Here is a 144,179-nt window from a genome sequence, read left to right on the forward strand (position 1 = left end):
ATTTATTATTTCAATTTTTTTTTAGTTCAAAATATCTTTGTTTTACTTTACCTCTTTGGCATTTTCTATTGTTTACGTGACCAAGTGTATTTCCCATAAATGTGATAATTATCATCAAGACAGTCAACATCCAGGAATTCATTTGCAGTCTAAAAAGCACTTTCCTACAAATGCAAATCACAATCATGGGCCGTAACCAAGACTTCCTAAGACAGACAGTGTTGAGATAATTTTTTTCTTTGGGAGTAACCAACTTTTGGTGTATTTATTAATTTTTGTGCCTGGATTTTTCCTCTTCTATTTCTCATACTTTTTTTTAACTAGGTGATTTTGAATAAATCATTCTCCTACTGATCCCATTAGACAGGGAAATAGGAACCAACCAGGGTATCTACACACAAATAAATATCTTTGCACACTAATATTAGCAAACTGATGACTTTCGAGGTCTAGTTAGAGTGGTTTCTCAGATAAAAACCATTTGGATAACATTAAAGAAAATAACTCCCAAACTGTTTTTCACTTCATAGAGGGCTCTCCAGAAGATATTTTTGGCACCTCAGGTTGTCTTGTCGTTAATCAGCTCTTACTACAGGGGTTCACATCAGAATAATGTTCCAAAAGCTCTTTATCTCGTGACATAAGCAGAATGACATTTCAAAATCTCATTTTAAAAAGGCATTTAAAAAAAAGGCATTAGTCACCAGTATAACAAAACACATGCTCTGTACCAATAAAATTTAATGTTCAAATAAAAAATGCTTATTTACATGCATTTTTATAGGGCTCCCGATATAAAAGAAACCATGTTTTCATGAGATATTTCCCTGAGGTGAGTGGACCCCCCCCTCCTATTTCTCTGTCTAATGGGAAGCCAGCCCATCGCGCCGTCATCACCCCTGGAGATGAGGCAGAGGTCCCAGAGGGGCGGAGCACACTCGGTAGTTGTGACTTTGTGGATCTGAAGATAAACAGTAGCTCTGCCTCCCCACTCCCCGACTCAGTCTGGTATAAGAACTATTTCTACAGGTGGGTCGTTGCTGCAATGAGCTTCATCACTTCTCTGCCACCAAACCCACCTGTGGTGGACCCTGCAAGAGGTCCCTTCTTTCTGCACCAACAATACTCAGTTGCATGTATTATAACAAGAACAGTGACAAAAGGTAGAGTTTCTTTTTTTTTTTTTAACAGTCCTTTTTTATGCCCAATTCCATCAACAAAACAACTTGTTAAATTTATTAACTTTTACTTCATCCAAGATAACGAAATCTTATGAGATACGGCAATAGTTCGTTTTACACCACTGTAACTCTATTTGATATCTGTAGGTTAAAATTTCCCCTTCAATCTAATTTAAATTTCCTCACTGAAGTTTATGCGCTAGCAATATCTGATTTTTACCTGTGTTACTGGGTTTGATGTATTTCTTACATGCATTTAGAATTCACGTGGCTTAACATTGTACACATAATACTAGGTCATTCATAGACTTGTCTTATATGCTTAGCATCCTGGGAAAGGATATCAGAGTTAAGGATGGAGTTTCTTGTAGGTAATATCTTCCTTTTTGGTTCTACAAACAAAAGTAAGTGTTGTATTAAGGAATATTTTATTTTACTAAGAGGTTAGAATTTCATTCAGTAGCAGGTTAATGATTTATTAGTCTTATTAATGAGATGCCAAAGCCCTAACATTTTAAATTAAGCTTAATAGTAACAGAGAGGGACCCGGAGGACAGAGAAACATGTCCTGGAAACTATTTATTTGTGTGTGTGGAATAAGTACAACCACCATTAATTTTTCCTCCTGTTTACCTGAAAGCCTTGCAAATTCTAGACAATCTACCTCTCTGTCAGAGTTCAGAAAGAGAAAGAAAAAACAAAATGAAGCTGACACAATTTTTTGCCCATGATGTCATTTGCTGTCTTCCAAAGCCTGTGGGTCTGATTTTGATGTCAGGGTGCGTAACTCCACAGTGACAGGCCCAAATGTATTTGAAGAGGGAAATAACTTTTCAGCTCTGCGGCAGTCATTTTCCCCAGGAAGAAAAATATAGCCCAGGCTGAAATCACTTAGTGTCAATCAAGGTAACCAGATCACTTCAGCATTAATAATGAATTTGATCACATGCCCCCCACAGAGAGAAAAGTGTGAGATAGCTGAACTCTCCTTCCATGGGACACCCACTGGCTTCTATGTCAGGCCACAGTTCTCCTAGCCCAGCTGGGAAGCAACAGGGTAATTTTATCTGCCATCCACTCTAATTGCTAAACTGAGAGAATTATCAGGGTTGCCAGAAAGCGATTTCAGGGCCCTGAGTCCAGGCTGGGTGGCTGGTATGCAGAGCAATGCCTGGGATTGTCATTAGGGATGGACCCAGGTATTCTGTGGGGTCTAAGGCTTATACAAGTTGGGATCTCTCCTTAAGGAAAAAAATACAAAATTACAAAAGCAAAATTAGGAGCAGGGCCTTGGAAGGGCCTCTTAAGTTAGAGGTCCTGAAGCTTAAATTTCATTAACATCATGGTAAATCTGCCTCTGGTCGTCATGGAAACCAAAAGAACATTAGCCTCCTGTCTGGGTCCTGGATTTTGGATTGACTGTCTCCAAGGAGGTATATTCTCTCTACTCTTATGTATTCATTTGTACGTTTCTGTGTTTTATTACATGAAGATGAAGTATATACAATGCTATCATGGGTCCTGGGTCATCCCTTTACCAACCCCTCAGCCCACCTCAGATGTAACGTTGTGTTTCTGACTGACACCAGTCATCAGTTGGTATGCCCTGGTTGTCCTCTATGATGCCAATGTTTAAAGGTTAAGAATATGTCCCAAATATCCCTAGCTTCCCCTAAATAATCTGCAGTAAAACTTTTTTAAAAGAGGATAACTACAAACTCAGTCACTAGAGACAAAAATAATGGAACAATGTAATCGAGGAGAACTTTGAAGCAGTCAGTTTTCAGGCAAACCAAAGACTGCCTGTCCTATTTAACTTCTTACAAGCAAACTAAAGGCATTATTACCACAAATGGGAAAAATCAAATAGTGTTTAATCCCTCAAGTGCAATGTTGGTCCAACATTTCAAAATATTGTTCAATTAATAGATGAGAAGAGAAAAATTATATGATTATCTCAACAGAAGCAGAAAAATTATTTCATGAGATTTAGCACTCATTCCCAAGAAACTCTTAGCAACTTGGAAATAGAAGAAAATTTTCTTTTCTTGAAAAAGAATGTCAAACCAGAAGCCTAGAGCAAATATCATTCTAATGATAAAACAGAATTATTTCTATTAATATTAGAGATAAGGATGCTCACAACTATTTCACATTGTCTTAGAAGTCCCAGCCAATTAACTGACAAAGAAAAGAAATAAGACATAAGGATTTGAAAGGAAGAAACCGTCAGTATTTGCAGACAGCATGAAAGTCTAAGAGAGTATGAAGCAAGCTATCACAATTCACAGAGTTCAGTTATGAGGCCAAGTACCATATTAACATATGCAAGCAATAGATTGCCTCTGTTCCACAATAACTATGACAAAATGTCATGAAAAAAGATCTTATTCACAAAAGCCACAAAACCACAAAACTGCAAAATACCTAAGAATAAATTAAAAATATTCAAGATCTAAATGATAAAATTTTACTAAACGACATAAAAGAAAACCCAGATAAATGGAGAAAATGTTCATGTATCTGGTTGGAAAGACTTGGCATCGTAAAGATGGTCGTTCCCCTCAAATTAATCTATACATTCAGCGAAATCACAATCAAATTCCCAGTGGGATTTTTCAAATAACTCACAAACTGATTCTAAAATTCTTCTAGAAGAGAAAATGTGAAAGAATATCCAAGGCAAATTTGAAAAAGAAGTTCTAAAAGAGAGAGCATGCTGTTCTAAATTTCTGAAGTAGCCCAACAGAGGCTGGGCTTGAAGATGAGTAAGAAGGAACACTTAGGCACATAGAGAGTACACGACTTGCATGTCATTGCAACTGACCTTAAAGGATAAGAGATCATATCAAGCAACAGAGCTTAGGGAGCACAGTTTCTTGGATTTACCTTAATTCCACCATAAGATACAGGCTTGAGTGCTGCCCATGGTCAGCCTGCCAGGGGGAAACTGCCAGGTACTAAGAAGTCCCAATCTGTGTTTTCTGGAGCCCATAGATTCCCAGCCACAAATCTCAAAACTCTAGAATGGTTTTACAAAACCATTGGATAATGTTGGTAAGGCACATTATCCAGACCTATTATCAGGTTCAATTTCTTGCTATATTGCTATAATGCCATATTGCTGCACCAAGCACAGATTAAATGATAATAACTAGGCATCACACACGTCTGGTTGACCTAAGACAATACGACAGGCCATGTGTGATGTCTGGTTATTATCACTACTCATCCTAAGGCCCATTTTTTGGTGAACTGCTTCAAAAATGTAGAAGAGCATAGGCTCCCTTTTAGAACTCCTTTCTCAGAATTTCAGGCAGGAATGTTATTTATCTACTAGGAGGAGCTGGGCAGGTCAAGCCTGGCCATTGCCTGTCACAATATCAAAACATAATGTAAAGCTATGGGAAATAAAACATTGTGACATTGGTTTAAAATAGTTCAATAGGACATAAAGGGAAAACTGAGCCATGAATATATGGTTTTATATATATATATAGATATTATATGATACATGTATTATATGATAAATGTGACATTTTAAATCAAAGGGAAAGGATAGATTGGCTATTCAAAGAATGATATTGGAGCAACTTCCTGACCATTGGGAGAAATTCATTTACATCACCACTTTTCACTATTCAAAAATATAAATTCCAGGGCTTCCCTGATGGTGCAGTGGTTAAGAGTCCGCCTGCCAATGCGGGGGACACGGGTTCGTGCCCCGGTCTGGGAGGATCCCACATGCCGTGGAGCGGCTGGGCCCGTGAGCCATGGCCGCTGAGCCTGCGCGTCCAGAGCCTGTGCTCCGCAGCGGGAGAGGCCACGGCAGTGAGAGGCCCACGTACCTCAAAAAGAAAAACTATATATATATATATATAAATTCCAGAAGAATTAAAGACCTAAACACTATACAAAACTATAAAACCTTAGAAGAAAATCTTAGAGAATGTGACATAGGGAAAGCTTACGCAGAAATATAGAGGAAAAAGTGATTAAATTTAATTTTGTCAAATTTTAAAGTTCTGTCAACAGAAGTCACCATAAACATACTAAAAGGAAAGTAACAGATTACAAAAAGATATTAGCTACACATATAACACAGGTTGGTATTCAAACTATAAGGAATTCACGCAAAGAAAAGACAAATAGCCCAAGAGAAAATGGATGAAAGATATTAATCAGCAATTCATATAAGACAAACTACAAGTCAATATTAACGTAACAAAAAAAGTAAACTGATCAGCTTCTCTGCTCACTAGGAATAGATTAAATAGTAGTGCGATACCACTTCCATTTTTTACTTGTGGTTGACAATGCTTTTTGTTTGTATACAGAGAACGTCTTTATTTTTCCTTCATTTTTGCAAGATATTTTCACTGGGTATAAAATTCTGATTGACAGAGGCTTTTTCCCACCCATAGCACTTTTTCTTGGCTGCACTGGGTCTTTGTTGCTGTGCGCAGGGTTTCTCTAGTTGCCATGACCTGGGGATACTCTTCGGTGCAGCGCGCGGGCTTCTCATTGTGGTAGCTTCTCTTGTTGCGGAGCTCGGGCTCTAGGTGCGCAGGCTTCAGTAGTTGTGGCATGCGGGCTTCAGTAGTTGTGGCACGCAGGTTCAGTAGTTGTGGCTTGTGGGCTCTAGAGCGCAGGCTCAGTACTTGTGGAGCGTGGGCTTAGTTGCTCCATGGCATATGGGATCTTCCCAGACCAGGGATCGAACCCGTGTCCCCTGCACTGGCAGGTGGATTCTTAACCATTGCGCCACCAGGGAAGCACCCCAACCCATAGCACTTCAAGGATGTCACTCCATCATCTTCTCATAGTTTCTGACAAGAAATTTGCTGTAATATTTTATCTTTGTTCCTCAGCATATAATCTCTTTTTTTTTCATTGCTTTCAAGCTTTTCTCTTTATCCTTGGCATTCAACAATTTGAATATGATATGCCTAGGTTATTTTGTTTTCTTTTGTATTTATTCTGTTTAGTGTTCTCTGAGCTTTTTAGATCCATGAATAGTGTTTATAATTAACTTTGGAAAATTCTCAGCCATTATTTCTTTAAGTATTTCTTCTGCCTTTTACCTCTCTTCTCTTTCTGGAATTGTAATTTACATGTATGTTAGACTATTTGATATTTTCCCACAGATTTTGCATTCTCTGCTCTGCTGTTCTTTCTTTTTTCACTCATGTGCATGTGCTTCAGTTTGGGTAATTTCATGAAGATAGATCTTCATGTTCAATGATTCTTTCTTTGGCTGTAACAAGTTTACTAATGAGCCTATTGAAAGCATTCTTCATCTGTTACTGTGTCTTTCATGTGTAGCATTTCCATTTGATTCTTTCTTATCATCTCCATCTCTCTACTGAAATTACCCAAACCATCTGCTATTATGCATTGTCCATCTTTTCCATTAGAACCGTCAACATATAAACCATAGCTATTTTATTTATTTATTTATTAAATCATAGCTATTTTAAATTCTGCTGATGGCTTTGTCTCTCGACAGTGTGTTTTTTCCTTGCTGTTTTGTATGTTTTATAATTTTTTTGTTGAAAGCCAGACATCTTGTATGTGACAGTAAAAATTGATGGAAATTGTTTTTATGCCTGGAAATGATTATACCTTTCCCTCTGCTAGGCCTTTGGTATAGGGGTTTGAGTCAGTATATTCAGAAGATGCTCTATGGCAGACACTGTTGGTTGTCTCCCCAACAGTAATCACTTCTTCTTCCTTGCTAAAAAACTCCAACATCGATCAAGTATTATGTGACAATGCCTTAAGGGAAGATAGGATCTTCCTCCAGTTTCAGAAGATGAATCATGTTTGGTTTAAACTAATCATGGAAATCTGATTGCTCTTTGCCAGTGACTCGTTTAAAAGTATGCTTGTGATCCAGTCCACACTAATATTAGTGTGAAGACTTCAGGGAGGAGTCTGGGAAAGATTTTCCCACATGATATAAAAAAGGGATGTGGAAGAGACCTTAACAATTTCCCACCCTCTCTATCTTTCTGCCATGCTGTTTGAAGCTGTGGATGTCATCTTGTGACCATGAAGGGAGAACCAAAGGAATCTTAGAGACATGACTCAAAGCCCTAACATGATTGAACTGTTGTATGAATCAACCCTGGAATCACCTATCTCTGGATTTCATATTGTATGAGAAAATGAAAAGTCTCTATTGCTAGTCTTGTTTCTTACAGGGAAAGCTATCCCAGAGAATCTAATACTTAAAAAGTATTCATTGACAAAATGAACACAAGGCTCAGGGCTAGGCCACTGCTTACCTCCAATAAAGTTCTTGATACTCCTCCACACCTCCTCTCTGCCCCAGCCATCCTGATCTTTGACTGCTTCCATGACTGTGTTAGATGGTTTACACATGCTGTTCTTTCTGCTGAAACCACCTTCCCCAACATCTTTGCCTAGCTAATTCCTATTCATCCTTTAAGTCTCACTTAGGGCATTGCTTTTTATGAAAGACTCTCTGCCCCCTGAGTATGTTTAAGTGGCCCTCCTATGTTCTTCCATGGTGCTCAGTACTATCCCCTAAATAGTACTTGTCACACTAAATGGTTATTGTTCCTCACTAGACTATAAGCTCTGTAGGGCAGCGACCATGTCTGTCTTATTCACTGCAGCACTCCTGCATGGAGCTCAGGGCCTCACAGGTGGTTAGTCCACAATAGTTTTTTTTTTTTTTTTTTTTGCAGTACGTGGGCCTCTCACTGTTGTGGCCTCTCCCGTTGCGGAGCACAGGCTCCGGACGCGCAGGCTCAGAGGCCATGGCTCACGGGCCCAGCCGCTCCGCGGCATGTGGGATCCTCCCGGACCGGGGCACAAACCCGTGTCCCCTGCATTGGCAGGCGGACTCTCAATCACTGAGCCACCAGGGAAGCCCCTCACAATAAATATTTTTTGAATAAATGAATGAAATCTTACCACCTAGAAAGGAAAATAAGGCACACATACGTAAAAGAAATAAAAATATAAGTCAGGGTATGCTAAATATCAAATAATCCCCACTGAATTTCAAGAGAGTTGGAGAGAGTATCTGGGAAAAGCTTTCCAGTGGAGGTCGAAGTGAGCTGGACCTTGCAGGAATTGTACCAGAGGGAGGAAGACATTTCTGGCAGAAGTCGAGGTGCCTGAAGTGGGGAGAGAAGCAAGTGAAGCAGCAAGGCTGGATCCAAGGCGTCAAGTGAGGTGAGTGCCAGAGATAACACGGGACCAGATTATAGAGGGTCTTAAAGGGGTTTGAGCTTTATTCTGTAAGCAAAAGGAATGTCTTAAATATTCTGAGTGGAGCAGTGGCATATGCAGAGCCAATCTTTTGACTATTAAATCTTGAGAGAGCAAGAGGTGGCTTGGAGCAGGTGGGGTGGAGCCAGGATGACCAATGAGTCAGTCATTGTGATACTCCGAGTGTGAGCAGATGGGGGTATGTGCTTTAGTAATGATACCCATTACTAAATGGGAATGGGCTCCCATTTGTAACCCACGATTGGGTTAAAAAAGGAGCGTGATTAGCATATACAGCAGATACAAAAAGCGATTTTAAAAAGACCTGTAGAAAGAACAAGTCAGGCAAAGATTATTCCTCACCATGACCCTACAGACAGGAGATCAAGAAGCAGACCCAGGAAAAGAAGGAAAGAGGTTTCCAGGCTACTTCTTTTTTTTTTTTTTTTTTTTTTTTTGCGGTATGCGGGCCTCTCACTGTTGTGGCCTCCCCCGCTGCGGAGCACAGGCTCCGGACGCGCAGGCTCAGAGGCCATGGCTCACGGGCCCAGCCGCTCCGCGGCATATGGGATCCTCCCAGACCGGGGCACGAACCCGTATCCCCTGCATCGGCAGGCGGACTCTCAACCACTTGCGCCACCAGGGAGGCCCCAGGCTACTTCTTTACCAACAAAAATGAGCTCTTTTTAAGTCATCTGTTTTGGCTGAGGCTACGAGAAGAAACTTGGTTCATTTTTGCAAATTCCAATGTCATTCATGGTTTGTAGCGTTTTCAACTGCAAGACAATTTTCCTGCTGTCACTAAGAGCTATAACTTTTCTTCAAACTACAAAGTTATGGTCAAAACAATACCGAAGTGGGTGAGTGTGCTTTTCTCTAGAAATGCCTTTTAAGAAGGGGCATGAGAAGAGAGATTCAAGTAAGATTTTTGTTTCCCATAGCACTTTAATTATATAACAGCTTGAAAATTCTTAACACCTTTCATGTGAGGTGATCAAAAGCAATTTTATCGCACTCGTGGTTTTATTTATATGCAGAAAATCTCTTCAGATTTCAGAAGAGAGTTGATATATATTTGCATCAAAGCTACCAACTCATATACCTGACAGCAAGTCATATTTTACCAAAAAATGAAGCCTTAAAATTTTACTGTCATAAGGTTTCCAGTCCCCGCGTTGTATCTTAGCCTTCCTGCCAAACTTGCCAAGAGAGAAGGCGCCTTGAATTTTTCTGATCCTATTGTGTCAAACACATCTCTCATGCTTCATACTTTGTCTCAGTTCTTTTCGACAATCAGGTCTGAGATTTAAGAAATTCTCCACAGGAAAAACCTCAAAACAAGGACTGTACCTTCTACTCACATCTGGAGCTATATATCAAAACCTGTCCTCACAGGTTAGTTGCCAGCTTCTCCTGACAGAAAGGAAGGGATGTCTACCTTTTGACTAGGAACTGGCTCTCCTAGGTGCCGGCCCTTCCCTCCTTTTCCCTCACGTGAACCCTTGTTTCCCCTGTAGGAAACTGCTCTCCTTCTAGTGCTCGGAGTTCTTGGACTGGCTGCCTCTGATATCCCAAGAACCCTCATGATAATTCCTCAACAGGGCTCAGCCATCTGTGATCCATCCCTTCAGGCCTCAATGTGTGAAGTCAAATTTCTTCACTTCCAAGGAATATGCATATTTTAAAATACTAAGGCCCCACTGAATCTGAATCTGGGGTGAGGCCCAGACATCAGTTTAATTTTTAAAGCAGCCCAGGTAACCTGCAAGCCCACCTTCAGAACCACTAGGTTAGATGGTTTCCGAAGTTCTATCATCTTTAACATTCCATGATTCTAGGAGGTGCTAATGGCTTACTAGGATACACCACTTCCCTTTTCCTTTCATCAACAGAGACCCTGGAAACATAATGACAAATCCTAGAAAGGGAAATTGTTTCAGTTCAAAGGCCTACCTCAATGGCTTTTCAATTGTTGTCTAGAGCTCTAGGGTGAGGTTTAAGGCAATATGTGGGTGAATGGGAAAAAAGTTGTATCAACCAGCAGTGTCTGTCAAGAGCAAGAGGAATAGAGCGGCACTCAAGATTTTTCCCAGGCTGTCCTAATCCAAAGAGGAGATTACACAGGAAGAGATCTCAGACATGGATCTAGATCAGTGCTATCCCTTGTTTCAGGTATGTACTGCTGTGTAACAAAATGTTTCAAATTGAAGTGGCTCAAAACAACAAGCACGTGCTCATGACGGGATAACTTGGACTGGGTTTTAGGGAGACATGTTATTGCTTTTCCAAGTGGTGTGAAGGGGCAGGACTTGACTGGGGCTGGAGGAGCCAAGATGACTTCCCATTACGTGTCTAGCACCTTGGCTGGGGAGGCCGGAATGGTGGGAGGTTGGCTGGGCCCCCCCTCTCCAGCAGGGTAGTCAGATGTCCTTACATGGTGGCTCAAGGCTCTAAGAGAGTGAAAGTCGAAGCTACTGGGCCTCTTAGGAGCCTTTTGCAAGGCTCAGAATGGGCATAGCATTGTTTCTGCAGAATTCTGTTAACCAAAGCAAGTCACAAGGCCAGGCTAGGTTCAAGGGGAGGAGAACTACGCTCAGTCCCTTGATAGGAGGCACAACAGGTGTGTCCAGGGAGGGGAGGAATTGTTGGCGGCACCTTTGCAAACAATTTACCATAACCCTTACTCAGCTCATCGAATGGGTCCTATTGTGTGTCTACTGGCCTGAAAACTATATTATAAAGTAGGTGATGAGAGTATGTTGATATTCCTAAGTATCCACCTGTAATTTTAATTGTTTAAATAGTAATATAACCACAGACACATGCATATTATATTCACAAACACATATATTTTCATCACTGCCTTAGCTAATATCTAAATATTGTCAAATATGGTCATCTATTAGATTATTATCTTCACCAGTGACCATCAGGAAGAGATAACATGGTTGAATTTTAACCTGACAGTCCCTTGGAAGGACTGTATTTTGTTGCATTTAAGAATACAAGGGGAAATGGGAAATTAAGCCTACAATAGGAAGATAGCTGTTTCCCCCACAGTACTCTGACCTAAACCCAAACTGGCGGATACACAGTCTCTTGGGTGTCCGTTTCAGGATATGGCACGTAGCAACAAGATTAAGAACAGGAAGTGAAACCAGGGGCTTAAAATCTGCTTCTTCTGGGAAATTACAACCCCAGCCCCACTCTGGCCTTCCCCTCTGGCTGCATATCCTTATCTCATCTGTCTCTTTTGGGAGACTGTGTTCACTTACTGAAATCCTTTGTATCCCTTCATACCACATGATCCCAAAGACTTTGGTGGGGGGGAATCTCCTTTTATTTTAACTACTCTTCAAATAGACCCTAGCCCTGGGACCACAACTCCAAGCAGAAAGATTTGTTATCAGTTGAGTTTCACTTGTTTCCACATTGTAGTTCTATTGGTTAAAATTCCAAGACAACTTTTTGTTATTTAAACAAAAATGAGACTTGGGATATTTTGTAGACCACAAGACAATTCATAAGAAGGCCAGAGAGGCATGGTTGACAGACTGCTTGTCCCATGAAGTTTGTTGGAAAAAATACATAAATGATGTCAGACAGAACCACAGAGGCTATGCCCAATCATTTACTCAACAAGTATTCACTGAGCACTTAATATGTTCTTGACATGGTGTTAAACACTGAGAAAACAGAGAAGAATAGGACTCTGTTCTGGCTCTAATAGTTGGAGTAGAAGAGAGAGACACAGAATCCATTACATCGCACACAATATATTAAGTACCCTAATAATAACAACAACAAAAAATATGTAGCATTTACCATGAATCAGGCATTGTCCTAAATGCTGTAACTTACACTAATCCATTTACTCCTCAGAATAACCCTATAATCTACATTCTCTTATTATCTCCATTTTACAAATGAGGAAGCTGAGACACAGACAGCCAAAAGCATGTGTTCAAGGCAAGCCCCTAGGAGGTGGTAGAGCTGGAACTTAACCCTATATGGTCTGGCTCTAGAGTGTGTTCCTTTCACCAGCACACAGAGAAGATAGCAACTAATTTGTCTGGGGGAGTTGGGAATGGTCCTATGGAGGTAGTGATGCTACCATTTTAAAGGATAGAGGCAGTTCCCCAGGGGAAGAAGAGACATTTACAAACTTGAAGACAACCTTGAGGACCGAGGAGAAAGCTGGTGAGGCTGTGGAGCTGGGGTGTGATAGGGAGGTGACGGCGGGGCAGGCGGGGGGCGGGGGGGGTGGGCGTTGATGGTGATGAGCCCGGTGTACTGTGACCATGAAGGCGAAGCGTCCATTTGGGGACGGCCGACTTCCCCCCCATCCCCTGTTCAGAGCCTCACCCTTAATTCAGAACCATGTCCTCACAAACAACATGTTGCAATCTGAAAAAGAGAGATGGAAAATAATAGTCGAAGAAATCTCCGTGCATAGTTTCATTTTCAGAGTCAACACACTCTTAGCTACACTTCATGTTTTGCAGTTGAGAAAACAGTCGAAGAAACAAGTGTCACCCAGTAAATGCATCCAAAGCCAGGCCTCAGACCAGGTCTTTGGATTCCTTATTCAGTGCCCTTTCTGTTGTGACCAACACAGTCTGTCCCCATCACTGGACCCCCAAACCTCCAAGGGTCCATTCAGCTAGACCTGGGTCCAGAGGACCACCGTCACACAAAAAGGAGAGCTAATGACATTTAGAGTGCTGAGACTCTAGAGGAGGCAGATGCACCCACAGCGAAAATGACATTAGAGTCTCGTCATTATCACAGTCACAGTGTGACCTGCAGGTCTTGGTGTCCTCACCTGTAAAGTAAAGGAAGAGTGTTCACGATGATTTCCAAAGGGCCCGTCCAGACTTATCTTTCCCTGCCTCCATCACTGTCTACACGTAGCTTCATTATTTTAGTCAACTGCTGTTTTTGGCCATCACTGAGTGTCCAGTTCCACTCAAAACAGAGCTGAGTTGACAGACTGTGCCATTAGAGCTGGAAGCGCAGCATCTGGGACACAGCCTCAGGCGTGTCTGTATTCCAGCCAAGTTCCTCTCTTCAGTTAAAGCTAACCTTGAAGCGCCCAGCATTTCCATGTCCCACTGTGGGATCTGCTTTGTAGGCTGAAATGAGATATGTGTCTCCCTATTAATATCCTCACACTGTCTGAATGCATTTTAAAAAGCTCACCGTGTTCGGCAACTTGTGGGCCTGTTTTTGTTATTGTTGGTTGGAGCCGTGCATACTTGACTTAGAAGTTAGCACCAAACGCAGCTTTATCTGATCAGGGAAGCATGAAATAGAGAAGGAATGGATAAATTTCCTTTGCAAAGCAGATACCCCTGGACGCATTTTTCATGCTAGAGATTTGCATCAACTTGAATGAATGGCAGTGGTGGTTCTCACCAGGTGAGGGGAGTGCCAGCGAGGTCAGAGAGAGAACAGTATAGAGTATTGCAAAGGTTACAACACAGACTGAGTCTACTGGGCCAAGGGAAAGGGACGTGGGGCAATGACCATGTTAACTCTATTCCCTAATCTCCTCCTCTGTTTATGCAGGGCTCTTCGGTTTTCAAAGAGTCTTTATATTCCTTTATGCTTTTGATTGCCATAGTACCTAGGAGGTGACCAGGGCATAGGTCATTATCTCCAGTGACAGGAAGGTGAGGTTTGGCAAATGGCCAAGGTTAAATGGAAAGGTTAATTGAAAGCCTAGAACCCAGGTCTCCCAACTCCCTAGTCCAGGGCTCTTTCCTCTGCCCCATGATGCCACAACCACTGGGATTCAAACTTGAACTTTTTGGAGGTAGAAACTGCCTTACTCACCCATGTATGCCTCAGGACTTGGCATATACAATCAAGAAATTTTTGTTGAATTTCTTGAACTCTAGTTTGACTACTGAGAGAGGCTGGCCTTTATGAACTTACTTAGGTACAGACAGAAAAAGTCAAAGTCATTACAGTACCTGCAGGCTCCTGTGTGATCTGATGCCTGTTATCTTTCTGACCTCATCTCCTTTCACTTCTCCCATTGGTCACTTCACTCTGGCCACTCTGGCCTTCTTGCTGGTCTTTACACATGCCAGACATTAGTCCTGCTTCGGGGCCTTTACAGTGGCTGTTCCCTCGGCCTAGAACACACTTCCCCAGATACCCTCATGGCTAACTTCCTTGCCTCCCTCAAGTCTATGTTCAGACATCACCTCCTCTATAGGCTTGCCCCAAACATCCTATTTGAACATGTAACTCACCCCCACTCTGGTACTTTCCAATCTCTCTTACACCTTGTTCTGTTCTATTCATTGGCATTTTTTGCCTTCTATCACCTTGTACACATTTCTTATTGTTTATGATTATTATGTATCATCTGCTTACACCTACTAGAATATGAACTCCAGGAGGGCAAGGATTCACTGATGTGTATCCCAAGGGCGCAGAACAGTGTCTGACACACAGTGGACTCAATAAATGTTGCTGAATGAATGGGTTTGCAAAGTTACAAACACACTTTTATTTCATAGAGAGGTTTTCTTTCTGGTCTATCCAAGTGTATAAGCATAACTGTGGTGTAACTGACCCTTTTTGGTACTGCAGGTTGCTCGGGGAGAAGGGAATCTGTCCCGTTACTTTTGCTGGCGGGGAAGAGCAGCTGTGGCCTGAATCACCGATCTAGAATCTTCTCCCACTGGGCATGGGCCTTTTGACTCTAGGTGGGGCTCTTGCAAAGAGGAATAGAGGGGCAGATGGGAAAAAACAGGAAAACATATTCCTCGTGGTAGATTTTCAGAGGGGCTCTCACATCTCAGGATCAGTAAGGGATAGCACTGAGAGGGCTGCAGTGAGCACTTCTAGATGTTGAGGAAAAGACAGAAAGTGGCACCAGATCCACTGACATCGCAGCACAGGAGCCAGGACAGGGATTCAAAGCAGACGGGCAGGCATTGAGTTCAATGGGCACACGGCTTCTTCCAGCCCTGGGCCCAGGCCCGCACTGACTAGTGGGGCAGGGGCTGAGGGGGGAGGGCATTTCCAAGCATGCCAAGCCCGGGTACAGGCGAGCTGGAGAGCTGGCTTCAAGCGCCCAGACATCGGTATGGAGCAAGCTGGAGCCTTTGCTGTCACGGGGCTGCTTGGTCCTAGGCTGGCCACCTGGGCAGGACCCAAGAGAGACTGCAGCTCGGGAAGGAGGCTCATGCTGTGCTCAGGCAGGACGAGCAGCCGCTAGTCTGGAGACCTCAAGACTTCCTACATCACCCCAGGCCTGGTCCGGGAACGGGGGTCAAGTGGAGCCAAAGGGGGAGAACTGGGGAGGGGTGTGGAGCAGCCCCAGCTGTGAGAGAGCGAGGGGAGCAGGGCAGGGCCAGGCAGGGCTGACCCAGGGGGTGAAAGGCTTCTTCTCAGAGACGACCAGCTCTTTATTCACCAAGGCCTTGTAGAGAGAGACTGCATGGGCTTTTAGAGTCAGGTTCAACGCCAATGTCACAGTTCCTTAAAGCTGGGCAATTGTTACCACGTCAGAGCTTCAATTTCCTCACTCTCTTTCCTCACAGGAGTGCTGAAATAACCAGCAGAGAGCGAGCGCTCAGACAGCCTGTGTACTTCACGCGCACACTGAGGGGCCCCTCTTGGGAAGAAGCAGCGGCCTCCGATCTTTCTACCATGGCCCCAGCCCAGGCAGGCTGGAGGAGCGTGGAGCCTGCTGCATGGCCTCCAGCCCACTTCCCATCCCCCACCCCACGCCCAGCCGAGAGATGGTTTATTTGAACTAAGAATTTAAATGTAAATATGCAACATCCCTTCTCCTCTCCCTCCACGCAGTGGGAGAGAGCGTGTGTCCACCTCTGTCAGCTGCAGCAAGAGTGCCCTGTGTGCAGAGATCCTATCTACACTGAAAAGAGCAGAAATATTAGACGCGGCTAAATAAGAAAACACAGATTATTGCTGGAGACCCCTAAGGCCTACTTTGTCTGTGCAATAGTTTGTTTTACTTTTCACAGAATTTATTTTGGCTGCAGCCAGATTGATGGTGATTATATCTGAAATCCCTCCCACATATCTGTCACATAAACACTTCGTTTAATTCAGGTCTGTAAAAGCTACAGGCCAACAGGGAGCCGGGTTTTCCAATTAATTAGCAGACGCTAATGCTGGGCATCTTGTCACATGGTCCAACGGCTCACAGGCTGAGGACCCAAGAGGGGATGGCACGCGGCCCTGGCCCCTTTCTCAGGAGTTTGATCCCTTGGCCAATAAAGGAAAACCAAGGAAAAGATGGAGGAGGAAGGTCGCTCGCTGACTAGGCTGCCTGAGGAGCGGGATTCCAGGCTGCAGAGTGGGCCAAAGTCGTCCATCTGGGCACAGCCAGAGGAGGAGGGGGGATTCGTAGGCGTTTTGAAGTGGATACAAAATAAACCCCAGGCTTCCTCGGACTCTCTGTCGATAGAATCACTGGATCCGACACCTTCTGAGAAGGAAAAGGGCCTTAGGGGCCTGTGGCTGGGGAGGAAGGCCCCTGCTTAGGCAGCCGAGGAGGGACATGGAGCCTGGAGCCTTGGCAGCAATGGCTCTGGCTCCCCGAGAGCCCCCAAACCGCCTGCTCCCCAGTGGCTGCTAAGGCCCCGCTGTAGCCGGCAGGATTTCCTTCTGTCTGATGGGAGCGTGCCCCTAACAGGCCGCATATGCCCGCCAGCTGTTGCGCGCCTTCTGCCCACAGCTGAGACAAGAAAAGCATTATTTCCTCCTGGCCTTCTCATCTCCGGGCCTCTCTAACTTCACAGGCCTGCTTCGGGCATCGTTAACTCGGTGCTGCTTCTCAGGGTGAGTCCCTCTTTGCTCAGAAAAGCCCCTTTTTATTCTCTCCATCCCATTTGCCTTTCCGGTTGACGCGGGGTTCCTCCACTAAGGGGCTGGGAGTATGCAGAACTCCAACAAGGGTATTTGGTTTTCAGAGGCTTTATCTGCATCCTTACTGATTGGGAAGAGGCTGTCCCAAGCCTGGGAGAATTCCTGGTGGCCCAAGAACAAACATTTTTTGAGCCTCTGGTCTTTATACAGACCATCTCATTTAATACCGAAAACCCAGCCAAAGAGCTATTTTGAACCCCATTTCGCAGATGAGTGATCTGAATGGAGAGGGGAAAAGATGAACCGGAGGTAACCCAGCCAAGAAGAGGCTGAACTAGCCTTCAATCCGCGTCTGCCTGAATCCATGTGCTAAAATAATCCAGGGCTTTCCAGAAAGGACACTGGGACTGGAAGCAAGACTTTCCCACTCTTGTCTTTGCTGTGCCCCTGTAAGGATGGCCTGAGTCAAGTCCCCAGCCTTCCCTGGGTTTTGTTTCCCTCTGTGTAAAGGAGGGGTGGGTAGCACCCCCCAGGCCCTGCCCTCCAGAGCTGCCTGCCTCGATTCTACCTCCAACTAACTGCAAGAACTGGGCCAACCTCAACTCTCAACCTGCGGAGGGACGGGAGGCCAAAAACCCAGCTCAAGCCATATCCAGTTACTAACTAAACACTCCTCTTTCTTCCCGACTGAAACTGGACAGGCCTGGCGCTTAGGGCTCTTGAATTTTTAACCCTTTCACAGCACCTGTTTTTTTCCCCCCCCAAAGCGCATAAAATACAAGTCTCAGATTGGTCAGACATTACTCAGCTCAGACCTCACCTGGGGAGAAAGGTCTGCGGGAGCCTAAGCAGGACACACCATTTTTGACTTAACCAGTCCTAACCGTTCACTTCTGTCCCTTTTTGTAAATGTTACTTTGCAAGTGTGATTCCTATTTCACCCTCCTTCTTAAAACAAAGGGTGCCATTGTTTAGAGGGCCGGAGGAGAGAGGGAGGGGACAGGAGTTGGGGTCAGGGGTCATGTCTTGGTACAGACATGCTGTTCCCTAAGGTGGAGCTGGGGTGTGCAGGCTCCTGGGAAATGCCTATCCAATCAGGGCACCCCAAGTCTGCAAGGAACTCCCCATCTAAGTACTTCAAAGGGTCATTTAACTCCTTATTCCTCTGAGGTCTCCTCTCAGGACAAGCCTGGGGTTAGAGTTTTGTTCTCCTGCACCGAAATTGACTGGATTCCAAGATTTTTAAAGCCCCACTCCCAGGGCCAAAAACAGACAAACAAACAAAACTGAAACAGAACAAAAAGCAACCTCAGGGGACAGTACTGTAGAAACCATGAGGATCCAAATTCCAAAACTCTTGCATTCACCCCAGCATTAAGGATGTGATAGTCACAGCCAGGAAACAAATGCAGAGCCTGAGTTCTGGCCTCCGGGCTCAGAGGCCTAATTGTCAGACTGTGTTTCCAGATGCAAGGTTCCTGCCTTTGGCACGAACGTTTTCTATAACAAACCCACTTTGGGGTCATTTATCAGTGCATAAATACACACCTGGGAGGTGGGGGACAAGCCCCCATTTTTCTGGCTTTATAAATACGGAACTCACATTTCTCCCATTGACATTTGCAGAGGAATGATCGATTAGAGGGCCTTGCACCATGGAGCAATTTCAAATAAACGAGAGTCGGCTGTGCATGCTCCAGCTCTCCACGCCTTACAGAGGAAACAAGCTTTCCCTTCCAGCCTCTTCCTTGTTAGGTGAGCAAAAGTAAAGACCCCAGCTGAGAGGCAGTCCAGCTTCAGGATTCTGGCTCAACAAGGTATGGGGAGAAGGGTGCGAACACTCAGCTCCACGTGCTGCTCAGCAAACGGGGAGGGAACGGGAAGTCCAGAACTCAGAGCACTCGGGCCTCCAGGACTACCTGGGACCAAAGAGATGGAAGTGGGTGAGACTCACGGCTGGGTGACTTCCCAGCGTCACTAGTTATAGGGACCTAGGACCACGTCTGATTGTGGGCCAAGTCGGTAGTTATTCAAATGGAAAGATTTGAGAAAACCCCTAGCATTGCTGGCTAACCCCAAATATTGTCTGCACTGGATGCCTGCAGTGACACCATTGGAAACCCACTTCTTTGGGTTGACCATGTTACCGGCTTGTAACATGGGGAAGGTGCAGTGGGAGGAGGTGGGGATATACCGGGAGGAGATGGGGGTGGACTGGAAATTGGTAGCAGGAAAAAATGCACCAGAGCCAGTGAGGACTCAGAAAGGGCCCTAGGGTTAGACCTGGACATTAATGGTCACCTTAAAGAAGGCAGCTCCAGTGAGTGTGCGAGGAGGGTTGTAAGGCATGAAGTAGAGCCAGTGTGTATGAAGCTTCTTTCTTCCACAAGTCTGGGACTGAAGGAAAGATGAGAGAGCTTCAACTACTGCTAGAGAAGACAACTGAATGAGGGATTTGGGGGCACCTTCTAGACTTTTGGGGCAGTTCACATAATACACTATATGTGAAAATACCTTCAAAACAGCAGGGGGCCACATGGGTGAGAATTTGGGGTCCTGATGGTTAACCAGTAGGAGTGTTGACTCAGCGGACAGGGGAGACCTGAGCCTCGGCCGGCCAGCCGTGCTGTGCCCTCCACCTCTCTGACCCTCCACAGACTCTCGGGGTTTCTGTCCAGAATTTCAGTGACTGTGGCTTCTCCACTTCCGCCATTATACCCGCCCCAGGAGATGAAGCCTGAACCTTGAGTGCCTGGGAAGGAAGGGTGTGAGGGAGGATTACTCCAGCCACGCCCTCCTCCTATTAGACCCTCTTTCAACACCAAGCAGGAGTCTGGCACTTGCTGAACTTTTAGAGGGAAAGGCCAGCTTGGTGAGGGGAGGGCTAAGTGGAGCCAGTGAATGTCTTGGAAGGAGAATTAAATTACCCCAAAGAGGGCTCTCTTCTTGGAATCCCTGAAAGCTTGTGTGACAATATAATTAAGTAGGAGGCCACAACAGCCTGTCAAATTGGAAGTGTGCCTCTGGCTTGCCTAAGGGGATGGGTGGGTGAGCAGGGCTGGGGGCGTCAGGTCTGCCATCAGCGCAGTAATTCCAGGTATGCACTTCTCTCTGTCAGTTCCTGAGAATCATAGATGAAGTAAACAGAGGCTCTGAGCCTTCCACAGGTGAGGATGCCAGCTACTCACCGGCTCACTTCAGCAGGACAGAGCCACCCACGGGAATTTCTGACAGCCCAGCCCTACTTGACCTCTTCTTTCTCCAAGCTCAGCCTCATGGTCACCAACGCTAGCACTTTAGGTTGTTTTAATTTTTTTTGGCGCCTATGCAGGAGCATTGCCCATGAATCACCACCACATTTGCTCCTTTGATATGGAGACTGGTGCAGCCAGGAGAGGCTTTGCATCCAGAGCAGAGATGCAGAGAGAAAGAGAAAGAGAAGGAAGGGAGGGAGGGCCCTCAACGGAATAACAAGAGACCTTACTGCTAACTCAATGGCTCGGTTTCCCCACTTGTAATTCGTCCCACTCCACCTCGACTTCTTCCCAGTCCACTGTGCCTCATCATCCTGGTCCACCGCCACCATCACCACACAGCTGTTTCAGCCGAACTCAGGGCTCCAAACTGAACACATCTTTGATTGGAAATCATTGCTGAATAACCAACGGTGGCCTCCTAAGCAACTGTCATTATCCACTGACCACAGACACTAACACATATGTAGAGATAAACATATATGTGTTCCGTCTCCCAAGCATTTTAAATAAATGTTACCACAACACCTCAGCTATGTAGACTTTTTTTAAAAAATCAATATTGCCTCAAGCTAGCAAATAAGGAAGGAAATCACTGGGAAATGCATTATTCATGAGCTTGCCAGAGTGCTGATGACTGGCAGTGATAAAAGTCCCAGTTGTGAGCGAGCTGCAGTCTGATAGCTTCATATCAAGTCAATCTATCCAGCCTGCTTCCTGTTTTTGGGAGCAGGGATATCGGCTCTCATCACTTTTCTCGTCTCTCTCATTTAGGAGAGTGGGATCTGTGCACCTGTGGGAAATGAACCTGGCTTCTGCTCCGGTCATGACACGCAGGGAGCAGCATGGAACCAGGCGGAGGACAGGACCGAGCTCCGGCAGCGGGAAACCCTGCTGAGAACTACTTAGAATTCTGTCCTCTGTAGCTCTTCAGCTCACACCTTCCCGTGAGTGAGAAAAAATCACTCTCAGCTTTTGAGAATTCTAATCGGCATGAGGCAACAATGAGTGGACATTAGTCAATATAGAGCCCTTGCCTAATGAAATTATGGGAAAGGCTCTCAGAAGCCTGAGCACAGGGCTGGTTAGGAATGGCTTGGCTGCCTCATCAGTTAGCTTTCCTAGCAGAGACAGGCCACCAAGCCTGGAGAATGGAGGATGAGGAGAGAGAAAGGGCTCATGGGGCAGGGAATCCTTGGGACTTATTCACAGATCCTCTGCTGGCCCATCGAGTTGCCTTGGGCAAGACACTCCATTCCACCTGGGCTTCTGAGCACCTCCCCACCATTAAAGTAAAAAGTCAGGAACCCCACAGTGTCAGGAAAAGCAAATCAATTGCTTCTGAAGTGTTGCATGAGCTTGAGTCGAGAGAGAGGGAAAACGGAGGAGGTAAGAAAAAATTGTTGTGTTCAAATGAAACTTCAAACGATTAACACAGACTCACGCATAACTTATGTGCACCTGAGAAATGTGTTATGTAAATGAACACAGTTCCAAAGAGCACTAGTTCACACATGATCACACATGCAGTGGGCATGAATCCCAGAACAATAAGCACTGTGCCCGTATAAGACACAGAGATCATTGGAAGATGGAGATGATGGGTCATTTCCAGCCCTGCTGAATCAGCTACAATCATTTTCGTTAAGCCTCTGGAGGAAAGTAAGAGTCAGCTGTCTGAAGCAGTTTGTTACAGGCCCCCATTCCACTCCTTGCCAGAACTCCTGGCAGGCAGGGCGACTGGTACTTCTAGACAGCAGGGTCCAAGTCAGAGATCAACGGATGAAGTTCCAAAGGACGGGGTGGAGGGCAGGAGCAGGGTCCAAGGACCCAGTCCTCCAGCTGCCCAGGTGCCAAGCAGAGGGGAACAGAAGCAGTGCCATCCCCTTTCAGTCCTGGCCGAACCGGTCTCCTGGGCAGGCAGGCAGGGTGAGCCAGAACCAGTGCCAGGCGGAGCCCAGGCAGCAATGCTCAGCTGAAGGCAATGAGGACATTACTCAACACAAGCAATGAAACCCCCGTTAGAAAAATCACACCATTTTTCACGTGAAAAAGTGTGAGTTACAGATTTTTTTCTTCTTTATGTTACACTGGTATTTTCATGTGCATACAGGGCTTTGAAGGAGGTTAACAAAGATAGACGAGTAGCAATTTTGTTGGTCCCACTTTACCAGATAGAGAAGAATCATCATTTATACTCACATGGTCGACTGTATTCAAGCACATGTTCCTAAATTGTGTGACAGCTGTGCTTTTAATTGAGCTACCTTTCCTCCTGCAACTTTATTTGTGCCCCAGCAGTGACCTGAAGGAAATGCTTGCAGGGATCTCTAGACAGAACTATCATGATACCCACACCAGGAAGTGGAAAGAATAGCTGAGGAGCACAGAGCTTCCGCCAAGCTCGTGCGCTGTACTCTCAGAAGACACATGTCCTTCAGCCTCTTGCCCAGATGTGGCACCTAAGCGCCAGAGCCCAGGAGCAAAAAGCGCTAACAGCAGAACCACATTACCACTGACAGCCAAGGAAGGACTAGTGGAAACGGTTCTGTGTGTTTGCTTTCTGGGTCATGAATCTGGGTTCATTTAGTGTAGGGACTGGGAGAAAAATACACAACAACAACACAAAACCCCTCTCCTTTTCTTAATAGTCCCAGAGTGTATCCCCGTGTTACAAGATAACATAGAGTAATAGGACTTGGTATTAAAAGTCACCCTAAGAATCATTAGTCTGGTGTTTTCAAAACCAGGGTTTCCCAGAACATTTTTTCTAAGAGATATTAACAGGTAGGCTGTATAAAAAGCATCCCCCAGTCAATTAGTTTGGGAAATATTTCATACTCTCCCCATATATTCACAATGCACATTGAAATATTGAAGGCACTGAGAAGTACTGTAGTAGATAAATCTTCGTTTTAATTTATTGAGCATCTGCAAATTTATCTAAGGATGGGGCAATTTTCCGTTCAGTATAGCTAATAATATACTATGGGATACTATTATTTTGGTTAAACATATATCTGTCTTCCCTCTCTCCACTCCCCAGATGAAGCCCTCAGAATACCTGCTTGAATAAGGCAGCTTGTTGTATATGACTGATTCCTTTAATGGCCCCAATTTTTCACCCTTCCCTGTATCCATATCTTTCACCACATAATTTTGCAGTTCCTTCCATAAAAGAGGAGGAGCATATTCCCCACTCTTGACGCTGAGTTGGATCATATGACTCGGTTTGGCCCATAGAAATGACTGTGTGCCGGTTCCCAGCCTGTATGAGTCAAGGGGTTGTATGATTCCTCTTGCTCTCTCCCACCTGTGCCACTGCCACTAGAACATGCCTGGGCTAGCCTGCTGAGGTTGAAAGACATGTGCAGCAGAGCTGAGCCACCCCATTCGCCCCAGACAAGGCCAGCCTAGATCAGCCAATAGCCAGTCAACCACAAGACAGGTGGCTGAGCCCAGCCAAGAACAGCAGAAGTGCCTGGCCGACTCCCAGCTGACCCCAGAGGGATGAGCACTATGCACTTACTGTTGCATGCCACTGAGGCTTTGTGGTTGCCCATCGTGCATCATGCAGCATTACTGAAACGATAGATAATTGGTGCCGTATAGAAGAAAGTACATGGGCTTTGGAGTCAGTTATATTTATATCCAAATCCTAGCCCCACTCTCTTTCAACTGTGTGAACCTGAGCAAGCCACATAACATCTCTTAGCTTTAGCTTCCTTGTCTATGAAACAAAGATAACGTCAGAGCATCACTATCAGGATCAACAGAGATAACAAATGAAAGCAACTAAAATAGTGTCTGGCACGTGATGGGTGATCAGTAAAGGTTGCTTCCTTTGCCTGGAATTCTTTAATTGAACCCACAGAACTTTCAGCTAAGGCTGAGTACTTTGGTGTCTTCATGCATAGATTTGAAGAGTCTGGAATCAGAATGCATCAGGACTCCCAGGCATAGAGGCCACCCTGATGTACATACTGTGTAGCAGCCACTGCATCACTTAGTGATACAGCAAAAACTTCTTTCCAATATTTCCATTTCTATATCAATAGTCTTCTACATCCTTTTCAAAGGTCACAGAATAACCCATAGAGTGAGTACATCATCATTTATTTTGCCATTTGGGATGTTTCCACCATTTTTCAAATAAGGAGTAAATGTGTGTTAAATACCAAGATAGACGAAGTGATGTAATTATAAAAGAGCACACAATGAACAAAAGAATAGCAAAAAGAAGACAAAGTCTTTAAAACTGACATTCAGAATAATGGCCCTGTGTCATCAATGAACACTTAACATCTCTGCAACATTTCTGTTGAAGAAAAGGCACGGGTAATATATTCTTGAAAACTGTCTGTCCTGAATGGTTAAAATAAAAGCTTTGTTGTCTGCAGGAAAAAGCCACAGTTGTCTGAGAAATGTCACTTCTGAGGTGCACCCAAACCAGATAACTCAAATTTGCCTGCAGATTCTTAGACAGAAAAAAGATGAAGCCCAACCTTTTCAAATTTCAAGGGTTCCAACTGGTGAGATTTGGCTGTTAAAACCACCATGCTCTCCACCCTTGTGAGCCTATATTTATTCCTGGTCCTCTCGGTACGTTAAGACAAACAAGAGCAGCGGCCTCTGCCTTTCTCCAAAGCCCTCTTGAGCTCACAGTCCCCTGAAAATGCCATTTTCCCCCTCCCTAAGCCTTCCAGGGGCAAGAGTAGGTACCTCTGAAAACAGCCATGGCCAACTGGTCACCATTAGCTGGTCGCTCGCTCCTGGAGGAAGTCATCCTGGCCTACAGCGGAAGTCCATTCCCAGTTATTACCACTAGACAAACGGCTTTTAAATTATATCCTAAAAGGCTAACAGGCCATTTGTCTTTTTCCATAATGGCACAGAGATACTGTATTACTGCCACCCCAGCCGTGCAAAGGGGCTCTGACTTGCAAGGGGGAGTGTGGGTGGGTGGATAGGAAAGGGGTCCAGGAGACAGAAACACCTGACATGGGAGGCGTGGGGTGGGATTTGATTCAGAAAACCTGGCGGCTTTTCTAGAGCCAAATGGGGGCGCGCGCACTGGCTAGACCTCAGAGAAGGCGACACTGAGGTGGTTTTCCCTGGCAGGTGTCAAAGATTAACAGAGAGAACTGGAGCTGAGCTTCTGGAATGGGAAAGGTGAGTGAGGAGGAGGGGCACTGGAGTAGGGAGAGAGAGACCAGACAACGCCTATGACCGGGGCTCGGCCAGCAGGCTAGAGTTGGGACTTTATCCTCAAACATGCGACCCCAGCAGCATGGACTTCCCAAGGAAGCGGCCAGATGATCTGACTCTGAGCTCAGCCTCTGGGCTTCCGGCCTTGCCCCTTACTACCCTTGGGACATCTTAAAAGCCGGGAACTGCTACCTCCACCAGGCCAGGCGTTAACTCTGTGACATGTTATGAATAGGGAAACATTAAAGAAAGAATTCCGGCATTCCTCCTCCACGCTCTAAAGCCTTTGTTTACCTTATTAGTCCAGGCCTGTCAGTTCCCCCGTGAGGTGACAGGTCTGGAGGGTGAAGGAAGCTGTCACCGCATGGTTTCCACGCTGACAGTCTGTCTCGCCTTCGTTTCAGCACATAGCCTGCCTCGAGGCACCAAGTCACGCTACATCTTTCAGATCGTGGCCTCCCGGGGGCATGGCGAGACCAGAGCCCCCCGTCTGGAGCCCAGAGAATCACACAGAGGGGCCTCTGGGCCTGCCAAGAACAAAAAGCTGCCAGCTTTCAGGGATGGAGTTATCATCATCTCACATGGCTGGCTCCCCCCGCTTCCCAGGGAGGAGGTGCCACTTCTGTGGGACTTTCTCCCTCCTGCTTTCTGCAAGACACCTGAAGCTCCCCCTTCATGGAAGCAATCACTGGCTGTTTAAGATACTCCACATACTAACCTCATGTCCCTCAAACTGGAGTTTCACACTCTTAGATATGCTCACTGTACAAAGAGTAAGCATCACTTATGTTTAGGAGAGTTGATTTTATAACGATGAAGAGTTTGTGGGGGAGCCACTATTTCTAGATTGGAACAAACACAAACATTAAGAAATAAAATGCATGTTTTATGTGCACTTTTAAAGATAACACAAAAGTCCAAGATATTTCATTCTTATGGAATGGAGTTAAGCCCCTAGATTACTTGGATTTACATTTCCACTCTTCTCTGATATTAAGGATGCTTTGGTGAAAAGTTTAAGAACCACTTAACTAGCATGACAAATTACAAAATAGTTCCCGGTATCCAGTTTCCAGCAAGTCTACAGAATATGTCTGTCTCAAGTTCTTCATTTATAGCAATAATAAAAAAAATAGTATTCATATGCCAAGTGCTATTCTAAGCACTTTACATGAATTATCTTCTTTAAATATGGCCACCAACCAATGAAACAAGGACTATTATAACTGTTCAAAGAGGTTAAGTGATAGGTCCAAGGTTATGAAGCTTCAAAGTGGTGGGACCAGGATTTAAACCCAGTCAATATGACACCAGACCTTCCTTTCTTAGCCATTCACCCACACAGACCTATAAAATGAAGGGCCTGGATTGAGTGACCTCAAATGTCTCTTTCAGCTTTGCATTACCAGGGCTAAAGTACAAGAAATACGATCAAATAAAGAGAAACCCTTTCTTATAAAGACAAATCCAAGACAGTCAGGGCATCCTTAGTTTGGTCTCCTCCAATTTTGGTAGGAGGGAATTTCGAGCTGGCCTCACTACTAGAATCAATTCAGGCAAAATGGAATCTGAGAAAGCTTCTTGGAGGAAGCCCCCAGAGTGGACTCGGAGAGCAAGGACCCTAGGGGCTTTCCAAAGCATACACAGTGCCAACATGTGTAGAATGGGAGTGGTTGCTTAGTAGCTGCACTTGCCTAGAAAGCAAATGGAGAAGACGACAGTCCAGTGACAAACGTGTGATGTGAAAGGAGGCAGCATGGCTGAAGAGTGGGCTCAAGAGGAAAGCCTATCTGTCTGTGGGCTCCTAAGGGCTCTGAGCAAAATGGCTCTGAAGGACAGGGACACCCAACCCTACCTTCCTTCCCCTTCCAAATGGCCTTCTGGCCCTGTTCTTATAAAAACACAGTAAAGGCAGGTTTAATCCACCGAGTCAAGGGAAGAAGCAGACAGCCATGCAAGAGGTCCAGGGGAAGAGAACACAAAGGGAGGGGAGCCTCAGTGAGAAGATGTATGTGAGGGAGGGGAGGCCCCACCAGTCTCATGGCCCATCAAATGCTGGGGAACGGCAGTGAGGCCACGGGCTCAATACTGGAGAACATGGAGCTGTTATTAGCATTGGCCTGAAGGCTCTCTTTACCCATGTGTCTCTAAACGTCCCCGACCTCCTCCCCCAAACAGTCCAGAGCTTCAGTGCCTCCCCGCCTTCTCCCTCAAAATACTTGGCTCAAGATAATGCTCCCAAAGAACCTGGCACCATGGGGCCAAGGATGTGATGCAGGGGAGATTTCAAAATATTGAACTCTTGGTACAGCTTGGGTATCAACCGACCAGAACAGGGTTCTCACCAGATCACTTCGTGTTAAGTCCCTTCTGCCATTTAGCTTTTTAACCTTCAGTGACGTCTCCCCACGTGGGGCAGGCAGTCATCCTTATAATTAGCTGCTGTGGATCTCCCCCAGTGGCAGCACCTGCCTCTCTGCCCCAAATCCCTCTTCAGACCCACATAGTTCCCTCAAGTCCTGGGCTCTCCAGCAAAGACCATTAAGGCACATGACCCGCACATCATTCACTCTAACCTTCAAGTCGTCACCCAACCTCTCCCCCTGGAAAGTGCCCTCTCCTTCCCTTCACTGGCCACGTGTCCCTGCCCTGAGCTCTGCCTATGGCCTCCTGACTCCAAGAATGCTTCCCTCCAATCCAAACAGTGTTGTTAGCATCTCTTCCAGGACACTTTGGCTGGACTTGGCATCTGATGTTAGGAAGCTCCGCTCTTGAGTGAACACTGCCCTACCATGTTCATTTGACTGCTTCATCCATGAGTTCTGCCGCCCCACCATGGTTGTTTGCTCCTTGAGGGCAGGGAGCAGGCTTCAGTTTCCTCTTGTAACCCCATGGTGCCCAGGGCAGGACTGAGCACTCTGCAGGTGTTTAACAACCACCAAGCAATCCAACTTGACCTAGGCCTGGATCTGAGTCTTGGCCCTGACACTGGCAGTCACCTCTGTTTGGGGGCCTCTATAAACTGAAAGGTTGGACTGTGGTCCCCAATGCTGGCATCACGTTAGAGTCACCTGGGGACTTAGAAAAAGTCTCACTAGCCAGGGCCTACCCCAGGTCTTCTGTTTGAATAGTGTTGGGTGGGAACAGACATTCGTTTTTGTACATTTTTAAAGCGTTCCAGGTGATTCCAAGGTGCAGCCAAAACTGAGAACCACTGGATGAGATCATCAGAGTCCTGTGCGCTTTGTGCTTCCACGAACTGAACTGAATTGGACGGTATTCCAGGTGAGGTCATCCCTGAGAGAGGGTTAGCTTTAAAGCTCTTCCTGACTGACAGGCAGGGAGAGGCCACGGGTGAGGCTGTAGTCATAGCTGCTGTCGGGGCTCACGGGAGGGTCATCACCTACGCCCGTGGCGGGTCCTCCCCTGGGGCTGTTCTTAGGTGATGCTTACTCCAAAGGACTCTTAGATGCTAAATGAAAGGGTTAAGGCCTCCCCCACATCTGCCCCCCCTCTCCCTCCCTACGTGTTCTTTAGAGTGTCAGGAAAAGTTCAAGATTGCTGCTGGCAGGTGTGCCAGAACTCTTGCCTGAACATATTGGATTATAAAATATGTGGATGTGACAAGCATATCTGACAGGTCCGTTTGCTTCATACTAAGATGATGTTTAGAAGAAAGACATGTTTTTGCACCGTTGTGGTTTAGAGTTTTCTGGTTGTTTTGTGTGTTTCCCAAGTGTTTTCATTCTTTCCTCCTTCTTGAAATACGGTCCTGACTTTGAGTTGTGACATGTATTAAAAACTAAGCTAATGAGAAAGCGAAACCCATGGGAGTACATTAAATGCCACTTAGGAAAGTTGATTCCGGATCCCTTTCAAAGCCAAATCTTGGACACCAAATCACCGCTCAATCACAGACCTTCATTTTTCCTCGGATAGAAAAGTCTTTTTGTAACTCTCCCTCATTGTGGGGCTGCATAAATGGGGCATATTCATATTCTCTCTGACCCTCCCTCCCTCCTTCCTTCACTCTCTCACTTGTTGAAACAAGCACGGTAATTGCATTACCAGATTTCCAGGATTAACTTTTCGTTCAAGGAAAAGAGCTCAGTTTGAGCGTGTATCTGTAATTAGAGGTGGTAGGGTAATTAGCTGCACACAGCTAGATTGTGTCTACAAGGAACCTAGAAGACAGGTCTGTTTGTTCTGTTTCATCAAACAATTTAATCAAACAGTGAGTGCCTTGCTCACAGGCCTCACAGAACAAATATTTGCTGATTGATTAATTCATCAAACAACTGGTCAATTCAGTTAAACCAGCTCTTTGCTGTCCAGTAAGCCAAGGAAAGAAAAATAATTGAGCTAAGTCTTTCACTTTTTAAATGGCTGCTTTGCTGCCTTATAGAAACAAGGGCAGAACAGCACATGGTAAAGGTGTTGAAATCCACTTCTTTCTTTCCTTTTAATGTCTTTCCAAAATAAATAGCATTTAAAAATTAATAGGCTACAAAATGAAAATCTACAAAAGACACTCATCACTTTGTCTACCCGAAGGCCCCTTCCCTGAGCAGCCTGTCTCCTTGGGGTCAAGGTGTGTCCCATCATTGAGAGGCTCTTAAGTCAGTGCATCCCTCCAGCAGAGCAGGACTGACCCGTGGAGACAGCCTCTCAAGTGCCAGGAGAAGGCACAGCACATCGCTGGGGATTTTGCTGTGGACATGATGCCAACGTCTAGATGCACAAGGAACACCCAGACCTCACAGAGAAACCTCTGCTTTCTTTGTTGCTATTAGCAGATGGTAATGACTGGCTAGAAGCCCTGCTTGGCCCTGCTCTGCTGGTAGAAATTCCTGGTGGGGAGTGAAGTGTTTCAACACACTTAATTTTCCATTCTGGACCAACTGACCAGAGGAGATTTGTCTCTGTTGGGCCCAGAAGAAAGAAGTTTGCCCCACAGCAAGGCAAGGCTCCAGCTGTGCACAGAGTTGCCTGGCCAGAGAGGCTCTCTGCTGAGGCTGAGGAATGGCAGGGAGGCTGTTTTCCATGAAAAGCAACTTAAAGTGACATGATGTTAAAGGCCAAGAGTCCAAAAAAGGCAAACAGCCCATCACTTGTGAGTGATCCCCTGAGTCCGGTCACATTTTTTAAAAATCCATCTCACAAATCGTTCAGTGTTTAACTTGAAGTCCATTTGTTAATTTGGTAAACACTGGCATGATATTGACAGTATGACTCTAATCCAGGCAGGAAGGAAGTATCAGGTGTCAGATGACTTCAGCCCCCTTTCCAGTCCCTCCTCACCTGAGGGTCAGGGAGGGGATAGTGACAGTTCAGACAGCAGGTGGAAGAGCAGCGGAGACAGGGGCTCCTTAACCCTCCGTGTGCCAGAACGCTCGCTCTCACTTGGGGTGGAGGGTGGAACCTGCAGAGCTTCCCTCTCTTTTAGCAGCACAGAGCAGTTTACCATTCAGAAAACACTTCTCACAGTTCCTGACTAATTAAATCTTCTGGCCTATGAGACCAGCTGTGATAAGGGTTAATTTTTAAATTAACTTGGCTGGGCCACAGGGCCCAGCTATTTGGTCAAATAATTTTCTGGATGTTTCTGTGAAGGTGTTTTTTTGGATGAGATTAACATTTTAATCAGTGGACTCTGAGTGAGCAGATTACTCTCCATGATGAGGTGAGCCTCATCCAATCAGCTGAAGGCCTGAATATAGAACAAAGTCTGACCATGCCTGAGCGAGAAGGAATTCTGCCAGTTGACTGCCTTTGGACTTGATCAGCAACTCTTCTCTGGGTCTCCAGCCTGCTGGCCTACCCTGCAGATTTTGGACTTCCCAAGCCTCTATAATCACATGAACCGATTCTGTAAAATCAGTCTCTCTCTCCTCTCTCAGAAATATATTTCTGTTGGTTCTGTTTCTCTGGAGGACCCTGTCTAATACACCAGAAGTGTTATCAACCCCATTGTATGGATGAGGAAACAGCTTCAGTGAGAATAGAAACCAAAATCAGGCCACTGCAATGTAAATTGGTCACAGAGACAGGTGCTGGGTCTGCGTTCTAACATGATGACTTCGCCATTTAGTAACATAAAAACCCAGGGCTGGAAAAGAACCCAAGAGTCGGGCTTTAGCCACTGCCATCAGACAGGCATATGTCTTGATCATATCACTTCTATTCTTGAAGATTTCCAGGCATGTAATCCCACTCCTCACCTCCATGCCCCATTGCTTCTTCCTCCACTGCCAACTGGAATGACCTTCTCTCCTAATTTAAACTCATTTTCTTTGGTGATATCACCCACACAGGAGAAAAGTACTGCTTATAAAGTTTCTAGCAGGAGCCCTCCATGAACTAAAAGACAATTTTAAATAGCACAAAGCTAAGAACACAGCAGATGCACAGAATAAACAAACAATTGTGTTTGTGGTATCCTACAAAGATGATCTAGGCTTTGTAAACTATAAGGCAAATATACAAATGGAAAGTATTGTCATCATTAATGTTCCAGGTTGCAGGACCGGATGAAGTTGAGAGAACACTCAGTTTCTCAGGTATAAGAAGCAGATCATAAAAGCTTCTGGTTCAAGGCTGAGACTACTCCATGCTAAAAATTAGTTTAAGTGAGATGATGTGAGATTTAACACTCTAAACTTAACTAAATAAATTCTGGACCCCTGGCTTAGACCCTCTCCAAATCCTCCAAATCCTCTCCTTTCTTCATAGTAAAATAAATAGGTGCCCCTCCTTTTATTAAAGAGAACTGTTTTGGTCACAAGAAATGGAAACCATCTTACATTAACTTAAATACACAAGTGTGGGTCTCACGGACCCTGAAGGCAAGAGCCACTAAACCTAAGGAGGGGACTGGAATCAGAAAATGGAAAGCCATGGGGAACCCAGGGGCTACTCCTTCTTCCTCTCACAATGACTCCATTCTTGTCTCTCTGCTAACTCAGTGCACATAGTGGGGAAAAGCCTCCTTCCTGGTCCAAAATTTATAATGTCTTCTTTGTTCAAAAGTCTAGCCAAGAATGAAATCTCTTGGTCCTTATTCCAGATTGTTGGGTAAGGAATTTTGACTGTCCACGTTTAAGCCAGATGTTCACCCCTTATCCAGTTGACTGTGGCAGGGGTCTGGGGTCAGTTAGTACCTCCCATGTGGCTGGTAGAGGACCTATGACTATACACCCTTGTGATCCAGGACCATAGGATAGAGACAGGAAAGTCATCCCCTAAATTGTCAACCATACCAGTGCTTCTCAAAGTTGCTCTGCATCCAAACCACCTGGAAAGCTTAGAAAAAACACAGATTCTGCAAGCCTACTCTAGCTCAGAGACCTTGGACCAATAGCTTCCAGCTGCCAGCAGCATTGTCTACTTTCCCCAGAATGTTCTAGGAAGGGGAAAGGATAACCAGTACATTTAGAAATAGCCTCTTCCCCTTTTCCCACCCCACCCAAATGATTCTGTGCAACTGTCTGAAACCCCTTCTTGGGGAAATCACTGTAAAATATCATCAGGCAATGCAGAGTAAGAGATGGGGAATAATAATCTAATAACCCTGTATCAGCCTTTCACCTTGTGTCAAGTGCTTCCCCACTTACTAAGCGCTTCCTGCCAGCTGGTCATTGAGCGAGGCTGTTGAATAAATATGGCCTCTTTCCATCCTCACAACAATCCCACAAGGCACATGCTTTTTATTCTCATTGGACAGACAAAAAAAGTGAAACTCAGAGAGGTTAAGGGACTTGCCCAAGGCCACTTAGCTAGTCAGTGACAGAACCACTTGTATGCTTGTCTCCCTCAGTTCCATGAGGCCAGGGATGATATGTCATTGCTTTTGCCCCTCCCAGTATCCATCTGCAGCACCTGGTGCCTGACACAGGACAGTTGTTCAGTAGTGTTTACGGGGCAAATGTAAAATAAATGAGTGGCAGCCTGACAGTCTGCAGCGAGCCCATTCCATGTATTCCTACCAGAGCTCCCCACCCGTCTGGCTGTTGCACCTTGGCAGGTCTTGGTGGGCTATAAGTCGACTGAGATACATAACCTCTCAGCTGCTGGGGCAGCCAGAGCCCTTGGACCAGTAGCTTCCTCTGGCTGGAAGCAGCTTTGTCTACGTTCCTTAGAATGTCCAACAATATCCTGTTCTACAGGTGGTATGATTTGGAAAGTGTGGGAAGTACAGCACAGTCTCATTTAAAGAATAAATATATGTCCTGCTAATTAAAAACTTGGAAGGTGGGCTGTGAACCCACCCCAACCCTTTCGAGTTATCCTGAGACATTTAGAGAATTGTTCTGGGACTTCCCTGGCAGTCCAGCGGTTGAGACTCCGTGCTGCCAATGCAGGAGGCCCGTGTTTGATCCCTGGTCAGGGAACTGGATCCCACATGCCGCAACTAAAGATCCTGCAGGTCACGACGAAGATCCCGCGCGCCGCAACTAAGCCCCAGAGCAGCCAAATAAATAAATAAATATTTAAAAAAGAAAACAAAAAAGAAAATCGTTCTGTATCCTCTCTCTTGGGAAAGTCCTGGATGACAGCCCTCATGAGCCAGCAGCCTGCTCCCTTCCAGCAAGAGCACCCAAAGGCTCCAGAGTTAAACTCAGACCTTAATGAAAGGCCGGCAGCATCTGGCATTCTTCACGTGAAACCCAGAGGCCCCCAGCTTGATGCCAGGACTCCGAAACGCCTTTCCTGCCAGGGGATTATGTTCATTTGCACAGGATCTGAGACAGAAATTCCAAAGAGATGATACTGGAAACCAAAGGCCTATATCGTATTAATAATACAGACAGGAAGACTCCCCTGGCAGCTGGTAGCAAACATATTACATAAAGAAGGGGCCCTGGTCCCAACCCCAGCCCCAGCAAGCCAGCCAGGTCATTTCAGATTACGAATAGACACAATTCAAACTTACTATGTCTATTAGAGACTTCGTCTCTGTTTAGCTGTTAGGTTTACGCACTTACATGCTAACTTCTGAGTCAAAGAATCAGAGATCTCTCCAGATGAGGTATCCACCACAGCTCAGCAGGCTGCAAAAATCAAGCTGTACTTACCTTTCATTGGATCCTCCGTGCCCATGTCTGGGTGCAGCTGCAGCAATGAGCAGAGGCCAGAGTCGGTGGAAGGCTGGGTTACAAGGCACAGCCAGGAGAGCATCAGCTCTGCATTCAGAGGCCTTGGGTCGGAGGCCTGTCTTGGCCACTCACCAGATGGGTGACTGTGAAAGAGAGAGAACCCACATTTTTAGTTGACAATTTTAAACTTCATCCAGCCCAGGCACCCTCAGCTCTCACCTATCCCAAACCCCGATTCCAGTTCCCAAACTCCTATACTCACCACTTCTTCAGTCAGCAAGCAAGCTAGCTAAGTGGAGGTCAAAAGCAGACAATCACACCTTTAAATGGTATGGGTTCAATCATACACAGAGAGCCCTTCAGCTTTCTCATCTATACAATGAGAACGCTAATAATCCCTGCCTGGGTTCTGAACCCTTATGGGTTCATATTCTTGCTTGGGATCATTAGTTGTATAACTTTATTTAATCTCTTCTGGCCTCAGTTTCCTCATCCATAAAAGGGAGACTGGCCTGTGGATAGGGGTCATGAGATTGGTATATTTCTTCTTTTGTAAACCACCACTTGTTCTTTTGGAACACTTAAGATTATATTGGTTTGTAAGAGCTCTTTATATATTATAAACTTTAGCCTTTCCTCATTAATACCACATTTTTTGCTTAGTTTATCTTTTATTTATGACATATAAACTGCTTAGCATGGTGATTATGACATTGGCAGCAATTTTATTATTGAGAAATGGTTTCTAAGTGGAAAGTTCTAGAATAAGATGAGCTATCATTACTTTGTTATTACCAACAAGGGCAAGGCTGGACCCAAAGAAAAGGAGCTCCACCTTCTTGGAGAACTGAAGCCAATTTGAGCCAGTTGGAAGCAAGGGGTGCTATGGAGACAAACGGGCTATGCTAGAGACCTGAGGTCCTCAGGTGAGAAAGACAAATGTTGAGAGGAACCAAGATCCCAAAAATGAAGGGCTTTCCTGGAATCAGATTACATCCCATCACCATCCACAACATATACACACACACACATCATATATCAGACATCACACATATACCCACACATCACCCACATCACACACACATACACATAACCCCCCTCACACACACATCACACACATTCATACTCATCACGCAAACATACATTTCACACCCATATCTCACACACACACACACCACACACGAGAGTAGTAGAAAGGCTCACAAGAAAGACCGCCTTACATCATACCTTTGGAGAAAACTGAGAGAGCAGCTCGCCTCAAGAGCCGGCACTGGCTGGAACAGAAACCAGGCTGAGAAAGTGCCTTTGTGTGAACAAAGGTCACGGTTGCTTAGCAAGAGGAGCTTCTGGGAGCAAAAAGAAGACAGTAATCTGGGTGCCTGTGTGAAGACCTTGCAGGACCTACACTTTCTATGATCCTCAAAGCAGCCTTCAGAGGTGTCCGGGACAGGTATTTACAGGCCCTTTCACAGAAGGGGAAACTGAGGCTTAGAAGGTCCATGTTTTATTTTAAAACAGTTCACAAATATCAGAACCAGGGCCAGGATCTGGGTCTTTTGATTCCTATTCAAAGTCATTCATTCAACAAATATTTACTGAGACCCTACCTTGGGCCTGGCCTTAAGTTGTCAGTTTGTTTTAACACCTGGTTATAGAAGCTTTCTGAGTTCCTCAAGCCTTTCCATGTTGGCCTAATGCACCCTAGGATTCCCAGAATCAGAGTCTCAGGCTGCAAGGATCCTTGGAAAGGACTCTGGCCAGACTGGCATGTCTCAGGGTTTTGCAAATATTCCTATATCATATGCCTAAGAAAACAGAACATTGTTCTGTTTGCCAAACAGCTGGACCGAGCTGTTTGGGGCCAAGCAGAATCCTCCAGTTTATTTAATAGCATAAGAGGTTTGCAAGTCTAGGAAATACCTCTGGTTTCACCACCCTGGTTGAAAACCCTTTTACATTCTAGTTCCTGCTGACTCAGCAAGATGAACTTGGCTTGGGTTTGGGCTGGAGGGGAGGAAGATACCTTTGTCCCTAACCCCAGTTCATTGGCTTGCCAAAGCAGCCCCGTGGGCTCCGTCTCACTTCATTCCCCCAGCAAGCTCCTCCACCACCACCTGGACTGTTCATGGGCCTAAGCAGTGATGAGACCACAGAGACCCAAAGCATGCCCAGGAGGAGCTGCCACATGGAACTCACAGCTATCTTGGTCCCTCCCTCCTCCCGGGTACCCTCTCCCTCAAGAACTGCTCCCCTTTCAGGAAAGTCTAATCAGCCGGCGGCCAGATCCGTGGTAACTGAGCTCAGACACTGGATCGAATGTCCGGCGGGCCCCCACCATAAACTGCAGGTCACATAATTCAACTTGATCCCTCACTCCATCCTACACTTTATATGCTTCGGGGGACACGGCGGCTGATGGTGAGAGAGATAAGTCCCTGCGATGGGGCTGCAAGATGAGGGATTGCCCTCAACTGGAAAAGTTACTTCAGATCCAAAGAGGAGCAACTGGCTCAAGACCTTGCAGCGGGGAGAGGAGCAGAGGGGAGGGGAGGGGAGGGCCACCCTGGGGAAGCCCAACCCCAGTCCCCGTTTTCCATTCTGACCCCCATTGGGGAGACTCGACCCTCCTCCTTACTCATGCCCCAGGCAACCTCAGAACCCTGTTGGGAGGTTTTGGAAGCCCCATTTTCTCATCTGTAACATGGGAAGGAGAAAATCTGCTGAGAAAATGAGATAAAATAGCAATGCACATCAGTCCTAGGAGGAAGAAACTCTGAACTGGGCAAGAAGGTTATTTACCATCCACATGACCTGGTAACCACCACGCAAATGCTTTATTTTGTTCACCAGCAGTGACAGGGTTGAGTGGGAATGACGGTGGCACTTGGTTTTTCACCAAAGGCCTGTGCAGTCGATATGTAAGAAGACAAAGTCCTCCACAGGGCCTAGAAAGAGGCTCGGACTCCCCCTTCTGTTTTCACAGATCCAGTGCCCCCAGACCCCAGGAAACCAGAAACAAAGGAGCAAGTGGGCCAGGCCCTCCTCGTCTCCACCTGCTCGCACCCTCCCAGCTTGGGAATCAGGCCGGAGGCCCATCCTCCCAGCGGAGGCCTCGTACCTTTTGCTGCTGTGTGCCCCGGGGTGCAATCGCCCCTTTCGCTGCTGTGTACCCTGGGGTGCCAACCCCCCTTCACACGTGAGTCTGCGCTTTTCCTGTGCGCAAATCTCTCTCGTAACGGTCGTGGCCGGACAGGCCCAATGGTAGGGCTGCTGTGCAACAACGTTTAGACACATTGCTAAATATTTCCAGCTGCCCAGAGGGCCCCTGTACTATATGAGGTGAGACTGTGACGTTTCACCGCACAGGCGAGGACAGCCAAAGGGCATCCCCTCGACTTTTCTCTACTGTCCTCCATTTGATGAAAGACTTGTGGTTAAACCTTTATCTTCCATAAACATTTAAAATGCGGTTACCTTGATTTCCATGTCTCATTTTTGTTTTATTAAAAAAATGGGTTCCTTGCAGTAAAACATCTGATACTGTGGATGTTCTGCAGAAAACAGATGTTTCTCCATGTAATAGACGTTGGCGGGCCTCCGCATGCCCACCAGGCCTCACACTACCACTCAGATGCACGCACCCACACATGTGTCTCATGAAAGGCCAGGCATGGCTGGGTCCCACCAGGGACGCTGAGGCCACAAGGCTTGCGTCTCCACAACCATGGCACCCTTGAGCCAAGAGGCCAGAGAGGTAACATGACCTGGGACTCTCACTGGGAGGGCTCACTGCCTCTGAGTTCCGCTCCCTCTCTCTGCCTCTAAGGGGACGGGGCAGAAGCTTCAAACCAAGCAGGCACAATCGTTCTCAAGGGCACACAAAGCAGCCCTGCCAGCTCTATCCCTCAGGCGCTGGGCGGACTGGCTCACTCATTTCCCCAGGAATGTTCTCCCCATCCCCTCTGGAGATTCGCCTGCAACTGGCTGAGACAGCTGAGGCTTGCTTCCTTCCCAGGGATAGTAGCGCCTTCATGGACCCTGAAAAATTAAGGGGCTCCCTGCTATGGAATGTCTCAGGTACTCAGAAAGCTGTTTCTGGGCAACAGGGGACTGTCACGCTGGAGGGGGTCTCCACCACCCACATGGCCCTACCCACAGGACAGTGTCCTAGAACTTGCCCAGCACTGGGATGACTGGGTTCCCTTTCAACTTGCCTCTCCTTCTCCCATGACCCCAGAAGCATCACTTCCCCTCTCTGTACCTCAGGATCACTTAAGGAAGCTGGACTTTCCTCTCTCTGAGCTCCTGTAGTTCCTACAAGCTGAAACCCTGAGCCAATGATTCTGTGAAATTATTTCCCTAGAATTATATTTATAATTCCAAGTAAGATTTGTGGAATGCTTACAGGAGTGTACACAAATTTAAAAAAGAGAGAGAGAGAGAGGAGGAGGAGGAGGAGGATATTATAGCAAATGACTAAGAAACAAGGGTAGAAAAAATAAGATGAATCCTGGTTGCTACACAAAATCTTTGCTAAGGAGAACTGTAAATTTGGGTCTGGGCTTCCCAGATGCAGAGCAACGAGGATAATACTGTCAGTTACAAGAAGTACGGTGTCACTGAGGTGAAAAAACAAACCACTACTCAGAAGAATCACAGATATTCTCGGGAGTGAGACTTCAAAGCAATTTCTCACAGGGAATTTTGAGGTATGTAGTAAACCAGTGCTTTTCATCTTGAAAAACAAAAACAAATGGATAACTCTTTTTTTCAAACTAAAATTTATTTTCAAAATGCAAAGAAATAAAATAGACAAAAAAACTGCTCTGGCTGAAGGGGAGTTTGGGGACAAGGGCTCCATGCTCTGTGCAGGACGCCAAAGTAACCCACAACCTCACTCCCCAAACAGCTCAGCTGGATTGACCAGGCACTGCATGAGTCACTGTTTCCAAACCCTGCCAGAAGGTAGGAGCCCCCTGGAGGGCTCTGCTAAGCACATAAAGCCCACAGCCCCACAGCAAACGGACTGCACCAGAATCTTGGAGGGAAGGGAGACAGGGTATGATCTGTGTCTCCTGGTGATCTATGTTCAGTAAGCTTTAGAAACACTGCCATAAACCAATACCCCAACAGTCTGGCTCAACTAGACAGTAAAAGCTCCTTAGAATGGCGAGCCCCATCCCTGGGAATGTGGCATTCTTTGTAAGGTAAGGCCCCAGAGGGGTAAGAGTACATGGAGTAAGCTGCCAGGGCCACAGACTGTGCTGACCCGGGAGGAGGTAGAGAATTTCTCTGCTCCCTCTCTGGTAGCACCGCCCACACCTCCACACCAGCTGCCCCTTCCATCCTGCTCTTCCCTGCCTCGAGGTGAAGCAGTCTTGCTGTCCTCTCCTCAGAGACATGCAAATATCATGCCAACAATAACAGGCAGAGCAGGCGACAAGGCTTCCCTTCTGTGCAGCACAAGTTGCAGAAGCACAAACCTCAGGTGACCTGATGGGCTGTGGACATGTGCTCCATCTTCCTACTCCAGCTCACCCTCCATAAGCCAGGTCAGGCTCCCACAGACTTTGCTGTCATCAGGGCATCCAGCTTGAAAAGTCCTTCCATGATTTTCCATTGGCCATGACTTCTGCGTATGTAATTACATCATGGCGGTTTAGAGCTTGGGCTCTGGAGCCGTATCAGGTTCAAACTCTGATGTTCTCACTTTGGACTGGTGTGTCCTGGGCGAGTTCCTGCCTACTCAGAGCCCGTTTCCTCACCTGTAAGATGAGGGTGTCCACTAGGCAGAATACACTAGCTTGTTTTGCAGTAGCAAACAACCCCAACATTTCAATGGACTAAAACAACAAAGGCTTACTTTTTAGGCAAGCAAAGTTGGCGATGGCTCCAGAGACCTCCCAAGGCACTTGCCCCACTATGTGGAAGCTCAACAATCCAGGCTATTTCAACCATGTGCCACTGCTGTCTACCACATGCTTCCACGATTCGAATGGGACTCTGGAGGGCCTCGCAGAGACTTTTAAATGCTTCAACCCAGAAGTGATGCACGTCACTTCCCCTCACCAATCACTGGTCAAAACTAGTCACATGGCCCTGTCTCCAGCAAGGGTATGGGGAAGCATAATCAAGCTGGTGCCTAGGAGAAGAGAAGCAGACATGGGGGAGCAGTAACCATGGTGGCAATGCGTAACGGGGGGCTGGTAATCATGCGATCCATGTCCATCTTCAGCACAGTTTCTGGCACACAGAAAAGTTTTAATAAATGTTCAACATCATTATTATTACCATGGCCTTCCAAAGCCTTGCCTTCTCTTCCATTCTGGTTCTGGCCAGTGTTCTAAGGAGCAGTGGCCCATTTCCTAGCTTGCAAATCCTTTTACCCTCCAGGCTTGGATTTTTGTAGCTTTTCCTTTCCATTAAGCCCAGTATTAATCATGAGATTTACATCAGCCATCGTAAGAACTCTGGATGTTACTACAGCAAGAGGCCAAGGATGATTTATCATCCAATGTATACACACAGCACACACATACTTGTTAACACCTGCATATTAGAGAGGTCGGTAATTAATGTTCCATCAGCACTATTGTCATCAGTGAATACAGCTGGTTCAAGATCAAGACGCAGGAGGGGTCACCAGATGCAGAGGGAAGAGCATTCCTGGGAAATGAATGAGAAGCCTGGGTTCTGAAACCTAAGTGTCCACATCTGTGAAATGGGGCTAATGTTCCTGCCAAGCTCACTAGGTTGTTGACAGGACCCAGCAAGAGCAAGAAGCCTAGGACCCTGTGAAGTGTCATCCAAACACAGGCCATAGCATTCCCTGACAGGTGCCAAGTACCGTGGTGCCTCAGAAAAAAACTCGTCAGCAGAGTCCTTTGAAGATCTCAAATGCTTCTTTTCTGTCTCCAGGGTTTCTCTCCCCAGAGATCTCTGTCCCCCACTAATTCTTTTTTTTTTTTTTTTTGCATTATACGGGCCTCTCACTGTTGTGGCCTCTCCCGTCGCGGAGCACAGGCTCCGGATGCGCAGGCTCAGCGGCCATGGCTCACGGGCCCAGCCGCTCTGCGGCATGTGGGATCTTCCCAGACCGGGGCATGAACCCGTGTCCCCTGCATTGGCAGGTGGATTCTCAACCACTGCGCCACCAGGGAAGCCCAACCCCACTAATTCTTATTCCCTTGATAACCAACTCACCATCAGATTGCATAGCCCAGTATCTTCCTCTCTCCAGACTTACAGGCGGGGTGGGGGGAGGTCAGATTGTATTGGGGAGTGTGTGCAGGTTCCCAGGGCTTTTCCTACCAGAGCGCCAAGCTCTGGGGAACAGCTTACTGCTGCCCTAATCGTAACGTGGCTCACGCCACCATTACACAACTTTAGTACCAGCTTTTATGCGGGTATCTGGGGATGTGTGTGCTTATGAGCAATCTGTAATGAAAAAAAGACCGACCGTGGGCCTCCCTGGTGGCGCAGTGGTTGAGAGTCCGCCTGCCGATGCAGGGGATACGGGTTCGTGCCCCGGTCTGGGAGGATCCCATATGCCGCGGAGCGGCTGGGCCCGTGAGCCATGGCCGCTGGGCCTGCGCATCCGGAGCCTGCGCATCCGGAGCCTGTGCTCCGCAACGGGGGAGGCCACAACAGTGAGAGGCCCGCATACCACAAAAAAAAAAAAAAAAAAAAAGACCGACCTGCAGCAGGCTGGGAGAAGAGGGGCCCAGAGCACCAGGCAGGGCAGGCCCCATCACAGGGGCCGCCCCAGGCTCTGGGGACAGGGCTGCTGCCCTGGGACATTTAAGGCACTATTTGATCTCTTGTTAAGTTCCACATGGCTTCAATTTCCACGTGCTCTGAAAGAGAATGGAATTAGAGTCAACAGATCCATCGTGTCTTTCATAAAGATGTGTTCTTAATCAAGGAGATGGAGGAGGAAAGGAAACTCACATTCCTGGAAGGCCTACTATGTGCCAGGACCATGCCAAGAGCTTTGTTTCTATGCATTATCTCATACGAGCCTCACAGTAACCCACTGAGGTAGGATTTGTTGTTAACCTTTGTGGTAGTTTGCAAAAAAAAAACCCCAAAAAGCCACAGTATTTTGAGGTGGAGTCTGTTTCTCCATCCTTTGAACCTGGCATTGGCTGTCTTCTTGCTTGGGCCAGTGTGTTTGCATTAGCAAACACAATGCAAGCAGGGGCTTGAAAAGTGCCTGTGTATCAGACTTGCCTTCTCTTGCTGCTTTGAACCATTTCACTGCTATGTGAACAAGCACAAGCTAGCCTCCTGGAGGATGAGACACCACATGGGGCATGACCCCAGCTGGGACCACAAACATAGGAGTGAGGCCATCCTAGCCCATCCAGCCACAGCTGAGGCAGCCCAGACCTGAAGAACACCCAGCCAGCCTAGAGAATCACAGGAAGTACTAAATGCTTCTTATCATAAGCCACCCTGTTTTCGGGTAGTTTGTTGTTCAGTAAGAACTGCCTGATACATCCTTTGTTACAGATGAGGAGTCTGAGGCTCAGAAAGCTCAAGTCAATTCTCCAAGATTCCTTAACTGGTTAAATGGCAGAGAGGGATGTGAACCCCAGGCTTATATTCAGTGCGCTGAATTACCATGGTTCCCTACAGCGTGCTGGCACGTGGAGTGGGACTCCTGAGAGGTGCTAACTCCCCCACAGCCATTGCCACCATTCCCCTCGGAGGAAAGCTGGAAAACCTCCAGTGCTCTGGAGACTTCCCGCCTAGGTGGGCTTCACATCTTACGAAAGGCACAGCACAGACCTGAAAACTTTTCTCTAGATGGCATTTTCATAAATAGAGTCTAATTTTTCCATTGCTTCTTATTTAAGAATTGCTCCATCCTTCTGCCTAAAGAATCATCAAAAGACTGGGGTAGCCCCTGCAAGTTCTCTACTCCTCTGGCTCAGAAACCCTCGCCTCTGGTCATGTGTGAGTGGTTTGAAGACAAACCTTTTTGTGTGTGTTTTTTGTTATGATAAAATATACACAACATAAAATTTACTATTGTAACCATTTTTAAGTGTACAAGTCAGTGGTGGTAAATACCTTCATAATCTTGTGCACCATCACCACCATCCATCTCCACAGCTCTTTTCATCTTATAAAACTGAAACTCTGCCCCCATTAAACAGAATTTCCTCCATTCCCTCCTCTCCCAGCCCCTGACAACCACCATTCTACCTTCTCTATGAATTTGATGACTCTAGGTACTTCATGTAAGTGGAATCATACAGTATTTGTCTTTGTGTGACTGGCTTATTTCACTTAATATAACATCCTCAAGGTTCATCCATGTTGTAGCATATGTTAGAATTTCCTTCCTTTTTAAGGCTGAATAATATTCGATTGTATGCTTATCCATCCATCCATCAGTGGACACTTGGGTTGCTCTCATATCTTAGCTACTGTGAATAATGCTGTTATGAATATGGGTGTACAAACATCTGGAAGATAAACCATCGAGTGTATCTGGGAATCCCCTTGTTCAATAGTTATACTAAGGGGAGTCATTTTGGATGTTTGAATTTATGCCCTGAGGAAACTACCTTCCTATCCCAACATCATGTTCCAAGGAGGGCTTGCTTAAATGTGGACATACCAGGATCAGGGAGCCCCAGTTATAAATCCTCTGTGCCCCCCAAGTCAGTTAACTGAGAATAAATCTCCCCAGCAAAATCCTACTATGCTTGTTAGTCTGTTCTTGGGCTGACCTGTGTACCTCATGGCACAGCTGAAGGATCACATACTAGTTCTGGGTCCTAGGGGCAGGGCAGCCCTCCTTCCTGATGCAGAATTGGTTTTAAGCAGAATTTTGAAATAGCCACCGTTCTATTTGAGCACTTCTGGGGCTCCTTGTCAGCTCCCTGCCTTCCCTACTGTGGAATGAGCCCTCTACCACCTCCTACCTTCCCAGCATCCATGTGCTCCACACCCTAGAATAGTATCTCCTCTCCTCCTCTTCTTTCTCCCCTCCATTCCCCTCTCCTCGTCATGTAGATGGGCCAGAGCTGGTGGGCCTTCTTTGGCTGTTCCTATTTTGTTCATTTTAACTATGTCTCACCCTCCATTTAGAATCCCACAGATTATCTAGAAGCACCAGTGCTGTTTCACCGGTCTCTCACTTGGAAACGGTAGTGGAGAATCTGCTGGTAGCTGCACCAACTAGTTCAATAACAACATAAACTGGATTCTAATCAATCTGGAATTTCATATGTAAACTCTCACATCTATGGTGAGGAAGGGGGTTGAGTTTGGGATCCTTCACAACTTAAAAGCTAAAGTCTGAACCTGTTTAAAAATAAAATGCGTAGAAGACGTCTTTTGATATGATTTATGGGATACTGTATGGAATCTGGAATTTATTCTTGAAAGCAATTGTGTGCAGAGAAATTAGCAGACACTAATTGCTTTCAAGAGAAAATTGCATCTCATTACAAACTATTGAATTTTTTTTTTTAAATGACCTCCTTCCCTGCAGTGAAAACATCTGGATTCCCAGGGGCATGGGCAAAGCCAGAGCCTCTTCCAGCCCAAGACAGGTTTTGCAAGTTGCTGGAGCTCTGAGTGAGAAAAGTCACAGGACAGGGAAGCGTGGGATTTTGTTGTTGGTGGTAGTTTTTTTTTTTTTTGCATGGCAAGTTAAATCTAGTATGGGGCCATCAGTAACATGGAATTGTTTAAAATCTCAGCTTCAAGCCCAAACTCCACATGGCATTCCAGGCTCTCTAAAATCAATCCAGCTCCTCAGCAACCTGAAAAACCTGTCTTCTGTCTTGGGCTGGAAGAGGCTCTCCACAGAGCTGCTTCCTGAGTGCAGCGCTGACGACAGAAGAAAAAATGCCTTTCCAAGGTTGTGGCAATCGATGTGTTCCACGGCCAAGGATGAAAATTTTAAGAATGGTCACTCATTAAGTCATCACCAAGAATGACTCAGGCACCCATGATTTGCTCACAGTACACTAGCAGCTAGTTATCAAGACACTGCCTATGTAAACATATCAGTTGGAGCACAGCAGCCAAATGTTTCCCAACAACTAGTAAGGAGCCAAAGCTTGATCATGTCACGTCTGAGTGAGCGGATACACGTTTTTATTTTTCAGATGGTCTTTTTCCCAAAGGTAGAAGACGACTCCCTGGGAATTTTGTGTGGAACAATGTTTTTTCAAACCGTTTTAGTCACAGAATCCATTCTTCAAATTGAAATTTCACGAGGAAGTCCTGGATTTAAAACCCAAGGCCTACAGGACGGACCCCTTCCTTTTTGGTTCCTTAGGGGCCCATTTTTGGCTCCTTCTTGGGAAGGGGGCTGGGGGGTTGGAAGGCTGTGCCCCGCTGTTTCTACACGCAGATACTCCACATGACCTGGTAGTCCAAAGAGAGGGCCCTCCGTGCCCGTCAAGACCGTAGGAAAGTAGTTGCCCTCAACCTACTCTGGACCCCTCCTTACCTGCCTTCTCCTGGCTGAATCCCCACTGACTTTTCTGAAGGTCCAAAGCTGTTCTTTTCTGGTGAAATCGGTCGACTGATCCAAAGCTATAAAATGCCAAACAGTGCAGTGAAGGATGGGGTGGGCAATACAATTCTGAGCCTCGTGTTTCACACTTTCTTCTCTGCATCACACAAGGGACCACACCTCACTGCCTGCGCCTTCAGAAAGGGTGAGGAGGATGCTTCCTCCTTCCCTGGCTCTCCTCTTCTCCCCTCACTTCCTTTAACCCTTTCCTCCCCATAGGGTGGCAACCCTAACCATCTCCATCCTTACCCCACCAGCCCCACCCTTCCCCATTCATGTATCAGTTTCTAACCCCTAAAGTCCCTCCCCATATCTTGCAAACGTCACAGACTTCACCAGCATCCTCTGACTGTCCCGGAGCCTCTTCCCAGCCCAGTATCTGCTGCTCTATGGAGTGAGGGAGGGTGCACTCTGGTCTTAAGGTTTGCCCACAACGTGGGGGCAGGATGGACAGTGGAGACGTCCTTTCCTGGATTCAACTGTCTTCTCAACAATAACTCACCATCATGAGGATCAATTCCCTAAAACAATAGCAACAACAACAAAACACTTTGGCTGGTCTTCAAGAGAGATTCATACTTCTCCTTTAATGCAACTTTGACTTATCTGGGGAGTTAATAACCCTGGCCATGAATAGCACTATGCCCAGATCTCTTCCTGTAACACCTAGGATTCTTCCTTTGTCACAGACCACAGAGAGGGGAGTTGTTTTGTCTGTCTGTTTTAACTAGATAAAAGCAGAGTTGGTCTTATTAAAATGGTGAATGGGTGGTAGAAATCCCTGCCCCTTGAACCCTCCATTTCTCTGCTGGCAGACCCCCTGAATAAGGTTGCCAAATTTAGCAAATAAAAATATGGGATACTCAAATTTGAATTTTAGATAAACAATGAATAATTTTTAGTATAATTATGTTCCAAATACTGCATGGGACAACCCTACCCCTGAGACAGCCCCAAGGAGCACTGACTGAACCCACTGTGTGGGAAATGTTGGCTTCAGTTAGGGGATCACAACAGGTGACTTCCAAGAGTCCTTCATCCCAAGGACTCTGTGATTTCTTATATACCAACACACTAAGGGGGGGGGGGGTACAAAGAACATGGGTCCTTGTTCTTGGCAGCAGAAGGGCCCCTCCTTCCTGAGTCTCAGCTCCCACCTAGGGCCCTGACTGTGGTAATGTCTCCTTCAGCTCAGGGGCCTCAAACTCTGCCCCTCGCTCTTTCCTCAGCCCCCAGACCGTCTCCATTTAGCACTTCCAAGTGACCACCAACATTAGGTAACGGGCTCTGGCTCTGCCTTCTGTGTCTCCTTGACCTGCCTTCAAGGCTGGGACCGCCTCACTCATTCTCTACAACTATCACCTGACACTTGTGATGAATAGCATTTGGCCAAGAGCTTGGCTGGGATATCAAGTCACCCTCCAGAGCAGCACAGGCCAATCTTTCCTTGCAGCAGGAGGGCCTGAGGCACCCAGAATGAGAATCCTTGTCAGGAAAGTAAATGAGGGTGTCCCTTCTTAAAAACAAGGAGCCAAGATCACCATATGAGAGACAGAACTGTGTTTAGTTTGGCTAAAGTCAGGTCTAATGGAGAGTGTGTGTGATAACTATCTCCAGGCTTGGCTAGGGGATACACATCTAAGAGGAAAGAGGAGCTAGGCAGGGGACTCACAGAATCAGAAGATAACGGAGGAGGGGAAACACAGTCCGAAATGCAGGAATGTACCCAGCCCTAGTTCACTGGATATGTTGAAGCAGGCTTACAGATAAAAAGATAAAGATGCTGCCAATAATGCTAGAGTCATCCTCCAACAACCTCCACTTTCTTTCAAACTGAAAAGAAAAAAAGAAAAAGAAAAAAAGAGAGAGAGAGAGAGAAACCACCTCCATTTCTGTCTCCTTTTAAAATGGAGGAGGATCAGAGGAATCAAACTCCCTGACTTCAGATTATACTACAAAGCTACAGTCATCATGACAATATGGTACTGGCACAAAAACAGAAACATAGATCAATGGAACAAGATAGAAAGCCCAGAGATAAACCCACGCACCTATGGTCAACTAATCTATGACGAAGGAGGCAAGGATATACAATGGAGAAGAGACAGTCTCTTCAATAAGTGGTGCTGGGAAAACTGGACAGCTACATGTAAAAGAATGGAATTACAACATCCCCTCACTATACACGAAAATAAACTCCAAATGGATTCGAGACCTAAATGTAAGACCGGACACTATAAAACTCTTAGAGGAAAACATAGGAAGAACACTCTTTGACATAAATCACAGCAAGATCTTTTTTGATCCACCTCCTAGCGTAATGGAAATAAAAACAAAAATAAACAAATGGGACCTAATAAAACTTCAAAGCTTTTGCACAGCAAAGGAAACCATAAACAAGACGAAAAGACAACCCTCAGAATGGGAGAAAATATTTGCAAACGACTCAACGGACAAAGGATTAATCTCCAAAATATACAAACAGCTCATGCAGCTCAATATTAAAGAAACCAACAACCCAATCCAAAAATGGGCAGAAGACCTAAATAGACATTTCTCCAAAGAAGACATACAGATGGCCAAGAAGCACATGAAAAGCTGCTCAACATCACTAATTATTAGAGAAACGCAAATCAAAACTACAGTGAGGTATCACCTCACACCAGTTAGAATGGGCATCATCAGAAAATCTACACACAACAAATGCTGGAGAGGGTGTAGAGAAGAGGGAACCCTCTTGCACTGTTGGCGGGAATGTAAATTGATACAGCCACTATGGAGAACAGTATGGAGGTTCCTTAAAAAACTAAAAATAGAATTACCATATGACCCAGCAATCCCACTACTGGGCATATACCCTGAGAAAAACATAATTCAAAAAGAAACATGTACCCCAATGTTCACTGCAGCACTGTTTACAATAGCCAGGTCATGGAAGCAACCTAAATGCCCATCGACAGATGAATGGATAAAGAAGATGTGGTACATATATACAATGGAATATTACTCAGACATAAAAAGGAACGAAATTGGGTCATTTGTTGAGATGTGGATGGATCTAGAGACTGTCATACAGAGTGAAGTTAAGTCAGAAAGAGAACAACAAATATCGTATATTAACGCATGTATGTGGAACCTAGAAAAATGGTACAGATGAACCGGTTTGCAGGACAGAAGTTGAGACACAGATGTAGAGAACAAACGTATGGACACCAAGGGGGGAAAGCCACAGGGGGGTGGGGATGGTGGTGTGATGAATTGGGCGATTGGGATTGACATGTACACACTGATGTGTATAAAATTGATGACTAATAAGAACCTGCTGTATAAAAAAATAAATAAAATTAAATTAAAAAAAATTTTTTAAATGGAAGAGGATAATGCCTAGTTAATGTCAGCAGCAGGCACACAGCCTCCACCCAGAATAACCAACACACAAGTGAATGGACAAATACATGAAGGTAGCTGCTCAGTTAGAACTCCCTCTACATTCGGAACCAGAATATCTTGGTTCAGATCCCAGCTCTGCTACTACTTATTCCATGGCCTTGACCAACTGCTTGATCTCTCCAAAGCCTCAGTTTTCTCATCTAAAAACTGGCACTAATAACTGTATCAACTTCACCAGACAATAGTAAGGATCAAAGGAGGTGACATATCAGGAAGGGCTTATAAACTCTAAAGCAATTTCCAAGTACTAAATATTGATACCACAAAATGCAATCCCTACCTTTAAGCAGCTTACAATCTGGGCCTGTACTGTCCAATATGGTAGCCACTAGGCACGTGTGGCTACTGAGCACTTGAAATGTGACCAATGAAAATTTACACAGGCTGCAAGTATATAATACACACTAGGGAGTGTGTGTGTTTTAATACAAAAAAAGAATGCCAAAATATCTCGTTACTATGTTTTATACTAAACGCATGATGAAATGGTACTATTTTTATACATTGAACTAAACAAAATGGCAGTAGCTTATTAGTACACAAATGCTGGCCAACCAGTGTGTCTTGAAATGTAAATTAATGTGTCTCCTGAGCCTCTGCTGATCAGAAGAGCAAACATAAATACTTCGAACTCTAAGTGACCTTCAGGACTATCCAATACAACACCTTATTTTTTTCAAGTGAAGAATCTGAGGTCCAGAGAGGGCTGAGACTTAACCAAGACCACACAGCCCATGAACGACCCAGTGTATTTTCCATTAGACCACAGTGCAGTTTTTAGAGCTTTTCAAACCTTGTTTTAATAAAGATTGCCTAAAATCAAGTCACATGATAATTCTGGGAAATAACAACATATCCACAGCTGGCAGATGAAAAAACTGAGGCCCTGAATGACTAAACACACACAATTAGTGGTATCTTTGAGGCCAGCACCCTTTCACCCCATGCTCTCCCTCCCACCCCAGGCTCCCTCTCCAGGTCCAGAAGATGGTGCAATAACATGTAGCATCCCCTTCCCTGGTGCCTCCACCACCTCATGTTCAGGACACGCCCATGAGCATTCTTCAGCCTAATTAAATAATGGAACCACACTGATCCTTTCTTCCAAGGTCCAGGGGCACTGTTTCCTCTCCACCCCAGTTCTGCTTGGGAATGTTGACTTTGGAAAACGGCACCAAATACACTCTGAATGCAATTTCCAAATCAGAAACAGCCTCCAAATCTTTATTCAGCAGAGAGTAAAAGATCTCAGAAGGGCTGAGCCTGTTTAGGCCACGAGAGCCTAGAAGCTCTTCTGCCCAAAGAGCCCCTGGGAACAAACAGGTCATTACAAGTCAGCTCAAATCCACAAATGGGTACCTGCTGCATGTCCTGGAATTCAGAGGTTACTAAAACAAAGCTATCACCTCTTAGTCATTCCTGGTCCAACAGAGGAGATTCATACAAATGGTTAGTTGGACTATGAGGCAGAAAGACATGGGTACCGTACTTTGGGGGCCCAGAAATTAAGGAGCCTCGGGTTCAGGCAGGCTTCCTGGAGCAGGGGAGTCTGACCAAAGTCTTAGAGGATGAGAAGGACATCATAGGCCGAGAAGGGACGGATAAACCTTCCAGGCAGAGAGAGCAGAGATTCAAGAAAACTTTAGTCTTTGAGGACATGTGACACTGGCCGGGCTGTTCCTTTCTGGCACTCTCCAAGGTGACCATGAGCCAAGCTTCTGCAGCAGCAATATTAATAGCACCTCCTCACCTCTCGGGGATGCTTCATGGCCAATCTCACTGCATACTCACAAATACCCCGGAAAGCAGGCAGGGCAAATGTCACATAGCCATTCTCCAGATCAGGGAAGACTCGGGGAGATTAGTGCCCTGACTGGCTTCACATAGCATTTAAGGGACAGAGCCCAGGCATCACCAAGCGTTTCTGGGTCCTCCACCTCTGATCTTGCTTCCATACAGTTCAGCAGCTGAGAATTGCATAGCTCCAAGGTTTCCCCCAACCTCCCTTGTCTTAAAGGCAACTTAGTTATTGCCAAGTACCACTTATGGGGCACTTTGCACGAATGGCCTTGCCCCTGCGGCTGTTTTCTCAAGGTTTGTGTCTTATCTCCCAAGGTGCTTCTTTTATCTCTTAAACATCTAGAAGGCGCTCAGTAGACTCATAGATTCATTGATTGGTAGGCCTAGTGCAGAGATGATGTCAAAAGGGAAAGGGCATGTTAAAAGGATTTTAAATATTATTGCTACCTAAATTCATAGACACTTTCTTTGGAGGTCTTTAAAACACAGGGCTAGCCTCTCTAATTATGCCCTATTTCCATGCCCATCATGTACCTACAAACGTCTCCTTAACCACATTCAACCTACCTACTTGCCTCCCTGATATTATGACTTTCCAGACTGCTAGATAAACACCAATCCATTTAACATCTATATCTTGGGCACCAATGCACAGGTGTGTGTGTGTGTGTGTGTGTGTGTGTGTGTGTGTGTGTGTGTGGTGTGTGTGTGTGTGTGTGTGTGACATAAGGGGAGGAAGGTGTTGTAAGGAGATGCATAGCCGTGCCCAGTCTGTGGCCAGTCTAAATGAAGACATGCTGTGAGTGTAAAATCCACACTGGATTTCAATGATTTAGTGCAGAAAAACAAAGAATGTAAGATAGCTCATTAATATTGAATACACAACAAAAAGATAATATTTTAGATATAATGGATTAAATAAAATATACTATTAAAATTAACTTCACTCGTTTCTTTTTACTCGTTAATGTGGCTACTAGAAAGTGTTAAGATACACGTGTGGCTCATGTTATATTTCTATCGGACATTACCAACCTTTAGAGGGGGTCTAACCTGGGAAGGGAACAGACTTGTGAACAAGCCACGCAAGTAGGACCCAGAGTGTGGGGAGTGGCGTCTCCCTCAAAACCTTAGTCTTATGGGTCTTAATTTCTTTATCCATTTTCTCCATATTTGGTCCTTTAATTTGTCCAACCCAGTAACTATTTATATCTCCCATTCCTCCAACCGATTAAAACACATGCAGTTCAGAATGCAAGTCAAAGGCATCCTCGACCCATACCTGCCCACCACACATGCCTCTTGTCTGATCCCCTTTTCTTTTTTTATTGCTGATTTTGCCCAACTGCTGCCTTATCAGCCACAGGACAAAGCACCTGGCACAGGGAAGTCCCTCAACAAGGACGTGAATGTGGGGCTGAAAAATCGGTAAATAAATGTACAAAGTGCATAATGCAGATACGTGTGTGTGCACGTGCATGCGCACACAGAGTCTTGTTTGTGTTTCTTGTTTCATACACACATCTGTGTCTTTAGCTAGCTATAAGACTTCTGCCTTAAGACTTTACTTAAGCTTTAGCCATGTTTTTATGCTAGATACTCAATACATTCTTGTTGGCTAATTAATTCTTTTCTTTTTCTAAAGCCAAGGAAAAATCACTTCCTTCACAAAGTCTCTATCGTCTCCTTCCACATTGCTCTTCCTCCTGATTCCCACTGACAGCCTATTCTATACTGTGTGACAATTATGTCTTGTGCTTTCTTTTTGTTTCATGAATGAATCCTGCACTCCCTTTGGTCTTCCCTCTACCCACACTCCCAGTGAACTGTAAACTTCTTTGAAGCCTGAAACTATCTTCTCTTAAAGCTCTAGCACAGAGCTTAGCCCATGGTAATTGTTCAATAAAGACTTGCTGGTTGATTGATTGGGGGGATATACCTATAAGAGTCCTGTGATATTGTGATTTATAATAGGACACATACAGGCATACCTCAGAGATATTGTGGGATCAGTTCCAGACCACCACAATAAGTTGAATATCACAATAAAGTGAGTCAAATGTTTTGATTTCCTAGTGCATATAAAAGTTATATTTACACTATACTGTAGTCTAAGTGTGCAATAGCATTATGTCTAAAAAAATGTACATACTTTAGTTAAAAAAATACTTGATTGCCAAAAAATGCTAACCATCATCTGAGCCTTCAGTGAGTTGTAACCTTTTTGTTGGTGGAGGTTCTGCCTCAATGTTGACTGATCTGGGTGTGGTTGCTGAAAGCTGGGTGGCTGTAGCAACTTCTTAAAATAAGACAGCAATGAGGTTTGTCGCATCAATTAACTCTTCCTTTCCTGAATGATGTCTCTGTAGCAGGCAATACTGTTTGACAGCATTTTATCCATAGTAGAACTTCTTTTAACTAAGTTTATCAACTAAGTTTACGACATAACCTAAATCTTTGTTGTCATTTCAACAATCTTCCTAGCGTCTTCACCAGGAGTAGATGCCGTCTCCAGAAACCATTTTCTTTGCTCATCCATAAGAAGCAATTCATCATTAAAGTCTTACCATGAGACTGCAGCAATTCATTTACATCTTCAGGCCCCACTTCTAATTTTGCTATTTCCACCACATCTGCAGTTACTTCCATCACTAAAGTCTTAAACCCCTCAAAGTCATCCATGAGGGTTGGAATTAACTTCTTCCAAACTCCTGTTAATGTTGATATTTTGACCTCTTCCCAGGAATCACAAATGTTCTTTATGGCATCAAAAATGGTGAATGCTTTCAGAAGGTTTTCAATTTACTTTGCCCAGATTCCTAAGAATTATTACTATCCATAGCCTTATGAAATATATTTCTTAATAAGACTTGAAAGTCAAAATTACCCCTTAATCCATGGGCTGCAGAATGGACGCTGTATTAGCAGGCATGAAAACGACGTGAATCTCATTGTACATCTCCATCAGAGCTCTTGGGTGGCCAGGTGTATTGTCAATGAGCAGTCGTATTTTGAAAGGAATCTTTTTTTCTGAGAGTAGGTCCCAACGGTGGGCTTAAAATATTCAGTAAACCATGTTGTAAATAGACGTGCTGTCATCCAGGCTTTGCTCTTCCGTCCATAAAGCACAGGCAGAGTAGATTTAGCATACTTTTTTTTTTTTTTTTTGCGGTACATGGGCCTTTCACTGTTGTGGCCTCTCCTGTTGCGGAGCACAGGCTCTGGACGCGCAGGCTCAGCGGCCATGGCTCACAGGTCTAGCCGCTCCGCGGCATGTGGGATCTTCCCGGACCGGGGCACGAACCCGTGTCCCCTGCATCGGCAGGCGGACTCTCAACCACTGTGACACCAGGGAAGCCCTAGCATACTTCTTAAGGGCTCCAGGAGTTTTTGAGTGGTAAATGAGCATTGGTTTTAACTTAAAGTGACCAGTGGCACTGGCTCTTTACGACAGAGTTAGATTGTCTTTCGAAGATTTGAAGCCAGGCCTTGACTTCTCCTCTCTATATATGAAAGTCCTAGATGACATCTTCTTCCAGTATAAGGCTGATTCGTCTACATTGAATATCTCTTGTTTAGTGTAGCCACCTTCATGATTATCTGAGCTAGATCTTCTGGATAACTTGCTGCAGCTTCTCCATCAGCACTTGCTGCCTCACCTTGCACTTTCAGGTTATGGAGATGGCCTCTTTCCTGAAGCCTCATAAAGCAAACTCTGCTCGCTTCAAACTTTTCTTCTGCAGCTTCCTTGTCTCTCTCAGCCTTCGAAGAATTGAAGAGAGTTATGCCTCACACTGGATTAAGCTTTGGCTTAAAGGGATGTTGTGGCTGGTTTAATCTTCTATCCAAACGACTAAAACTTTCTCTGTATCAGCAGTAAGGCTGTTTTGCTTTCTTATCATTTATGTGTTTCCTGGAGTAGCACTTTTCATTTCTTTCAAGAACTTCCCTTTTCATTCAGAACTTTGCCGTTTGGTGCAAGAGGCCTGGCTTTTGGCCTATCTTGGCTTTTGACATGCCTTTCGCACTAACCTGAATCACTTCTAGCTTTTGATTTAAAGTGAGAGATGTACAAACTCTTCCTTTCACTTGAACACTTACATGCCATTGTAAGGTTATCAATTGGCCTAATTGTGTCTCAGGGAATAGGGAGGCCCAAGGAGAGGGAGAAACATGGGGGAGCAGTCAAAATGCAACATTTATTAAGTTCAACATCTTATATGTGTGCAGTTCATGGCTCCCCAAAATAATTACAATACAATCATTGTAATTGTAATTACAATTACAATCATAACATCAAAGATCGTTGATCATAGACCACCATGACAAATTAATAATAACGAAAAAGTCTGAAATATTGTGAGAATTACCAAAATGTGATACAGTGACACAAAGTGAGCAAAATCCTTTTGGAAAAATGGCACCAATAGACTTGCTCAATGCAGGTTTGACACAAACCTTCGATTTGTAGAAAGGGCAATATCTGTGAAGCACAATAAAGTGAAGTGCAATAAAACAAGGTATACCTGTATATTTGGTCTTGTCCCCTTTCCTGGTACAGAGGCTGGAAAACCCTTGGAATTTCCTAAGAGGTGAGAGCTAGGGAGGTGTCTTTTGTTCCATGAATGATGTGGCTTTTGGAAAGCCCTTAGGTAAACTAAGGATGGGGGTGCTGGTTGCCAGAAAAACCAACCATGTGATTAGAGGGTGGAACTTTCCATTTCACCCTGACCTCCTGGGATGGGGGAGGGGAAAAGCTGGAGATTGAGTTCCATCAGCAATAGTCAATGATTTAATCATTCACGCCTCTGTAACAGCAGCCTCCACAGAAACCTAAAAGGATGGGTTCTGATAGCTCCAGGTTGGTGAACATACAGAGGAAATTCGGGGAGAGTGGTCCACCCAGAGAGAGCATGGAAGCTCTGTGCCCCCTCCCACATACCTTGCCCTATTCATCTCTTCCATCTGGCTGTTCCTGAGTTATATCCTTTTATAATCAACCGGCAATCCAATAAGTAAAACATTCCTCTGAATTCTGTAAGCCTCCCTAGCAAATTAATCAACACTGAGGAGGAGGTCATAGGCTCCAAGCTATAGCCAGTTGATCAGAAGCACAGGTGACAACCTAGACTCGCAATCACCTCTGAAGTGTTTATGTGCTGAGGGGGGTTTGAGACAGTCCTGTAGGACTGAGCCCTTAACCTGTGGGATCTAACTCTATTTCTAGGTAGTGTCAGAATTGAATTAATTGTCAATTTGAGTTAACAGACACACGTTGGAGGACTTCAAAGGAGATGTATTTTGTAAGCTTGGTGCCTGGATTTCTTATCCCTTCTCTCTACCCCTAGCATTCACCTACGTCCATTAAAAATGAAAATAAGCCAAATAAAAATTACTTCAAAGGGTGAGGCCCCCTCCCCCCAACACACACACCCAGGGCTCCATGCACTGCCTGTCAATGGGTTTCTCCTTGCTAAGAATTCTCTTCACGAATGAATCAATTGGTCTGCTCAGAAACCAATCACAGTAAGGTCATTTAACCTGGGGCTCCAGAAAGAAGCCTCCAACCAGGAACGAAGGGAGCCAGGAGCAAGGGGAGGAAAGGGAGAAAAAGGCCAAGCATCTCCCAAGCCCAGGCACCAAGCTTGGTAATTTGCACCGACTATGCCCTTAGCAGCACTCAGGACAGCACCTCTCTCCTCTCTGGAGACCCCACTGGCTCTGTGGGAATATTCCTGGTTGTGCTGTGTACACAGTGGGTAGGATGTAGTGGCAAAGGCAGGTTTGAGCTCACAGCCTTGATTCAAAAGGGCCATCCATATTCCAAACTCGGCAAGACCCTGAACAAATTTCTGAACAGCTTTGGGGCAGCCGAGCTTGGGAAATTATTAGTGTACCCACCCTGAAAACCTGCATGACCTATGGAAACATTCTGATCACCAGAACTTACACAGGCCTTGGCTTGTTCTGCAGGTGCCATGATGCTTCAGAATTTCTTACCAAGGCTCTGTGCTTAGTTCTTCTTGGGGCTAAAGCAAGGCTCTTAGGCCCAGGGAATTGCACATAACCAGTGGGTATGTGTATCCCCTGTGGACATCACTGCCGTGTAGAAAAGCTGAGAATCACTGGACTGGACTGCACGCAATGCTCTGAGAGCTGGAGGTCGTATCTTGTATCCAGTGCCCTCCACAGGGCCAGCCACACGATAAGTGCTCAACAAAGACCTGCTGATTATAATGCATCAGTCTCTAAATGGATTTGTTAGTGACCTCAGTATAGGGGATCCACAAACAGGCCTCTCCTGGCCATGAGAGGGACCACACTGCACCCTCATGCTCTCCTTCCCAGGGAACAGGCCGAGTCAACAGAGCAGGGCAGGCAATAATATGGGTGATGGGAGATCTAGAATGAGGGCAGTCGGAGGTCTGGAGGTCGGCATCCAGCATGACCTGGAAAGCTGCTGAGCCCGTGAAGAGATCCAGGCAACGACGGAGCCAGCATCACAGAGGACTGGCAGGCAGAGGAGGCGCGGGGACCTTCCTGGGAGCACCACTAGGATCCCAGGGAAGGCTCGGGAGGGAGTCCAGAGCAAGCTTCAACTCCAGATGAACTGGGCCCTGAGTGAGGGGGGGCGGGGCAGAGACGGAAGCTCCAGGGGCTGAGAGGAGCCTCAGAAGAGCTGGCCTGCGGCCCAGCTGCTTGTCCAGAGCCCCTGAGTTGCAGCAGCGTGCGCCCCGGCATCCAGGTAAGCCTGAGCTGGAGGCTCTGCTCTTGGCCCCTGCAGGAAGGTGACAGGGACGTGGCATCAGGGCCTCTGCAAATCATTTCCACAGTCGAAGCCAAAGAGCCACACTAACTGACCCCAAGAGAGGCCAGAAAGTAAACACACCACCTATGACCCGCGCCTTCAAGGAGAACCCTGAGAGCCCCGGCCGGGCCAGCCTCGCACGCACCATGTCACCGTCCCACAGGCTGACATCCCCCTCAAGCTCTGCATTTCTCTTAGGCAACCACTCCAGCCCACGCTCTTTGAGTGCGTGTGCTCCTGCATGTGTGCATACACCTACCTCAGGCATTAGAAGAGCAAGGGTTTAAGTTCTTTACTGTCCTCACAGGCATTTCTATTGAAGTTACATTTTCCTCAACCTTTACTGCAGGTGAAAGAAATGCATAAATGGGCAGGATGGAATTACTGACATTTCAGGATATATGAGGGACATTAAAGGCACTGTCAGGATCTGACGACGGCTGCCAAGAATCTTTTCTATAGTCATAAATGAGATAAGCGCGAAGCCATGAAGGCGACAGAAAAATCCCAGCGCGGGCCAGGGCAGGTGTTTCCCTGCTGCAGTTAATGACCCTGGGGGAGTTGGCTGCAGACCCAGAACATGTGCAGGCGCCCCTGGCCCCGGGCTTGGAGGGCCGGGGAGCCTCAGGGTGGGTCACTCATTCCTGATGTCCGTTCTTACCTGTGTTTTCCCGGCTGGGGCCCGTTCCTGGGAAGTATGGCCTCCTGGCATTCATCTGTGGGAACCCCTGCCAGCCTCCGAGCCTCCCAGGCTCAGGCGGACCCTCTTCCTCCTGGGCGGGAATCAGCTGTAGCCCCTCCGCTCCACGTCTCCAGGCCCTCCCCCACAGTGCTTTTGCATAGCAGGGCATCTCCTGGTTTCGCTGCAGGGCTCTTATTAGCTACACCCTGGAGATACCTCAACGAACAAGGGGGTACCTCCTGCCTCTACTGTTCTTTACTTTCAAACGCTTCCTCCCTTCTTTTCAAAAGTACTCTGTTCTGACACTGGCAAGCAACTTCGTATGATGGATGCACCCCACTCTGTCATCCCTACAGAGACCCTCAAGGAGCAGAGTCAGCCTGAGAGAAGCTGTGAAGTCCACAGAGCTTAACGCAGGGTGCTCGGCATGTCTGTCCTTCTCTCCCTCCACTCCTCTCGCCCCGCCCACACCCAGGGCTCTCCAGCCTCTGGGGTCTCACACAATTGGAGAACTCAGAGGCAAGGGGAAGGGACGAGGAGCAAGGGGGGAGGGCTGCAGTTTCAGCGCTCAGCCTGAAGGCAGATTCCAAGCAGTGGAGGCTTCAGGGATGGGCCTTCTCTCCTGGCGCTCCACAGCTGAGGCCGGACAGGGAATTCAGCCCACCCCCTGCCCCCCGCTTTATAGGCTAGTCAGACTGAGGGGGTGCGGCTCCCTCAGCCTGCCAGGAGGCGATGGGGAATGCGGAGGCTCTGGGACCTAGGGCAGACCCACCTAAATGTCCTTGCCTTTTCCCCACCCCCTCCTCAGAGAGAACTCCAGTTCCTAGGCTCTCGTGGCCACGTGGACCAAGCTAAGAGTCAGGGGAAATGACATCCCCATGTTCTAAGGCCCCTCACTGAACCAGGGTGTCATGGTTTGGTTTGGAGTTCTCCCCTAAGCTCCCAGATAAACATAGGTGGAGAGTCCACAGGCACCAATTCACAGCAGGAAGGGGCTTTAATGGTGGGAAGCTCTGGGCCAGGGGTCTTCTGGGAAATCCAGGGGGAGGCAGGAAAGGCTCCCAAGGCTTTTGGCTTTTCTATTTCAAATGCTACCTGCACTCACCCCAGGATGGCCCTCCTGCTGCCATGATGCTAAGCCCACTTCACCCTAATTCAGTACAACCCTGTCTACCCCACTCATTTGCTGCATGGCCTCCAAGATCTGTACGCTTTCTAAGCCTGTTTCCTCACCAGTAAAATGGTGAAGATAGTAGCAGTGCTTCCTTCAGGGTTATGAGGATTAAATTTCATGTGATGCACCTGGAGCAGTGGCTGACACACAGCAATTACTCACTTAACGTCAGCTGTTGTGGTTGGTGTTCTCATTGACCCTTGAACAACATGGGTTTGAACAGTACCGGCCCACTGACACGTAGATTTTTTTCAATTGTAAATGGTACAGCACTGCACCACCTAGGCTTGGCTGACTCTGAGGACGCAGAGCTGATGATATGAATACGGAGGGCCTACGATAAGTTATATGTGGACTTTCCTCTGTGTGGAGGGCCCGTGCGCCGAACCCTCAAGTTCAAAGGTCAGCTGTACTAGTATTATCATCGTTATTCTCCCTGAGTGAGCTCTGGGTTCTCCACTGACAGTTACCCATTATGTGCAATCTTGGGCCTTATGGGCCTGGAGCCGGTGGGGAAAGGGAGCTGGGACCACGGAGCACTACTTACTGCTATTGTTCACACCGTTGCCAACTCCTTTCCACTGAGCACCCACTCCATGCCGGCGATGGCATCTAGACAGGACTTCCCAAATGTTAGTGTGGAGATCTTGCTAAAGCACAAAACACTGGGCCACACCCTCAGAGTTTTTGTTTAAACTTGCATTTCTCCCTGGTTCCCAGGTGATGCCGATGCTGCTGGTCCGGGGACCACAGTTTGAGAACCACTGCTCTAGGATGCTGGAGGCATCCGCTTTGTCATTGCTGTGCCCTCGGCACAGTTCTCAGCACAGAGTAGGTGTTCAGTTACCACCCAATGCTTTGTTTGTGCCTTGCCTACTCTGTGATCAGCTAGCACACTGCCTCCCGGCTTGGGGCAGCCGGACCCTCATTTGAGAAGCACGCGATCTGACTACTCAAGCGACAGGGAGACCACTCAGCACTGAACCTCCTCAGAGAGCCTCCAACAGAACTGGAGGCCAGCCCACACCCGCTGGCGAAGCTTCCCACCCTGCCACACCCAGCCCAGGCTCCCCACAGCTGTCTGTCACAAGTAATCCGTGACACGTCCCACATTATTAACTGTCCCCGAGACAGAATGGAGCTGAGGTGAAAGGCAGATGGTGAGAATGGGGAAGGCAGGCAAGCTGATGCCAGCGACGGCAGTTCTCAGCCTTTCAATAACCCACCAAACTCTTCTAGCCTTTTTTTTTCTTCTCCTGACTTTTTTCTTTCCCTCCTTCTTCCTCCTTTTCCTCCTCTTCTTCCTGCTCCTCCGCCTCTTCTTCTTCTTTTTATATACAGTTGACCCTTAAATGACAGGGGTTAGGAGTGCCAACCCCAGCACAGTCAAAACTCCATGTATAACTTATAAGTTAACCCTCTGGACCCACAGTTCTGCATCCACAGATTCCACCAACCACAGATCGTGTGGTACTGCAGCATTTACTGAAAAGAATTTGCATGTAGGTGGAACCGCACAGTTCAAACTTGTGTAGTTCAAGGTTAACTGTACTTTTTATTGGTTCCCAGTTTTTCACTTTTATCCTCTAAAACGCCTTCGACCATGACAAGGCTCCCCCCTGACCAATGATGAGATTTAGGAGTTCCTCACTGAGATACACGTTTAGCAGACCTCGGGGGATGCAACGCCTTCCAATCTGCTGCCTCCATCACATCTGCCTCAACCTTCCTCTGTAACATGACTCCATCCTGCATCCCAAACATCAGGCTCCCATGAGCCTCCACCCACCACATTCCCCATGAACTCATCTCATTTTGATGATCACGGTAGACTCTAGCTCTGTCTCCAGGGAGGTCTACATCATTCTCCTTGTTGGAGCAAGTCCTCCGGAGAAAATGCCAGTGCAGCAGAATAGAACCGCGTCACCTATTCTCTTCTCGGGAAACAAAGTGAGGAAAAGGAGGGCCAGATGAAGACAGGTGGATTAGGTGATGGAGAAGCAGTTTCTGCTGAGGGTCAGAAGGTTGACGGGGAAAGCCTGCGGTGGGGCCGAAGTGGAGTGGCTGCCAAGGGCACCTCAGATGAGCTTCTGCAGGGCCCCTGGGGATGAGTGTGAGCGCCTAGCAAACAGGAGCTACATAAAGGCTGCGTGGCCCCAAATCCCCCACCGGAATTAACCAAGAGAGCAGGCCTGCACTGTGCTGTGAGCCCATGGCAGGTGGTGTACATGGAGCAGGGGAGTCCCTCTTCCCCTGACTCCAGGGCTGGGCTCCTGGGACCCCGCAGGGAAAGTGCCCTCTCAGAGCAGTCAGTGATGGCCTTCTGGGCATAAGCATAAGGCGGTCCAAGGGTCCACTCTGAAGGACAATACACGAGATTATGTGAGTTCTAATGGGGTTTTGTTCTTTTCTTGGACACGGTGCATATGGTCCAATAACCTGGGCATTTTTCTGCTTTTTTTTTACCCTAAATTAAAGGGTTTGGGGCTTTGTGGGCCACACTGCATTCCTATGGCTAATGAGAACCACAGATGTGTCTTCTTCAGTTTGGGTTGAATCCCCCGTGGACTAGTTCATTCTTTGAGCCTCCCCACAGCACCTGTAGGGATTTCTGCCCACAGTGGGTTTGAGTGGTGCTCACCAGTCTACTCTTGTGGGTTCAGATAATAGCAGTGGGGAACGGATTAGCTACAGGGAAGGAGAGGCTGAAACTCAGAGCTGCTGAACAGCCCCACAGGGCCGTGGGCACCTATTATACAGGTAAGATTTGGCAGGCCGTGCAGGGCTGAAATGGGACATTATAAACAGAGTGGCTCAACTCTCTTTTCAATCAAGAAAATGCATTTTTGTTTGTTCTTGTTGTTGTTTTGCTTTTTTTTTTTCTTCTGATCCTTCTTTCAGGAAAATGGAAAAGAGAAGGGAAAACAAATGAAAACATAAAACAATGTTCTCTTAAGCTTGACAGTGGCCAGAGCTTTTGATCATTCAACTGCAAGTTTACAAACTGTTCCCATTTGGGTGGTTTCACTGAGCAGCAGATAAGCAGTGGCTTCTCTGCATCTACTTATGGTACCAGCAACAAGCAATAGCATTTCTGGGATTGTTCACCATCGTAGGACCCTTGACGTTAATCCACTCCATGCTCTGGCTCCCAGCAGGAAGAGCTCAACTCAAAATCACTCCAGGTTACAGACAGCACACTCCAGGGAGTTGCCACCTGCACAGCCTCAAACTTCACATCAACCATCTGAGAGACAGGTGAGAGACCCGTCGTACAAGCCAGTGTTAGAGGCAGAGACTGAAAGACTGAAACCAGAGTCCCGGTAGTCCTTGGCCAGGGCTGGGCATCAGATTCACTGGGGGCTGTTTCCAAAAGGTGCAAGCCCAGGCCCCGCCCCCAGAGGTTCCTTTTATAGGTCTGACCCAAGGCATCTGTATTCTGCAAAAGCAGCTCAGTGATTCTGGTGTGTACCCAAGGTCACCATACACAGCTGAATAGTACATGACAGCCCCGTGGGCCCTCTAGTTCTAACCACTGGATTTGACCCAGCAAGGCGGCCAGCTTCCATGCAGAAACATGCTGGGATAGGATGAAGAAGGTTGGCAGGGTGACCCTTTGCTAGCAGCAGAAAGCCCTTGTCATTCCGATCCTGAAGAGGCTGGGTGGAAGAGTGTCAGGCCACACCACCCAGAAACAGCTTAAACTACTGACTCATGGCCTATCAATCAGTCAGCAGGGTCCTGCCCAGGAATGACTGGCCCAGAGGGTATGGGCTTTTGAACTCTTTAGAGGAAAACTAGAAAATAATTTCTTGGTTTAAAAAAAAAAAAGCGAGGCTCAAAATGTAATGTGCCAAAACTTAGGGGGAAAGGTCAAAAAACCCTGCTGCCTGTTCCCAATAACCAACTAAAACTCTCCAGTGAAGTTGACTACTTTGGTGGTTAAAAGCACGATGCTTGAGCCAGACTGCCGGGTTCAAATCCCAACACAATCACTTACTGTGTGACCTTGCACAAGTATCTCTCTCTCTCTCTTTGAGCTTCAGTTTCCCCATAGGGCTGTTATGAAGATTAAGTGAGATAATACTCATAAAGTGCTTAGGACCGGCAGGCCCAGAGTGCTGCGGAAGTGTTAATTACTGTTGTCACTGGGTGCAATGTTCTCACGATCGCTTCCAGTCTTTCTTAGGCACCAAGCCCCCCAAAATGAAGATCTGAGGAGACATCCCAGTGCTCCTGAGGGCAGCAGCAAGATGAAGACTCTCCCCTCTTCCAGCCTTTTGGAGAGATGGGTCTTGGAGAGAGATTGGGTTAGGAAGTATTTAGATGGACTGGTTGAGTAAACTGTGATACACTCAGATGATGGGATGTGATGTGACTGTTACAAATAGCAGCGAGTGCATAGGAACACACATGGAAGACCTGTGTGTCCAGTGCTGAGTGGAATACCCAGGTAACAGAACAGAATGGCCCCATTTCTGTTAAAAGCATATACGTGGGCTTCCCTGGTGGCACAGTGGTTGAGAGTCCGCCTGCCGATGCAGGGGACACGGGTTCGTGCCCCGGTCTGGGAAGATCCCACATGCTGCGGAGCGGCTGGGCCCGTGAGCCATGGCCGCTGAGCCTGCGTGTCCGGAGCCTGTGCTCCGCAGTGGGAGAGGCCACAACAGTGAGAGGCCGTGTACCGCAGGATAAAAAAAAAAAAAGCATATGCGTGCAACATGTATGAATCATACTCCACAAGCTCAGATATGCAAGAAGTATCACATGTCATTATTTAAATCAACTCAAATCTGACTTCAGGTTTTACCCTGCTGGGCTGGCAGGCAATTCACTCTTGGCATCGCTGAGTTTTCTTCCCCTACCCAGCATCACACGAGAATCCAACATGCTATTGCGGTGCCCAGAAAACAGAGGCTGGCCTCTAGCTCCCCATCCCTTGGCCACGGTCAAGCCCACGGGTCCCTTGCAGGTAGATGGCTGTTCATGAGATGGGGATGTGTGGAGGTGCTCCTTTGGCAAGGCTGGGAGCTCAGGTGCCTTTAACCCATCCCCTGGGGCAGTCATTTCCCTCAGGTGTCCTATCCCCTCTTCAGGTGCTGCCAGGACAGCTCGGGTTCCCTGCAAGTTGGGGCCCACCAGTCTGCATCCCTGACCAGGGCCAGGTGCTGTCTTGTCCCTTCTCCCAACCCCCCACGCACACCTGCCATAATACGGGGCCGGAGGGAGCTTGGGCTTTCCTGAGAGACGGAAAGAGGGGCAACTTCTGCTTCTTCCTCTACCAGAGGCTCCCCAGGCTAGGAATGCATGGGCTTAGAATAGGGAGGGAAGGGGCCAGGGAGAACCCATGCTGATTAGGAGCACGGGACATTACGTAACTACATGCTTGTGTGTGCACACGTGGGTACGGACAAGTCTGTGTGTGGGAGCCCAAATGTAGTATCTCTAGGGGAGGGGAGATTATGGGTGACTGGAATTTTCTCCTTTTAATTTCTCTGTACTTTCTACAATTAATATGAATCATTTGTATCAAAAATTATGAAGTTTGACAGAAGCGTTTCGTAAGGAAGCTAGGACTTGTTTAGAAGCCCGAATGACAAGTTTCTGAAATAGGGGGAACTTAAAAGCTGGGGCAATGGAAGCAGCCTTGTGTGCAAAGTGAATATCGTCTGAGTGATTTTACCTCTAGTGCATGGTCTGAGCATTAAGTTCTTGTCCCGTGTAAATAACTACATGATGGGCTTCCCTGGTGGCACAGTGGTTGAGAGTCCGCCTGCCGATGCAGGGGACATGGGTTCATGCCCCGGTCCGGGAGGATCCCACATGCCACGGAGCAGCTAGGCCCGTGAGCCATGGCCGCTGAGCCTGCGCGTCCGGAGTCTGTGCTCCGCAACGGGAGAGGCCACAACATTGAGAGGCCCGCGTACCACAAAACAAAACAAAACCTACATGGGGCTAAGAGGCACACTCAGAACTCTGGGTGGACAGCTCAAGAGCTACTCCCTGCCCCACCATCCTCTCCACCAGGAGCCAGCTTTCCCGAGTGCGTGCACGGGGCTGTGCCTGCTGATGCCGAGCAGTGTGTGTGTGTGTGGGGGGGGGGGGTTGTGTGGGGTGTGTGTGTGTGGGTGTGTGTGTGGGGTGTGTGTGTGAGTGTGAGTGTGTGGTGTGTGTGAGTGTGTGTGGGGGGGTGTGTGGGTGTGGGTGTGAATTTTCCATGCTGCCTCCTTCCCTGAGTCCTCGTTCGGTGCATCCTTCTCTGAGCTGCAGCAACACCTCCAGATGTGTTTATGTGTTTCACCACCTCCCCTCCCACAAGCCTTCCCGGGGCCACAGAACAAAGGAGAGGAGCAAGAGGGGCTGGGCGTCACTCATTCCGGTTCTGCTGACCCGGGGAACCTGGCTTATTTGTTTTGGTGAGCTGGCCAGCTGCAAACTGTTTGGTTTGGGGCTATAGGATTAGGACTGTTTTCCTTTGGTGCAGTCGGGGGTGAGGAGAAGGATCCCAGGTTGAGGACAGCCAGGGTCTGGCCTCTCAGCTCTGGTTTCTCAGTGCTGCTGCTGGGGATTCCAGCTCCTGCAACAAGTGTGAGGACACTGCCTTTCAGGGAGGGGCAGCTCCCTGGACAGGGCAGCTGGTTGTCACCCATGGCACAGGGGCTAGCTCCCCTAGCTCCTGGAAGAAGGCCCCTGGGGGGGGTGGGGCGTCTAGGTAAAATACAGAGGAAACAGGCAGGGCCACAGCCCCTCTCTCAGCCTCGGGGCTCCCCCTCTCAGGCCTGTCAAAGGCTGTTTCCCCCTCCCCCTCCCAGCAGATTCTCAGCATCCCCAGGATAAGCAGTGTTTGGGGTCCTCGAAGACCCTTTGATCTTTAGACCCTCAAATCCATTGGATTGCCAGGCCATAAATATTGTGCTACGACCCCTGTCACCAGCCCTCTAGAGTGACAATGCCTATGTTTTTAATTCTGGCTTAGATAACAATGGCTAGGTTGTATTTAATGATTCCCATTGTCTGAGCTTTTTCCCCTAACTTCATTAGAAGTTCTTTAAGGTAGACACCGTTTTCCTACAGGCCAAAGTATAGGGCAAAAAAGGACCAGGCACCTAAAACACACTCATTGAATGACTAACCTGGATGGGCAGCTGGATAGGTGTACAGACAGACAGATGTACAGATATAGATGGATGGCAAACATCCTTCATGGAAATCTTCCCATTACAGAAACAGTTTTTATGTGCATTTATCCAACAAATATTTATTGTGCACTAACTACATGCCAGCCATTGTTTTAGGCCATTGAGATTCATCAGTGAACAAAAATACAAAAAAACCTCTGCCTTCCTGGAACTTATATTCTATCAAGAGGAGATCTATAAACAATAAACACTTAAAATCAAGTAATTTCATAGTATGTCAAAAAGTGATAACTACTATGGAAACTAAGTAGAACAGGATGAAGAGGGTTGGGATTTGAGTAGAGGCAGTTGTACTATAAACAGGAGTCAGAGTAGGTTTCACTGAGATAGTGACATCTGAGCAAAAATTTGAGAGACGTGAAGGAGTGTGTCATGTGGCTATTTGGGGAAGGAGCATTCCAGAAGAGTGAACAGATAGTTTGTAAAACGCAGCATCCTAGGTGTGTCTGAGGAACCGCCATGAGGTCAGTAGGCTGGAGTGGAGTAAATAAGAAGGGTAGTAGGAGAGAGTTGAGAGAGGTAGAGTTGAGATGGTTGGCAGATTCTGTTGGACCACAGAGAATGGGGAACCACTGAAAGGTTTTGAGAAGAGGAATGACATGATCTGATGACATGATTTGATTTAAATTTTGGAAGACTCCCTCTAGTTGCTGTTTTGAGAACAGATTGCAAGGAAAGGTGGGAGCAATTAGGAGGCTATTATAGTAATCCAGGTGAGAAATGACAGTCTCCAACCAGGGTGGTAGCCATAAATGTGGCAAGACTAAGCAACTGAAGGATGGAGTTGGCATCAAGTGAGATGGAGATGGCTGTGGGTAGAGCAGGTTTATGAGGCAGGGGTGGGCATAGGGCAGACCAGGAGAGCATGCTGAACTTAAGATAGCATCCAAGTAGACATCCAAATAGATATCTGAAGGCTGGAGGTATAAACTGAAATTTGGACATCAACAGTGATATATGATGTGCAAAGCCGTGAGATCATCAAAAATACTAATTGTAGATAAAGGAGACAAGAGTACCACGGACTAAGCTCTGAGGTATATCAACATTAAAAGATCAAGGAGATGAGGAGGAACCAGCAAAGGAGACCAAGAGGGAGCAACTTGCAAGACAGGAGGAAAACAAAGGGAATGTACTGTTCTGGAAGTCAAGGGAAGAATGTAACAAGGAGGAAAAGTGATCAACTTGTGTTAAATGCAGTTGATCAACTAAGTGGTAAAGACACACCTGACCACTGAACTCGGCAATAAGAAGGCTGTCAAGAGTAGCCTGTTGAGTACTGGGGGGCAAAGGCTGATTGGAGTGTGTTGAAGAGAAAATGGGAGGAATCCACACATTTATGGTCAACTGACCTTCAACAAGCATGCCATGAACACACAATGGGGAAAAGACAGTCTCTTCAATAACTGGATATCCACAGGCAGAAGAATGAAATTGGATCCTTATCTCATACCATATACAAAAATTAACTCAAAATGGATTAAAGACTTACATGTAAGACCTGAAACTGTAAAACTACTATAAGAAAACCTAGGGGGAAGGCTTCTTGACATTGCTCTTGGCAATGATTTTTTTGGTTATGACACCAAAATCACAGGCAACAAAGGCAAAAACAGACAAGTGGAACTATATCAAACTAAGCTTCTGTACAGAATGAAAAGGAAACCTATGGAATGGGAGAAAAAAACTGCAAACCACATATCTGATAAGGTGTTAATATCTAAAATATATAAGGAACTCCTACAACTCAATTTTTTTAAAAGGTGATTTTAAAATGGGCAAAGGACCTGAATAGACATTTTTCAAAAGCAGATATACAAATGACCAACAGATACATGGAAAGATACTAAACATCATTAATCATCAGGGAAGTGTAATTCAAAACCACAATGACATATCACCTCATAACGCTTAGAACAGCTATTATCAAAAAGACAAATATAACACGTGTTGGCGAGGATGTAGAAAAAAGGGAAACTTTGTGCGCTGTTGGTGGGAATGTAAGTTGGTACAGCCACTATGGAAAATAGTATTAAAGTTCCTCAAAAAATTAAAAATAGAACTACCAGGTGATCCAGCAACCCCACTTCTGGGTATATAGCCAAAGGAAATGAAATCAGTATCTCAAAGAGATATCTCACATGTTTATTACAGCATCATTCACAATAGTCAAGATATGGAAACACCCTAAATGTGCACCAAAGGACAAGTGGATACAGAAGATGTGATATATATATCACAGTGGTATATTATTCAGCCTTACAAAATGAAGGAAATCCTCCCATTTGTGACAACATGGAAAGTGAAACAAAACAGCAAGACAAATACTACATGATCTCATTTATATGTGGAATGTAAAAGGGTCAAACTCATATAAGCAGAAAGTAGAATGGTGGTTGCCAGGAGCAAGGAGGATGGGAGGGGGAAATGAGATGTTGGTCAAAGGGTACAAAATTTCAGTTATGCAACATGAATGAGTTGTGTACAGCATGGTGATGACAGCTAACGGTACCATATTGTATACTTGAAAGATACTAAGAGGATAGATCTTAAAGTTAGATCTTAGGGACTTCCCTGGTGGCGCAGTGGTTGAGAGTCTGCCTGCCAATGCAGGGGACACGGGTTCGAGCCCTCGTCCGGGAAAATCCTACATGCCGCGGAGCAACTAAGCCCGTGCACCACAACTACTGAGCCTGTGCTCTAGAGCCCGCAAGCCACAACTCCTGAGCCCATGCGCTACAACTACTGAAGCCTGTGCACCTAGAGCCCGTGCTCCGCAATGGGAGAGGCCACCGCAGTGAGAAGCCTGTGCATTGCAACGAAGAGTAGCCCCCACTCGCCGCAACTAGAGAAAGCCCACGCGCAGCAACGAAAACCCAACACTGCCAAAAATAAAATAAACAAATAATAAAATAAATAAATTTTTTAAAAAGTTAAATCTTAAATTAAATCTTAAAGTTAAATCTTCTCAGCACACACACACATACACACAATGGTAACTATGTAGAGGTGATGGATAAATTATTGAGCTTGATTGTGGTGATGTTTTCATAATATATCAAAACATCAAATATATCCAAACAGCATATCAAATATATCAAAACATCAAGATGTACTCCTTAAATATATACGATTTTTATATGTCCATGATATCTCAAAAAAGTTGTTTTCAAGAAACAACTAATTGGAGACAGTGAGTACAGACAACTTTCTGGAGAAGTTTGGCTGTGAATGGGGAGCAAATCAAAAGTTGCAGAAGTGGGTTCAAAAGGAGGATTTTATAAAATGGGAGAAACAATCACATGCCTGCGTGCTGATGAAAATGATTCAGGAGAACATGAACAATTGAAGATGGAGGAGAGAAGCAGGCAATATGGCCAGAGCAATATCCTTGAGTAGGTGAGCAGGGACGGGATCTGATGCCCAGGTGGAAAGGCTGGCTCTAGAGAGGTGCATGGAGAGTTCATCAAATTACAGCCAAGGAAACGGAGGATATGAGGGAAGACGGAGGCAGGCAGGGAGTCCTGCCTGGTGGAGTCCGTGGAAGTTCTCTTCTGATGACTTCACCTTTGTCATAAAGAGGGAAACAAGGTCATATGGGAAGAGGGCGTTAGGGATCTGGAGAAAGAAGTGACAGTGTAAGGTCATCATCCAGGAGAATGGCAGAGTGAGTGGGCTAGGAGAGTAGAGGAAGATGACCTGGCAGCAGCTGAAGGCCACCTCGAAAATTGTGGGCATAAATTTAAAGTGACACAAGTCAGCATGGTTGTATTTTTTTTTTCCCTAAACCAGCATGGAGTAAATGGGGAGTTGGATTTAACCTTGATTGCGGTTTACAGTACAATAAAATGAGAGGGGCAAGGGAGTGATTATAATGACTGACCAGGAATTTAAGTTGTATTCTAGAAAGAAGGGTTTCCATTTTAGTAAGTGGGAACATGTGAGGTGTTTCACTTTGCCAAGAGTGAGCTGTGCATGGAAAAAGGCTGAGACTCACTGCCCTGGAGCCTTCATTAACTCAGTGACTCCCTGAGGATTTAATGGAGGTGACCTGCCTTCCAAACTCGCCCTCGTGATTGTCTTGCCAAGAGGTGTGATATAGCACAGGGGTTGGCAGTAGAACAAGGAGGTGAGGGGTTGTCACATTTGTACTAAACTTGCTCTTAGGCTGCCTGTGGGGCACCCCATTCACCCCAAGACACAGTCCTCTCTGGGACATCAGCAAGCCTGGCCTTACCAGGAATGAGTTCAGCAGTCACCTCTGACCTCAGCTAAGTCTCTCAGCTCCTCCAACCGGGCCAAAGTACCTCTACCATGCAGCTGCCTTTCCCTATCCCTGCCATATTTGTTAGTCCCAAGATAGCAGCTCTTTCTCAATTCATGTCCTCTGAATTTTCAGGGATTTCTGAATCTCTGCTCCTGACTTATATGACCAAGTCCTTGGCTGTTCCGCCCTCCATTCCTTCCCACCCAACCAGCCCCATCAGACATGCAGACTAGACCTCTGCATGCCCACCTCACCAGACAGGCTCATTCTTACGTACTCAGACTGAAAGTTTGCTGGCTCAGCCTCACCCACCCACTGGCAGACAATCAATGTCTAGGCCTACTTCCAGAATCATGACGACAATAATAATAACAACAGTAGTAACTACCACAGTATAACTACTGAGAAAACAAGAACCTGATCTACTTTGCTCACTGCTATGTTCATGTTCTCAGAATCCAGACAGAGCCCTACAATAGTAGGTACTCAGTAAATATTTGAGGAATAAAAGTAGCATCTACCCAGTGCACATAAAGCCCCAAGGATGGCACTACATCTTTTTCACACGTGATCTAATTTTAATCCTCCCAGCAACCTCCTTCAATGCAGGAGATGACACTGTACTAATTTTATGAAGGTGGAAAACTAAGATGCTAAGGAGTCATCTAGCTAATAAATGCCAGAAACAGAATTAGGACCCAGTTCTATCTTCTAACCCACTACCTTATATGGATCCAACCCAATGAGTCCCCAAAGTCACCTTAGTCCTCCCCAGCCCTCCCCTCAAAGGACAGAACAAAAAGTTGCAATTGAGAGCACCCAGGCCAGAACCCTCACCAGTCAAGCCACATCTCGTGATTCATGGTATAAGAATGGCAAACCCCTGGCTCTCAGAAATGTCCTTGTTTCCCCAACCCCAGCTCTGGGATGCCAGGCTCCAAAGATGGCCCAGCACCTTCGGGAAGCTCTGCCCAGGGGTACCAGATGACCATCCAGAGCTCTGGCCAAGGACCCCAGAAAGTCCTCCCACTGGTGACCACCCTTAGTCCCTTACCTCCACAGCCAGCCCCATTGTGCATTTCGGGCCAGTATCTCAGATATGAGGTGGGACTTCAGTAATGTGGCAGCCCAGATGCCTGAAACAGACGCAAAGACTACAAGTTATCCCCATTCTCTCTTCATTTATAGAGAACTTCCAAGTTTTAGATGGGTATATGGCTACCCAGCTTGTCATGACCATACAACTGACTTCTATGCAATAGGATAACACCAGAAGTAATAGGTGCTTTCACTAGATCAGTGATTCCCAACCAGGAGTGATTTTCTCCCCCGTCTCCAGACATTTCTGGTTGTCACTACTGGTGGATGCTGCTGGTATCTAGTGGGTAGAGGCCAGGGATGCTGCTAAACATCCTACAATGCACAAAACGGTCCCCACAAAAAATGATTATCTGGCCCAAAATGTCAACAAAGTCAAGGTTGAGAAATTCTATTCTAGATCATGCCCTTAAAAGGAATGTACATGACCTCCAGTCCCTTCTTCCTGTCCTCCAGGCTATGAGTTGAGGAAAATTGAAGCAATGTCCTTGGACCTAGAAATAGAAACCAGAAGCTTGGAGACGGCAGAGCTACCATGGCAGCCTACCTCCATTACTACCATGAAAAAGAAAGAGCCTCTTTTGTTTAAGCCATTGTATTTTGGGGGTATTTTTGTTATAGTAGCTTAGCCCATACCCTAACTGATACGATGGATTTTAAGAGGCCAGTGACCCAGACCGTCTGAAATGACTTACACAGTCATTTAGGGCCAGACTGTGTCCTTTGGTCCATACTCCCAGACCACTATCTGGTGCTTGTCTGGGATCGTTTCTAATCCCAGGATAAGTAGGGTTTCAATTTAGTATAATTTCATGTAATTCCGTTTCTCCCATTCCCCACACCCCCCCTCGCCTTTCTTGCTGTAATACCCTGTAGTAAGCAGAATTAATGCCTCCCTAAACATGTCTATGTCCTAATCTCCAAAACCTGTGAATGTCATGTTACAAGGCGCAGGGGAATTAAGGTTGCTAATCAGCTAAGAAGGGTATCCTGGATTTTTCAGGTGAGTGCAATGTTATCACAAAGGTCCTTAAAGTAAAAGGGGGAGGCAGAGAGGCAAAGATGGAGTGATGCAGTGTGGGAAGGACTCCACTGCCCACTGCTGGCTTTGAAGATGAAGCGGGGGCCACAAGCCATGGAATGTGGCAGCCTCTAGAAGCTGGACTAGGCAAGGAAATGGATTCTCCCCTAGAGCCTCCAGAAGGAACACAGCCCTACTGATATCTGATTTTAGCCCAAAGAGACCCACGTAGGACATCTTACCTCCAGAACTGTAAGATAATAAATTTATGTTGTTTTAAGCACCAAGTGTGTGATAGTTTATTAAGCAGCCACTGGAAACAAATATTCACCTTTCTTCCTTTCTCCTTCTTCCCTCTCTTTCTTTACAGTCTAGCTTCTACTTAATCTCTACAAGAGTCTGAGCCAGTGTGGCAAACAGACCAAGGCCCAAGCTGGTCAACTTCTGGGGCCTCCTGGAAAGCTCTTAAGAGCAGGATAGAATGAACACCTGGGAGAAGAGTCTGGTCATGCTAACCCAGAGCATGGTCTGGGTTCAGCAATTCATGGATTCAGGACTAATTCCCTTTATGACTTGCTTTCAGAAACATACATTTCATTTGCACCCAAGATCCTGCAGTAAGTAGCCCAGTCCTACTCTTTATGAAATCCAGGTTATCACTGGATTATCTGCAGTTCCAAAGGTGTCTCTGCCCAAAGCCAGGGACCACTAGGTGATAGTCATACTAACTGGAGGTGGAATTACCCAACCCTCTAATTCCAAAGTGTTCAGCTTTGGAGCACAAGAAGTTAAACACCTTCTTGCAACACATAGTAAACATGTCAGTGTGTTGAACATGTTAACCGTCCTCTGTTCTCTTGCCCAAGTATTTAGAAAAGAAACAGGTTATGAAGTTTAACTAGTGAATGGATATATGTGTTCATAGCAGCTAACACTTTTTAAATACTTGTGGATGCTTAAAATTATGATGTGTTTAAGATTTGAACACATTTGCTTTTCTACACTCTTAATCCAATGAGTGTTGGCTACACGTTTTTTTTTTCCGAACAGCAAGGGTTTGTCCACCTTGCAAAGGCCAGTCTGCAATAAGTTCCTAGAGCTGTAAATTGCTTTGTTGTTGGTGTTTTTGTTTGGGGGAGTTTTGTGTTTTTGTTTGTTTTTCAACATTTTCTTTCATACATGGACCCCCTCACCAGGAGAGTGTAAATGATAGTTGTTCTTTGGAGGACGTCTGGAGTCCTATTCTATTAGAGAATCTAAAGGATTTTAGTGGAATCAACACGGAAGCTTTACCAATTTCACTATAATTTCAGAAAATAAAAACCAAAGAGGCTCCAGGTCCTGCCCAGGCCACACAGAAGTGTGGAGGGCCTGGGGGTTAAGCCAGACCTCCAGGTACCACCTGGGGCTCTACTTGTCTTCTCCACCGAGCCTGCCCAAACCAGTAGCTGGAAAAGGCATTAAACCCTCCTGCTCCCTTCCAAGTGTGGGCTCATAGCACGTAATCGTGGAGAGTGTTGTTTGGGGTGGTTGTCGGTCTGCTTTCCTCTGTTGCACTGTGACCTCTGTACCTGAGGCCTCCATCCTTTCCCGCTTGATGTCTCCGGTGATCTCACCACAGTCCCTGCTGGACGTGGCCTTTAAATGGCCCCTCAGACACCCTGCCCTGACCAGCCTTGTCTCTTGCCAGTTGTCTCTCTCCCTCTCTATGCTTCAGCCACCCTGGCCCTCTTTTCATCCTCGCTACTTCCTGCCCCAGGGCCTTTAAATATTCCCTCCTCCATGATGAAAGCCATTCTTTTCTAGGTCTTCTTCAACTAGGTAACTGTTTTAAACAGCAGTGTCTCAGGAAGGGTCTTCCTGACTATCCACAGCCCCTCAAGTCTAGGCAGACACCCCTTCTCTATGCCATCCCAGCACTCTTTGTCCCTCTAGCATGTAATTACCATGTACTTGGTATTGCCTTCCCCCATTGGTCTAAACCTCCCATGAGGGCAGGGTCTGCCACTGTCTTTTCACCGGTGTATCACCAGCACCCAAGGCCAGACACCAAGTCAGCGCCTAATGAATATTTGTCGAATGGCCAATGGGACTTCTGGCTCTTCAGCTAATCTTGGGGTCAAGGAAAGAAAGACTGCACTGTGAGTCGGGGGCTGTGAGCATAGTTTCTGACCTGGTGCAAGCTACTTAATTTCTTTGATTCTCAGCCTGTCTGCAAGCTGGATGGGGAATCCGCTCAATTCAGCAAATGTTTTTGGAGCTGGCACAATGTTTAAGGACCCTGCCAGGCTCTCTTGGTGCCTGCAGAGATGAAAACCGCAAGGGGCTTGCCTTCCTTGCCCTCAAAGAGCTTGTAGTTTAGTGTAAAAGATTAGACTCCGGGCCTCCCTGGTGGCGCAGTGGTTGAGAGTCTGCCTGCCGATGCAGGGGATACGGGTTCGTGCCCCAGTCCGGGAGGATCCCATATGCCGCGGAGCGGCTGGGCCCGTGAGCCATGGCCGCTGAGCCTGCGCTCCGCAACGGGAGAGGCCACAACAGTGAGAGGCCCGCATACCGCAAAAAAAAAAAAAAAAAAAAAAAAGATTAGACTCCTACATAAATAACCACAATAAAAGGCAAATTTGATAAAGCTTCAAGATAATTTGAAAGGACTAGGGAAAGCATAGAAGAACCCACTGTAAGTAACAGACTAAGAAGGCCTTCTGCAGGAAAGGACATTTGGGCAAACTTATGAACAGGTAGGACTCCAACAGGCCAAAAGGTGGGGGAAATAAGAGGGAGTCTTCTAATCACATCAGTGACATTAAAGGCCCAGAGATGGAGAAGCCTGAGACATGCTTCAGGAATGTCTAGGATCCAGCTTGGCTGCCATGTAAGATACAGAACAGGAAGTGAAACTGGAGAGGTAGATTGGAGTCATGCATAGTAAGAGATCTAGAAATGGCACTCAGGAGTTTGGAATAAATTCATAAGGCAGTAGGGAGTGCTGGAGGGCTGTGAGCGGGGAGTGACCAGGGAGAGCTACACTTAGGGTGGTTAATCCAGCTACAAGGACTGGGCTGGGATGATCACTTGGGAGGCAACTACAATTGTTCAGGAGAGAAGGGAGAAGGCAGATGGCAGTGAGAAAGGCAGTGAGAGAAGGCAGCTGAAATCAGAGGCCAAAGATACAAAAGATAGAAGCAGAGGGATTTAGGAGCTGATTGGATATGCAGTCAAGGAAGAGAGTGAAACCCAACAAGGATGTCAAGATTTCAAGCCTGGACCACCAGGAACATGACGCTGCAATGAACAAAAACAAAACACAGGAGTAAGAGGGGTAGATGGGGATCAGACAGCATGTTTCAGAAATGTACACTGTGAGTCCCTGATGAAGCTGCCTGGGACAAACACTGCAGGCAGTGAGAAATGCAGGGCTTGAAACTGAAATGTGGATTAATACCTTCTTAGCCTGGCCACAGGGCTACTGGGAAAATCAAAAGAGATGGTGGGATAGAAGGCACTTTGGGATGTACAAGTCACTCTGGAGGTGTAAGGCATGATGGTTTGTATTTTTATTACTGGTACAGAATATATCTCTAAATATCTCAGAAGTAAAGATGGGGAAACTATGTCTGGTCTCTCTCTCTCCCTGGAGATTAGAAACCTAACATTGTTCCCTGAGTGTTAAAATCCACCCATAGCGCTTCCCTGGTGGCGCAGTGGTTGAGAGTCTGCCTGCCGATGCAGGGGACACGGGTTCGTGCCCCGGTCCGGGAAGATCCCACATGCCGCGGAGCGGCTGGGCCCGTGAGCCATGGCCGCTGAGCCTGCGCGTCCGGAGCCTGTGCTCCGCAATGGGAGAGGCCACAACAGTGAGAGGTCCGGGTACCGCACAAAAAAAAAAAAAAAAAAAAAAAAATCCACCCATAAAGAAGCAGCCTGGCGGTCCTTGAGAAAGACATAATGGGTTCAGGGCCAGCAGACAGTGGGAAAGGGGTTGAGTTACCCTTGGGGACATGGGAAGGGAGAGCACGAGGCACCCCTGGCCTTACCCACCCAGGCACTGTCTAGGGATGCAGGGGCAGGAGCATTTCTATTTCCTTGGAAGACCTATCCCAGGCGGCACATGGTTCTCAGACCTAAGTATTCAATCAATCCATCAATGTTACTGATACCCGGATTCTGTCACCAGCAAACCTCATTAACAATTCCCAGGAAACAGAAATAGAATCTGGGTAATAAAATAAAGTCTGACCTTCTTTTCCTTTCCTTTGTGCTTAGTCTAGTTTCACTTGTTCACAGGGTGCTGTGGACAGAGGCCTTGACCCCGGCGCTTCAGACTGGAGTGCCCGGTGCAACGTGCCTGTGCTGACACCTCAGCTGGAGCACCGCGTACAGAAGCTGCGCGGGACACTCAATTCAAGATGGCGGCGGTGGGCCGTGAGCAGAGGCACAGCTCCGCCCACCCCGGAAGAACTCGGCCCCCTCCCCTCCCGGCTGCCGAGATCCCTATAAAGCAGCCCCGCCCACAGCCTGATGGGAGAGTCTGTGCTTTAGAGGTCTGTGCTCTAGAGGTCCCCAGCCCCCACCGGGGGGCCTGTTAGGAACGGGGACGCACAGCAGGAGGTGAGCGGCGGGCGAGCAAGCGAGCGAAGCTTCATCTGCCGCTCCCCACAGCTCGCATGATGGCCTGAACCCCTCCCCCACCCCACCGCCGGTCTGTGGAAAAATTGTCTTCCATGAAACCGGTCCCTGGTGCCAAAAAAGGTTGGGGACCGCTGCTCTAGAGCATGAGCTCGCACCTCTCCATCCTCTGATCAAAGAATAAAGCTTGGGCTTCCCTGGTGGTGCAGTGGTTGAGAGTCCGCCTGCCGATGCAGGGGACACAGCTTCGTGCCCCAGTCCGGGAAGATCCCACGTGCCACGGAGCGGCTAGGCCCGTGAACCATGGCCGCTGAACCTGCGCGTCCGGAGCCTGTGCTCCGCAACGGGAGAGGCCACAACAGTGAGAGGCCCGTGTACCGCAAAAAAAAAAAAAAAAAAAAAAAAAAAAAAAGAATAAAGCTTCCCTTTGCTTCTGAACTGAGCTTGGTCTCATTCTATTGGCTCAAATGACACCAGGCAGGAGGACCTTTGTCTGGGTCCGACTGGAAAGAGCCCGTAATAATTCTGTTCCCAGAGATTCAGGTTTAATTTGGGGTATGGCCTGGATATTGAGGGGTTTTTTTTAAGTTCTCTAAATAATTCCAATGTGTAGCCAAGTTTGAAATATATTGCTTAGTGCCTTAAGTGATCTCAAATTGTACAAAAACCTTCTCATTTCAACCTGAACTCTCCTGTGATTTGCCAACAGGGAAAGAATATGTGAGCTGGAAGACCTAGGCAGCTTAAACCTCACACCCATCAGAAGGACAATTATCAAAAAGACAACAAATAACAAGTATTGGCGAGGATGTAGAGAAAAGGGAAGCTTTGAACACTATTGGTGGGACTGCAAATTGGTGCAGCCACTATGAAGATTCCTCAAAAAATTAAAAATAGAACTACCACACAATCCAGCAATTCCACTCCTCAATATTTGTCCAAAGAAAATTGAAACACTAATTTGAAAAGATATATGCACCTCTATGCTCATTGCAGCATTATTCACAATAGCTAAGATATGGAAGGAACCTAAGTGCCCACTGATAGATAAATGGATAAAGAAGATGTGGCATACTATATACAATGGAATATTACTCAGTCATAAAAAGAGAATGAAATCTTGCCATTTGTGACAACATGGATGGACCTAGAGGGTATTATGCTAAGTGAAATAAGTCAGACAGAAAAAGAAAAACACCATATAATTTCACTTACATGTGGAATCTAAAAAACAAAACAAATGAACAAACATAAAACAGAAATAGAGTCATAGATACAGAGAACAAACAGGTGGTTGCCAGAGGGGTGAGGGGTGAGGGCAGGAAAGAAATAGGTGAGGGAGATTAAGAGGTACAAACTTCCAGTTGCAAAATAAATGAGTTGTGGGTATGAAGTATACAGTGTGGGGCATATAGTCAATAACTGTGTAATATCTTTGTATGGTGACAGATGGTAACTAGACTTAATCATGGTGATTGTTTTGAAATGTATAGAAATACCGATTCACTATATTGTGTGCCAGGAACTAACATAGTGTTGTAGGTTAATTATACTTAAAAAACCAACCAACCAACCAAACAAACAAACTCATAGAAAAAGAGATCAGATTTGTGGTTACCAGAGGTAGGGGGTGGGGAGAGAGGGAATTAGATGAAGGCAGTCAAAGATACAAACTTCCAGTTATAAGATATTTAAGCACTAGGGATGTAATGTACAACATGATAAATATAATTAACACTGCTGTTCGTTATGTATGAAAGTTGTAAAGAGAGTAAATCCTAAAAGTTCTCATCATAAGGAAAAATTTTGTTTTTCTATTTCTTTAATGGTCTATCTGTATGAGATGATGGATGTTCACTAAACTGACTGTAGTGATCATTTCACGATGTATGTAAGTCAAATCATTATGTTGTACCTTAAACTTATACAGTGCTATATACCAATTATATCTCAATAAAACTGTAAGAAAAATTTTAAGTAAGGTTTGGAAAATTAAAAAAAAATCAATATAGAATTGTTTCAGACCTTGAATGAGCCATAACATTTTTATTTCTGCTTGTCTCTTTTATTTATTTAATTTTTTAACATCTTTATTGGAGTATAATTGCTTTACATTGTTGTGTTAGTTGCTGCTCCATAACAAAGTGAATCAGCTATACGTATACATATATCCTCATTTTGATGGCTTTGGAGCAGTCTCTCATTTCCCAGTTTTCTCATCACTTGCAAATGGGTAGCATTAGCCCCTCACACTCATGAAGTCTGAGGCAACCTCCAGATAGAATTATAAACCTGTGTTCAAAATATGATTTAAATGTCTTTCTCCCTGGGCTTTCCATTTTTTTCCCGTGATTCCTTTGGAGTCTGGGGGTGGAAGGCTGGTTCCCTGCAGGTGGTCTCCCAGAGAGGGAGACAGCCTTCTGTAGGGCCCTGTGGTTCCTCTGCAGTTTTCTGAGCCAGGGAACTTCTTGGGAGGTATATTAAAATGTTTAAATTTTAGATAATACAATAAATCACTCATCTCCTGAGGATAGTACTACTCGTTGCATGATTCAGTGTCAGAATTTCAGCTGATGATGCCTGCTGGCTTGAGGTAACTGTCTGCTGGCTGGTCCCGGGATTGGTCAGGAGGCCCGAATTCATGGCACACAGCTGCAAATGTGAGTCACAAAGCACTTGATAGACATGGAGTTAGAGCAGCAGAGACTGTTTCTCCTTGCCTCTGGCATGCACAACCTGGTAGACTTTACTAGTATCTACTAATCACCAGCTCTCATCCCCCTTCTGGCAGCAGGAAGGCTGCATGCCTCAAGCCCCATAGAGCAGGGCAGAGCTGTATGCTGTGAGAGGGACTCCCAGCCTGAGGCAGGGAACAGCCCAGGCATGGTTTTCCCTCTCTTCCTCTGCCTCGTTGATTAAGGAGGCCGCGTTTCAGACACAGGGCCCTCACGGGTCCCTGGGCTGTCATCCGGAGGACGTTTGCTTTCCAGAGTCATTGGGACTGGTGTGAGTGAGAAGTAAATTGTGTGTGTTAAAACACTGATACTAGAAGATTGCATATGGAAATGTGACCCATACCCCATTTTTCATTTGTTTCAGTGACATTTTAGCTCCTATAATAGATTGGTGACTATATTAATTTCCTATTGCTGTTAAAACAAATTGCCACAAACTTCGTTGCTTAAAGCAATACAAATTTATTATTTTACAGTTTGAGAGATCAGAAGCCCAAAATCAGTCTTACTGGGCTAAAATCAAGGTGTTGACAGGGTTGGTTCCTTCTGGAGGCTTTAGGGGAGAATCCTGTCCTTGCCTTTTCAAGCTTCTAGAAGCTACCTGCATTCTTTGGCTCATGGCCCCTTTCTCCATCCTCAAAGCCATCCTTTCTCTCTCTCTGATCTCTGCTTCTGTATTCACATCTCCTTCTATTACGCTGACCCTCCTCCCTCCCCCTTATAAGGGCCTTTGTGATTACACTGGGCCCCTCCAGATAATCCAGGATAATCTCCCATCTCAAAGTTCTTAACCAAACCACACCTGCAAAATCCCTTTTACAATGTAAGGCAAACATATTCACAGGTTCAGGGGAATACATCGTGGACATCTTTAGCGGGGAATTGTTCAGCCTTCCACAGTGCCCCATGCATTTGCTTATCTGACTGATCCTCCCACTCAGGTGGGATTTGGCTGGGAGCCAGATGGCCTTCCCCAGGCAGTACCCTTCCATATCACCAAAAGCCATACATCTCTTCTTTTGAGATTCATAAAGTTCCATGTAGAATTGATTATGGGGAAATATTCCGGACGAAGATAAGCTGTATGCACCAAGGTGTTTGTGAAGCATTATAGATTTTGTTATTAAAAAAATTAGAAACACCTACATGTGCAGCAATAGGGGAACGTGCAAAGAAATTCTAGAGCAACCCATGTTTGAATTTTATGCAGCCATTATAAATGTTTATGACAACTTTTAATAACTGAAATTCTTTCAAATAATTTTTAAAGCAAGTTGCACATTTATATAATCTTAATTCTGAGAAAAACATATATAGAAGAGAAATGTATACACCAAAGTATCAACAATGCTTTTTATTTGTTTTCCTAGAGGTCATGCATGACTTTTATTTTCTTCTTTACACTTTTTTTTTTTTTTCATGTCCACAAAGGATTAGGACTACTTCTGTAATCAGAAAGCTCTGTTGGTGATAAGAGCAGATAACCAGACTGGACAAGAGTGACCTGGCAGTCGTGGAGAGTCACTATTTATGAGGAAAGGTGCTTCATCTTCTCTCTGTAAGCACTTGAGGATGTGTGGCAGGGTGATTCCTTCTTCCATGTGTGCTCAGACCCTTGAGTGTACCTTCTTTTGAGGTATTTGCCCTGAGGGAGCAGCTAGGACTTCTGCAGAAGGCATAGGGACCCACTGGGCCATCCAGAACAATGAGGTCCAAGGTTAGAGATATCAGATTGCTGGTTACCCACAGGCTTCTGTTCAGCTCAGCAAGGAGATGATCAGAAGAAGGTCTTCAGTGTGAGTGTGAAAAACTGCACCATCTTCCTAGGTGGCCAGAGCCAAGGAGAAACAAACAAACTCAAGCCACAGCTCCAGGGCATAGAAGCAGTGCGGGTCTGAGACCTCATCATCCCCAATGTCAAAATGGATGTCAGTCCATGTGGCATTGTCACCTCCCTGGTGGGGACACGTCCTTCCTAAAAGACCAAGGTGGGTGGGGTGGGTGAGGAACTGAGGCAGATGAGCAAGCCACCCACATTGCAGATGTGATCTGAGTGCAAGGACACCGAAATGCTCTCTCTCTGCTTTTCAACTTTGTCTTTTGCTCCTGTAGACTCTACAGTCTCCCATCAAGGTTTCTGTTTCTTTGGATTAATCAGTTTCCTCTTTTAGGTACCTATGCCCAAGCCAGGTGGCTGCTTTTGCTCCTCCGGCCTCCCTCCCTCCTCATCCCTTTGCCCATTCCCCGTGTATCTTTGGTCTCTATTTCAGCTCCTCGTTAATGGCTCTCCCTACTCAGCCCAATCCCTGAGACCCCTTCCATTCACCATCCTTGAGGGAAGTTAATCCACTCATCACCAAACACCTCAGGAGGACTGAATCCACAGCTGCTTCCCAAGAGGAAGGGGGCAAGGCACAAGAAAACTCTGGGCATGGGTGAGGATGATGTCCCCACTCTGTGCTCATGGTTACGGGGGCCGCCATGGTGCTCGGCCAGGTTCCCCGTCCTTTACCTTCTTCCTCCAGGTCCTGATCCGAAGTCCACTCTCAGGGACGTTGCCTGTCTCAGACGATGAGCTCCTTAAGAACACAGAGATGGGGCCACTCCCAGCACAGGGCCAGACATAACTAGCAGTTTAAAGGTGACCAAGAAAGGGGAGGGAGACAAGGGAGGAGGGAAGGCGGGGGGTGGGGAAGAGCGTGCTCCTTTATCCTAGTCCCATGCCTTGGTTCATGCTGAAACCTAAGGAGGCTGTCCCTCGACCACTCCAGCCCTAGTTGCCCTCCCCCTCCCCCCTCCCCCTCCCCCCGCCTCGCCATCACTTAGCAGAGAGTTCAATCAGCCTGGACTCTGCCTGTTGGCACTGTGGCTGTGCACTGCCTGTGCAACAGTCCTGAGTCCACACCTCCACTGTGAGCTGCTCCTTGTGGGGACTCACAGGCCCTTGCTGCAGCCTTGATTGATTGGGTGATGGGGTGGCCGGGGGCTGAGACGCGCTGGTGGCTCTTGCCGAGGAAAGGGGAGTCCAGGGCACATTCCAGCCCTGTCAGCGCTGGCTCAGCCCGAGTGGTGTAAAATCTCACGCCCGGAGCCCCGGGAGCCCCTGGTGCCAGCTGCAATTTTATTGGTGGTCTGTGACTTCAAAGGCCTCTCCTCCTGCGTGGCTGAGCCGGGTGGGCTTGGAGCAGGAGGCCTTGTGCCCAGGGCACTGGGGAACTCCTCTGGACCTGGACCTGGACCCAGCCTCTCCCCAGCCTGCCCTGTCACTTCCTTCTGTATTCATTAAAAGCCACTTTCCCAGCTCACTCTGTGACCACAGCAGATGGAAAGGAGCTGCTTGTTTAGGAGACTGCTTTCATGGACCTGTGTGTCCCAGTTTGAAGGCAAAACACTTGTGACCAAACATCTATTCAATGCCCCAACATTTTTTCCTATAGAAACCCCTGCAGTGGCAAGACAGCAGGCTGGGCTGTGGTCTGGGTGACATGGGCCCCGACTTGACATCTCTGTGCTTTACCTCACCTGTAAAGGGAAGTGACACCCAGATCCGGCTGCCTGCCTCACCGTGCTCGGAGGCTTAGAAGAGTTCAAGTGTGGGAGAGGAGGAGAAAATCTCTCAGTGAAAAGTAGTGCTCACTCCACACTGCTGGCATCCTTCTCTGGCAGGCCCGAAACTCAATCAAGTGTTTAAGACACACTCTGAGTTTGAATCGCACCTCTGACATTTCCCAGCTGTGTTACCTTGGGAGAGTTACCCAACATCTCTGTGCTTCAGTTTCCTCATAGGGATTAGTTAACACTGGGGAAACACTTGACTAGTCCCTGGCGCCCAGTAGGTGCTAGAACGGTGTTTGCTATTATTATCATCACCACACATAAACCTCACCTTGCTTGTTTATTCCACATGAATAGGTGCGTCTGCCAGTGAGATGACAAGTTTCCAGCATTCTTTCCTCCTCCCCATGACACACACGGACACACAGGCACACCCCCAGCCTGGTATGGTAGCAAGAGCAACCCAGGGATCAGATCCTGCTCTGCCATCTGCTTGCTAAACGAGCTTGGGTGAATTATTACAACCCTGCAAAACCAGCTTATTCACTGATAAAGACAAGCCAAGAATAACCTGCTTCACAGAGTAGTGGAGCATTTACATGAAATTTAAGGAAAGCTACCAATAAGTGTCAGTGAAGCTCAGTGTCTAGCCTATAGAAAACGTTTAGTGAACCTTCTAGTCTCAGGGCTGGACACACCATAGCTCAATAAACACTTGCTGGCCTGAGGTCAGTTCTGCACAAGATGTGTTAAATTGGAGGTGATGTGAAGTCACCAGCCTCACACCCCCATCACAGGCCACACCTTCCACGGCAGCCCCACACTCAGAAGGACTGAGAGAAGTGAACCCCTTAAGGGCAAGGACTGCATCTTCTCCTTCACACTTGCCGGCAGCTGGTCCAGCTCGGTACAAACAATGCGAGACACCCCCCCCGCAGAAGTGACCCGGGCTGTCTGAAATCCTGTCCAGAAGAAAATTACTGAGAGAAAGCTGAAGAAGGAAAAGCTGCCCTGAACCATACCCAGAATCTTGCTGGAGATGGAAACTAACAGGGATGGAAACATGACAGCAACAAAATACAGACAGTTTTGAAGTCTGCCCACCTGGGAGTCAAGCCACATTGAAAATCAATAAGGCATCAAGGCCGGGAGCACGGAGAGCTGACTGGATACCTGCTTATGCCTCCTTTAAAGCAAGGAAACCTTTGAAGTTGCAGACGACCAATAAAAATACAGCTGGCGTTTACAGCTTCAACTCCTCCTGCCTTTGCTTTTCACCAAGTACCTCAAGCTGTAGCCAGAGTTGCCTGGGGCTGGAATGTTGGCCCAGGACCACAGGGCCCATGCCGTTGACAAGGACAATGTCTCCTGGCATGCACTGGCCAGGGACTGGTGATTAACTGTAGGCCTGCTGGCACCTTCCCAGGACAACCCTGGCTTGGGTTCTGGCCACCAGACGCGGTGGCTGAGATTCCCCCAAAATACTTTAGTAAGGTGAGCTCTGTCTGAAGCAGTCTAAGTCAAGGCCAAGTTGAACCACAGGGAAGCTCTCGTTTGCATGGGATACCTCCACTTGATTTAGTGTGTTTTCCATCCACTGGCTCTTTCTGTACTCCCTTTGGAAGGCCTGATAACACCAGCAGGATACCTGCAGGAATGACATCCCCCACCTCAGAAGATGGAGCGATCCAAACAGAACAGGTTTAAGCGATTAGTGAAAAAGGCAACAAAAGTTATAATGAAAGGGCCCTAGAACCCAGTTTCCAGCCCAAGGCTGATCACTCAGGATGCTGAAGTTGGAGGCTCTTCTCATTTCTCTCATTTTTCTGCTTAGTACCCATAGGAAGCTCCATGACCTCACTCTTCTTTCAGTAAGCACGTAACAGGCTCAGGGCTCATGGTCCAGCCAAGGAGACAGAACTTAGAGACAGAAAACCTCCAACAAAAAGCAATAAAGGAGTCTTTGAATGGAAGATATTATACCATACAACGTACATGGGCAATGTCAGGCTTAATGACCAAGCTGAGCTAATGTCAATAAACAGAGAACTATTAGGAAATTCATTAATCAAGGCCTTGTTTATACTCCTATTTGTCAACCAAATTATTTGTTTGACTTGTGGCCTCCCTGGTTTATTACGGTCATTTCTGTCATCAGAAGAGCTGGGCTGCTGGAATTTCACACATAGGCAGGGCCTGCACTGTCTTCAGTTTGCTGTCTTGGTCACCCTTTCCAAGAACCAGAGATCTCATCAGGGGCCAAGGTCTGTCTTCAGTTAACAAATAACCGCTCTTTGGAATCCAATGGCTCACTGGACCTTAATTAATTGATTTGCTAATCACTGTTTCCTGTTTCCAGAAGCTGACCTCTGGAGCACCCCCCTGCTCTTGGGGGAATGTCATCGGGAAGAAACTCGAGGCTGAAAAGCAACAGCAGGGTTGAAGGGGAGTAGCAGCTCTCTGAGGACACCTGAAGTCCTGCCCAACCTGGATTTGGCCTTTAAAAGGTCATCTCTCGGGGCTTCCCTGGTGGCGCAGGGGTTGAGAGTCCGCCTGCCGATGCAGGGGACACGGGTTCGTGCCCCGGTCCGGGAGGATCCCACGTGCCGCAGAGCAGCTGGGCCTGTGAGCCATGGCCGCTGAGGCTGCGCGTCCTTGTCTCACAACCGTCCACACCCCGCTCCACAGCCCAGAGGTCAAGCTTCTCTATGAAAGTCTCCCCCTGACCACGGAAGCCAGAAAGGATTTGTCCCACCTCTGGCTTTCAAACTACTCAGTCCCAATGATTGCCTCTGCTCTGTTCTGTTGGCACTGTTTATACCCAGCTTTGCACCTAGTGGGTAAGTTCTTTGAGGGCAAGCCAACCTTAGGGGTCTCACAGCTTTGCATCCTTTCTCCTTGGCCCCTCTACTCACACACACACACACACACACACACACACACTCACACACACTCACACACACAATGCTGGACCAACAGAGGATACTCTGCTCAGTGCAAATGTAACTTTCATTAGGGGTTTTGCTTCTCCCCAGACCCTAAGGTACCCCTGTTTAAGGCCTTGCCCATAAGAAAACAAAGAATGATAATCACCTTGGCAACCACCTTCTCTGCTTTCATCTGCTAAGTTGAACTAATTTTGGGGGTTTCCACCTTCTTTGAGCCAGTGCTTCCTGTTTAGGAAATAAATGTTAAATGATTTCACCACTCAGAGTGATGATTGCAGTGGATTTCTGGGTAGCAAGCAGGCAGGGGGAGCCCCCTTCCTAAAAAGTAGACATCCTTTATTACTTTGAAGGGAAAAGGGTGAAGGGCCTTGAGGGGAGTGGGATGAAGGGTCAGATTTCTCCATAATGACTCAGAGTAATATCTCCCCTCAGCAGCCACCCTATGAATTTTGACACATTTCAAAAAGCAGGAGTCTGGAAAAAGCAGTCAGAATATCTTACCTTCTGCAAAAAGCTACTGTGCAGTCTGTTCCTTTGTAGTTTGGGTTTTTTTTTTTTTTTTTTTTTTAAATCAAACCATCTTGGAAAAATCAAAAAGCAGATGCACTCATAATTGAAGTTGGCAAGGGCAACAGAAACCTTGTTATAGGTGTTACGGGCCCTCGCACCCCAATTAACCTGGGGGGACGGCTCAGGGGCTGTGGGCTTCTCTGCACAGATGTCCGAGGGGAGAGGCCCTGTTGGGCAGGAGATTGAGGTGCTCTGAGACCCTTCTGGAAACTCAGGGCCCAGGACTCTCGCCCAGTCCTGATGTGGAATCACTCTCCGGCCTTTGGAGAGCCACGTCCAGGGGAATCCTGGCCCAGGGCCGGCCCTGGAGAAGCGTGGGCCACAGCAAGGCCGCAGCCCACCCGAGAGCAAGCCGGGGAGTGCCCACAGCCATGACCCGGGGCCGAATTTTACTACCCGCCATATACCATTCTGACGGGAAAACAAATTTAAAACACCTGGACATTTACGTCTCTGATGGGTCGAGTTGCACTGTTCCATTATATTAAATAATGCAGGCGGTGCGCTTCAAAGGCCGCCATCTCCGGGAGGCCGCTGGGCACAGCCTGGGTGAGAGCGCGGCCTGGGCTGCAGGTGGGAGGGCAGCCTTGGGAAGAGCCATGTGTGCGCTCAGAGGTGGAGACTCGCGGTGAGCCCTGAGTTCTCACCTGTCACACGGCCCCTGCCGGCCACACCCTGCCCCCGACACGCCACTGCCCCAGACTTACCAGCAAAATGGGATTTACTCCGTTTGGTCAGGTCACGGAGCTCTAAAGGTCAGGGTGGGCACTGAGTAGAAAGGAGGTTTGGGTTGACAGGAAATATCAAAAAGCTAAGACTGGATGGCGAGAGCGGCTCAGAAGAAGCTGGGGAAAACGTTTAGGATGCACTTGGGTCTGTTGGGGGCCCAACAGACCTCTTCAAGGCTGGGACAGCCAAGAGCAGCGCTGCGGTAGGGGCAGGTACGGGGGCTTCAGCATCCTGGGACCATCCAGAAAGCAGGCCTCAGCACTGACACTGCAGTGGGTAGGGGGCTGGGCTGGGTCCAGGGCTTCTCCCGGGCTCAGGAGGTGAGGACCAACTGCCCAGGAGCCGGGCAGGTGCTTGGAGACTGAAACCAACAGACTGGTTTAGGGGCTCATAGGAGGTCCACCTTGGAAACTTCCAGAAAATACCAGAGGAGGGGTGAGGGTGAGCTGTGACATGCTCTGGCCCTGAGGTGAGGGCTGTGAAGTTTCTCAGCGTTTGTGCTCCACCTGTGAAATGGTGGGAACGCCTCCTGCTTCCTCTACCTCGCAGCCCTGCTGTGAGGACCAGAAAGAAAGTTTCCTGAAGGCACATTTCAAACTTAAGATGATGTAAATGAGCTCATATTAGTGCATTTGGGAAATGGGAGCCTGGGGAACACCTCATAGCCACGGCAGCAGGAGGAGAAAGGCTGGGAGAAGGGGCTCTCACTCCGGCCTCTTTGCCGTCCAGGCCCCATCCTTCAGGGCCCGCTCCCCTCCTCTCTGTATCTCCTCCGAGCATCTCTGCCAAGTTGTGGCTCCTTCCCAGTCTCTGGTGCTCTCTTCCTGGCCACGGCACCAGGGTGCAGAGAAAACACCAAGACGTCTCTTCTTTGTGCAGCGAAAAGCTTTGCTAGAACAGGTTTGCTCTTTGGTTTCACAGCCGTTATGTGGCTAATAAGTCACGAATCAGTCCATACACAGGCGGAGGAGAACACTTAGGAAGGTGCCTGCCTCAGACCAGGGCTTCATAGGCCTGAGTCCCAGACCTGGATCTGCCTGCATCTAACCGTGGCCTCAAGTGAACACGTACTTCACCTCCTCGGTCTTGTCACTTTGCAAGTGAGGGCACGGGGCTGCAATCCTTGAAGCCATCCCATTCCCTTCTGTGGTTCTTGACCTTGGCAGCACATTTGAGTCATCCGAGGAACTTTGGAACAGAAGCATTGCCTGGGCTCAACTCCCAGAAGTACAGAAGTTTTGATGTAATTGGGCTGAGATGGAACCTCAGGGGACTGCACTGTGCGGGCACAGCTTGGAAAGCCTGTGCTAGTTGCTGTGAGGATGTTATTAAGCAACTGTCCAGTCTACATGGAGTGGTCCAGGGGCCAGAACCTGGAAACGTAAGAGGGAGCCCCTGGGAATTTCATTTCCTCTCCTGGAATAAAAAGCTTAAGAACTAAAAAGCTCTAAAGGTAATTCTGTGGTCTCTTTTCAAATGATGGCATTAAAGTCTAGGCCACCAGTGGTCCTATATAGGTCTGCTATATAAGAAGTGGGCCGAGTCATGGCCTCGGTGTTGGTTGAGTTCATTGGCCACAAACACTCCACTGAACTATCTTCAGGGGGTCTCCTGGGCAGGAGGGGTTTGTAGCTGGAGGGGTCTGTAGCTGGAGAGGCCTCCCCTGCTGTATCCAAACCCCCAAGTTGGAGGGGCCCTTTGAACCCCCATGCCACCCAGGCAGCATCCCTGACCTGTATGTGTGATCAGTCATCCCTCTAGGCCTCAAGGGAACCTGAGAGCTTTGAGCTGGTTTGCCCCACCCACTGTGCAAAGTCTGTTGTGAGCAGACATATGAGAGAGAGACCCCAGAAAGTCACTCCTCTGTGGACCAGAAGGGGAAGGAGGTGGGGAGCAGAGAAAAGTTCTCCATCAGAGGCTTTAAAAGAAATTCTCTAGTAACCCTTTCAAGGATACCAAATGGCAGATGTTGGAGCTCAAAGAGGCCTCCAAGGAGCACCTACCTCAGGCAGGAAAGGTGCTTATCCCCCTGTTACCTCTGCCGTAAAAACCCAGAGGAAGGGCTGATGATGTGTCATCCATTGGTCTGCTCTAATGAAATAGGGTCATTTCTAATTAACCAGATTCCACATAAATGGGTGCAACTGACATGCTTGGAAAGATTTCCTTTCTTAAGTAATAAAATTAATACTTTCCCTTGATTGCATGCTTGATTCCAATGTGCTTGCACAGAACAACACTTCACTACCCCTTTAGATGAGTGAGGCAGGTATTAATGTCACTGTTTTACAGATTAGGCACCTAGTATAAGTAATGACAGGGCAAAAACGTTCTGTAACCCAGGTCTCCTGAGTATCTGCCATGGTCTCATCTCTACCCCATGTTGCTGTTAAACAGTTCTCTCTCCAGCTACAATCAAGCTTATACCATTTGTTTGTTCAGGAATTTTATTTTTAATTTAAGGGCATATGTTGTGTCCCCAGTTATATCGTAAAGATGTAAAGCATGATACGAAATTCTGTTTGATGTTCCCAACTTTGAAAAAAGTGTGTATGTGTGTGTAACTCACATAGGATAAAATAACCAAAATAAGATACATCAAAATATTAACCATGGTTATCTATGGACAGTGAGAATGTGGTTGACTTTTTTCATTTTGCCTTTCTCTATATTTTAAGACCTTTAAAATGAGCATGTGTTAATTTTGAGATTTTTGAAACAAGGTATTTTAAAAATAGAGTTTTGTTTCAGCAAACTGTGTAAGAGTAAGCTTCAGCTCAGCCCCACCTGTGTCATTTTGAATTTAAAAATGGCACCTATGCAGTTGGGAATGACAATCACCAAGGGAGGGCTTGTGGCTTAGCACTCCAAGCAAAGCCCCCCATTAATGGCTGTTAGCCATTGCAATGGCCAGTTTCTCAGGGATCACGCCAATTAGGATCTTCTTCACGGCTTACAACACCAGCCCTCTGACTTCAGACAGGGAGCATCTGTGGCACAGCTGGAGCAGCAGCGTTGGAAAATCAATCACTGCCCAACAACTGTGCGACTGATGGCCCATCAATCAGAAACATAAGGCGTTCGCTCCATTTATAAAACACATACATTCTCTTGCGAATCTGCAAATGCAATAAGCAGCCCCAGCACTTCAGCGCTGGAGAAACGGCAGCACCACTCACTTTTGACTGGATGATCACAGCTCGGCATCACCAATGAAGCACGGCTGACCCTCCAAGCCCCTGCTGTCCTCAGGGACCCTGAGTCTTCCTGATACCCACACTCAGGGCTGGCTTTGAGATTTTCATTGGCCCTGAAAGCAAGTCATGCTGTAACTCTGTGGGAATGCATCAGTACTTGACGAATTTGAGACTTTCTAAAATGGCCATTTCCTCCTTCCTTCCTATTCTCTTTTCCTTCCCTTCCTCCTTCTTTCATTCTTTCTAACCTCCTCACATTAAAGGAGAAATGTCTTTTCCCTAGATTATGGTCAGGTGATGACCAGATCTATGGGACTTCAACACTCACCATGTGAATATATATATATGTTCTGAATAAATGTATAAACAAAAGAACTCATATATAAGTCTGTCCGCTTGTAGAAGCACCAAAGCTACCTCTCTTCCCCCTAACGACACCCTGATGCTGTCAGGTGGTATCTCCTTCACTAGCCTCTGGAGGAAGTAATTACGCTTTGGCTAATGGGGTGGAAAGATAGCCCAGCCAATATCTCTGGTCCCTACCAGGATCACTTAAAATGTTCCTCTTTGAATAATAATAATGACGATGAACATTGTATGCTGCTGTGTGATTTATAGATGATCTCATTTGACCCTGAAAGTCTTGTAAAATAGGCATTGTCATTACCAATACAGATGAACATGCTGAAAGGCAACTAAGGGGAAGAATATTTAATGAGTGTCTGTCAGTGATGTGCCTGGCACCATGCTAAGCACTCTTCAAATGTGAGATCATGTATTCCTCAGGACAACCCTGAAGAATGTGGCATGTATGTATTATTAGCCCCATGTTACAGATAAGGAATTAAGGCTCAAAAAGGAAAAAGAATCAGAGAGATTGTAAGACATACCAAGGTTACATGGCACATGACGAGGTGAACTAGGATTTCTGACTCCAAATCCTCAAACCTTTCCGACTACAGTTTTGTGAGCTAAAGTATGGTAGGGATGTTGTTCTTTAAGTCATATGAGCTTTCCTGGTTGATTGATGGCCTGGAGCTCAGGAATTCTTTTTAGGAGCAGAGTGCTGGACCAGGAAAACCCCAGAATGGCCCAGCCTGAAGTCCAAACTCACCCTGAGAATAGTTCCCTATGACCTACCCAATCCAACTCAGCCCTGAGGCTGGCACTTGGGGTTCTGGGGACATCCTGACTTGCTTATGTTACATCAGGCCATCTCCTCTCGGTCCCTGCCCAGACTCCAGAACTGCAGGCTCTCCTTGCTCCCAATAGGATGCTTCCTGAAGCCCTAGGATCCTCCACCTGCCCTGGTTTGGGGAAAGAAAGGTTGAGCTGCCTTTGCCCATGGCTGTGAGCGCCTTTCTTTCCCTCTGTGAGCCCAGAACACATGCCACGGGCAGGAGGCAGTGCTGCTGGGGCCCCAGTCCCCTTCTGAGAAACGTAATGGTATTACTACAGGGTCAGGAAACTCCAGGCAGCAGAACCAGACTGTGAAGCCACGGCATGCCTCGGGGTGAGCTATGAAACTGCGACGCAGGCAGTGCACCGGGAACCTGGCTGGGTTAATGGTGTTCAGAAATAATAATTGTAGCGAGCAGTTATTGAGCATTTACATGTGCCAGGTGGAAGGGTGATTGAACTTTTCTGTATGGTTCCCAGGGGAGGCATGAGGCCCACTGGGAAGAAGGTAAAGGGAGACAGATTTCAGGTTGTAAAGGAGAGAACACAGCTACGCAGAGATTCAAAGGGCCGCCTTGCTGGGCTGCGGTTCCTCGTCACTCGAGTTGTTCAGACGTAGTGTGGACAATCCCTTCCTGTGATGTTGGAGGTGGAATCATGGAATAGGGGAGCACAGGGTAAGGTCTGAGGATTTTTAACGTTCCTTCCAATGATGAGGTTTCTATGATTCTGCTTCCGTGTTTTAGCCATGTGCCTCCTCTTTACCATCCTTCAGACCAAGCACTTGCTGATATTCTCCAGCTCTTCTGGGCAAATGCTGTATCCCCGAAGCTCCTGGAGGGGTGGGGACGTGAGATCTCCTTTCCCTATGTCTCTCCACAAAGGTTCAAGACCACGCCCCACAGCTTTGCACCAACGTGGCATTAATTAGTTCATACGTGGAGGCCTTCCTGTACTCCGAATCATAGCAACGTTAGATAAAGTAGGAGATGGGGAAGTTACAAAGACTTAGTCTCAATAGCTCAAAGCCAGATAAACACCTCTGAGGACCTGAGATCAAGCAGAAAGACAAGCTAGCAAACAGGCGGCAGCTCAGCTCTTGCAGGATAATGAGGGCATAAGTGCTCTAAAGAGGCAAGAGATGGACCCAGACTCATGGTCTGATACCAGCGGTTGGGATGTGGCTTCCCTGCCTGAGAAATGAAGCAGGAGATAGCTCTGAGTGCTGCTTGAGGCTCTGCTTTACCTGGAGGGGCAGGGGACATGGTGCAGCCTTGCATACAGACAGGGGCCCACCTGCCCACTGGCTCAAGACAGAAGAGCTGAGCAACACCAGGCCTGGGTCTAGACAGGATTCCTGGGACACTGTGTGAGGACCCTGCAAAACTGCTAAGCAGAGGAGTAAGTGCAAAGAAAGAGATAAAGAGCAAAACTGGATTTCAAATGAGCTTGCAAACAAAATTCTGCAAACCTCAGAAAAAGAGCCTGACAGATCAACAATCAGGAAATGACTTTCATCCAAATGAAATGAAAGTAAAAGAGAAATCTGAGGACAAACTTAGAATAAGTAGGTTTAGGGAAAGGGGGTAAAAGAAGTAAAGAAAGAAAAAGCAATTATATTTTTAAAATTGTGAAACGAAGAAATAAATGAAGACAGAGAGAGAGAAAAATAAACAAAATGATAATCTTGGAAATAAAAATATAGTTGATGAAATAAAAAATGTAAATTCCCCATGGGATACAGTTAAAGAGAGAACTAATAAATTAGAAGATAGTACCAAGGTATTTAGTCAGAATGCAGCATAGAGAGACAAAGAAATTCTACATATGTATTATATATAATGCATATATACATACATGCTGTTTAAGAGACATGGAGCATAGACTGAGAGGCTCAAACATATATTTAATAGAAGCACCAAAAAAAAAAAAAAAAAGAATAGAAGGAATAAGAGAAGGAACATTCAAAGACATGATGCTGGGTATTTCCCAAAATTGAAGAGATACAACTCCTCAGATTGAAAGTCATCACCAAGTACAGATCAGGATCAAGAAAAATACCTTGACCATCATTATGAAACTGCAGATTCTCAAGGAGAAGAGGAAAATCATCAGAAGCTCCTGGAGTCTGCCCCATTAGAGCTCAGAGAAGGCACACTCAGGGAAGCTGGGGCCTAGGAGTGGTAACTTCTCCTTCCCTGTCTCTGGAACAAGGAACCAGCTTGGCCCCCAACACCAGGAGGGAGCCGCCACCCTCAGGCTCGGTGGTCCAGCCTGGTGGGCAGGGAAGCACCCACACGCGCGCCGTGCCAGGGAAAGGGAGTCTGTTGGGTTCCTCCTGTGCTTCCTGACAAGTTCTTTGTAAGAACTCTCAGAGTCACAGTTAGCCCTTTCTGGCATTTTCAATGAACATGGAATCCAGAACTTCTCTCTGTCGCTGAAATGATGTTTCTTTCCTGGTTCCCAAAGAAATGGGCCTTTTGCAAGGCATTGGATTCCTTCCCTTGCTTTTGCCAATTGCTATTTTTCTTTACTTTGTAACTTTCAGTTTTTCCCACAGTATGTCACACTGGAAAAAAATGTGGAGATGGGGCTTTCACATGTCTGAGAGAGACAGCAAACTCCTTTTGGACACAAATCTCCAACCTGGAGCCCCCAAGCCTGAGTCAAAGTTTCCACAGACTCAAGATCTCTAGTTGCAATTTGAGAGGCAAAATTAAGTTGTAATATTCCAGCAAATAGCTATAGCCACTCAGAATGCTACTCCTGGCTCTTTGCCTGCATCACAAACCAGTGCAGAGGCAAACTGAATTACCTGTCAGGAACTAAATAAAAGGTTTGCTTCACCTAATACTCCCAGCGTGCAGGACAGCTATGAAAACAAGCCTGATGCTCAATCAGTCTGCTGTTTACAGAGGCCCAAAGAGGAGCTGAGACACACAAGTGGGCTGCTTGAAGCTTCTGGAAGTTTAAATATTCTTTATTGCATTTGTCCACCATTCCCTCTTCCTCAGCTAAACTCAAAGAAACCACTGCTAACTCCCAAGAGCTCTTAAACTCTTCCTCAAAAATATCTCATAATAATCTTTCCTTTCAGATGTCCAAAATGGCTAGTAAGGAAGCCCCACCCCATTAGCTTATCCACACCAGAAAGCTCATCTCTCCCCGAGAAAAGCCTGTTTTCTGGTGTCCGCTGCCTATCCATCAAGACCTCCAGGCTGTCTGTTATCCCCGCCAGCATCGGCCATCAGTTGAGTCACAAGAGAAAGAAACTTTTGGCACCCGGAGACTTTGGTGAGCTAGTCTAAGTTCACATCCGTTGTGCTAAACCTCAGTTTCCCCAACTGCAACATGGAGAAAATTGTCCCACCTACTGTACTCCCAGGGTTGCAGCAAGCCTACGTGTGATGCTGAGTGAAAACCAGGGCCAAACTAAGGAGGTGTTACGATCGCTGATTCAAACGGGTTTTAATCACTGCCTGGAGACGGAGGGCCAGAGGGCAGGGGAGGAGGAGGGTCCATCTTCACAGAAGTCGGACACGGAGGCTGTGGGCAGCACACTGAGAACAGAGGGAAGGGGCGGGGCTGGACCGAGCACAGAGCAGGGCCCTGTGGTATGAACTGGGCGGAGACGGCCCGCCCTCAGCAGCACCAGGACTCTCCTCTAAGGCTTAGCAGAAAGCCGAGTCAGCCCACCCCTGCCATCTCAGGGGAGACTCTGAAAAGGTAACGAAGTAGCAGCTGGCTGGAAATAACGGGCAACATCGGGACTGGGGAGCAAAGTTTCTATTTTTAAAAAGCTTTTCTCCCTTGGGCCAAAAGTCAGCAGCGTCAATTGGGAGGGATGGACTCTACATTGTCGTGTCCCTAGGACATGTTACTTAATGTCTCTGAGCTTCGGCTTCCTTCTCTATAAAATAGATTCAGAAGCAGTAAATAACTTTCTAAAGTGAAAATCATTATGGAAACCATTACTGCACCTTTATGGTTTCTGCCCCCTTTTCCCTAGGATCCTGGAGGACTTCAATGAATGAAACGGGTTCAAGTGTCCTCACCCTGGCCTTCGGAAGGATGTGAAAGAAAGGGCAGCCTGGGGCCGCACCAGAGGGCAGGACAACCTGGGTCAGGCTCCTCAACCCCAGGTCACTGGGCCAAGTGGGCACATTTTTCAACGCAAATGTGAATGGTGTGATGCCCCGAGGCTTTGCCTGCTTGCTTTGTGCCTGGTGTCAATGTCCTAGACTTATAAGGGATGGATCAGAGCAGATTCTCCCCATCTGCCCCTAGATCCTGACACCCAGGCCCTACCCCCGCCTCTAGCAGGGCTCCCAGGACCAGAGGGGCTTCGTGCCCTTTCTCCAGACCCCTTCCCCATGCTTCACTCCCTGTCTTGTTGAGTTCCCAGACAAGTGCTGGCACAGCTGGGCCAGGACCAAAGTCTGTGACTCACCACCCCTCTGCTGGCCCTTCTGTCACTGGAGGAGTCCCTGGGCTCTATCCGCAGTCCCACCTCCCGGCCTCTGCCCTCTCTGCCTTTCACAGGTCAGGTTAGAGTGCATCTCCTCCAGGAACAGCTTCTCAACCTCTGTGACCTCCAGAGAGCCTTCCTTCACCTGTGCCCCTGCAGCCCTCACTGTGTTGGCTCCCAGCACAAAGCAAGCAGGCAAAGCCTCAGGGCATCTCTTCAGCTGTCACACTCTTCTGGAAGTAACTCAGGAGAGAGGGAGGCTCGGGCCAGCCCCACAGGTCTGCAGCCAGGCCTCCCTGCCCCTCCCCACCTCCTGACAGGGGATTGGGGTAGATGGACGGTACTGGAAGCCCCACGGGCCACCAAAGCAACGTCTTATCCCCAAAGGCCTAGGAGGGGCTGAGAACAGTCTCACTCCTGACCTGGCCAAACTCAGGGAGGCCCAGGCTGCCCCAGCACAGCTGCCCTTTTAGTTAATGATGGAATAGATAATGGTTTTTAGAGATCCTCTGATTCCTTTTTCCAAGAGCAGGGAAAAGAAAGATACTCCCTGCCACATCTTTAACAATCCATTATCGGAAGGCACTGCATTTTAAATTTCTCTCTGTGGTGTTTCCTTTTCTTTTTTTTCTCCCTAAGCAGTGCTAATGAAATCTCTAACCCACGTGGCAGCCCCACTGCTCATCAACTATTAGCTGCCCTCAGGCTGCACCAGTCTGTTTATATTATAAATAAAGGCTGAAATATGCTGCTTGCTCATTGCAGGCTCCTTGGGGGCCCGGTGGCAGAGCAAAGCCAGCCCCTCCCTCCTCCCTCTCACCCCAGTTGGGGGAGGGATGGCCCAACAGAGGCCTTGCCTGAAGCTAGCTCCTTTGGACATTAACAAACCACTACAAGGATCTACGATCCATCCCTGGAATCCTGGTTTAATTATTTAGGAAGAGTGCTTTTGCTCCCCCCAAGCTGTGCCGCTCCCCAGAGCCTGAGGAATCATTGTTCAATGCTTATTACCGCCGCAGGCCCCCGGGCACAGTGTGCCAGAGACCTCATTTCAATATTTACCACTTAGATCACTTAAGGGCTGTCAGCTTTAATAACATTTTATCAATTGGATACTTATATTATTCACGGCTTCATAAAAATAACAAGACCTGCCTTGGCATTTCAATCATAGCCGGGCTAATTTCAGTGACTGCTCGGGGATTTCGTTTTTATTAACGTTTAGATCCCACGTGACTGCTTCTCTTCCTGGATGCCTAGCGCATGAAGTGGCAGGCAGTGGGGAGTGAGCTGCACGGATCTCTGTCCTGGGTGTGTGGTCAGCGAAGGTAGGCGCCCACACATCCCCAGGCCAGGCTGAGACGGCACCCGCGGCGGGTGCGGTGGCTCAGGGCTCGGTCGGTGGGAAACCCTCTGCTCACCCTTCACGATCGGGCCCCCAGCTTCACCTCCTTCCTTCCCGCTCCTAGGCTGCAGCCGCTGGGAACTGTCCCCTGAGCTCCAGAGGCAGCATTCTCTTCCATGGGGCTCAGCCTGGAAAGCCTCTGCTCTGTCCTCTGCCTGCAGAACCCCTACGCAGCCTTCCAGGCTCACCTCCAAGGTCACCTCCGCCCTGAAGCCTGCCCTGCTTTCATGGTGGCTGCTCAGAGTGTGCCTGTGAGTGAATGGCGCCTCCTGGCCCTTCTGGTCACTTCCTGCAGGTTCCCACCTCTTCTGGTGCCTCAAGCACCAGAGTTCGGGCCTTTTCTAAAGTCACCATGACTCTCCCTTCTGGTATCCTGAAGGAGTGTGGCACTTACCTTGACTTTTCCTGCATTTGCTGAGAAAAAATTTTTTGCAAACCCCTTCTGGTCTCCAAGGTGTTTGCTGTTGCTCGTAATTGCAGGGCAACACCTGGACTGCTGTTAACTGTTCAGACCCCAGAGATGTGACCCTTTCAGTGGCTGCCCCATCCTCAGTACTCCTGGCTCCAGCTCTAACTCCCTTTCTTGCTTCCCCCAGGCCCCCTGGCCCCTCTTCAGCCCTGGGCCTGCAGGTGTACTGCCTGCTGCCGCCTCCCAACTGGCCTCACCTGCTCCCCTTGACCCCTCCAGCCCATTCTCCTCACAGAAACCACAGTCCTTTCATGTCAATCTCCTGATTAAAGCCCCTTCGTGGGTTTTTACTGCTCTCAGAACCAAATCCAATCTTCACCTTTGCACGGTCCCTCCCTTGGCTCGTGGGCCTCACCACCCAGCCCCTCCTCCAGCTCACAGTTCTCTGGCGGCTGCTGTTTCAGAGACTCGACCCACCAAGCCTTTCTCTCCCTCAGAGCCTTGCAATGTTGGCACCCCTAGAAGGCCCTTCTCACGGCTCTCCACATGGCCAACGCTTGTGTCCACTTCCTGTCACCTAAGAGAGACTGGCCCTGATGCCTGGCTTCTCCTTCCAGCCCGTCATCCTCTATCTTGGTCCCCTTTGCTGCCTCCGTGGGACTGATTACAACGTGCAATTATTTTTAACTTCTTTGTTGATTTGTTTTGCTCCATGAACTCAGAGACTGTAACTGGCTGTTTAATAAAAATGTGGTGACTGGATGAAATTATCCATTCCATTCTTCCCTTGCCTTTGTGAGAATCCCTCACACTCAGCAGCCTTCCCTCTCACATCACCTTGGGTACACAGATGAGTAGGTAAAGGGGATCAGATGCATGTGAGCCATTCCTGTTACTGGGAAATGCCCAGACCAACCCACAGACAACGTGCACAGTTGGTAGGGGCACGGGCTCTGGAGGCAGCCTGTGTCCACTTGTCAGATGTGTGCCTTTGGGCAAGTTCCTTAATCTCTCTGTGCCTCAGTCTGTTCATTTGTAACTTAGGGTTAGTGATACGTCATAGGGTCACTATCAGGATTAATATATGTAAAGTCCTTAGAACCGTGCCTGGCACACAGTAAGCGCTCTGTGCATGCCAACCACTATTGCTGTAGGTTTAGAGTGGCCTTCTGCATTTCCTACTGGGAAAGTTGTCCCTTCTCCCCTGCATACACACACCACCACTGCTCTCTTGGCTGGCTGGATGTCATTCACTGTTGAGCCCAGGGAGGCCCTTTCAGTGAAGCCGTGACGCCCTCACTTTTGGGGATGGGGAAGGAGGAGGCGGGTGAATCCTTGCTGCTGGCTGACCAAGCAGATCTCACACATGGGGAGACAGGCTTTCTTGCAAGAAGATGCTTCTTGTTCTTGTCTACTGCACGAAGATAGACTCTCTGGATCCCCCAAGAAAAAGCCTATTCTTTGTGATGGAGACTTACAGGAAGTCAGTTTCTCACAAGTACTCCCAAGAAAGGGTTGTCACATCTGCAGGCCCCACGGGGCCACCAGTGTCCCTGGAGAGACAGGGAAGGGGAAGCCTGGGCCGGCTTCTCTGGGCCTCCCTGCAGGAGGAGCAAAGCTTGGCCTGCCACTCATCTCCAGGGCAGCCGGAGTTCTCCAGACACACACGTGTTCCAGAGCTGCCAGGCTCCATTTGTGCCCCATAAACTAATACTGATGCTACCGGTCAATTTCTCCATTGCTTGAAGCTTCTATTTCTGTTAGAAAGACATTAAGTGCCTCTCAGGTGGCAGGGCTGCAGCAGGGTTTCGGCCTCTCTGGGGCAGTGTGTGTGTGCGTGTGCGTGTGTGTGTTGGGGAGCTACGTGGAGTAAGACCTGTCTCTTTCAACACTCTGATTTGCCTGGGTTCTGTCCTCCCAAATGTTCTAAATTGCAGGTGAAATCACCCTGACAGAACTTCCCGCTGACAGCCAGTGTCTTTTGTTACAGAGGGAGGTGTTGATCCTTCTCTAATCAACAGCTTAATTAGGTCTGCTGAGATGAAAGAGTCATTTTTACTTAGGGAGCAAATATTTATAGACAACCCTTTCCCTGGCCCCTGCACTGGAGGTGTTCCCAACTTGAGGACTATATCAAATAAAAATTATAAACTCATTTCTCCACTCTACTAAAATCACTGGCAAACTCAGACAGAACTCTCCAGACTGTGAGCTGCCTACAGAGTAGTTTCATTCGTGGCTGGAGAGCCCAGCAGACATTGTGGCGCATGGTGGGCACATGGGAAGCACTTGTTGAATTTTTGAAAGAGTGGAGAGCCTGCTCGATGGCTTTCTTCTCCAGCAGGAATCACCAGGGCACTGTGGCTGAGTCAGACAGACCTGGAATTGAACCCTAGCAGCCTGGTCACGCAGCTGTATGACCTTGGGCAAGTTGTTTACCATCTCTAGGTCTCTATGGCTGTTCATCGGGACAGTAATAATACCTAATTTATAGGGTTGTTACCCTGAAAGCCTGTAGCACGGTTTTTGGCACACAGAAGCAACTTTAGCGTTGGCTGCTAAGAGCAGAGATGGTGGCAGTAAAGGCAGAGGTGACAATTAAGCCTCAGAGCCTCTGATCCCACAGGAAGGTCTCCTGGGCAGCTTTTAAGCCGTCTCGTTTCATAGACTTCTCAGTTCTGTTAAGAATGTATTAGGCTCCCTCATGAGGGAAGTGGAAATTAAAACCACAATGAGATACCACTTCATACCCACTAGGGTGGCTATATTCAAAAAAACAGAAAATAACAAGTGTTGGCTACGATGTAGAAAAAACGGACCCCTCATACATTGCTGGTGAGTATGTTTCATGGTGCAGCTGCTGTGGAAAACAGCTTGGCGTTTCTCAAAACGTCAGACATACTGTCACCAAATGATCCAGCAATTCCACTCCTGGATATATACCCCAAAGAACTGAAAACAGAGATTCAAACAGATACTTGAATGCCAATGTTCATAGCATCATTATTCACAAGAGCCAAGAAGTGGAAACTACTCAAATATCTATCACCTGATAAATGGAAAAACAAAAGGAGATATGTCCATACAATGGAATATTATTCAGCCATAAAAAGAATGAAATTTAATACATGCTACATGAACCTTAAAAACATCATGCTAAGTGAAAGAAGCCAGACACAAAAGGCTGTGTATTGTATGATTGCATTTAAAAGAAATATCCAGAATAGGGAACTCTATAGAGATAGAGAGTAGATTAGTGGTTGCTATGGCTACCCACCTCCACCTCCCCCCATACAGCTGAGGGGTATAGGGAGAGACTGCTAAGGGGTACAGTGTTTCTTTATGGGGTGATGGGAACATTCTGGAATTAATGATGATGGTTGCACATCATAGTATATACTAAAGACCATTGAATTGTACAGTTTAAAGCAGTGAATTTCATTTGATGTGAGCTATATCTCAACAAAAAAAATAAAATAAAATAAAAGAGACTGTAGGGGCTTCCCTGGTGGCGCAGTGGTTGAGAATCCGCCTGCCGATGCAGGGGACACGGGTTTGTGCCCCGGTCCGGGAAGATCCCACATGCCGCAGAGCGGCTGGGCCCGTGAGCCATGGCCGCTGAGCCTGCGCGTCCGGAGCCTGTGCTCCTCAAGGGGAGAGGCCACAGCAGTGAGAGGACCGCGTACCACAAAAAAACAAAACAAAACAAAAAACAAACAAACAAAAAAAACAGTATTGGGCCCCCAGTGGTCTCACTTCCAACACATCCACAATGACTGTTTTCACAGTGAAGCCTCTACAGTAGAAAACCTTTACTAAGACTTTACAATTTGCAAATCACCTTATGCCAGCCATGAAAATGGGCATTATTATCACTATTATACAGATGTGGAAACTGAAATTCAGAAACATGAAGCAACTTGGCACAAGTGAATAATAAGTAGAAAAGATGGAACTGGAACTCAAGCCTTCAAACTCCAACACCCTCTATTTTCCCTACCGATGAAACACAACGTGACCAACGGTGCTCTCAGATCTTCCCAACGGTGAGCTGCTTCCCAACAGAGTCTGGATTACCGAGGACTTCAGCCTTCCGCCTCATGTATGTGGGCAGCATTCCTGACTCTATCTGTGCCGGGCCCCCAGAGTACCAACTCCGCAGGTCAGAGAGCCTCGCACAGGACCTGTGAAACAGGTCACCCAATTCCCATTCTACCCAGGCAAAGAGTTTGTCACTTACCCAGCTGCCAGGTGCTCCCCCAAATGTCCCGCAGCTTTTGACACTGACTAAGCACCTCAAGCCAACAAGAGGCAGTAAGGAAGGTCCCTGTTTACGGTTATTTCTGTCTCCTTCCTGCCCCATGTAAACCCCACTGCGTTTGGAAGAGGGCTTCTCTCGAAGTTCAGAGGCTTTTAGGTACAGAAGTGAATCAGGTGTTGGGAGCATCCAATCAGCGGGCCAAGAAGAAAAAGGACAGATGTGAAGGAGCTGAGAAGAGTGAGGAGGGCTTTCCATTCCACACTACTGGGATGGGGAGTGAGCGAAAGGGAGGAAGGGGAAACCAAGGAATAAGAGTGGAGAAGGTGTAGAGTGTGTGGAGGAGCTCCTGAGGAGCTCAGCCTGCCTGGAGCAAAAAGGGCAGAGATGAGGCTGGAATAGCACAAGGGAACCAGATATATTTTATTTTATTAAAAAAAATTTTTTTTTTTTTGCAGTACGCGGGCCTCTCACTGTTGTGGCCTCTCCTGTTGCGGAGCACAGGCTCAGTGGCCATGGCTCACGGGCCCAGCTGCTCCGCAGCATGTGGGATCTTCCTGGACCGGGGCACGAACCCGTGTCCCCTGCATCGGCAGGCGGACCCTCAACCACTGCGCCACCAGGGAAGCCCAGGAACCAGATTTACAGGGCCGTGGCCACCAGGATAAGGAGGAGGCCACTCCAACAGGCAGTGGGGAGCCACTGGAACTTCTTGAGTAGGGGGCTGACATGAAAATTTACAAGTCTCCACGGTATAAACTGTCCATATGGAAAACCCATTAAAAAGAAAAACACCTGCTCGGGGGGCCTTAAATGGAGTTTCTGTGGATGGCAAGAAAGGCTTTAATAACCAAGTTGAAGGTTGCTTCCGAAACAGTAGGACTAACGGAGTATAAAACTTTTGAACAAAACTCCTAGCTATGAGATGCTGGAGAAAGGTCATGAAATCTCAATGCCCGCTTCTTCATTGGACCCCCCCAGTACCTCATGGACTAGACAACGACTTCCTTCAGAACCGGTCAGATTCAATAGGTGCAAAGAGGCCTTATCACTTTTTTCTGTAGTCACAACAAATCATTTCTTCTTAAGGCTGAAAGTGACCTTGAAGTCACTGATACTTCCGTGTGAGGCCGAAGTTCCGAAGTCACATCCTTGTTACACTGTGGTCCAGCCTCTGGCTGCACACCCACAGTGACAGGGCTGTCACTGCCTATTAGGTGACCCTCTCTAGCTTTAGAAATGTCTGGCTTTTAGAAACGATTTCCTCTGATAAAGTCAAAACCTGACCTCCTGTGGGCTCCTCTCGTTGACCTCAGTCTACCTCTTAGGGCCATTCAGAAGCTCATTTGCTCATTTTTCCACACGACGGCCCCTCAATATTTTAAGCCATCTATTATACCCTCAGCATCTACTCGATGAGTCTTCTCTTCTTTGTATTTCTTATATGACACTGATTTGAAGCTCTAAGCCTTAGTTAGTTTGCTCTTTTTTCTTTTCTTACAGTTTACTTTTTAGGGAAGGAAAAATTCATATTTTGCATTTCTTCTGAGATACTTCTGAACTTCCCTTCCATGGGTCAGCATTGCATCAAAAACTTTAGAATTTAGGCATGGCTTTATCTCCTCTTCATCCAGCAAGTGCTACATCTGGGGCAAGGACATGCATGGGTGACGGCAACAGTGGGACCTGCAACCAGACCCGCCTGCTGAGGTATAGCAGGTTCTGAGAGGAAGTAAAGTACAACAGCAGAATGTGACATCTAAAGGGCATGGAAACAAACAGCAGCAGCCATCAAAGAGTCAGTCTGACAGTGAGGGTCTCAAGGAAGATGTCCCCATAGATCCAGCGATGGACATTCAGGAACAAGTGATACCCCAAGAGCCAGGCAGACAGTCAGCACTTGGGAAGTTTTGCAGCAAGTGGCCAAGCCTCAGGCCCAGGGCCCTAGTCTTAAGGAGACTGGTATTCCGTGAAGGCCATCAGGACACAGGTACAGAGAACTGAGCCCCAGACCTGGGTCTGGGTGAGGGGCTTGGTCTTGGCCAGGTGACATGCCAGCTCGGACTCACTGGTAGTGAGCCCTGGGGCACCACGTTGAACAAGATTCTGGTTCCCCTCCGCTTGTCCAGCCTCATCTCTGCCCTTTTTGCTCCAGGCCGGCTGGGCTCCTCAGGAGTCCCTCTACACACGCACCACATTCTCCACTCTATTCCTTGTTTCCCCTTCCTCCCTTTCTCTCACTCCCCATCCCAACAATCTGGAATGGAATGCCCTCCTCACTAGCTCTTCTCAGCTTCACATCCAGCTTTTCTTCTTGACCCAGATAACTGGATGCTGACACCTGATTCATCTAGATTCTAAGATTCTAAGACTGCTTCCAGAAAAGTTTCATGATTGTTTGCCAATGTCACTTCAGGCATAGGAGGGGAGGGTGGTGGCATTTCCAAACTAGCCACAAGGTCGGTTGCTAGACCTGGGGCCAGGGTAGAATGGGAAGAGCATCAGATGGTACTTGATGCTGTTGGACCAGAGCTGCTTCAATCCCTCCTGCCGAAGGACGGGATCCAGAGAACACGCTGCAACATAGCTGAGCCTGTATGGGTCTGGGGAGAGAGAGTCCGCCAAGGCTGAGAGGGCAGGCAGGCCTGCCAGTCACAATCCTCAGGCCCCCAACATGAGGTTCTGGCTGTATAAATCTCCCAAATTGTGCCGATACTTTTCTCAGTTTATGTGGTAAAGTTGGGCAATCAGAAAAGCACTGTGCTGAAGCAACTTTCACAGTGAACGAAACGAGAATTCCATGTTTTAGGTAAATAAATAAATAAATAAAATGGAGCGTGGGGTGGAGAAGAGAGATAAAATGCAGGTCGAAATAGTAATATAGAGAAATAGACTTCTATCATAGTAACTGGCAAAATATTTGTGACTTCTTTATGTATATTTAAAAGTTTTGTATCACTACTTGGAAGGTAATCCTGCATGTGAAACCTGTAATAGAAACTGGCTGGGTTTTCTCTGAATGACTTTATTGTAAAAATCTACATTCTTAATGAGGCACAGGAAAGTCAGAGGAGGCCACCAGGATGGACCATGGCAAAGGAGGAAGCGTGGGGTATCCTGAGATGTTTGGAGCCCGTCAGGACATTTGAGTAGGACTTTATGCAAATCCAATCAGCTCCAAAATCAAATCACAATTATTTAACCCATTATCACTGGTCCAAAATAACGCCAGACACATTATTCTTACCAGTCCTCACCCTGTCAAGATGAGGAAAAAAAAATACGAGTGTTTACTTTGATTATTATGCATCCTGTTATGAGCCCCACCGTCGCTAAGTGCATGCAGCACCTTTAACTAAAGAAACTAATTGCAAGCCACTTTCAATATCTCTTGTTTTTTAATTTAATGCCCTCGGAGAGATATAATTGGGCTGGAGGGAAGAATTTTCACTGAAGTCATGAATTTGCTATATAAATACAAACAAGAAAGAAAGCTAATACAGTAAGGGAATATGGGATTAATTTTGAAATTGTCTGATTAGTGGATTGCTGCCCATCAATAATTGCCTTATATTTTCCCAAGGCCCTCTCTTTATTAGAGTCTGGCACCACATCTGCCCACAGTCTGTCAATCAGCCTGTGCAGCTGGGAGGGTCTGCAGAGAGACCACAATTGGAAGCCTGCTGGGGCGCCTTGTTAGACAAAGCAATATATCCCAGACGTGAAAACGCTGCCATCTTGACTCGGCTGCTAACGTCCTTACACTCAATCCTCCATTGTTGGAGGAGGGGCTCGTGTGACTAGGTCTGATTTTTTAAAAAGGAAAAGAAAAAGTTGCAATCGTTTCTTTACATGTATTTTACAGGCCTGGGCTCTGCTAGAGTTTGAGGTCACAAACGCCTTCCCCCTCCCAGGGGCTGAGTTGCCGGTAATGTAGTTAAAAAGAGCTTTGCAACAGCTGGAATTTCTAAAGCAACATTGGCATCATGGGGGACAACTAAACATGCTTCATACATTTAAAAATTATGAAGATTATCACAAGGGTTACGAGCAAGTGTGCAGATGGTGAGTTTCTAACTTAATTAATGCTTAAAATCTGGAATGTTCCCCAAGCTCTCAGAACCTTTCCTGTCTATCCTCTCCAGGCCTGATGTTCCCAAGTCCTTAAAGACTCTTGATCAGAGAAAGCTGAGGAGGGTCTGTTGACTGAACTCGCCATAAACATCTTTTCAAACCACACAGACACACACACAAAGTTGCAACCTGGCTAATGATATGTTTATGCCATGTCCATTTCCAGAAATATTTATGTCTATCTTGCCAGCAATCAGTCAAAATATACAAAAATGGATTTGCATGTAAAGATGCTTCATTTGGAAGACAGAATATCATGATAATAGGACAAAGATGGCTCACAGCATGCTTTTTTTTTTGTTTTCTTCTTATCATCTACTGTTTTCCTTTTCTGTTTGGTAAACTGAGCATTTGTTTTAAATTGCGATTTTGTTCTTGTGAGGTAGGAAATAAAACGATCCTGGAGCCAAGACCCCTACAGCACCCAGAAGGGTTTATTAGCTATTGAAGTGCAATTTCCTCTCAATGTCCAGGTCCCCGCTCTGCCTTGTGGCCAAGACTAGCCTTGTCGCCATCTTCCACTGGGCACCGTGGACATCTGTGTCTGCCCCTCGCCTCATCGACAGCCTGCTAGGCTCAGGGGCCGAGGTCTGGAGGACAGAGCTTGACTCCCTCCAGTCTTGTGTGTTATGTTCCATTGGGGTCCCAGCCCTGGAGTTGCTCACACCTCCCTCCTTCAAGGTTGTGTCTCTCACTCTGAAAGACTAATAAGGGTAGGGCTCACTGGTGTTGCTGCTTGGATGGCCAAAAACACCCCAGTGGTGCTTACTTCCCCGGGCACACTGTCCTGTGGATTAGCAGGACCAGGGCCACTCTGAAAATGTCCATCTCCTTCTGTCAGGTGGGAATGCAAATACTTACAGCAGTTGTGAGAGTTAAGCCCATAGAATGGAAGCACTTTTTAAGCTGTAGTCTAGAGCTTTCTGCCAAAGTAAGGGGCTATTTTGCTATTAACAATGCGAACCTTTAATGACTGCTTGTACAGCGGCATGGAGGCAACCACCTTGGCGCCTTGCTTTGCTCTGGAGGAGCCGCCAGCTTAGGCCACGGGGACTCCGGGCTTGGCTCACACCAGCAAGCTTCCCCGGTACTGGATGTGGCCCCAGAGATGGCAGAGTGTCTTCCCCACCTCTGTTTCTCTTTTCCAGTCTGCTGCCCCTCTGATATTGGACCTCTTCTCACTCCACCTTGAAGGAAGTCACAACTTCTTTCCTTATGAATTACAACCCTCAGTAGAACAAAGCAGTGGCAGGCGAAGTCCTCCTTCCAGGTCTTCAATTGGCTTTAAGGACCACCATAGTGGTACCTGCTACTCCCCAAATGCACCCACCCCTCCTCCCAGGTTGATCTCGTTGCCCCCGAGGAAGACTCGGTCTTTCATTTGTTCACCTTCTTTCCTCGCCTGTGATACTTCCCTTCTGTCCTTCGCTGGCCCAAGCCCACCCCTCTTGAAAGCCCATCCTCACCTCACGACTTCCAACTTCATCTCCCTCCACTTTCTCTGACCACACCAGCCCTTGCCATCTCCTCCTCCCTGACTCTTGTGGCATTTGTGATAGGTAGTTGCCACTGGATAATGACTGGTGGGTGTGCCCCTTTCACATGTGTTGAGAATCTCCTATGTGCTCAACACTGTGCCAGAGCAGATCCTCACCAGAATATACACCTTGATGTCATGTCTCATGTGAGGTTTGTGACTTTCAACTGCCTGGCTTGATTTTAAGCTCCTGGAGAGCAGGAACCATATCTTATTCTGTATTTTGCAAATGTTCATAGTTATCTGTCAATAAACATTAAGTAAGTGACTCAGGGATAACCAGGTGCTGGAGAGGTTCAAAGGGTGAGGTTGAACCACAGAGAAAACAAGCTCTTGAAAATCAAAATGTTGGTGCCCCAGTCAAAACAGCAATGTCCCTTGCCTCATAGATGGCCTGCCCCATAGTCCTCAAACACATAGCATGACCAATAAAATTAAAAAGTCACAACATATTCATATCCTCTCTCTAAGACAAAAGAATCAACTCTGTGGTTCAAATACAAAATGGAAAGATAGTACCGTAAGTGGGCCATTGGTTTGCTGATTCTCCATCCAGAGGCAGGCTCCCCGCTTGCAAAGGAGGCCAAGCAGCTGCTTGAGACCTAGGGCTCCTGCCAGGAGGAGGCCACCAGGACCTGGGCCAGAGCTAAATCCATGAGATACCCAAGGTCACTGTGGGACAGGAGCCTTAGTCACCAATATATAAGGCTTAGTTCTGGATTGGGAGGCCCAGGAAACCGGATGGAGACTTCCACAAAACTGCTAGACCAGGGCAGTGAGCTCAGGGGTAGCTCTTCCTCCTCGTCCAAATTTATGAGTGTTGGAGTGCCCCATGCTCAGTCCTTGGACCTCTTCTCTTCTCCATCTACACTCACTCTGTGAGAAACTCTGTCCTCTCCCACAGCCCTAATATTATCAAGGTGCTGAGGATGCCTGTATTTATATCTCCAGACTCAACCTCTTCCTGGGCTCCAGATACTCGGATGTCTCGTAAGTATCACAAAGTTCCCATGTCCAAAACACACCTCTAGATTCCTGTCTCAAACCAGCTCTGCCCCGACCTCTCCCCTTCTCAGTAAACAGCATGGCCATTTACCCAGCTGCTCAGGCCCAAAACCTAGGGGTCATTTTTGAGTTCTCGTTTTCTCTCACACCTGGCATGCAATCCCTCAGCGAGGTCTGTTGGCTTTACCTTCAAAAGAGATCCTGAGTTTGATGACTTCTCACTACCGCAACCCCTTGAACAGTACACAAAGACAGCCAACACCTCTTGCCAGATTGCTGCAGCCGTCCAGCTGGTCTTTTTTTTTTTTTTTTTTTTTTTTTTTTTTTTGCGGTACGCGGGCCTCTCACTGCTGTGGCCTCTCCCGTTGCGAAGCACAGGCTCCGGATGCGCGGGCTCAGTGGCCATGGCTCACGGGCCCAGCCGCTCTGCGGCATGTGGGATCCTCCCAGACCGGGGCACGAACCCACGTCCCCTAAATTGGCAGGCGGACTCCCAACCACTGAGCCACCAGGGAAGCCCCAGCTTGTCTTCTTGCTGCCATCTTGTTCCCTACTCTCTGTGCTTCACATAGCAGTCACAGTGATGTTTTAAAATCATAAATCAAACCATGTCAGCCCACTACCCCAAACCCTCTCCTGGCTTTCCCTTATACTTAAAATAAGATCCAAAATCCCTGTCTGATGTGGCCTCATTTCCTATTCAGCCCTTCCTGCATACTGGGCACCAGACACATGGGCTTCTTGCTCTTCCTTGAACCCATCATCCTGTTTCCTGCCCTAGGATCTTCCCACCTCCTTGGTCTTCTTCTCCAGGATCTTTGGATAGCTCCCTGCCCCTATGCACCCCAGCTTTCACCCAAATGTCACCTTCCAAAGAACATCTATCCTGTCTACAATGCCTAGCTCCCACATCCTTGTCACTCTTTATCCCCTTCCTGCTTCATTAGTCTTCACATTAACTGCCTGAAACTATGTATTTTTAAAAAAATGTCTTCTTTTTATTTATGGCTGTGTTGGGTCTTCGTTGCTGCACGCAGGCTTTCTCCAGTTGTGGCGAGCGGGGGCTACTCTTCGTTGTGGTGCGTGGGCTTCTCATTGAGGTGGCTTCTCTTGTTGCGGAGCACGGGCTCTAGGTGCGCAGGCTTCAGTAGTTGTAGCACATGGGCTCCATAGTTGTGGCACATGAGCTTAGCTGCTCCGCAGCATGTGGGATCTTCCTGGACCAGGGCTCGAACCCATGTCCCCTGCACTGGCAGGCAGATTCTTAACCACTGCACCACGAGTGAAGCCCCTGAAACTATGTATTTTGTTGTTGTTGTTGACCTCCCCCCCATACAAGATCCATGATGACAGGGATTTTGCTGCTCTTGTTCACTGTTACCTTTCCTGTGCCTGAACTGTACTTGACACATTAAAGGCACTCAGTGAATACGTGTTACGTGAGTAAATTAGTGAATGGGTAAATAAGTAAGCAATAAGCTAAGACAACGTTAGTATCCTCATTATCATGTACACGTGACTCTCATGGAGCAATTTTTTAAAAACTGGGTTTGTTTGTGGGGGAAAAATGGTCCCCAAAAGAAGGAAAAACACTGGGGCTGATGATAGGACAGCATAGATCATAAAGAGAACCTCTAGCTCCCCTAATAAAACAAAACCCAGACAGCACAAGTCTGGAAAAGGATGTCATGGGGAGATGTGGCTGGACCCCCCTCCTCCCCCACAGGAGCTCTGAACCATTACTGCTTTCATTTCTCAAAGCAGAGGTAAGACCAGACTGGAACATCTGAACAAGATGTCACCAAAGGTCCAGGGAGACTGAGGAAAGGCTTGGGTATAAAGTGAGGGGGGCACCAGGAGTTGTGAGGGCTACAGAAAAAGAAGAAAGAGCTCCAGATAGGACATTTCACTCAGGGCCAGGCTCACTTACAGGACGGGCCACTTTGGAAAAGATAACGTAAGCTTCGGGTGGCAGAAGAAGGTCTTAGAAATGGACGTGGGAATGTGCTTATACTTTTACTTGTTCACTTCAGTCTCCCTCACCACACACACAAAATGGAAGGTAGAATCCCAGTTTTTTTACAGGCAAACACTGTGCCCGGGGGCAGGAGTTGAAATTAGGTCTGCATGATCAGAAAGCTTTTTGAAACACCTTGGATCATCATTCCATTAGGACCCCTTGAGCCAAGGTCCCTTCTCCAGCTGGCACCTAAAGAACATCGCACGAGTCCGCTCACGTTCCACAGTCTTTAAGAGTCTACAAACATGTGTGCTGGCTTGTTTGAAAACAGATGCTATCGGGACTTCCCTGGTAGCACAGTGGTTAAGAATCCGCCTGCCAATGCAGGGGACATGGGTTTGAGCCCTGGTCCGGGAAGATCCCACATGCCGCGGACCAACTAAGCCCGCGAGCCGCAACTACTGAGCCTAAGTGCCACAACTACTGAAACCCTCGCACCTAGAGCCCGTGCTCTGCAACAAGAGAAGCCACCACAATGAGAAGCCCACGCACCACAACTAGAGAAAGCCTGCATGCAGAAACGAAGACCCAACACAGCCAAAAATAAATAAATAAAATAAATAAATTTTAAAATAAAACAAATGCCATCACCCTGATTCCCCAATGATTCTCACACCAAAATGGGCTGGGGGGTGGCAGGAGGAAGGGCAGGGGATGCATAGGGGAAGGAAAGCTCTGAAGCAAAGCTACTCCCTAACCATAGGCCAAAACCTGGCTAGAAACATGACTGATGATGTGATAAAAGGGTGCCCTACCACACTAAATGCAAAACAGGAATTGCAAGGTGCATGTAAAGGACTAGGTAACGGGTTGCATATTAAGAACACAGTTTCCATTTAGTCACTTGGAACAGAACAATCTGCAGCATTAAAGGAGAAGAAAATTTGGCAGGGCTCACTGTGAGGAGGCACAAGTGGGGAGAATTCCTAAAAGAGATCCTAACTTAATCACTTGAAGCAGGAGACCAAAAGCTGCCTTCAGAAATAGATCAAAAGAGTTGTATCGGCCCAGGAGTGCACACACCGTATCAATCTCTGGCCCAAGTGTGCGAGCCTCCAGGCATCACCTCGGAAGCGTGCCCAGAGCGGCCTGGTTTTATTTGTAAATGCACAGGAAGGGTCTGAAACAATCCCAGAGCAAGGCTGGTGGGGCAGCAGCCAGGTGGAGTAGGAGTCAGGACCAACTGGCAATTCCCTCAGGTTTACTTTCCTACTGATCTCATTCCCATGGAACATACACTAAATCCATCCTTAACCTGACAAATTAGTGGGGCCCCATCTAAGAGATGGGAAAGGGCCTGAGGCAAGAAAGACAGGCCAGGCCTGGCTTGCACCAAGGAGAGGACCTGCCTCTTTGGCCTTTATCCTCATGAGCTGTACTCCAGTAACTGAGGCCATTGCTGTCGCCCATCTCAAGAGCTCCAGACTGGGCCCAGAGGCCAGCCTTTGCTCACCTAACATTCTGCACAGATAAGTAACCAGATAGGTACTGTTTTGTTTACACAAAGGGGATTAACTATGCACTTTGTCGTCCATCTTGCTTTTCTTGAGGCCCGAAGGCTACAAGGTATGTCATGAATTGAGGACCCAGGTGAAGAAAGACTGATGGAGTGTTACACTGTAAGGTGAACTGTCATTTATCTAGTCTTGTACTGATGGACATTTAGGTTGTCCCCTCACCCCAGTTTTTTTTTTTCCTATTACAAATAATGCTGCAGTGAACATCCTTGTAACACAACTCGGTGAACTCTTGCGGGTATATCTGTAGGGTAAATTCCTAGCTCAGCGACTGCACTTTAAGCTCCTTCAGAATAGGAAAATGGATTAATCATCTTCCTTGCTCCTTTGCCTAGCACTGTCACAAAATTCTGTGTATAGTACGGACTCAATAAATATTTGTTGGACTCAATAAATATTTGTTAACATGAGTTAATGAAAAAGAGACAATCTATACCCTGAATTACAAAGCCCTAAGCATGAAACAGATAACAGAACAAAATGGTTTCTAACACAGTGATAAGCGGAATGATCTGGACCAGGTAAAACTGCTACAGGAATTCCAAATGGAAGGTGTGCAATCTCAGATTTTTACCCTTTCCTACACCTGAATTTTATATAGCATTGCTAATTAACTTCTTGTTCTAACAGGCCAGTTATGGATAGACCAGCTCTGCCTTCTTCCTCTTAGAGATAACAGGAAGAGAAGGATCCTGATCAGAACTTGCTCCCTTCACTGAGATTTTTGGGAGACATCTAGAATAGCATTTCCTCATTAGGCCTGATTTTGGAACACGATTTCCCAGTGACCTGAGTGGCTCCATATGTTTATCAAAGATGGAAAAAAGCTGCTATACGTTGGAATTTTATATTTTCCCCTCAAAATTAATTTTTTTCAGAGCTACCTAAGGATATTCTCTACCAATAACCAGAAGTTTCTGAATTCATACTGTATTATAGACATGAGGATCCCAGGGGTCTCAGTGGGACTTGGGACAGCTGTTTTTGACTTTGAAGCTAGCTGCTATTTCATTAAGATGATGTCATCATTATTTCATCAGCCTCTCGTTCAACACTGTGAGGATTTATTATCACCACTTTACAGGTTGGGAAACTGAGGCACAGAGAAGTTAAGTACTTGCCACCCCATACTTCCTAACAAGCAGAACTGATCTCGGATCTGGGTCTTCAAGTCTACTCTCTTGCTTTTGCTTCCAGGAGCAGTTCTATCACGAAGCTTCAGCTTCCGGCCCACACTTGCACCTCTCCTTTCAGGACCCTGGGAGGGGCCCTCACATCGTGTTTATACGGTCACATATTTTCGTAAAATTTGCAGAAGTAAGATCTTGAACTGTAGTTAAAAACCACTGTCTCTCTTCATTCTGACTTTCCTCTCTGACTTATTCACTTAGCGTTGGGTGGCCTCTGAGTAGTGGAGGGCATTTTTAGGATCCGGCTAAAGGGAAGTTGAGTTGGGCTATGTTTAGTTTGAGTTTGGTCAGAGGTGTGGTGCACAATCACTTTTATGTCAAGTTAAATTATTGCTGGCTGTCCTTGTACAAAACAAAACCAACCAAACAAAACCCTTAATTTTACTAAAATAATATATGCACATGGTAACAAATCGAATAGTACAGGGGGCTTAGAGACAAGTTGGATGGTACCACAAGACTTACAACAAAATAAGTTCTCCCCACCTCTCTAACTACTTTCATTTATTTTAGCAATTTCTTTTCACAGTATCACCATATTTTTAATTTATTTTATTTATTTTTGCTGTGTTGGGTCTTCGTTTCTGTGCGAGGGCTTTCTCTAGTTGGTATCACCATATTTTTAAACAATATCCTAATATTTCAATATTCTAAGTCAAAAAACTGGTGGACATGTAAATTTTCCTTACAAAAATTATTTTAAAGAAATTTTGTTTTTGTATAAGAAACTATCTAAATTTGGTTTTGTATATTATAAGTGGTAAATATTGTAGTAAACCTTATAATATTTTTATAATACTTTCTTCACTTACCAATATTAGACATTATCTATTGATTTCCTGTCATTAGGTAAAGCTATAGCTCTCTCAAACCTATTCACTTCCTCTCTCCCATTTTCTTTTTATAGTTCTGCTTTAATTTTTGGTTAAATCAATAGTCAGAGTTTACAGTTTATATGACAGGGATAATATTTTTGCAAATATTAAATCAATACATTATATTTTTCCACTTAAATAATTATTTCCAACAGAAAAGCAGGCTTATGTTTACCAAAAAGATAAGTACAGGAATGTTCATAGGAAAATTATTTGTAATAGTCTCCTACTAAAACTTATCCAAATGCCTATCAACAGCAGAGTGGATAAAAAAATTGTGACACACTCATATAATTGAGTACTGAACATATATGATAATAAATGAACTATTGTTGCATGCGACAACATGAATGAATATTAAAAACATAATATTAAGCAAAGGAAGCCAGACACATGATAGTACTATATGAATCAATTACATAATATATCAACAACAGACAACACTAAAATAGTCAGAAATTAGTATAGTAGTTGTCCTGGAGTGACTGTGAGGAGGTGAGAAGAGGCTTCTGAGCGCTAGTAATGTCCTATTTCTTGATCTGGGTCCTTTTAATATGGGCGTATTATATATTCATTTTGTGAAAATTCAACAGTATATATATTTAAAATTTCTGTATTTTTCTATACATGTTTTACTTCCATAAAAAAGTTTATTTTAAAATATCATTATAGAAAAGATATTTTATACCTCTATTATTAGATATCTATTGATCTCCCAGCTTTTAAAGATTTTGTTATACTTACCCTAACATCTGTGTCTTTATCCCTTCTCCTCCCAACTTTTGTTACTTTAATTTTTATAATATCTTGGATTAGAATATATTCTCTTCTGTAATCAAAAAAGCCCACATTTGTTTTCATTTTAGTTCTATAGTTAAATAGATTTAATGCTTACCACCAGCATTAGTTGTAGTTTTGTCAGTTTTCTCTTAGGTAACTAAAATGCATGCTCTTATTCATCAAAAAGGACAATGAAACAATAACCCCTCTACCATGTTCTTGCATATTCAAAACAGTTTGCTGGTTGCTTTAGTATAGTAATGGGATAATAGTTTGGCTGGGAATAAAATTCTTGAGAAAAGAAAAGTATATTCATACTGCCTTTTAGTCACTCTGAGGCCTGTCTGATTTCACTTCCATTAATTACTCTATTTTTTTTTTTCTTGCTCTCTCAAAGAATTCTTTGAGGTTCAGTAATTTTACAACACTATACCTCTAGGTTGACCATTCTGGCTTAGTTTTTCCTGGATGCTCCATTTCCATATAAAGATTCATACCCTTATTTTAGTTCAGGAAAGTTTTCATAAAGTATATCTTTATACATTTGTCCTGTCTATTATTTCTGTTGCCTTCCTTGAAGACCTTACATTGAACTCCTTGGCTCGTCCACCATAACTATTATTTCTCCTTTAAGCCTCTACTCATTCATTTGCTTTCATTTCATTTTGCAATCTTTTCTCATTTCTACTCTCTCTGTTAGTCTTAAATGAAGAATGCATACCCCTGGGCAAAGACTTTCTAAGGAATATGCACATATATATATAGTTTTAACAGCATCAATTTCCATGTTCTCAATTTCCATATATACTCTTTCCAAAAAATTGATCTGCCAGAAAATATACCTGAGGAGGTGTTTTGTGAGTTCTTTTTTCCCATTAACCCCTTCACAATCTCCTTCAGTCAAGGCATCATAAACCCTCAACAGGGATTCATGTCTTTCCTCCTCTTGTATACATTTATGTTAAGCTTGAAGCAAGGCATTAGAAACTGAGTATTTTGCCTGAATTGGCATGTTCTGAATTCATTATAGCATAAAGCAGCAGGAGAAATTACAATTTTTGTTTACTAATTTTACCTCTTTTACCCCATAACTATTGTCAAGAATGCACTGCCTCAGGACTTCTCTGGTGGCGCAGTGGATAAGACTCTGCAGTCCCAATGCAGGGGGCCCAGGTTTGGTCCCTGGTCAGGGAACTATATCCCACATGCATGCTGCAACTAAGAGTTCGCATGCCACAACTAAGGAGCCCACCTGCTGCAACTAACATCTGGCTCAACCAAATAAATAAATAAATAATTTTAAAAAAAGAATGTATTGCTTCTAAGGAAGAAGCTTGTGAGAGCACACAAGGGACAAATTTATGAAAAGCTCTGGCTCTTATCTATCTTATCTACACCCATTAATCTACGAATTTTAGTACTAACATTTCTTTAAAATTTTATTTATTTTTTTGTTGTGCCGTGTGTTAGTTGTGGCATGCAGGATCTTTCATTGCACGCGTGGGATCTTCGTTGCAGTGCACGGGCTTCTCTCTAGTTGTGGCATGCAGGTTTTCTCTCTCTAGTTGTGGCACGCAGGCTCTCTAGTTGAGGCACACGAGCTCAGTGTTGTGGCACACGGGCTTAGCTGCCCTGTGGCATGTGGGATCTTAGTTCCCCAACCAGGGATTGAACCCATGTCCCCTGCATTGGAAGGAGGATTCTTTACCACTGGACCACCAGGGAAGTCCCAATGTTTATTTTTAAATGATGTATCAATCTGCCACAAATCATTCTTTCTGAATTTCCACCATTCTTGGTGATGGAATTGGGAGAGGATTCTCATTCAAGGCATGGATCATGCCTTAGTCCATCTCAGATGCATTTCTGCATGATTTTGGGGAGGAGGAAGTGAAGCACTCCACACTAATTTCCAATGCTTCCAGCAGATTAGTGCAACATCTGGAAATGAAATATACATCTAAGTTAGGGTTTTATATTTTCTTGAACACTTATGCAGACTGGTAGGGGAAACATTTTCATTACTTTTGCCAAAAGATGGTTGGATGCTATGAACTAATATTTATTTTTTATTTGGGCATATGTCTGCTTCTCACTGTTACTAGTCAACTACCTGCTGAACAATTATTCTTTTTCACCATGTAGTTATTAGATTTATATTATTATATATATTTTTTATTTACTTTAATTTTTATATTCCTATTATAACAGGAATGTTATAGATTCTACTGTAAATAATGCATACAGCAACAATGATTAACAAACTTTTTATAAGTCCCCCACTAACTGATGGTCTAACACCTTCCTTTTGCTATTACTTTCCACAAAGTAGTTAAAATTGCATTCTTAAAAATAGACAAGTAAGAGAATGAAAAGACAAATCATACTGGGAGAAATATTTGTTAAGACATGTCTGATAAAGGACAGCCATCCAAAATAAACAAAGAACACTTAAAACTCAACAAGAAAACAACAATCCATTAAAAAATGGGCCAAAGGCCTTAACAGACACCTCATCAAAGACGATATACAGATAGCAAATAAACGTATGAAGGGATGCTCCACATAATATGCCATTAGGGAAATGCAGATTAAAACAATGAAATACCACACTACACACCTATTAGAATGGCCCAAATCTAGAACACTAACAACACAAAGTGCTGGCCAGGACACTAACAACACCAAATGCTGGCAACAGGAACTCTCATTTACTGCTGATGGAAATACAAAATGTCACAGCACTTTCGAAGATATTTAGTTGAGTTTGGTGGTTTCTTACAAAACTAAACATACTCTTGCCATGAAGTACAGCAATCTCACTCCTTGGTCTTTCCCTGAAAAAGCTGAAAACTTATGTCTACACAAAAACCTAAACATGGATATTTATAGCATATTTATTCATAATCGCCAAAATTTGGAAGCAACCAAGATGGTCCTTTAGTAGGTGAATGGATAAATAAACTGATACATCCAGTCAATGGTATATTATTCAGCACAAAAGAGATGGGTTATCAAGCCATGAAAAGACATGGGGTGGGACTTCCCTGGTGGTCCAGTAGTTAAGACTCTACGCTTCCACTGCAGGGGGCGTGGGTTTGATCCCTGGTTGGGGAACTAAGAACCCACATGCTGTGCGGTGCGGCCACAAAAAAAAACCAAAACAAAAAAACTTGCAGTCTGAGAGAAAAGACATGGGGTAAACTTAAACGCATATTAGTAACAGAAAGAAGCCAATCTAAAAAGGTTACTTACTATGTGTTTCCAACTCTATCACATTCTAGAAAAGGTAAAACTATGGAGACAATAAAAAATGATCAGTGACTGAGAGGGATTAGAGGGGAGGGAGAGATGAATTGACATAGCGCAGAGGATTTTTAGGGCAGTGAAACTACTCCGTATGATACTATAATGGTGGATACATGTCATTACACATTTGTCCAAACCCACAGAATATACAAGCCAAGAGTGCATCCTAATGTAAACTATGGACTCTGGGTGATAATGATGTGTCAATGTAGGCTCAACAATTGTAACAAATGTACCACTTTGGTGGGGGATGTTGATAATGGGGGACTTTATGCATGTGTGAGAGCAGGGGATACATGGTAACTCTCTCTACCTTCTGCTCAATTTTGCTGAGAACTTCTTAAGTAATAAAGTCTATTTTAAAAAAAATAGAACATCTACCGCTGTACAGGTGTAGGATAAAATGTTCCCAAAACATAAACTAGAACATAGTATCTTGAACTTTATAAAACCAACTTTATTTAATTAGGGATAATTCCTCCTTCTCAGATTTTGATGTGCTTTTCTAATAATATCAAACATGTAATTATAAACATGCTGCTTTTCAATCATTAAATAAATTACTAACTTATCTCTAACAACTGTCAAGTATCCAACTCTGTCCATCTGTCTTCCCATTTTAAGACATTTTAGGATATTCTAGAAAACTGAAATTCAGCATGATTGTACTTTGTTCACAAAGGATTTATAATTTCCAATTTAAAAAAATCTCAATTTAACAAATTTAAGCTATAAAAATGAAATTTATCTAAAACTTCCAAGAATAAGTAATAGAAATTTTAAGTCTTGGAAAGGCTTTTTTTGGCAAAATTATAAGAAATTGAGAAAAAGAATGACTTTAAAGACTTAGGAAACAAAATTTTTTGCAAATTGGGTGGTTTCTAATTCCTGGGTTTCAACAAAATTGCGGGAAGATCTAATCAAGTTGTCAGTGATGGATCATTAAAAATAATTTTTGATGATCACTTATAATTTTTGATTTTGGCATATAACTTGAAAGAATTTCCAAGCCCTGGGTGATATTTTTAAAAATAAAACTCCTTTTACCTCCATCAAGTTATTTATGTAAACATGGGTTCTCGGCTCTGATATCTAAAAAAACTACAAGGAGGAATAGAATTGACGCTAAGCCTGTCTCATTCTGAAAATGTCATACTTGAATATTTACCTATAGCTACCTGAACTAACAGAGAAATGCCTCACCAATATCATTAAGTGATAACTTTCTAATAACTTTTATTAATATTTAGGAGACAAGGATATAGGAATTTAAAACAAATTAAAAAATGTTTATTGAGGTATAACTGACATTAGTTTCAGGTGTTACAAGATAATGATTTGATATTTGTATATACTGCAAAATGATCACCACATGTCTTGTTAACATATATGATTTTTGTTGCAGAGAACTATGATAGGGTAATCAATAAAATTTTTTTTAAACAATGATATTGCACTGGGATATAATTATATGGAAGAAATGGAAAAAAATAGAAGTTCAAGGTAAAAAGAAATGGTAATATTTGACTCCTAAAAAGAACTTATTTGTGTATTTTGGTGCACATCAAGGCACTGTAATATTTAGATCTGAATGGATAATTTAAAAGAGTTATGTATGCAGCTCTTGGGTTGTAGTTTGCTGAATCTCGGTCTACACCTAAGAAAGTGATAGAGAAAATGTAAATAATGCAGATGAAACTTACAAATATGACATGTCTGTAGCCATTAATTACACTGTGAATAGCAAATAAAAAAACCCCAAAATAAAAAAAACCAAACTATTCTTCTAATATTCAAAAACTATTATCCAACTCAGCAAAGATGTCACACATGCCTACTGATGAATGAATGAAACGCCAACATATGTCTTCATTATTTCACTTTCATCCTACTTATTAACATCAACAAAAATATTATTCAACATCCATGTTGGAACTACACTTAGGGAGCCAGCTGTTAAACATTTATCAGCAGCATGCACTGTACTGGACTTAAATGTGTGATTATTTAGTTCATCTCCTTTTGTTCCTAAAAACCAAATTTTGTTTTGGGGAAATTTCTGTCACCAGCCTACCCATTTTCCTCTTGTTCTTGTGCACCAAGGACTTAGGTCTTACATTTCAGGGTAAGTCCCTCAACTCTGAGAAACACACTTGGTAGTCTGTTCTGAAACCTGCAGGCACGAATACTCTGCTTCTCTCTGCGTGCTCCTCTGCTTGAGCACCACAGCTTTTGTTTTGTTTTTGTTTCATCCAGACTGAGTAATCTCTGCCCAGTTGTTAAGACTCTGTGCTTCCACTGCAGGGGGCAGGGGTTCGATCCCTGGTCCAGGAACCAAGGTCCCACATGCCGTGCAGCATGGCCAAAATAAATAAATAAATAAAGTAAGTAAGTAAGTATTGATGTATTAGGGTTTACATCTACCATCTTACTATGTGTTTTATATTTGTCTCATCTGTTCTGTGCTCTTTCACTCTTCTTTCTTGCATTTTAAAAAGAGATTAATCAAATAATTATCACTCCATTTCCCTTTTGATTAGCTAACTACTTTTGCATTATATCACTATTCTTTTCATGGTTACCTTAGAGATTAGAACATGCATCTTGATTTACTAGAATCTAACATAAATTTGTATTTTCACCAATGCAAGGGCCATAGAACACTTTAATTTCCTTTTCTCTCCTCCTGCCTTTTGTACTTGGTACTATCATTGTCGTGAATTTTATTTCTACATATTTTAAACACCTCAATATTATAAATGTTTTATATTGTCAGTATGTTAATATATTTATCCACATATTTTTACGGTTTCAATATCAGGGGAATGTTGTCCTCATAGAATGAGTTGGGAAGTATCCCCCTCTTCAGTATTCTGGAAATATAAGTGTAGAATAGGTATAATTTCTTTATTAAATGTTTGGTTAAGTTCCCCAGTGGAGCAGTCTAGGCCTGGAGTTTTCTTTGTAGGAAGGTTTTAAACCATAAATTCAATCTCTTTAATAGATAAAGCATAATTCAAGCTATCTATTTCTTCTTGAGTGAGCTTTGGTAGTTTGTGCTTTTCAAGGAATTTGTCTATTTCATCTAAGTTGTTGAACTGATTGGCATAAAGTTAGTCTTTTACTCTTTTATTATTTTTAATATGAATAGACTCTATAGTTATATTACTACTCTTATTCTTGATAATGGTAACTTGTGCTTTATTGTTGTTTTTGTTTTTCTGATCAGTCTCGGTAGAAGTTTATCCTTTTTTCCCTCAAAGAGTCAGTTTCTGGTTTCAATGACTTTGTTTTTCTGTTTTCTAATTCACTGATTTTTGCTCTTGTGTACTACTTTCTTTCTTCTGCTTATTTTCATTTGCTCTTCTTTTTTTTTTTTTTTTGCTGTACGTGGGCCTCTCACTGTTGTGGCCTCTCCCGTTGCGGAGCACAGGCTCCGGTCGCACAGGCCCAGCGGCCATGGCTCACGGGCCCAGCCGCTCTGTGGCATGTGGGATCCTCCCGGACCGGGGCACGAACCCGTGTTCCCTGCATCGGCAGGCGGACTCTCAACCACTGCGCCACCAGGGAAGCCCTGCTCTTCTTTTTTTTAATTTATTAAAGTGGAAGCTGACATCATTGACAAGACTTAAAGGGCAAGGATCCCAAAGAGAAGAGTGGTATATTCTGTAAAAATTTCCTTTCAGTGAATTTGATCTTAAGTGGCTCAGGTACAACAGGGAAAGGACCAAAACAAAGAGCGTCAGCTAAGAACCTGGGAAGCCAATCAGATCTTTTGGCAATCTCTCAGGCTGGGTGACAGAAATTATAGAGATCAGAACCCACCAATGAGGAAGGACCCTCGTATACATCCCAGACTTCCAGTTAAGACTCTGGAAGAGTAACACTGTAGGTATATGGCTCAGTTGGAAATAGAACAGTATGCACAAAAGACTGAAACCCACCTTCAAATGAGCTCATCCAAGATTGGTTTAATGTGATCTGTCCCTACACTAACTGCCTGCTAAATGGCAGGTAAATCTTCTCTGGAAGAAGAAAACATTAGCCAGGGCCTCAATTTATATCTACAATTTTTCTATATGATGTCTGGCATTCAATCAAAGAATGACCAGATATGCCATCTGTCAGTTCAAATGTGTTATACATGGTGTTTGTGGCCTTGGCTGACAATTAAAAAATTAAAAATAGAACTACTATATGATCCAGATATTTCAATTCTGGGTATTTATCTGAAGGAAATGAAAACAGTAACTCAAAAAGATATCTGTAACCCCATGTCCATTGCAGTGTTATTTGAATAGAAATAACTGAAGTGTCCATTGATGAATGAACGGATTAAGAAAATGTGGTATGTTTACATGTATATGGAATACTATTGAGCCATAAAAAAGAAAATCTTGCCATTTGCAACAATATGGATGAACTTTGAGGGTATAACATCCTCAAAGTGAAATAGGACAGACAAAGAAAGACAAATACTGTATGATTGGGCCTCCCTGGTGGCGCAAGTGGTTGAGAGTCCGCCTGCCAATGCAGGGGATACGGGTTCGTGCCCCGGTCTGGGAGGATCCCATATGCCGCGGAGCGGCTGGGCCCGTGAGCCATGGCCGCTGAGCCTGCGCGTCCGGAGCCTGCGCGTCCGGAGCCTGTGCTCCGCAACGGGGGAGGCCACAACAGTGAGAGGCCCGCATACCGCAAAAAAAAAAAAAAAAAAAAAAAAAAAAAAAAAAAATACTGTATGATCTCACTTATATGTGGAATCTAAAAACAAAACCAAAAAAAAACCGAGCTCACAGATAGAGAATAGATTGGTGATTACCAGAGGCAATGGGTGGGGAGTGGGCAAAATGGGTAAAGGTGGTCAAAAGGTACAAACTTCCAGTTAGAAAATAAATAAGTCTTGGGGATGTAATGTACAGCATGGTGACTATAGTTAATAACACTGTATTGTACATTTGAAAGTTGCTAAGGCAGTAGATCTTAAAAGTTCTCATCACAAGGAAAAAAACCTGTAACTGTGGTGATATACGTTAACTAGACTTAGTGTGATGATCATTTTGCAATACATACAAATATCGAATCATTATGTTGTACACCTGAAACTTATATGATGTTATATGTCAATTACCTCTGAATTAAGAAAAAAAAGAAAGTAACTAGTCCCATTGGACACCAGAAAGGTTATCTTCATGAAGAAAGTAGATTTTATTAAAAGGTAGTATGGTGAAGAAAATTAATGTTTTAAAGTTATGGTGAATGCACATATTGTATATATCATAAATAACCTTTATATAATGTATATATTAAAAAGAAAAAAGAAAGGTAATTAAAAGGCTGGGGGGGTACTGTACAAGAAATGTGAAGCAACTAAAATACAGTATTTTTTTTCCCTCAGAGTATAATAAAGATAATTCATTTGACATGAGACTTGGAACACTCTCCTTTAAGAGTGAGTGATACAGGATTATGCTTCCTTCTCTGAGGCTCCAATAATATTATTTTCCTCCACGGTTCACAATATTTACACAGTCTATAATAATTTAACCAATTTCTATTTTTTCCACTTTTAGAATAGGTTACAGACAAAAAAAAAAGTACAGACACTTAATTATACTTACAAAGAAGAATATAAATGCCATAAATCTTAGTGTCGTAAAAATAATGGAATACTAGCAGATGTTGCAGGGCAACATAGAGAATAGAGAAAAGAAAAAAGAGAAAGAAAGGAGAAGGAACTGCAGATATGTTTATTTTCTTAGTTACAAAGTGGTGAATCAAAATACATACAGTCTAAAGTTGATGGGCAAGAAATAGAAGTTTAAATATGTTTGAATAATAACCAAAAATAGATTGAAAAATAACCAAAAGAACTAAAAATAACCAAAAGAACAAAATTAATAATAAAATGAGCAATCTCTCATTTTAAGATGGAAAAATAAAGAAATCTCTGACTCTATTATGGACTGAATGTGTGTTTCCCCCCAGAATTCATGTTGAAACCCTACCCTCCAATGTGATGGTATTGGGAGGTAGGGCTTTTGGGAGGTAACTTAGGGTTAGGAGAGGTCATGCGAGTGGAGCCCTCATGAATGCAATTACTCTTGTAAGTATCATGAGACAGCTTGCTTCCTATCTCAGCCTTTCACCATGTGAGGACACAACAAGACAGCAGTCTGCAACCCAGAAAAGGGTCCTCACTAGAACCCAACCATGCTGGCACCCTGATCTCAAACTTCCAGCCTCCAGAACTGTGAGAAATAAGTTTCTGTTGTTTATAAGCCATCCAATGTATGGCATTTGTTATAGCAGCTGGAGTTGACTAAGACCGAATCTGCTTGCTAAAACCAATCTGAAACAATAAGAATAAAAATGGAACAAAAACTCCATTTAGGAGGAAATCAGGTAACACTCATGACCTAAATTTTAATATTTATAAAGAAGGGCTGCTGCCAAGTAAAGTGAAAATTTCACCAGAGAAAGGACTCCAAAAGACGATACCTATTGTTGCAGAGCTCAAGTAGAGTCTACAGTTTTGCAAGGTAGTAGTATAACTTGAGGAGCAAAATCCAGTTCCTTGTTTGAAAAAAAAAAAAGCCTGAGGTTTGCAAACTGGCTCTAGAATTCTCTATGATCCCTTTTGAAACCACACAGACATGACATTCTGCAAAAGAATTTTTAATATAATAGAGAAGCTAAGGTTAATGGGTGGCCCTGAAGCAACCAATTCTAGTCAATTAAAATTTTGTAAAGTTTGAATATACACTCACACTCACAATATACTCCACTAGACCTTGTATATGCAGGGCTTTGTTTTAAGTTAGGACAAAGCCTTGTTGGTCCAGAGATTGTTCAAAGCCTCTTACACCTCTCTCACATTTTCCTTCCCCATGTAACTGGTCCAGAAAGGACTCTGTGTGCAAAAAAGAGAACAACCAAAAAACAAACCAGAAATGGTTTCACGACCCTATGAATGTATTTAAAAATATTGAATGATACACTTTAAGTGGCAAATTATATTGTATGTGAATTATATTTCAATAAAACTTTTAAAAAAAGGAACCAGGAGACAAAATCACTGCAGGAAAAAGGCAAAGGAGAAAACAAAACAAATTCAGCATTCATCAGAAAAAAATTTATTGTGGAATAGCTGAAAACTGTGACCAAAAAATTTCTTATGGATTCAAATAATGCACTGAAAAAGTGGACTCCTTGAATCAAGAGTCCAAAGCACAGATAAAAGGACTAAAGTAAGAAATGATAAGACAACAAAGGATAAGATAAAATTGACTTGAATGAACCCAGGAAAGATGTAGAAAAGTAATGACATACAGAAATGGAAATTGCAGAAAGAAGAATAAATGTTGTTGAAAACAAGCTAAAGAAATGGAGGACAGGCTCAACAAAACTGAGCAAAAGAAGAGAAAAAAGAAAAGAAAAGAATTTTAAAGAGTTATAGGGAAAAAATATACATGGAAGACAGATGGGATATTCAGTTATGCATTCAGAAGACAGAACAATCTCAAGCACACAAAAAATATTCAAAGTGTAATTCAAGAAAATTCTTTTGAAATATAAGACTTGAATCTGTACATTTAAACAGGTACACCATCTTCCAGAAAGAATCAACAAAGGTTAATCAGCACTAGAACATATCCTAATAAAGTTACTGGACTTCAAAGATATGATCTTTCAGACAGAAAATCAAATCACCTCAAGGGGAAGAGGTAGAAATCAAGCTGCTTCATACTTCTTTAAAGCAACATTCAACAGTCAACATTGTAGCAATTTAATGCCTTCAAAATTCTCAGGGATCCTATGACCCAAGAATTTTAGTTCCAGTCAAAGTATAGTTTAAGCATAAAGGCGACGTGCAGATGATTTCAAACATATAAATCCTCAAAGAACATAGTTCCTACGAATCTTTCTTTAAAAAACTACCCCAAAATAGTCTGTCAATTGAAAGACAAATGGAAAAGGTAAATAACTAAGTATCCAATTCAGTAAGTTAGAAAAAAAACAACACAGTAATCTTAAGAAAAGAAGATACTAGTAAAGATAAAGCAACAGTTAAAGAATAGAAAACTATATAACAAATAAACATATTTCCAGAATGTTCTTAAAAAAAACCAAAAAGGTAAAAATTTAGCAAAGCTAATAAACAATATAAATAAAGAAGCACATATATAAATATGAAAAATGAGTATAGAAAAATAAGCATAGATACTTAAGAAATTTTAAAAATTATAAGAGAATATATTGTTCAGCTTTATGCAAATACATAATCAGTTAGGGAAATATTAACTATTAAAACTGACCCCAGTGGGCTTCCCAGGTGGTGCAGTGGTTAGCAATCCACCTGCCAATGCAGGGGACACGGGTTTGAGCCCTGGCCTGGGAAGATCCCACATGCTGCGGAGCAACTAGGCCCATGCGCCACAACTACTGAGCCTGCGCTCTAGAGCCTGAGAGCCACAACTACTGAAGCCCGTGCACCTAGAGCCCGTGCTCTGCAACAAGAGAAGCCACCACAATGAGAAGCCTGCGCACCACAACGAAGAATAGCCCCCTCTTGCCACAAGTAGAGAAAGCCCGTGTGCAGCAACGAAGACCCAACACAGCCAAATAAAACCCAAAAACCAAAAAACTGACGCCAGTAAAAGAAGAAAGTTACAAATAGGTCAATTTTTAGAAAATTTTGTAAGTGAATTCTATCAAATCTTTAGGGAACATGTAACTTTTCTTTTTTTCTTTTTTTTGGAACATGTAACTTTAATATTATTTAATGGTTCCAGAGTACTAAAAGGAAAGTTTCCAAAATCTTTTCATCAATTCAACGTAATACTGACACGGTCCGATCCCTAAACATTGTAAATAAAACATTAGCCAATAGACTCTAGTAGCACATAAATCAAATATATATCATGATGAAGGAAGACTCAAATCAATGATGCAAAGATGGCACAATATTAAGGAATCTACTATATAATACAACTTAAATATATATCAAAAGAGAAATACTACATGAACATTTCTGTAGATGCCGAAAAGGTATCTAATAGCATTCAATATCCCTTTTGATTAAAAAAATGCTATTAATAAAATAGTAATAGACAAATAGTTTCTTAATATGTAAAAGTACATATATCATTACAAATGTCAAAAACTATACAGTGAAACACTGAGTTGCATTAAATCAGAAACAAAACAAGAATGCACATTATTACCAGTATTATTTAACTTGGGCCGATACTAGCCAATATCATTAGAGAAGAAAAGGGAAGATTACAAGGGAAAGGAAAGAAAAAGGAAGAAAACATTACTATTTGCAGGTGAGATAATATTATGACAGAAAATCAACTTTAAAAATCATCACTATAGGGCTTCCCTGGTGGCGCAGTGGTTGAGAGTCCGCCTGCCGATGCAGGGGACACGGGTTTGTGCCCCAGTCCGGGAAGATCCTGCCTGCGGCGGAGCGGCTGGGCCCGTGAGCCATGGCCGCTAAGCCTGCGCGTCCGGAGCCTGTGCTCCGCAATGGGAGAGGCCACAACAGTGAGAGGCCCGCATACCGCAAAAAAAAAAAAAAAAAGTCATCACTACAAGAATAAGATAATTTAGTAAGGTGGCTGATAGCAAAATTAAAACACAATCAATAGTTATCCAATATATGAACAATTACCTAGAAAATATTCAATTTACAAAAACAAGAACTACGATGGAATACCTAGGAATAAAAATACAAGATTCACATGAAGAAAACTTGGAAACACTTTGAAAGGTCATTAAAAAAGACCTGAATAAATAGTAAGACATTCTTAGATGATGGAAAATGATGGCAATCCTCTCTAAATAAATATATAAATTGAACTTCCTCAAGAAAAATACCAACACTATTATTTTGGGAATAAAGCGAGAAAAAACTAATGATGGAGGACTAGCCCTACCAGATACTTAAAAAAAGGATAAACATTATAGTAATGAAAATAGTTTGGTACCAGCACACGAACAGAAAGATCTGGGACAGAACAGATATCTGGGAAACAGATGTAGATAAATACTGGGATTAGTTTCTGATGGAGTTGGCATTTCAAATCAGTGGGGTAAAATGATATATTTAATAAACAGTATTAGGATAAGAGGGTAGCTATCTTGAAAATATGAAATTGGATTCTGTTTTTCACCTACACCAAACTAACTTCTAAATAGAGTATTAAAAAAAATAAACATAAAGGTAACAGAAATGATATATTTGACTTTGTAAAAATTTTGATTTTCTTTATGGCAAAAGTTCCAATTATATTCTTCATTTCCAAACATTCATTTAGTTCTTTTATCAGACCTACTTGATCACTTAAAAAATATTCTCTTTCGGGCTTCCCTGGTGGCGCACTGGTTGAGAGTACGCCTGCTGATGCAGGGGACACGGGTTCGTGCCCCGGTCCAGGAGGATCCCACGTGCTGCAGAGCGGCTGGGCCCGTGAGCCATGGCTGCTGAGCCTGCGCGTCTGGAGCCTGTGCTCTGCAAGGGGAGAGGCCACAGCGGTGAGAGGCCTGCGTACCGCAAAAAAATAAAAAAAAAGAAAGAACAAAAAATATTCTCTTTCTCCTTATTCAAATGGCTTATGTGTTCAACCTCTTCTTTCATTTAAATACATTATATTTATTTTATAATCTGTGTCTAATAATATCAATATGTGGAGGCTCTGTTTTTTACCTGCTGTCTCTTATCACAGTGGTTTGTTTCTTATTTTTGTTTGGTTTGGTTTTAAATTTTTGACTGTGATATCATATTCCTTGAACTTTGCTGAGAGAATTCTCCTTCAGAGAAGACTTGCATTCACTTCTGCAGATGTCAAGGGGCACAATGTTAAATGATTTTGAGACCACTCAGTAGTATGAAATCAGCAGTGCTAATAAACATTTTTTCTAATTCTCACTTTGATTACTTCTTTGATGGTTTTTTCGTTGTTGTTGTTGTTGTTTTGCGGTACGCGGGCCTCTCACTGTTGTGGCCTCTCCCATTGCGGAGCACAGGCTCCGGACGTGCAGGCTCAGCGGCCATGGCTCACGGGCCCAGCCGCTCCGTGGCATGCGGGATCTTCCCAGACCGGGGCACGAACCTGCATCCCCTGTATCGCCAGGCGGACTCTCAACCACTGGGCCACCAGGGAGGCCCTGATGGGTTATTTTTAAACTTCCAAATATTTGCTATTATTATTTTTTGCTACCCTCGATTATCTCCATGAGCATTCAGCAAGTGAACCTTTATCACTATGACCTTATTCAGGTCTTGGTTACCTCTCCCTTGTACTAGAACAATCACTCTGTATGATCTATAGTACCAATGTTGTCTCTGCACTTAGGGGAGAATGCTCGTGTGTGTGTGTGTGTGTGTGTGTGTGTGCGCGCGCGCACGCGCGTGCGCGTGTGCGCTTAAACTGTATGTAGTGGCATGTCTAATCCAGATATTACGAAATTATTCCAGAGGAAAATTCACAGACAAAACCTCTTAAGGAGGATATCAGTGATGAATTAAATCACCTGGCTTCACCTGAAACAATGGAGCCCATTGAATTAAGGCAATCAAACATGCCTCCTCTGAGGACACATAATTGATTTGTTTAATTTCTGAAAGGTCATCTGCCCTGGGAAAGGGAAGGGGAATTCTGCATTATCTTCCACGGTCTGTAACCTTATCCCTGACAGCTGCAGGGACACGTGCATGGGGAAGAATCTCTCCTTCTCCTCCTTCCCCCCTCCTGCCTTGCATTTACACATAGCTGTGTGGCAATTTTCTTTTATCACCATGGCCTGGAATGGGTTTTATTTGCTAGGCATCATGTTCTCCACAGAGGCTTCCCATGGGAAAGTCTCTCTTTCTGAGGCCCCTCAAATCACCAAACCAGGCATTTTTTCCCATCTTGGGTTCATTCTTGGATGGGCCTCAGTACATCAACAAGTTTTGATGAGTATACCTATCCATGCCCAACTCTGAGTCAGTGCCTATTCACACTGCCTTAGACATTCCCAGCTCCAGAAGGCAAAATACAAGGCAATAGAGCCCAAATCGAGCCAAAGCCAGGCTCCCATGAACTTGTACTTTGATGGCTTCAACTGCCTCCTAACTTATATCCCTAATTTCTATCCCTCCTACCACCCCAATGTGTTTATATTTGTCTGCCAGAACAACTGTCCTCAAATTTAACTGTACATATTTAAATGACCACCATCCCCTTTCCTCCACCAAAAATCTTCAGAGGATCCTCTTTGTTTAGAAAATAAGGTACAAATGAAGAGAACCAGGAATGATGGATAAAGCGGTTAATATAACAAGCTCTATAACTAGAGTTTCTTCCCTTCCTCTTGCTGTCCTTTCTTTTATCAGCTTCTTTAATAGACATAAAATTATATAAAGTAAAATTATACTTATGTATTGCTAGGTTTGTAACATACATAGGTGTAACAATAATATAATATGATATAACATAACAAGTACAAAAAGGGGGAGAGAGAATAGAGTTATATAGGAGTAATGGTTCTGTCTCACTGGCAGTAAGTTTCTATAAATCTTAAGTAGGTTCTGATCAGGTGTATCTGGTAAGCATAGAGAAACAATAAGAAAATAGCTCCAAAGACATCACAAGTAAAGAAAACTACAGACCAACATCTGTTATGAATACAGATGCAAAAATCCTCAACAAAACACAAGCAAACCAAATCCAAGAATATATAAAAAGGAGAATACACTGTATAAGTTTGCTAGGGCTGCTATAACAAAGCACCACAAACTGGGGGGCTTAAGGAACAGTTCTGAAGGCTAAAAGTCTGAGATTAATGTGTTGGCAGGATTGGTTCCTTCTGAGGAATCTGCTCCAGGTCTCTCTCCTACCTTCTGATACTTCCAGTTTGTGGCAGTGTAACTCCAATTTTCAATCTCCCTGTGTGCATGTCTGTGTCCAAATCTCTCCTTTTTATAAGGACACCAGTCACATTAGATTAGGGTCCACTGTAATTCAGTATGACCTCATCTTTAATTACATCTTCAGTGATCCTTTTTGCAAATACAGTCATATTCTGTGCCACTGGGAGTTAGGACTTCAACATATACATTTTCCCAGAGACACAATTCAACCTATACACCATGACCAAGTGAAATTTATCCCAGGAATGCAAGATTGGTTTAACATTTGAAAATTAATTAATGTAATACACCATATTAATAGAATTCAACACCCTTCAGGATAAAAATATTAAAGAACTAGGAATACAAGGGAACTTCATCAATCTGATAAAAGGCAAATACAAAAACCTCACAACTAAATCATACTTAATGATAAAGGACTGAATACTTCCTTTCTCCTTAAGATCAAGAACAAGACAAGAATTCCACTGTCACTACTTTTATTCAACATTGTATTGGAGGTTCTAATCTGAATAAGAAGGCAAGAAAATTAGATAAAAGGAATTCAGATTGAAAAGGAAGTAAACTATCTGCATTCACAGATGGCATGATCTTACAACAGACAATCCTAATGAATTCACTAAAAAAATGATTAAAAGTAATAAATGAGTTTAGCAAGTTTGCAAAATACAAATCAATATAAAAAATCAATCGTATTTCTATACACTTGCAGCAAACATTCAGAGAATGAATACGTACAAGAAAACAATTCCATTTATTATTGCATCAAGAAGAATAAAATACTTAGGAATAAATTTAACAAAAGAAGTATAAAACTTAAACTCTGAAAACAACAAAACATTGTTGAAAGAAATTAAAGAAGACCTAAATAAATGGAAAGACTTCTCTCCCATGTTTTATGGATTAGAAGACTCAATATTGCTAAGATGACAATACTTCCCAAATTGATCTACAGATTTGATACAATCCCTATGAAAATCTCAGCTGATTTCTTTACAAAATTGACAGGCAGATCCTAAAATACTTATGCAAACACAAGAGATCCAGAATAGCCTAAAATGAAAAAGAACAGAGTTGGAAGACTCACATAACACAATTTCAAAATTGCTACAAAGCTGAAGTACTCAAGACTGTATGGTACTGCGATATGCAAAGACATAAAGATCAATGAAATAGAATTTACCTATACGTCGATAGAATAGAACCCCTGTGTCTGTGGTCAACTGATTACTGATAAGAGTGCCAAGATAATTAAATGGGGAAAGAACTGTCTTTACAACAAACAGTGTTAGGATAACTGGGTATTCACATTATAAAGAATCAGCTGGACCTCTACCTCAATCCATATACAAATTAACTCAAAATGGATCAAAGACCTAAAGGTAAGAGCTAAAACTACTAAACTCTTAGAAGAAAACACAGGTGTAAATCTTTATGACCTATGGTTAGGCAGTGGTTTCTTAAATATGACACCAAAAGCACAAGCAATCAGAGGAAAAAAATAAATTGGACATCATAACAATTAAAAATTTTGTTCTTCAAAGGACATTATCAGGAAAAATTTTTAAAAAGTCCAGAGAATAGGATAAAGTTTTTATAAATCATATATCTGATAGAAGACTTTTATTGAGTGTACATAAGGAACTCCTACAATATAGAAAAAACAACCTAATTAAAAAGTGATCAAAGAGTCTGAACAGACAATTCTTCAAAGAAGATATAAAAATGGCTAATAAACACATGAAGAGATGCTCAATATTATTATCCAGGAGGAAAATGCAAATTAAAACCACATTGTGAAACCACCTCACACCCACTAGGATAGCTATAATAAAAAATACTGATAAATAAGAAGTGTTGATGAGGATGAAGAAAAACTGTATCCCTTATACACTGCTAGTGAGGATGTAAAATGGTGCAGCCACTTTGGAAAACATGCTGGCAGTTCCCCAAAACGTTAAATACAGAGTTACCATTTGGCTCAGCAATTCCACTCTTAGGTATATACACAAGGGAAATAACAACGTATGTCTACATGAAAACTTGTACATGAATATTCATGGCAGAATAATTCATAATAGCCAAGAAGTAGAAAATAATCCAAATGTCCTTCAACTAATGAATGGATAAAAAAAATTCGGTATATCCATACAGCAAAATATCATTCAGCAATAAAAAGAAATGAAGTGGGGGGACCTTCAAGATGGCAGAGCAGTAAGACGTGGAGATCACCGTCCTCACCAGAAATACATCAAAAATACATCTACATGTGGAACAACTCCTACAGAACACCTACTGAATGCTGACAGAAGACCTCAGACTTCCCAAAAGGCAAGAAAATCCCCACGTACCTGGGTAGGGAGAAAGAAAAAAGAAAAAACACAGACAAAAGAATAGGGACAGGACCTTCACCTCTGGGAGGGAGCTGTGAAAGAGGAAAAGTTTCCACACACTAGGAAGCCCCTCCACTGGTGGAGATGGGGGGTGGGCAGGGGGGAAACTTCAGAGCCACTGAGGAGAGTGCAGCAACAGGGGTGCAGAGGGCAAAGTGGAGAGATTCCTGCACAGAAGATCGGTGCCGACCAGCTCTCACCAGCCTGAGAGGCTTGTCTGCGGGGCTGGGAGCTGAGGCTCTGGCTTGGAGGTCAGATCCCAGGGAGAGGACTGGGGTTGGCTGAGTGAAGACAGAAGGGGATTAGTGTGCCACACCTAGCTGGGAGGGAGTCCAGGAAACAGTCTGGACCTACCAAAGAGGCAAGAGATCACAGTTTCAGGGTGCGCGAGGAGAGGGGATTCCTTCCCCGGGTGCCCACAGAAGGCAGAGCACCGCCTAAGCGAGCTCCAGAGACAGGCGCGAGCTGTGGCTATCAGCTTGGACCCCATAGATGGGCATGAAATGCTAATGCTACTGCTGCTGTCACCAAGAATCCTATGTGCAAGCACAGGTCACTATCCACAACCCCCCACCCCCCACCACCGGGGAGCCTGTGCAGCCCGCCACTGCCAGGATCCCATGATCCAGGGACAACTTCCCGGAAGAACACACAGTGAGCCTCAGGCTGTTGCTAGTCATGCTGGCCTCTGCCGCCACAGGCTCACCCCGCATTCCAATTATAACTACTGTACACCCTCCCTCCCCCTGGCCTGAGTGAGCAAGAGCGCCCTAATCAGCCGCTGCTTTAAGCCCCTCCTGTCTGGGTGGGGCAAAGATGCCCGAGGGCGACCTACAAGCAGAGGTGGGGCCAAAAACAAAGCTGAACCCCAGGAGCTGTGCGAACAAAGAAGAGAAAGGGAAATCTCTCTGTGCAGCCTCAGGAGCAGCAGATTAAATCCCCACAATCAACCTCATGTACCCTGCATCTGTGGAATATCTGAATAGACAATGAAGTGCCCCAAAATTGAGGTGGTGGACCTTGGGAGCAACTGTAGACTTGCGGTTTGCTGTCTGCTACTGAGTTGTTTATGATTTTTATGCTTATCTTAGTTTAGTTTTTAGCGCTTGTTATCATTGGTGGATTTGTTTATTGGTTTCGTTGCTCTCTTCTGTTTCTAAATTAGTTTTTAAATTTTAATTATTTTATTTTTCTTTCTTTTTTCCTCCCTTTTCTTCTGAGCTGTGTGGCTGACACGGTCTTGGTCTCCGGCCCTGGTGTCAGGCCTGAGCCTCCGAGGTGGGAGAGCTGAGCTCAGGACATTGGACCACCACAGACCTCTGAGCCCCTCGTAATATCAATTGGTGAGAGCTCTCCCAGATCTCCCAGAGTTCTCCGTCACGACGCTAAGACCCAGGTCCACCCAACGGCCAGCAAGCTCCAGTGCTGGATGCCCCATGCCAAACAACTAGCAAGACAGGAACACAATCCCATCCATTAGCAGAGAGGCTGCCTATAATCATAATAAGGTCACAGACAGCCCATAACACACAACCAGATGTGGCCCTGCCCACCAGAAAGACAAGATCCAGCCCAACCCACCAGAACACAGGCACCAGTCCCCTCCACCAGGAAGCTTACACAAGCCACTGAACCAACCTCACCCCCTGGGGGCAGACACCAAAAACAATGGGAACTACAAATTTGCAGCCTGCAAAAAGGGGACCCCAAACACAGTAAGTTAAACAAAATGAGAAGACAGAGAAATATGCAGCAGATGAAGGAGCAAGATAAAAACCCACCCGACCAAACAAATGAAGAAATAGGCAGTCTACCTGAAAAAGAATTCAGAGTAATGATAGTAAAGATGATCTAAAATCTTGGAAATAGAATGGAGAAAATACAAGAAATGTTTAACAACAACCTAGAAGAGCTAAACAGCAAACAAACAATGATGAACAACACAATAAATGAAATTAAAAATTTTCTAGAAGGAATCAACAGCAGAATAACTGAGGCAGAAGAATGGATACATGACCTGGAAGATAAAATAGTGGAAATAACTACCACAGAGCAGAATAAAGAAAAAAGAATGAAAAGAATTGAGGACCTCTGGGACAACATTAAACGTAACAACATTCAAATTATAGGGGCCCCAGAAGAAGAAGAGAAAAAAAAGGGTCTGAGAAAATATGTGAAGAGATTATACTTGAAAACTTCCCTAACATGGGAAAGGAAATAGTCAATCAAGTCCGGGAAGCACAGAGAATCCCATAAAGGGTAAATCCAAGGAGAAACATGACAAGACACACACTAATCAAACTAACGAAAATTAGGTACAAAGAAAAAATATTAAAAGCACCAAGGGAAAAACAACAAGTAACACACAAGGGAATCTCCATAAGGTTAACAGCTGATCTTTCAGCAGAAACTCTACAAGCCAGAAGGGAGTGGCAGAACATATTTAAATTGATGAAAGGGAAAAACCTACAACCAAGATTACTCTACCCAGCAAGGATCTCATTCAGATTCGATGGAGAAATTAAAACCTTTACAGACAAGCAAAAGCTGAGAGAGTTCAGCACCACCAAACCAGTTTTAAAGCAAATGCTAAAGGAACTTCTCTAGGCAGGAAACACAAGAGAAGGAAAAGACCTACAATAACAAACCCAAAACAATTAAGAAAATGGTAATAGGAACATACATATCAATAATTACCTTCAACATAAATGGATTAACTGCTCTAACCAAAAGACACAGACTGGCTGAATGGATACAATAACAAGACCCGTATATATGCTGTCTACAAGAGACACACTTCAGACGTAGGGACATATACAGACTGAAAGTAAGGGGACGGAAAAAGATATTTCACGCAAATGGAAATGAAAAGAAAGCTGGAGTAGCAATTCTCATATCAGACAAAATTGACTTTAAAATAAAGACTATTACAAGAGACAAAGAAGGACACTACATAATAATCAAGGGATCAATCCAAGAAGAAGATATAAGAATTATAAATATTTATGCACCCGACATAGAAGCACCTCAATATATAAGGCAAATGCTAACAGCCACAAAAGGGGAAATCAACAGTAACACAATAAGAGTAAGGGACTTTAACACCTCACTTTCACCAATGGACAGATCATCCAAAATGAAAATAAATAAGGAAACACAAGCTTTAAATGACACATTAGACAAGATGGACTTAAATAATATTTATAGGACATTCCATCCAAAAACAACAGAATACACTTTCTTCTCAAGGGCTCATGGAACATTCTCCAGGATAGATCATATCTGGGGTCACAAATCAAGCCTTGGTAAATTTAAGAAAATTGAAATTGTATCAAGTATCTTTTCTGACCACAATGCTATGAGACTACATATCAATTACAGGAAAAAAACTGTAAAAAATACAAACACATGGAGGCTAAGCCATATGCTACTAAATAACCAAGAGATCACTGAAGAAATCAAAGAGGAAATCAAAAACTACCTAGAAACAAATGACAATGAAAACACGATGTCCCAAAACCTTTGGGATGCAGCAAGAGCAGTTCTAAGAGGGAAGTTTATAGCAATACAATCCTACCTCAAGTAACAAGAAAAACCTCAAATAAACAACCTAACCTTACACCTAAAGCAATTAGAGAAAGAAGAACAAAAAAACCCCAAAGTTAGCAGAAGGAAAGAAATCATAAAGATCAGATCAGAAATAAATGAAAAAGAAATGAAGGAAACAATAGCAAAGAGCAATAAAACTAAAAGCTGGTTCTTTGAGAAGATAAACAAAATTGATAAACCCTTAGCCAGACTCATCAAAAAAAAAAAAAAAAAAAAAGGGAGAAGACTCAAATCAACAGAATTAGAAATGAAAAAGAAGTTACAACTGACACTGCAGAAATACAAAGGATCATGAGAGATTACTACAAGCAACTATATGCCAATAAAATGGACAAACTGGAAGAAATGGACACATACTTAGAAAAGCACAACCTTCCAAGACTGAACCCAGAAGAAACAGAAAATATAAACAGACCAATCACAAGCACTGATATTGAAACTGTGGTTAAAAATCTTCCAACAAACAAAAGCCCAGGACCAGATGGCTTCACAGGCGAATTCTATCAAACATTTAGAGAAAAGCTAACACCTGTCTTTCTCAAACTCTTCCACAATATGGAAGAGGGAGAAACACTTTCAAACTCATTCTATGAGGCCACCATCACCCCGATACCAAAACCAGACAAAGATGGCACAAAAAAAGAAAACTACAGGCCAATATCACTGATGAACATTGATGCAAAAATCCTCAACAAAATACTAGCAAACAGAAACCAACAGCACATTAAATGGATCACACACCATGATCAAGTGGGGTTTATTCCAGGAATGCAAGGATTCTTCAATATACAAAAATCAATCAATGTGATACACCATATTAACAAATGGAAGGATAAAAACCATATGATCATCTCAATAGATGCAGAAAAAGCTTTGGACAAAATTCAACACCCATTTGTGATAAAAACTCTCCAGAAAGTAGGCATAGAGGGAATCTCCCTCAACATAATAAAGGCCATATAGGACAAACCCACAGCCAACATCATTCTCAATGGTGAAAAACTGAAACCATTTCCTCTAAGGTCAGGAACGAGACAAGGTTGCCCACTCTCACCACTATTATTCAACATAGTTTTGGAAGTTTTAGCCATGGCAATCAGAGAAGAAAAAGAAATAAAAGGAATCCAAATGAGAAAAGAAGTAAAGCTGTCACTGTTTGCAGATGACATGATACTATACATAGAGAATCCTAAAGATGCTACCAGAAAACTACTAGAGCTAATCAATGAATTTGGTAAAGTAGCAGGATACAAAATTAATGCACAGAAAGCCCTTGCATTCCTATACACTAATGATGAAAAATCTGAAAGGGAAATCAAGAAAACACTCCCATTTACCATTGCAAGAAAAAGAATAAAATATCTAGGAATAAACCTACCTAAGGAGACAAAAGACCTGTATGCAGAAAACTATAAGGCACTGATGAAAGAAATTAAAGATGATACAAACAGATGGAGAGATATACCATGTTCTTGGATTAGAGGAATCAACATGGTGAAAATGACTATACTACCCAAAGCAATCTACAGATTCAAGGCAATCCATATCAAACTACCAATGGCATTATTTATTTATTTATTTTTTTTCAGTACGCGGGCCTCTCACTGCTGTGGCCTCTCCTGTTGCAGAGCATAGGCTCTGGACGCGCAGGCTCAGCAGCCATGGCTCACGGGCCCAGCCGCTCCGCGGCACATGGGACCTTCCCGGACCGGGGCACGAACCCGTGTCCCCTGCATCGGCAGGCGGACTCTCAACCACTGTGCCACCAGGGAAGCCCCCCAATGGCATTTTTCACAGAACTAGAACAAAAAATTTCACAATTTGTATGGAAACACAAAAGACTCCGAATAGCCAAAGCAATCTTGAGAAAGAAAAACAGAGCTGGAGGAATCAGGTTCCCTGACCTCAGACTATACTACAAAGCTACAGTAATCAAGACAGTATGGTACTGGCACAAAAACAGACATATAGATCAATGGAACAGAATAGAAAGCCGAGAGATATACCCACGCACACATGGTCACCTTATCTTTGATAAAGGAGGCAAGAATATACAATGGAGAAAAGACAGCCTCTTCAATACGTGGTGCTGGGAAAACTGGACAGCTACGTGGAAAAGAATGAAATTAGAACACTTCTTAACACCATACACAGAAATAAACTCCAAATGGATTAAAGACCTAAATGTAAGGTCAGACAGTATAAAACTATTAGAGGAAAACATCGGCAGAACACTCTATGACATAAACCACAGCAAGATCCTTCTGAACCACCTCCTAGAGAAATGGAAATAAAAACAAAAATAAACAAATGGGACCTAATGAAACCTAAAAGCTTTTGCACAGCAAAGGAAACCATAAACACGACAAAAGGACAACCCTCAGAATGGGAGAAAATATTTGCAAACGAAGCTACTTACAAAGGATTAATCTCCATAATATGCAAATAGCTCATGCAGCTCAATATCAAAAAAATGAACAACCCAATCTACAAATGGGCAGAAGACCTAAATAGACATTTCTCTAAAGATATACAGATTGCCAACAATCACATGAAAGGATGCTCAACATCACTAATGACTAGAGAAATGCAAATCAAAACTACAATGAGTTATCACCTCACACCAGTCAGAATGGCCATCACAAAAAATCTACAGACAATAAATGCTGGAGAGGGTGTGGAGAAAAGGGAACCCTCTTGTACTGTTGGTAGGAATGTAAACTGATACAGCCACGATGGAGAACAGTATGAAGGTTCATTAAAAAATTAAAAATACAACTACCATATGACCCAGCAATCCCAATACTGGGCATATACCCTGAGAAAACTATAATTAAAAAAGAGACATGTACCACATGTTCACTGCAGCACTATTTACAATAGCCAGGACATGGAAGCAACCTAAGTGTCCACTGACAGATGAATGGATAAAGATGTGGCACGTATATACAATAGAATATTAGTCAGTCATAAAAAGAAATGAAATTGAGTTATTTGTCGTGAGGTGGATGGACCTAGAGTCTGTCATACAGAGTGAAGTAAGTCAGAAAGAGAAAAACAAATACTGTATGCTAGCACATGTATATGGAATCCAAAAAAAAAAAAAAAGGTTCTGAAGAACCTAGGGGCAGGACTGGAATAAAGATGCAGAAGTAGAGAATGGACTTGAGGATACAGGGAGGGGGAAGGGGAAGCTGGGATGAAGTGAGAGAGTGGCATGGACATATATACACTACCATATGTCAAATAGATAGCTAGTGGGAAGCAGCTGCATAGCACAGGGCGATCAGCTCGGTGCTTTGTGACCACCTAGAGGGGTGGGATAGGGAGGGTGGGAGGGAGGCTCAAGAGGGAGGGGATATGGGGATATATGTACACGTATAGCTGATTCACTTTGTTATACAGCAGAAACTAACACAACATTGTAAAGCAATTATACTCCAATAAAGATGTTTAAAAAAAAAAGAAATGAAGTACTGATGTATGCTACAACATGGATGAACTTTGAAAACAGTATAAGTGAAAGAAGCCAGTCACAAAAGACCACATATTATATTATCCCAATTACATGAAATGTCCAGAAGCGGCAAATCCATACAGACAGAAAGTAGATCAGTGCCTGCCCAGTGCTGAAGGTGTGGAGCCACTGCTAATGGGTACAGGGTTTCTTCTTGGGGTGATGAAACTAAATTCTAAAATGTATTGTGGTGATGGCTGCAGAACTCTGTGAATATACTCAAAATCATTGATTTGTACCCTTTAAATAGCTAATTATACTTCAATTAAGTTGTTACCAAAATCAAAACCCAAAAAAGAGCAAGGTACAGTTTCCCGAGACAAATTTTCGATTGCAGACTATTTTCCTTGGTCCTGGCTCTATTCACTGGGGCCAGCAGCTTTTATTAGTGAAGACTTGGCCAAAGCCCAAAGGAACTCTCTTCATCTGTGCTTTGACTTGAGCAATTTATTTTTAAATAACCCTTGTCAAATTAGACATACACAGTCTGGTTTTGCATATCCTCTCCTATGTTTTTTGATGTTTTTATCTTGGGGATGGGGTGGGGCATCAAGGGTATGTTTTTCTCTTTAAAAGATGTGATGGGTTAAAGGCCAATTAATTGTCAGTTTTAGTTTTCTTGGTCCCTGACTCACATCCATTTTCAACTCCAACAGCTTCCAGTATCAATCACACAGGAGCCAAACGCTCCATGAGGCAGAGAGATCTCCCCACTGCTCTGAATTTCTACTTTTTTCTTTAATGGATCTGTGGCCTCTGCTCAGTGTTCTTAGAGATCTAGGTGGGAGGGAAGTAATCTAAGGGAAGCTTATAAACAATGAAGATACAGAGGTTTCTTTAGCACCTAGGTTACCTGGCGCTGCTATAATTGTGAGGCCAGGGCTGGCGAGGTTCTGGGGCTGGCTTGCTTGACAGCTGGCTGGGGAGCCTGGGTTAGGGCTGAGTTCCACAAGTACAGGATAGGAGCAAGGGATAAGATGGGGAAAAGAGGGAGACGGTGAGTTCATGAGGCAGTGAATCACGTAAGCTAAGTTAGTTTGGAGGAATCGCAGTCCTAGTGCTCCAGAGGCTGTACTGGACCTGTTTATGAGGCTCCCAGATTCACTCGCCTCCTCCTCAGCCAGAAACTCCATAGGAAGCACTGTTTGCAGTGGTTCATACACTTATCATGAAACACATTAAGGTAGATATGGGGGTACTGATATGGAAAGATGTGCATGACATATTCTAAAAAATAGAATATATATATATAATCTGATCCTGATTTTTAAAAAAATCTTCATATATAAAGGCGTGTATATATAGAAAAAGGTTGAGGATATAGATAAATTATAAAAGGTGACTACTTCTCAAATGACAAGGGACTTTTATTTTCCAATTTTTATATTTCATTATTTTTACTTTTTATAATA

Source organism: Mesoplodon densirostris, chromosome 14, assembly GCF_025265405.1.
Source record: "Mesoplodon densirostris isolate mMesDen1 chromosome 14, mMesDen1 primary haplotype, whole genome shotgun sequence".
In the NCBI taxonomy this organism is placed as follows: Eukaryota; Metazoa; Chordata; class Mammalia; order Artiodactyla; family Ziphiidae; genus Mesoplodon; species Mesoplodon densirostris.